Source organism: Equus caballus, chromosome 13 (genome assembly GCF_041296265.1).
Source record: "Equus caballus isolate H_3958 breed thoroughbred chromosome 13, TB-T2T, whole genome shotgun sequence".
NCBI classification, from domain to species: Eukaryota; Metazoa; Chordata; class Mammalia; order Perissodactyla; family Equidae; genus Equus; species Equus caballus.
Window position 1 is genome coordinate 35430558 of NC_091696.1, and position 144179 is coordinate 35574736.

The 144179-nt window shown below is 45.1% G+C and overlaps 1 protein-coding gene across 1 annotated transcript; it reads right to left on the minus strand.

Moving 5' to 3' along the window:
- Positions 1–7741: 7741 nt before the first annotated feature.
- HS3ST2 (heparan sulfate-glucosamine 3-sulfotransferase 2) lies at positions 7742–89713 on the minus strand. The gene is made up of 2 exons (XM_001500813.7): positions 88779–89713; positions 7742–9122 (listed from the first exon to the last, which is right to left on the minus strand). The coding sequence occupies exons 1-2, from the start codon at positions 89261–89263 to the stop codon at positions 8504–8506; spliced, it is 1104 nt and encodes a 367-aa protein (XP_001500863.2). The 5' UTR covers positions 89264–89713; the 3' UTR covers positions 7742–8503.
- Positions 89714–144179: the final 54466 nt, after the last annotated feature.

Sequence of the window (144179 nt, forward strand, 5' to 3'; positions counted from 1 at the left end):
AAAACAAATGTCAGTCACACACAGGCTCACGGAGTGCATTTCCGCCGCACACTCTGTGAGAGAGGAAGGGCGCAACCATGTACCCCGCAGCAAGCGCGGGAGGATGCTGGAGGAGTAAAGAAGCGGCTGGAAGGCCGCTGTCCTGCCCTGCTTTTCTCCTGCCCCTTTCATTCGTGCTCTGGTCCCCTCTCCTGCAGGCTGAGGGTGTGTGTGGACGCAGCGGATGCGGAGGCCATGCGGTGGGGGCAAATGAGGTGGAGTTGCCTCTTACTCAGAGATTGGGGTCGAAGTCAACAGGTCACATGATGAAGGCAAAATTGCCTCGTCCAACACTGCCGATGTCACTTGCATCGCTGCTGCGGATTTCTGTCTATTTATCCAGGTGGGTATCTGCGGAAGTAGTTGGCTTGCATTTAGGGGCCATAGAGTATAAAAAATAAGTAATAATCCACATTAGAATCACAGTTGCTGAGGCAAAATGCTCACGCTGTGGCAGGAATGCAGGGCTGGAGGAGATCAAAGATCCACGGCGCCTTTTCACGGTCACTGTCGGATAGGTTCCCGGAGCAAAACCGCTCACACTATTGAGATCACCTCTCTCCTCCTCTCTCGGACAGAGTGTAACGGAACTTAGGTGAATTAGATGCTTGTATGACGTAACTCCTTTGTATCATCAGATGAGATGCAGCCTGACTCGCTGGAGAGGGGTTGGAAATATGCTGGTCCAGGGCCCGGAGCTCAGGCGAGTGGAGGCACCAGGCACACAGCGCATAACAACATCCGGGGCCTCCGGTCTATTCTCTCAGGGGTTTCCCGTCTCGGGAGCAGGGAGATAAGAGGTTCCGCCGTAGCGTGCCTGAGCGGGCTCGTGCTGACTCCTGAGAGCTGATTGTGCGGCCTCTGGACCAAGGGTTCAGACTCAGAAGGTGTCCCAACTCTGCATTCGGTGACGTCACATGGGTAGCTTGAAATTGCCCACGGTGGGTGCACTTACACCAGGGCAATTGGCAAATGATACCAATCCGACGTCCCCCTCCCCGTCTCCTGCCCCTTCAGAAAGCCAGTTTCCTAGCTGGAGATGAGAGTTGGTGCTGGGGACGCTTCCTTGAGCAGTCAAGCAGAAGGGATAGAGGGACAACCTGGAGGTCTCAAATGTGGGAGGTCCTGGAGCCATTTTGAAGATTGATTGGAAAATATTGATAATCCTAGAGAGAGCTTTTTCAAATAGTTGGAGTTTCATTGTAACAGAGGCTAATTGCATTCTCAATATCCACTCTCTCCTTCTTCCTTAGCATCAAAACCTGGGTTTTCAGGGAGACAATATATTCAGCTAAAAGACTACATTTTCTGGCTTCCTTTTTAGCTAGAGGTGGTCAACGAGATGTAAGTATAAGTTACTGGGTAGAATTTCTGGGTAATTTCCTCAAGAGGGATTAATTTACTTGGGAGGAGTGTTTCCCTGTCTTCTTTCTTTTCCTCTTCTTTGCAACTGGAACAAAGATGTGGTGGTTGGAGCACCAGCATCCGTCGTGGATCATGAGAACGAAAGCCATGTACTAAGAATAATGTGACAGAAAGACAGAAGGAGCTTGAGTCCCTGATAAAACAACCAAACTGCTGTACCAGCCCTGGACTGTTCATCTCCAGACTTCTTTAATTTGAGAGAATAAATCCCAAATTTGTTTGAGCCACTATTGTCAATAAAAAGCAGTTAGGAATATAGTTCCTAAATGGCACATTCATATTTCTGTTTTACCCTAGAAAAATGGAATAAAATATGTTCTAAGTTTGTTTGGGGGCTGAGGTATGCATGCTTGTTTTTTTTTTCTTTTTCAAATAATAAAAGCAACATGTTCTCCTTACTTATCAGGAAGCCAAGTTCATCAAGAGCCAAGTTCATTGTCAAAGTGTGAGGAACCCAACCGGGGCACCTGTTTGTCCACGTGGACTGTTTTTTCAGATCTCCAGTGCTGGGCACTGGAGGTGGGACAAGAGGACGGGAATTACATGCATCTTCCTAGAAAGGAGTCTAAGTTGACTAGTGGCCTCATCCTGGAAAAAGAGTGGGCCTGACCCAACGTGAATCTGAGGGAAAAGGGAGAGTAGCCCCTGCACCTGGATGTGGTGTAGACAGACGCAGGTTCCAAACCAGTGACCAGAATTTAGCCCAATACCCTTAATCCTTGGGCCTGGTTGCCCCCACCTGGAAACACCATGCCCCAGGGGCATTTCAGACTGGCATGTAACACTCTTCTCCAAAAGATAAATTCCTACTCATCCTTTAAGACATGGCTCCACTGTCACTTCCTCCAGGAAAGTCCCCGCTCTCTTCCCTGTGCCCCCATCACATAGTTTCAGTTTATTCCATCATATAGTAACCATTTGTTTATGCGGCTCTCATGCTCATTAGACTGGGAGCTCCAGGAGGGAAGCAGGAACAAAGATGAAGACAACAGCACATCCTCCGAGGCTGGCTAGTTCACCTGACGTGTTCCACAAGCACAGCAGAATGAAGGAAATCTCATCGGCTACTCATTTTTCATGTTTCATCTAGTAGGGGCTTCACCAAAGTGGAGGCATGGACCGTGTTAAGTCCTTCTTGTTTCCGGGAGATGTAATGTCATTGCATCCCTGGTGTCTAATAAGCTGAGCATTAGTCATGAGGTTGTGAGATTTGCTATATGTGGGAAGGAGTGAGAAGGTGCTCCGTGTCCTTCTTCGTGAAGCCCTTGCTGACCGTGTTATGTTTTCCTCCTTTATGCCGCTTCGACTCCTGCTTTTGCTCCAATTACTGCGCTGGACTCACTCCCCTGTACATCTCTTGTGTGACCTGCTCCAGGACAGCGTCCATACTGCGGTGATCAAGGGTGTGGCCTTGAGAGCTGTGACTCGTTTGACTCCTGGCTCTACCACTTGTGTGAACTTGAGAAATTTTCTTCACTTTCTTTGGCCTCAGTTTCCTCAATTCAAAAATGGGGATAATACCAATATCAGCTATCACTTGTGAATATGACTCTCAACACTTCCCATGAATTAAGTTGTTTAATCCTCATAAAACCACCATGATGTTGGTTCTATTATTAGCACCTCTGTTTTATAGATGGGGAAACTGAGGCACAGAGAGCATAAAATAAGTTGCCCAAGATCCCAGAGTAAGAGAGTAGTGAGCAAGACTTAGAACACAGGCAGCCCATGTTCGTAACCAGCACACTCGTTGTCCTGTATTTACTCCAATTTGAACTAGTACTTGTTTCACAGAGTTGATAAGATATGGAAAGCACAACAGCTGGCACACAGAAAGCATTCAATAAATGTCAGCTGTCATTACCTGCATACCCTTGTTTTGCAAACATTCAGTAAATGTTTGCTGAATAGTTTTGAGTATTACTAAGTGTATATGAGGATATAGAAAAGAGCCAGACACACATGCATGAGAAGACACACATGAGTGTGCATGCACAGAGATACACACGTGCACATACCAGAAGGAGTGAATGTAAAGTGTGGGGAATCACCAAGCGTCATGACACCAGTAGGGACGGGCGAGCTCCTAAAGCCAGGGCAGGGAACCAGGAGAATAGAAAGTGTCTTGATGCCTCAGTGCTGATTTCAGGAGTGTTCCAGGCCGGGGAATCCCAATGAATGGGAGGAATGGTAGTCGGGGCTGCCATGCGTGCTTGTGCCCTCTGTGCCCTGCACAAAGACGTCAGCTCAGGTAGGGGGAGAGTAGGGGCTCATAGCCAATCTGTACTCCATTCACTGTACTGTAAGCCCAGAAGGCTGCTTCCAACCCAAAGGGGCACTCTATTCTCACTTATCTGCCAAGAGGGAGTGCCTTTTCCTAACTCCCACAAAGGTGCTGTATACGATAATAATGGCAAGAAAGATCTCAGGAGGCCTAAGAGATTCGAGGCAGAAGACAGAGCTTAGGGGTAATGTCCGTTCTTGGGGTTAAGCAATGGTCAAAGGCTAGTGTTCAAGATACAGAGCCCCAGTAGTTCGCTCATTTACTCAAATAATTATTAAATATCTCCTGTATGCTGAGCACCGCGCTGAAGAAGATGGACATGACCTCCACTTTCATGGCGCTGACAGACCCATGGAGGAAACAGATACCAAACAAGGAAACTAATATATAATGTCAGCTAGTGGTAAGCGCTGTAATGGAAGGAGAACAGAATACAAGATTGAGAATGACAGGCGAGAGGGAGGGCAACTTTAGGTAGATATCTGAGAGAACTGGACGATGAGAAGGAGCCAGTCATGCTATCTTGAAGATCAGCCCTTTGGGAGAAACTGGCCGGTGTTGGAGTTCAGGCTAAGATGAGCGTAATAGGTATGGAAAATGGTTGGAACCAAAGGCAACCCAGGAGAAGACTGGATGGGGCCAGCATGAGCAAAACATTGGGACAATTTTGGCACGGGGGCAATAAGGACACCCGGGGATTTACCATCCAAAACTGCAGCTCAGCGGTTTAGACTCAGCCACTTGATCCTGGGTCACGAGAGAGAGGCTGGAGGAAATTGCCGTGAGCTTGGTTCTATTAGCACTGTAGCTGATCTAAGCAGACAAGTGGAGGAGCTGTGGCAGATTCCACTGCCAGGAACCAAATAACTGAGAATAAAGGGAAGACAAATTGAGCCCCTACTATGTGTTGGACACATACTCTCTCACTTATCTACCCAACAAACCCCTTACCATGGGTACAATTTATGCCCCAATTTACTGATGATAAAACTCGCTCAAAGAAGTTAGACAATTGGACCAAGGTCAGACAGCTAGGAACCAGCAGAGGTAGGATTCAAACTCAGACCCACTGGGTTCCTGAAGTTGTGTTTTCTTCTGTGATATAGTGTCCCTTCACAGAGGCAGGGAAAGCCAAGCAGGGCTGACACAGGCCTAGCACATTCCAAAATGCATTGAGAAGCATGCTCACAGATCAACACAGAGCCATAGGGAGACCCAGACACCTCTGGAAGCTTTGATACCTGGATAAGATTCTGTGACCCAGAAGATCCAGCGAGCTGTCCCCCAATATTCGCTCTCCCCTTCTTCTATAGAACACCCCCTTTTTAGCTGAGCACTGTGCCATACAAATGAAAGATGATGTTTCCCAGCTTCGCTCGGATCTAAGTGTGACCAAGTGGCTGAGTTCTACCCAAGCAGATGTGAGCAAAAGTAGTTCCACTAGCCTCGTACCACCCTATAGGACCATTCACAATAGGAGGGAGGTGTGGTTGGAAAGGATGTCGCAACCTCAAATGGAAGAGGCTTGTTGTGCCCATGCCCCCTTTTCCTCCTGAGAGGCTGAATGTTTGAATGGACAATGGCCAGACCAATATGGCAATAGAACTCTGACCCATAACCTCTGCAGCAACTGGCCCAGAATGGTCAGGACTTGGTCACTGACTGCCAACTTTCCTGTTTTTATCTTCCTGCTTCCAACTCAGGACCAACCAGAGAAAGTCAAATACGCTGACAAACCAATTACATGGGATGCCCAGCTTCTAGTGAGCCTGCCTCCAGCTTCCCCATGCAGACAGCCTCCAATCCGGGTGCCCTGAAGGCTTCCCTGTGCAAGACTCCTTGTTAGAGCAAGCTCTGAGTCAGTAGGCTGTTCTCTTGCAGTCTTCACTGGTTTCTATACGCCCTTCCTGCTGAGTGGGATGCAGTTATGGGGTGAGCTGTTGTGAATTGTGAGCAGGGGATGGAAGGAGCCGCTGGTACTGTGGAAGCGCTCAACATCCTGGACTGTGAGAGAAACACACTACACACTACACACACACACACACGCCCAGAGGAGCCTTTTGGGTCTCAGATTGAACAGTCAAACGCCATCTATTTAAACTACTAATTTGGACCTTGTGCAAACTTGCCCCAGGGTGCCTTGGGTGAAAGGGTCCATTTGTGCTGGAGTAGAAATCAGAGTTTGCTGAGCAGATTCCTGTACACCAGCATTCACTTGTTTAAACTAGGATTTTAAAGGCACTTGAGCATCTTTTGTTTGCATACAATGGTTGATATGCTAGTTACAGTAGACTCTGACATTCGTTAATGCTTGGAGGCTACTTTGTCTGGGAATGCTGGTAATGCAAAGGAATAAGACTGCATTTGTGCACACAAAATGCAGAATTTTCATCAATTCTGACTGGACTCTACCCAATCAGAATAAACAAGCAAATTCCACCAACTCTTTCTTGGGTGTTTCCTTTATGTCCCAATGTAATTCTGTATCCCCTTGGATACACTCTTGGCCACCACATGGCCCAGGATCACAGATACCAAATACTTTTGGATGGAGACTATATAAGGGTAACATTAATGTCTATATACAACCTGTCCCTCTTCTGGTCACCAGAGGTTCAGGACCCCAGCTTCTGGGTGGTAACAGCTCCCAGTGGCCTCTGAATCACCTCTCCACACCCACAGGGGAAGCACACAGCGGGGCAGACTCCCAGAACTGACTTCTTGGTACCATGGTCTCAGTCATTAGATCTCCTGTGACATGCTTGGGGCAGAAAGATGGGCCAAGAAACAGAACTTGTGTCTTAGGCTTTTGTGTCCCCCTGTCTTGTAAGTCACACTCATTTTCAGGAACCTTCCACCATGTCTGACAGCAGACACAGGCAGAGCGGCCCCGGCAGGTTCAGCAGTCCTTCCTGGCCACCTGTGGGTACATGGAGCCATCTGGGAAGTGTGACCGAGAGTGCACTTCCTTGGGGCGTGCCCGTCCATGCCCTCAGGCCCGCAGCATCCATCCACCCACTCACACATTCATCCATCCAACACATGCTGTGTTCTACGATATGTTAGCAAGATACAGTCTTGACCCTCAAAGAGGCAAGGTCTATGGTGGAAACATATTTACACAAATCATGAAAATCCAGTGTGATAAAAGCTACGTACAAACCACCAACTAAATGCAGACAAGCAAAGAGAGAGCCTGGCTGGGGATGGCCTCACAGATATCAAGCAAGTGACACTGGAGTGAAGTCTTATGAGAGCTTCCGTCAGCTGGAGACGTGGGGGCCAGGGGCCGCGGAAAGCATTCCAGGCAAAGGCACAGAGACTTGAAGGAGCCAAGAAAAGGCCTGCAGTTCTGTGAGGCTGGAGCAGAGGCTGAGGGATGCGGAAACTGTAACTGAGGTTGTCTTGGGCACTGTACTGGAGGATTTAGACTTTATTCTGAGGTCACAGTCCACACCCAAAGCAGGGTTGTGAACGCAAATGCCTGGGGGCCAGGCAGATGATGTCAATCAGTGAGGGGGGGTGCTCGGTGAGGATTGGAAAACGCCATCTAAAGGCGGTGGCCAATTGTTGCCATGCTGGGTACAGGCTCAGTGTAGCCGTGTCTCCACTAAAAAAACCGAATCTGGAAACCCATATTTTTCTATGGAAACACTCAAATTTTAAATTTTAGAAATTATTTCAAAACGTCATGCTGGCCAAGCAAAAACATGTCTGATCTTCTATCAGCCCCTGGGCCTCTAGTTTGGCGCTTCAGATGTAAAGCTTGAGCAGAGAGCTGGCCCAATCAGATTTACGTTTCAGAAAGAGGATGGTCCCACATGACATGTCTGCACCAGCCTCTGCCAGCAAGAACCTCTTTTCCCCATCACCCACTCTGGCTTCTCGCCCATGCCCTCCCAGCCCAGCCCCAGCACCAGCCCCGTCTTGTATGGGAGGAGTTGAGTGAAGGAGCTGTGCTCCAGGCCTGGCTTACAGAGAAGAGCCCAGCGCTAAGGACACGAGAGAGCTATATTTATTTCACATGGACAAGCATGATTCTGTTGCATGCCAAACATGAAAGCTCATGTGAGGAGAGTACCCGTAAGAGCAGGAGTATGTGCTTTTGTCCAGAGGGAGCAGGGAGAGTCACAAAGTGGTTTTCAGAGACAGTTACCCTTCAAGCACTGTTGAGATCACAGGCTTTGAAATCTCGGGTTTATTTCATCATTAAAGGGTCTGTCTCTTGGGAGTGCCCAGGGTGTGCTTCTGGTTCTGCAAACTCTCCATGGGCTGCCAAGGTCAGGAGGATGAGGATGGTTTCCCATCCCACAACCAGCGCGGCTCCGGAGAGTAAAGCTTAGAGGGGAGGTACATGCCTCTTGGAATTAACAAGCCCACTCTGGGGCGACAGGGACAAGGACAGACTGCTGTGTTCATAGCAACAGAACCATCACCACTTACAATATCTATCATAATTGGAAGACCCACTCTTCTTAAAGCAATTTCCCAAGGCCTGTTACGGGCCAAAGGGAAATGATTCAGAATTGACTGGACATGCCAGAAGCGGATCAACTTTGCCTGGACAGACTTGGGAGACCTAGCGGCAGGCACCCCTGGATTCTTGGCCTTAGCTGGGCTTCCTGGTTCCAGGATGATGGAACCCAAGGTGGGGAAAGGAGGCTGGAGGCTGGGTTTGCTGGGGGAAGAGGGTCATAGTCTCTAAGGGCAAACCTCAGGGAAGAGACAGCAGAAGAGCCTTTGCATCTTGGTGGCTTATTCCCACCTGAAGTCCTGCCCAACAGTTTCATAAAATTTAATATTATAAGGTCTATAAAATTCCCGGAGCTGGTCTATGACTTCAGGATCGATCTGTACATGAGTTCTGCCTTTCGATTTGCCCAGGCACCGAGGCAGGAGGCTCGATTCTGTTTTTTTCAAGCAAGGGAATCCTTTGGTCTTGTTGAAGTAGAAGTGCTTGTCCGTGATGAACCTCTTAATGCCCAGGAAGTCCTGGACCCGCCCCATCTCGCCCGCCGGGTCAGTGATGAGCCGCTCGCCGCTGACGAAGTGGATCTGAGCCAGGGGAAAGTACTGCAGCCAGCTCTCCAGGTGCAGCACGTACATGCCGATGCGGATGGCGTTCCACGACACGTCCACCAGGCCCAGCGTGCGGTTGCGGAAGGACAGGCCCTCGAAGGTGGGGATGTCCGGCTTCTTGGAGAGCGTCTGGGTGTAATCGGAGATGGCGCGGGTCACTGGGTTCCGCACCACCACGATCAGCTTGGTGTCTCGGGACATGTTGAAGATCCGTCGAGGGGCCTCTTGAGTGACGAAGTAGCTGGGCGTCTTCTCCAGTGTGATCTGGCTCTCGAGGGTCCGGGGCATCAGGCTTCTGCGGGGCAGAAACAGAACATCATCGGACAGGGTTCCCCGAGGGGCCCAGGGAGATCATTGCCCTACACCCGCCTCCCTAATGGAGTCCCTTCTCTCCTCTGTGACATTTGAGGCCCAGCTGCTCTCACCTGGTGAGGAACACACCTTATGATCGAGTCTTTCAGCAAGCTTGATTTTTATAACACAGTATTGTTGTCTGTAATCACTACACTTGACTGTCTCTCTCCGGTGAGAAACCTACTTTAACTCTGGTTGATTTTTTTAAAAAGATCTTTAACAGGTTTGCTTTAAGACGGGAAATAACCTAAATGTCCATCAGTATGGGTTAAATAAATTATAGAAGAGCCAATTAATAGAGTTGGGCAGATCTGTATGTACTAATAGGGAATGATTCCCAAGATGAAAAAAGGCAAGATACAGCCTGTTCTCCTCAGGAAGGATACACAAGCAACTGATAAAAGTGGTTGCTCCCGGGGAGGGGACTTGAGATGAAAGCAGAGCGAGGAGGTCGGGGATAAATGAGAAAGACTTTTTCTTGTATAATCTTTTATGCTGCTTGAAATTTTTAATGCATTGATTACATATTCAAAAATACAAAGGAAGCCATCAAATATTGTCCTGGCAAAAGATGCTTCTCCAAATATATTAAGAAAATTTTGGGGGGCGAGGCGGAGGAAGGCTTGCTTTGTAGGAATAGCAAGTGTTTCAGAAACGGGTTCTGATGTCTTTTCCTCCTGAAACACATCTCAAATACACCCTCAGCATAAGCCTGAAGAAGCGCAGGACTCCAGGCCCATCGGGGCCTCGGTCGAAGTCCGGCAATGCAAGCTCTCGCTCTGTTAATTTTTAATTTCCTGGCTCTGCTTGAGACTTTAGGGAATGAGGTGGGAAACTCTGAAGTCACCTTGCCAGGAGTGTCTCTTTCAGGCCTCGATGGAGGGGAACACTCCTGGCTCCCAGTTGCTACTTCTTTCTGAAGGTCAGGCTTTACCTTAAACTGGTTTTTCTTAATCCTGGCTGCACATTAGACCACCTGAGGGATTAAACAAACAAAACACAAAAAACCAGACAACTGATCCTAGACCACCTGATTAAACACATTTGGGAGTGGGTGCTTTTAGAAAGCCCCTCCGATGATGCAATGTGAAGGCAGAGTTGAGAACCACCTCTAGATCACTTTCCCCAGGCCTGACACCATGATTTACCAATCCTCAAAGCATTCATCCTCACGTCCCCTGGAATATAGACTCCTGGTTCCTAGTCGTCTTCCTCCCAGCTCCTATCATCATCTCCCTCCAATAACGTGGCCTCACAGTTGTTGGACCAAGTATCTCCACTTTTCTCTTTCCTTTTAGCAACTCTTCCTCACGGCCATCTCTTCGGTCTTGTCACTGGAATTGCCCTAACTATGAAATGGTTCACTCTGAAATTCTACTCTAGGACCACGTGGTGGGTTCAATGGTGACCTTCCAAAAGATATGTCCACTCAGAACCTACGAATGTGACCTTATTTGAAAAAAGGGTGTTTGCGGATGTAAGTAAATTAAGGCTCCCGAGATGAGATCCTTTTGGATTAGGGTGGGCCCCAAATCCAAAGAGGAGTGTCTCTAGAAGAGAAGCAGGGAAGAGACACACAGAGAAGAAGGCAAGGTGAAGAAGGAGGCAGAGCATGGAGTTATATGTCTACAAGCCAAGAAATGCCAAGGATTGTTGGCAGCCGCCAGACGCAAGGAGAGAAGCTTGGAGCGGATTCTCCCTCAGAGCCTCTGCAAGGAGCCAACCTTGCCGACAATTTGGGTTCTGACTTCTGGCCTCCAAAAATGTGAAAGAATACATTTCTGCTGTTTTACGCCCCCCAGTTTGTGGTAATTTGGTATGGCTGCCCCAGGAGACTAACACAGATTACAACCTTATTTCTTTCTCCTTTACCGCAGTCTCAAACTCATTATATCTGATTTTCAAATTCATCTATGGTCCTCTTGATTTTACTTTCTTCCACACCTTCTCTGAACCCAATGGACAATCATTTCAATAGCATCATCATCAATATCATCATCATCAATATCGTCGTTATCATCATCATCATCATCATCGTTACTTTCCCTGTACTATTTGCTCTTCCAGTCTCTAGTAATGCATCCTTCCAACCCTTCAGGCATTCTCATTCTGTCTCTCGGTTGACAAACAGCAGTAGAGAAAGTTGCTGATCCTGACAACTGAATCGTTTATATTTGTATTAATTTAACCCTCAGCACTGCTCAATAATCTTTATGTTTGTCTTTACAGACCCCCCCATCACTCTTCATAGTAAGTGTTCCAAATTCTTACCATAAGCTCCCACTCCTGTCACCCACCCAAACACACAACTAGTGTCCCACTACACTGAAAGGTGCACACTTCATCCTTTCTCTCCTCCATATTGAAACTGACTGTTATCTGCACCCATCCTGCGCCCCTCCCACGAGTCTCCGAGGACAAGGCAGGCAGGGGCTCACCTGTCCACCTACGCTCTCAGGTGCCTTCCCTTACTGCTTTCCCTGCAAACCTGCCCATTATCCCCTGAACCTTCAAAGTCACTGTGCAACGGACAGGCTGATAGAACTGATAATTTCCTTCCAGGCGTAAGGTCTATAATGGACCCTTGTGAGTTGAAAATTTTAATAGTATTTATTAATGTTGAGTAGGCCATTATTTTTTTAAATAGGATATCTTTTTTTTTTTTTTGAGGAAGATTAGCCCTGAGCTAACTACTTCCAATCCTCCTCTTTTTGCTGAGGAAGACTGGCCCTGAGCTAACATCCATGCCCATCTTCCTCTGCTTTATATGTGGGATGCCTACCACAGCATGGCTTTTGCCAAGCGGTGCCATGTCCACACCCTGGGATAGGAACCAGCGAACCCTGGGCCACCAAGAAGTGGAACGTGAGAACTTCGCTGCGCCACCAGGCCGGCCCCATAAATAGGATATCTTTATTAGCGAAAAATTACAAGTGCTCTTGAATAGAATTCTTTGGCTAGATTTTCTTAGAAATCCAACTCTATTATAATATGACCCCGGTACATGTTGTAATTAGGTGTTAGCCTTTAGGATGAGAGTAGACAAAATTATATAAATGCAACAGGGCATTTAAACTTAAAGACTTTCCAAACTCTAATGGGGTTATTGATATAAAGGTCTTCCCTAACACAAAAAAGTTGACCTGAGAAGCCATTAAATAGATTTCTCTGCAATATCCTTTAATACACTAAAGAACATCCCGGAGCGGAACTGAGGATGCAGCATTTCCCAAGCTTATTTGACTAAAGAGCTATGAACTTTTGCCAGGAGCACAAGTTAACGTCTCTCTCTGTTACCAGTTTGGAAAACTCTGACCTGCTCCACTGATCTTTGGAGCATCACGTCATCCCCCGGCTGTGCACGTAAGTGAAGCTCCACCCTTCTGATTCCTAATTGGCATAGCAGCTGCAAAACCTAATTACAAAACTAAGAAAGATGTGAACACCAGACCGTGAACACCACCACACACGCATCCTCAGGCCTGAGTCGAATGGCTCCTGTGTACTTCCAATTTTCTCTGTCCCACCAAAGGACGCCCTTACGTATTTCTTTCTCCTTAGGTCACTGGAATGGAGCATCCGAGGCCTGTGTGACAATAGTGTGCTTGGAGACTGAAGCTACATGTCCCCACTCTGTGCACATGTGGGAGTGTGCATTAGACTTTTCCTCAAGGCTCATTTTTCCTCTTCATGTCATCCTTTAAATTTTGCTTACTTGTTTCCAGCTGTTAACAAATAGCTGAACTTTTCTCACCCTGAAACCCTCTAAGCTTCAGTCTCCTGTCTTTTCCAGGTAGCTCTGCATAAATTACTGGAAGAGAGTCTAAGACTCACCATTTGGACTTCCTCACCTCCCATCTGTTATTCTAACCTGCTCAGCAACAATTTTCCCTACATCTGGTAACAGCCTCCAGATTTTTCTTTAAGGAGCTTCTACTCCTGCTTTGGATAAAATCTTAGCAGGCCAAGGGGTGGGTGCATCACTGAAGTTAAGCCGATCAGTGCCAGTTGTGTCATAAAGACAAAAAAAAGTCTCATAAAGACTGAAAATGCTTGGACTGAATCTTCCTACCAGGCATAGGAACCTGGAAGAATCTCTTTATCAGTTTTTCTTACCAAATCCCCTCAGCTGTCTTGGTTCTTGCCCTTTCTGAGACCCGATTCTTCTACTTTCCCCTGTATTCTGTAAGTTACAACACATCCTTCTAAAAACTTATTATTACTTGAAGTTAGTCAGAGTTGGTTTCCGTTGCTTGCAACCCAAGAACTCTGACCTATCTTTCACAACCTAGCTGCCTCTGTGTGCAAGCTACGCTCACCCAACTTGATTGTAAGCTCCATGAAGGCAGGGCAGGGCGCCCCTTATTAGCATCTCCATCTCCAGAGTCTACCACAGTCCACGGCGCAAGTAAGGTCTCCACCAATATTTTTAGAGTTTAAATGAAACCAACAACCTGTCTAATCCGGTTACGCACTGAAGCCCTCGCCCCATTTTCAAATTCCCAACTCTCTCCAAACCATTCTGGATCTTCCTGCAGGTCTGCCTCCCACTGCTCTCAGTCTACCTGTGTCTTCCTGGATGACCTCGTTCCTTTCCCAGCCTTTAACCACCACCTGGGAGCTGCTGACTCCCAAGTCTGTGACTGCAGCCCCAACTTTCCACATGCTCCAGACAGAATGTCCAACTGTCTGTGGACTGGACACCTCACCTCAACAACTGAACTCGCCATCTTCTTCCCCAAACTGACTTCTCTCTTTTGCCTGTTCTTGCAAATTATATCACCATGAATCTACTCACAAAGCAGAAAAACCTCAGAATCACTCTTTGTGTTTATCTATTGTTTTTTGGTGAGGAAGATTGGCCCTGAGCTACCATCTGTTGCCAATCTTCCTCTTTTTGCTTGGGTAAGATTGTCCCTGAGCTAACATCTGTGGCAATCTTCCTCTATTTTTTGTATGTGGTACGCCACCACAGCACGGCTTGATGAGCAGTGTATAGGTCTGCACCCGGGATCTGAACCCACGGACCCTGGGCTGCCAAAGTGGAGCACGTGAACTTAACCACTATGCCACCAAGCTAGCTCCACAATCAATCTTGATTCCTCCTCACATCTAAGGTCTTTCGTTCTTGTAAGCTCTCACCTCTCTCCCTCCTTTCCTAGCCCACTCATAGAGCCTCAGGGCCTTGTCATCTATTCCTCTGACAAGAGATTTCTCTCTGACCTCCATGCTTCTATTCTCTTCTCACTTTCAATCCACTCTGCATTCTGTGTCCACCAGGGAAACTTTCCTAAAGCAAATTCAATCTTGTCAACCCTCAGTTATCCTTTGAATGAAGCCCATGTTCCTTGACTTGGTACTCAGGCTGCTGCCTACCTTCCCAGAACTCATCTCTTGCCACCTCCTGGTAACCCGATGCTCATGCCGTGCTGAACACAAAATCCACTCCCCAAACACAGCCTGCCCTTTCGTGTGTTTTGCACTTGCTGAGTGTTTTGTTTTTATTTTTTAAGACTCTGGGTCATCTTTCTTGACTCTTCACCCTGGTGAACTTTTTCTCCTCTTTCCGATTCAAGCCAAAAGTCATACCCGCCCTGCGTGACACTCTGTGCACCCAGCCACCAGGAGCCTCATCCCATTTTGTGGAACCTATTAGCTACGCATCCATTCATATCAATAGATTTTCAGCAACTTGGGCAATGCGTTTCCTGTTCAGTTTTGCCTAGCACAATACTTGGCACAACATAGGTGCTCAATAAATTGATCAAAGATCCAGTGTCAAAGGTAGGTGCCTATTGAGAGGTTACCTTGGGTCCTCAGAAGTGACTAGTGTCAGTTTATGAAGCCCGGCCTTTTCCCAGCATTCTGGCCTTGGGCAGAGAAAGGTTTTAGCAGAGAGTCCTGGGGAGGGAGGATCATTGCACTGGTTTAAGAGTGCGTCACGGCCACAGGTGCTCAGGCTCACAGACTGAGGTAGTCCAGGCTTTGCGTCCACCCAAATCTCCAACGGAAGAAGCTAAAATGAGATTTAAAGGAACGCATCTCATGCCATTTCTGTTTTGCCCCCTGCACATGGTGCTTTGCCCAAGGCTCCCTCTAGTGTTGAGAGAGGACGGGGCTGTGGTCACTCTGCAGTGAGGCCGGAGGGGAGGGAGTGGGGAAGTCAAGTTGCACACTGGGACCACCTGGAGGGTTTTGGAGATATGTAAATGGCTGGGCCCCACGGCAGACTGATGAAATCAGCAATCCGGGAGTGGGGCCTGGGCACCTGCAGTTCTAAAGCTCCCCAGAGGACCCTGGGCCTAAGCAGCACTGGTGCAGCCCACGTGTTCCTTTAGCCACTTAGCCTGTGATATAATACAGCTGTTCATGAGCATCACCTGGGGAGCACCTTGGGAAAAAGAATTCCAGGCCCCTCCTCTGTGCATTTGGATTCAATGGGCTTGGGGTGCCGTCCAGGAATCTACATTTTTAACAAGCTTCTCCATGATTCTTATGATCAGAGAAGCTTGGGAGGTGTGCCCTCAATAAAAGCTACTCTCATAAATAACACGATTGCACTCATCACTATCTAATATGCCATATATTTATTTTTATGTCTGTGTCTCTGCCATCCCCGCCCCCAACTGTAGACTGTAAATTCCAAAGAATAGGGTTGGTGTCTGTCTTGTTCACAGCTGTATTCTCAGCACCAAGGGGCTGACTGGCACTTAGTGGGGGTGTAGTAAATATTTGCTGACGGGAAACAGAAAGGCGGGCTTTAATCTGAGAACAATCAGGAAGAAGCACACTTGTGTGCCAGCTGAGACATGTGCCTCCCCCAACCACCAAAGTCTGTACTCTATCTTCTTCCCGAGGGAAAAAGCACAGATTTCCTGTGGCCCCTCCAAAAAAAGAAAAAAATCTAAATACTCTCTTGTCAGCTGGAGGCTCTCTGGAAATGATATTTTTTGACCCACCTAGTGGGGCAGAGACAGCTGCGTTGGCCCCACTGTCCACACAAGGGACATCCCGTGTGTGTGTGTTAGCTCCTGGGAGCCCGTCTGAGCAGGGCCTCACTGGGAACTTACAGAATTGGCACACCTCTGATTATTACCGCTAGAACCCTCTGGAACATTTCATTTTCTGCTAAGTCTGTACATTCCGTGTCTGTGTTCTGGAAGGCCTCGCTGCCTGGGGGCCTTCAGTGATTTATTAGCTCCTAACTGGGCAACCAGGCTCCTTGGAGGGATAATTAGGAGCGGAAGAGGAGGGGAAAAGCTTTATTGCAAGAAACTGGTTCTTAAAACGAAACCTGTTAAAGCCACATGTGCTGAGCGGGGCGCAGGCCCAGCACCTGTGGCCGTTTATACTCGTCTGGTCGAGAAGAGAAATGAGAACCACTTCCTCCCACGTCCAGAGCCCCAAATCCTCACACTTATGTGACCCAGGAGCAAAACATTACATCCCAGCGTGAACTCCATCAATAATTCTTCATTGCTCACAGGATAAAGGCCTTAACAGGATTTATGTGGCTTTTCTTATTCTGGCCCATGGCCACCCCGGGCTCTGGCCAGACAGGATGATTCAGAGTCCTCCCTGCCAGACGGTACTTTTCGTGCTACGGGACCTTTGACATGTGCCCTTTGAGGGAAGCCCTCTGTAGCCTGTCAGGCAAAGCTGCTCTCAGCTCTTAGCTCCTCATCACCTCCACCACAGAGCCTTCCCTGACTGTGTCCTCATTATTTCCCGCTTCCGGGAAGAGTTAGGCATTTGTCACCCTGTGATTCCATGGTACCCGCTGTAGACATGGCCCACATCTTACGCATTATCTGTGTCTATCATCGCCTTAGAGTGTAAGGTCACAGAAGGCAGGGATCATGACTGTCACATCTCTATATCGACAATGCCTGTCCTGTGCCTGGTATGCATCCATGTGTTCTTTCATCAATCAAACATTTATTGAGTACCTACTGTATGCCAGGGATACAAAGATAAGCATGGTATAGTCTCTGTCCTCAAGGTGATAACAGCCTTGTGGCCCACAGGGGTGGAGGAAGTCACCTTCTCCCAGTGTGAGGGACAGCACCTGAACTCAGCTTCCCACAAGGGCTGGTGGCATCCTCCCTCTGGCAGGAGGGGCTCTGCCAGAACCCAGTTTCCCACCGGTCATCAAGGTCTCCAGGGGCCGGGCAGCAGGCTTTCCCGGCTAACTCCTGTAAACAGCTGGCACCTAAGCCCAGCCTGCCTGATGTCCCTGAAGTTTGATTATCCCCCAGCTGGTGAGGCTGCTCTCACTCCCACCCTATGAAGAAGGAAGCGGATGGAGGTGTGGCGGGGGGAGGCCCTTCCCTGGGGCCTAAAGCCAGTTTGTCCAGACCCTGACATGTCCCTCAGGCTGACGGTGAGGGAACAGAGTGACCCATGCCTGCCTCTTCTATCAAGGCCCTTGGCTTGCGAGTTTCCCCAGCAAAGCCTCGTCTGTCCACCACCCCTGTGCATTGTGGAATTTGTCCTGAGGCCTGCCGTGTGACAGGCGGGGACCAGAAAGGATCCTCCCTGCCCGATATACCCGTGCAGCGATGGTCAGGGGCCGGGGCTGCTTCAGTGGCTGGCTGTGAGCATGGGGTTTGGAAGCAAAGAGCCCTGAGTTTGAGTTCTGTCACTTGCTACGCATAAGAAATGGGCACTCAGCTTACTTCACTGAGCACGATGTCCTCCACGTTCACCCACGCTGTGGCAAATGGCAGGATTTCCCCCCTTTTTTTTATGGCTGAGTGAAATAAGCCAGACACAGAAGGACAAATACTACATGATTTCACTTATACGTGGAACCTATATGTCGAACTCATAGAACCAGAGGGTAGAATGGTGGTTACCAGGGCTGGGGGTTGAGGAAATGGGAAGATGTTGGTCAAAGGGTACAAATTTTCAGTTATAAGACGAATAAGCTCTGGGGATCTATTGCACAGCATTGTGACTGTAGTTAATAATACTGTATTGCATACTCGAAATTTGCTAAAAGAGTAGATCTTAAGTGTTCTTACTACACAAAATGCACACAAAATGGTAAGTATGTGAGGTGATGGATGTGTTATTAACTTGGCTGTGGTAATCATTTCACAATGTATATGTATGTTAAATCATCACGTTGTATATCTTAAAAAAGGGGGGGCATGCAGCATACGTCAGCCATACACATAGTCTGCTACAGACTAAATGTTTGTGTCCCCCCCAAATTCATAAGGTGATGCCCTCATCCCCAGTGTGACGATGTTTGGAGGTGGGGCCTGTGAGGTAATTAGGTCATGATGGTGGAGCCCTCACAAATGGGCTTAGTGCTCTTCTAAGAAGAGACACGACAGAGGTGATCTCTCTCTCTCCACCATGTGAGGACACAGCAAGGAGACATCCATCTGTAAAGCAGGAAGAGTCCTCACCAGGAACCAAATCGGCTGGTACCTTGATCCTGGACTCCCAGCCTGTGAGAAATCAATTTCTGTTGTTTACGCCCTCCGGTCTATGGTATTTTTGTTATAGCAGCCTGCGATTCTGCACCCAATTCTGATGTGTGGGTTTTTTCCCCACAGCAACAGGCAATTCTCCAGCTGGGTGTCCTACCATTCAACTCAATTCTGACACTATCTACCTGGAGATAGCGTCAGATCCCACAGGTTAGGGCTCAGTCCTACAGGACTGTCCCCCACACTGCAGACACCAATTGCAAGTCCAGGTTGTCACCTGTGCTTCTGACAGACAGCTGTAAATCAGAGGTTCCCACCACCCCCTCCTTGGGTTCGATTAATTTGCTTGATTAGCTCACAGAACTCAGAGAAACAGTTGACTTACTAGGTCACTCGTTTTTTACAAAAGGATACAACTCAGGAACAGCCAGACGGAAGACATGCTTAGGGCAAGGAACGTGGGAAGGGGCTCCAAGCTTCCACGCTCTCCGAGCACACCACTCTCCCCTAGTCTTCAGCAACCTGAAGCTCCCCAAACCCCGTCCTTTTGGAGTTTTATGGAGCTTCATTACATAAGCATGGTTGATTAAATCATTGGCCATTGGTGGTTAAACTCCATCTCCTGTCCCTTGTCACTCCCCGGAGTCAGAGGGGTGGGAATCACAAATTTGGTTCTCCTGGCAACCAGCCCCCATCCTTCAGGTGTGGTCCAAAAGTCACCTCATTAACATAACCAGACACCTTGATCATTCTCATCACTTAGGAAATTCCAAGGATTTTAGGAGCTCTGTGCCAGGAACAGGGATGGAGACCAATATATATATTTCGTATGATACATCCCACTATCACACAGCCCGAGCTGATGGAGACATGGTCATAGACACACTGGACGTAAGCCGACCCCTGAGACTTCCCGCGCAGTGCCGGGGGGCCAGGTGCGGCTCCCTGCTCTCTAGGAGGCATCTCTCTGTCTTCACAGTAACCCCAGGAGGCAGGCCCTCCCTGAGTCTTGTTTGTGGGCTGAGGAAAACTGGGACACCCAGAACCAAAGTCAATCATCAAAGCAACGCAGCAAGTTGCAGAATCTGGATTCAAGTGTGACTCTAGCAAGAGAAGAAAACGTGAGGATATAAAATTAATCTTGGCATGAGGACAGCCTTTCTAAGCATGAGACAAAAATCATGAAAGGAAAAGACTGAAAAGTTAGACTACCAAAAAAATGTAAGTCTCAGAGATGGAAAGATACCATAAATAAAATAAAAGGAAAATGACTAATTGGAAAAATATTTGCAGCATATAAGATAGGAAAAACAAAAGTGGATGATTTCATATATATATATACACACAAACATATATATTTATATATTTGATATACTTTTCCAAAGTTCTTGCAAATCAATAAGGAAGAGAGAAGCAGCTGGTAACACAAAGGAACAGAGGCCGTGACAAGAGCTAATAGTGAAAGAGCTACAAATGGAAAATAAAGATACGGAAAGATACTTCATCTTTCTTAAAATTAAAGAAATGCAAATTAAAACCATAAGATAATATTATTCACCTATAAGACTGGGAAATATATTTTTAAAAATTGTAAGAGTCATTGCTGGCAGGAGTGTGTAGAACTAAGTATTCTCAGTGTTGGTAGGAGCATAAGTCAATGCAGTTTTTAGGAGGACAATTAGATATTTTCTACCCAAATGTAAACTGCACATCCCCTTTAACCCAGTAACTCCACTTCTGGAAGTTTAATTGTACAAGCACATAAACACCTGTCTGCAAGGACGTTCGTTGCAGCCTTTGTGGCAGAGATGGGGAGGCGTCCACCTAAGGTCCCCTGGCACCCCTCCAGAGTATAGCTGTTTCCCGACGGCCTGCCCAGCCAAGGACTACACTTCCCAGCACCCCCTGCATCCAGGTGGGCCCTGTGGCTGGTTCTCGCCATGGACAGTGATTAGAAGTACAGTGTGTTTCCTCCAGGCCAAGATGCTTACAAAGTAGGTGTGTGTTCTTCGCTGTCTGTTCTGTCCACCAGCTGAATGCAGAGAACTCAGAGGCCCTAGAAGGGGGCAGGTCCAAAAGGCAGAAGAGGCATGGAACACCACCTACAACTAGGAAAACAGCCCCCTTGGACTATTGTGAGCAAGACACACTTTGGTCCTGGGGTTTGTTATAGCGTTGGCATTGACCCAACTACTAATAGAAAGAGACCAGAAACAACCTGCATGTCCATTAGTAGGGAGCTGGTTAAAGGAACTATGGTGAGGCCAGACAATAGATGATTATGTGGCTGTTAAAAAATGAGGTAGGTCTACAGATATGGACACAGAAAGAAGACCAAGATGCATTATTAAGTGAAAAAAGCAACTTTCAGAAGAGCGAGTTCAGTATGCGCCTGTTTACACACAAAATACACAAATATATGCTAGTATGGATATGCGTAAACCATCTCTAAAAGGAAACACAGTCAACTGCTACCAGTGATGACGTCTGAGGAATAACCTTGGGGACCCGGGATGGACTGTAGTATAGAATGGGACTTCATTTCCGCCTTTACCATCCTTCACTCCTTGGATTTCTTTTCCTTTGCCGTGAGCATGTATTCTTTGCAGCGTAAAGAACTATGTTAAAAGTCTCCGTTGATATTCTTGAGATCACCTGTGTGGAAGCAGTTTCATGGAGTGAGGGGGAGGAAAGGTGTGGGTGGGAAGCAAGGATAAGGGAAGCAGAGAGTGTTCAGCTCCTCTCTCAACAAGCTTGGCTCAGAAAGGAGGAAGGGCGATCGTGGGTGTGGAGTGAATGGTTTTGGCTGCTGCATGTACAGCTCTGGTAAGTTTCCAGGCAACTGGACCTCAATTTCTCAGGTGCCATTTGTGGCTAGGCTGGCCTGGCCGTGGGGGCACTATCAGGGCGTCTTCTGGGGGTAACTCTGGATCCCTCACTGCTTTCTTAGTCTGGGCTTTTGGAGTCCTTCCTCACACTTAAGCCTTCTCCATTTTTTAGGGAGAGTGGGTCCCTTGAGTCAGTGCTTCTCACACAATGTGCATTTGAACTGCCTGGGGGTCTTGTTAAAATGCAGATCCTGATTGTAAGTTTCCGGGCGGGGGCCCAAGATTCTGCATTTTTAACAGGCTCCGAGGTGAGGCTGACCTGCTAGTCACGGCCCCCACTTTCACTATCGAAGTCTTAACAGCCGTCCTGGCAACACTGGCACAGACTGCAGTCGGTGAAGGTTTCTTGCGTTAAATGAAATTGGCTCATTGATGTTAGGTGAGGAAATGTGGATGGTTTGATTCAGAAGACCCAGATTTGAGGCCCAGCTTTCCCATTTCCTGGCTTTGGGACTTTCCGAGTAGTTTCCTCATTGTGAGATGTGGATGATGATAATGTGGACTTCACCTGGCTGTTTGAGGTCTAAGCTGGATCAACAGGAGAGTTCCATGAAAACCGTAAAGCACTGGGTTCCTCTTTCTCCATTTAATTTCCCCCTTTAGTGTAAGTATTTTCTTCTTCATTTTTTTATTGAGATATAATTGACATATCACATTATATTAGTTTCAGGTATACAACATGATGATTCAATTGTTGTATATACTGTGAAATGATCATCACAAGAAGTCTGGTGAACATCTGTCACCTCACATAGTTACCATTTCTTTTTCTCATGATGAGAACTTTTAAGATTCCCTCTCTTAGCAATTTCCAAATACACAATACAGTGTAATTAACTGTAGTCGCCATACCGTACAGTTTGTCTTTTTTGTTTTCAAAAAGGCGGTCATCCGTCCCTCTCCCACAGCCCTCTATCTCCTTTTCTTCCCAAAGTTCTTGAACTAAAGCTCAATGGCTCCACCTCCTCACATTCATCCTCGACTTGTCACATCTGCTTCCCACCCTCTGAAGTGGCCCTCTCCGAGCACACCCTTAAATGCCAGTTCCACCTTTGATCCTAGTCTCGTCTCACCTTCCAGTGGCATCTGAGGCCCTTGCCCCCTCCTACGTCTTGAGGAACGTATTTTTTTCTTCGCTTTGGGAACACACTGTCTTGGTTTCCTTTTTATCCCTCTGAGTAGTTCTTCTCCATACAAATTTCAGTTATTTTTTCTCGACTTACCACTTATCCCCACCTCGTCTCAGTTAACGGCCCCACCATCCACCAGTTGCCTCAGCAATACCCACATCTCATCTATAACCAAACCCAACTGGTAACCTCCTACCCAGTCTCTTCTGACATCTGTCCCAGCCAGCTCAGGACCCATCACAGCTTCCTCATTCATGGTCAGAGCTGCAGGGAGCAGCTCAGCATCTTTCTCCTGCTAGGCTTTGCTTTACAGCATCCATTCTGAGCCAGTTTGCTCCTGTGTGACAGTCCCCAGTGACATCAACATCCAGGGAGCAAGATGGTGGCTTAGGGGATCTGCATGCCCCTTACAGTCTCCCAAAGTCAATATAAGTGGAAACAGATGGAGGGGAGGAAGAGCGAGAGTGCTGCTGGACAGCATCTAAAAAGGGCAGATTGGCTCCACTGCTAATGCCCGATGGCCAACACAAAGGGGTCTCAGCACAGCTAGCAATTCCGCCATGTTCCTCTTGCCCGACTTTCTCTCCCACTCCGCAAGACTATTTCAGAGCTTTTCTGTTCTTTGCAAATAATCAAAGCCTGCCCTTTCCTGTCCCTCTCAGCAGAGGAGCTCACATCAAACTCCATAGAAAACATAGAAATTGTTAGAATGGAATATCTTCAGTATCCTGCTGCCAAACACATAAAGTTTTCCATGTGACCAGCCCCAGGCAGAGGATGGAGCTGATCAACCCAGTGGCCTTCTGATGCCAGTCTTCACCTCCACCTCCCAGTGTTCCTTGCCTGCAGTGTCCATGGAGGCCCCTCTCTCCACCTGTGCTCCATCCACCCTAAGGATCTGTCAGTCCCCACCGGTTCTGAATGCTTCCCAGGCATCTGCAAACTCCCCAGGAGACGGTGGTATGAGTCAGGGAGTTTATTTTATTTTTTAACACCCAGCTTTACAATCTCACACTGCAGAGTCCCCAGGGGTACCAAGTTTTGCAGGGTGAGTTTTGCAAGCCTGCCCCACTTCCTGCAGCATAACAGTGCCCCCTAGTGGGGGGATACAACTGCAGCTGTTGGAGAGAACATCTGCCTGTCCCTCCACAATTCCCTATTGCCTCTTTGGGAGAAATCAGCGACCGTCAAGAGTCCTTTCCATTTTGTCTCCCGCAGATGCAGGTGGGAATACAGAATATATTAATGGTTGCAAAGGGTTAGCAGGGGTTGGTTTTCTGATCATGCAGGGAGCAAGAAGAGCAGTGTGCAGTGCTGCTGGCCAATGCACTGGGAAGTTAGCTGCTCAGATATCATCCAGGCCTCTGATGTGCCCCAAACTGAAGGTATGGTTGTTGAGTCAACAATACTTTTGCAGAGTCCAAGGCCCACCCAAACTGTACGAATCTGGATTCTCGGCCAGGCTAGGGCGTAGAATGGGCCACCCCTGCATTTCAATTCTGGAAGGCATCCCGGATGCCCAGCTAGATGAGCTGGCAGGCATTCTTGAATCCCTCAGTCCTACCCTTCCCTGTCTTGAGGCCTTTCTGTTCTTTCTGCCTGGAACACTGTTCCTGGCTCCTCTCATGGCTCAGTCCTTCTCATCTTCAGGTCTCTGTTCAAATGTCACCACTCTCAAATGTCACTCTCTAAACTCCCTGGTTTATTTCCCTCATAGCTTTAAGCACGACCTGCAATTATCTAGCATATCTGTTTGTTTATCTATTGCCTTTCCTCCCAATTAGTGTGCAAATCCGATCAGGAAGGGATGGTGTCTTCCTTGCTGACTGTGGTATCTTCAGTCCTTGTCACTGTGCCATCTCATCACAGGCAGCCACAAAAGAATGATTCATGCTTGTCGAATGAATAACATGGGAAGGAACCAAAGCCTAAATCAAGAAGATCTGGGCTCCTTGAGGAAATGCAGCAGCCTGAGGTCTTTAGAAAGGGTTTCCCAAAGTGCGGTCGCTTATCATCTACAGTGTGCAAGTGGTTCGTGGATGAAACTTCCACTTTTTACAGTTATGTGTTTATTTTAGCAAATTGGAACTAGGACATCACCTTTACTCAACCGATTTTATTGCTTAGGATGAGGCTTAAATATGTAGTGAACATAGGAAATGTGAATTTATCTAAAGACAAATATTAAGTAAATAATAGTAAAAATGGTACACGAATATGGAAAAAAAGGTGATCCTTCAATGACTAAAGTTTGGGAACCTCTGGCATATAACAATGTTGGTACAGCCAAAGGGTATCCAAGCCAGAGTAATGTGGACATATACTCTTTCAACAAATAATTATTAAGCACCTACTGTTTGTCAGCCAATATGTTCGGTGCTGAGGTCATAGCTCTAACTAAGACAGATATAGCACCTGACCTCACGGAGCCTCTGGTCTGGTAGAGGAGATAAGTGACAAATAAACAAATATATAATTACAACTTGGGGTAAAGGAAAAGGGCAGGTAATACAATGAGTGGTCAGGGAAACCCCAGAAGAGACATTTGAGCAGAAGCTCAAGAGATGAGCATTGGCTTGGATGAAAAGACCACAGGTTGACATGAAAAGACAACAAAAAAAAAACCAGGTATGGATGAGGTGAGATGGTACCGAGAGAATCTAAAAATGCATTAGCAAACTATACAGAGCAGTAAAAAGTAGAACTAGTGATGTGGAAAATAGAGATCAGAGTGAACTTTAGCCCAATCTTGGATTTCTTAAGTAAAAGTCCACAGATTGAACTGATGAGTGAGAAGGTGACATGGAAGACAGAGTAGTCACAGGCAATGTACAGTTTGTGATGTTATTGAAGAAGAAACTCGAAACAAATTGGACAGAGCTATAGGCAAAGATTCCACTAAACAGACATTTCTAGAGATAAAAGATGGCTATGTGAGCAGATCATAGGCCATAAGAGCTTCATCCAAACAAAATGAAACCCACATCCGTGAATCCATCCATCCACCCATCCATCTGTCCATCCATCATCTAGCTATATAAACATCCATCAGGGCAAACATTTTGAATTAGACAAAAATGTAAAAGTTTTATAAGTATTATAGGTACCCAGGATGGATAAAGCAAACAAAACAGTTTTTCTACAAATTCAAGCCAGAAAAGGACTTTGTAGCAGCATTAAATGCTGGAAAAACACAGATCATTAATAGACTTTTGCAGAAAAAAATTTGTGACTCCCAATACTTAGCTCTTAGCCAATTTTCTTGTGAAGGCAAAAAAAACCCCAAACACATTAAAAGATGTGCAACAGCTTGAAAAGCATTCCACTCACTTTCCAAAAAGTTCCTTGAAAATAAAAGCAACCACGGGAGTGATGGTGTCAAAGAACTCGAGAATGGGGAAGCTGTGCATCACAGGGTGGTGACTGGGATGGAAAAAAGTGCTGGGTCCCAGTAACTAATCAATTTAGCTTCTAATATCAAGATTTTTAAAAAGAAGATATAAAAATTAATAATTCATATCTCAATACAGTTGAAAAAATAATTTGATAAATCAAATCCAAAAATCCCAGATTACATTAACAAAGACTGAGAAGTTGACAACAGAGGAAGGAGGGGAGGGCAGGGGCACAGTGCAAGTACCTGAGATCTTTCCTAAAAGGCACGGCCACTCATTTACTCTAATAGAGAAATGTAAAATGAAAAATTAAAACACAGGACATATATCTTCCGAAATACTGGAAAATAAAAAAGCAGAGACAAGGCAGCTCATATAACAAAAGAAACAGGAAAGGAAAGCAAGAAAAAAATAGCCAAAATATATAGAGCAAGATGACAGAAGAATAGAAATATGACTGATTGCGTTAATATTAAAAATTATTGAAAATAGGTGAAACACAAAACTTTTTTTAAAATGACAACAATAAAGATTTCTCATTCTGAAATAAAACCTAGTCATATTTGTTTTTACAAGACCACCCCAGAACACAGGGACAGAAACATTTTCTGTGAAAATGGAGAGGTTCTGATACATCAGGAAAATGACAGTCTCAAGAAAGCTAGAGTCATGATATTAATACCAGAAAAAGTAGAATCCAAGGAAAAGACATTCTCTGAGACCAAGTGGCTCATTTAATATTAACAGAGGGCCCAATTCACAGTGGTACTTTCAGATAACATACACATGGCGATTCACAGTGGTACTTCCTTATAACGTGGTGGATCAAACACAGTGTTTATCTCCACTCCCTCTTGGGTCACCACTAAGTGGATAATGAATGGATAAAAGCTAGAAAGTCAAAACATCAAGAGAAAGGATGAAGACAGCAGCAGACAATGAATAGAGACATATTTTTGGAAGAAGGGAGGCTGATATTAAGCTGAAACTTAAGTGGCTGTGGGGAGAAAGGCAGCGTCACTAATAAGAAGAAAGTGAATTCTTGCCACAGAATCTTCCAACAGCTCCAGAACTGGAGGCACCAGGGGCCTTGGTGGGGTGAAAGGTGCAGGCAGAAGCACAGTCAATGTTAGAGGTCTCAAAAAGGAGCAGCTGGATCTGCAGAGCTTGCCCCCAACCCTACAGCCAGGCCGCGGCCCCACTCCTGGTAGAGCAGGGACTCAGGAGATTATCCTTGGGAGCTATGAAGCAGGCAGCCCCCGGGCACTGCGCACAGTGGGGCGGGGCGAGACACCTGCCAGGACACTGGCAGGCAGGCTCATCTACCTTGAGGTGACAAGTGGAAGAGCCCTCTCAAGAGAAACTGACCAGTCAAGATTTCAAGTCATATCTCCCAGAGCACAATTTCTTAAAAGAAAAGCTGCCACGTCCCATTGAGATCCACATCACTACATCGAACACAGAATCCCAATTCAGCACAGAAATCAGTCAAAAGAAAAAATGATCATTTCAACAGATTCTGAAAAGGCAGTTTGTAAACTCAACATCCATTACTAATGAAGAAAAAAATAACCTGAAGAAACCAGGAAGGCTGCCTCTTTAACATGAAAAAGAACATCCTTCTCAAACCCATGGCCCTTGCATGCTGAAGGACGAAATAATATCAATAGCCTACATTGATTGAGAGCCATGTGGCAGGTGCAGTTCTAAGTACTTTCACCTGTATTATCTCATTTAAACTTCACCCCAATATCACCAGGTGGGTATTTGTATTAGCTCTATTATTCACATATGGAAATCTGGCACAGAGAAGTCACCTGCCCAAAGACCCAGAGTACTGATTGGTGAAGCCTGGAAATAAACACAAGCGTTTTGATTCAGTGCCTGCGCTGGTAACCTCCAGGCTATGAGTCTCATTAAAGTTAGGCAAGACAAAGATGCCTGCTAACACAATTAATATTTAATATTGTTCTATAATTTATAGACAGTTCAATTAAAACTTTAATAAATGGTGGGATGGGAAATCGTAATATTAGAAAGACATCCGGTCTTCTCAAATTAATCTATAAATCAAATGTAATACCAATCCAAATCCCAAGAGGACTTAAAAAATTGAATTTGACATTACAATTATAAAGTTTCTTTTGGATGAATAAATTAAAGATGAGCGCCAATGTGTTGTGTTAGAAGGAGAAATTATGGGGAGGAAATGGCAATGTCACGCGATATATATTATAAAGCCACAGTAATTAAAACAGTGTGGTTCCGGCTCAGGAATAGGCCAATAGATTACTAGAACAGAGTATGGAATCAAAAATAAGCACCACTATATAAAAATCCCAAGATAAAGGTGAGATTAAATAAAGGTCTCAAATCAGTTGAGAAATTATGGATTATTGGGACTTTGTGGGGACAATTAGCTACTTGATTGGGGAAAAAACGAAGTTAGTTTTCCCCACTGACACCTACACCAATATTAATTCAAGATGAGTGAAATAATTCAATGTTAAAAAGAAAACAATGGAGTAAAAGATTAAAATATCGGTAAATATGTATATATTCTTGAGAATCAGGAAGGCTCTATAACCATGATTCCAAAGGAAGAAAGCAATGCACAAGACTTAACATGTGACCACATAAAAATTTTAAGGTTTGGAAGACAAAAAAATCACCACAAGGGGAAATAAAATGCAAAAGAACAAACTGTGTTCCATATATAATAGATAAATATTTAATATGCTTAATAAATAGACCTTTCATAAATCAATAAGGAAAACACCCCAACGGAAAACTGAGGGAAAGATATAATTCCTGAAAGAAAATATAAAATTGGAAAAATATTGAAAGTCATAAGATATCAAAACAACACAAATTAAATCCAAATAAGATAGCATTTTGGCCTATCACTAAGTTAAGAATTATTTAGTGTTATCCATGGTGCATAGAAATGTGCGCTCTCATGCAATGCTAGGATTGCAAATAAGTTTAAATTTTATGGAGGGTACTCTTTAGAATTTATCCTGTTGAAATGTTAGGATATTTTCAGAAAGACGTATATTATAAGGATGCTCAACACGGTATTATTTACTTAAATAGTGAAATAATAGAAACAACCTAAATTTACACCATACCATATTGATGAAGCGATGGTATATGCATTTAATGAAATGCTATGCTGTGATTATAGATGACATTGCAGAAAACATTTAAGACACGGGGAAAATGCTGGTATTAAATTGGTAGGTAAAAAAAGAAGTTAGAAAACATTATATATACATGATAACGGGTCTCCATGCGTGTGCAAGTGTGTGTGTGTGTGTCCTTGGATGTTAAAAGGAAGGACTTGGTTCCCTATGATAGTCTGGCATCCTCTACCTCTCCAACTCTACATAAACATACCACCTGCTGTGCTTGATGACTTTTCCTGAAAGGGTGTGTAGAATAGGCTGTTCTTTGATATTCACACAAAATCCTTCCCCACTTTGCTCCCAAAGCATTCACAAATTCTCAATAGGAAATTTCAGTACAGAGCCATAGTTTGTTTCAGCCAAACAACTTACAACAGCAACTTCAAGGAGAAAATAAGGTGTAGAAGCACAGAATATATTGCATGATACATAAGAACACGGGTGGGTGGGCCTGGCTACGGGCTGGAAGGAAACTTGTTTTTCATGACGTATCCTTTTCACATCCTTTGACTTTTTTTGTCAAGAGCATTTCTTTCAAATGGAGAGTGCAAAAGAGGAAAAAGTACAGATTTTGGAGCCAGACGTGTGTAAGTTTGAATCCCTGTCTCGCCACTTCATGTAGCCTTGGGGAAGTCACTAACCTCTCTCTGAGCCTCAGTTTTCTGCAGGCTTGTGGAAAGGATCGGAGATGACACGCGGAGATTTCCCAAGGTGTCAGCTGGTGCATAGTAGGCGCTTGTAGCTGTAGTTATGATGGTTAATCTTGTACCTGTCGGAGACTAGGAGAGCTGAAGCAGAATGTAATTATCCATGTTGGAACAAAGCCAAGAGACCCGAGTCTTGCAAAACAGGCTGTTGCATGTTCAATCAGGATACATAAGTGCACACAGACACAGAACACACCGAGGGCTTTCCCCCGGGATCGGGAAGTAAAATGCATTTTACCATAGCGCATCTGCTAGTTGTTTAAAATTCCACAACTAATTAACCAGAATCCTCATCAGCAATCTCCACGTGGATTAACTAAACATGTCAGCAAACCCTGGCCCGTTTCTGTTAAACACAGGCAATTTCTTCTACCCACTCATGCCTCCTGCAAGATGCTGAATGCCTGGGGAGTTGAACAGCAGACAGTCTAATTTCTACTTAACCCACCGGAAGGTGGTCAGTTTGACAGCTCTTTAAAATTAGCAAGGCACAATAATGTAGTGGTCAAACCCACAGACTCTAGAGTTGGTCTGACATGGCTTCTAATTCTAATTGGTCTCCTTTTAGCTGAGAAGTCATTGGTAAGTTATTTAGCCTCTGTCGGACTCAGTTTTCTCATCTGTTAAATGGGGCCAATCCTCATTGGATTATTATAGTAATTAAGGGAGAGGATGCAGGAGAATTAAATGTACTTTGCACAGCGTCTGGTGCTCGGCAAGGCCTCAAAAAATGTCCATGAAACAAAGATGCATGTGCTTTTGCATCGGAAGATCCACAGGGAGGATAATGTCCCCGTGGTGGCAGTGGAGAGGGCCTCTACTGCAGAAAGAGGCACACGGCGGGCTCTCTGTAAGGAACCCTGTAACGACCAGGAAAAGAGTGGCCAAGGACATTCACATTGTCCTCTGTGTTACACTTATAAATAATTTGCTTAATAAATATCCCCAAAAGGAAAACTGTTTAAAAGTATGATTCCATTATGGTCAAAAGCATAGCAACGAAAAAAAAGTAATGCTCCTTTAAGAAGAAAATCTCTTTAGAAAACCTCAAAGTCTGGTTATTACTGTGAATCTCTAATGGGATCTCTCATATATCAACAGTTTTTCAAGGGGTGGGCTGTTGTATAAATGTAACTAATTATTATTTAACTCCAAGCATTTATGTGAAAAGTAATTTTCTAATCAGCAAGGTGGTCAAAGGAGAGATGTCAGAGCCTTTTTTTCCCTTTCTGATCATACAAGATTGTCATGGGGAGACGTTGATTTTTCCTTATTAGATCAAGAATCTTGAAATGGAAGAAGGTAGTCACTATTTAACTGCTGTATCTTGAAATCAAATCTAAGAATAGCCATTGCTCAAAAGGCAGCCCTTTAGTCTGTTTTATTTTTATTTTAAAGAAATATGTTTGTCAAAAGTCCATTATTTCCCAGAAAAAGGTTACAGGCGATTCCCCAAATCTCCCACCTCCTAGTTGTGGTGAAAACCCTGTTGAATGTGTCCAGTGTAACCCCACGGGAAGCTCTTTCAGAGCAGTGACAACTCAGGGCTGAGCTGTGAGCCAGTCTCCACCACGAAGACACTGGGCCCCCTGGGCAAGTCACTTCAACTCTGGGTCAGTTTCCACACATACAAAATGGAGAAAGTCATATATTTCTGCAAATGGATAATTTTGTGTGTTAACTTGACCGGGCTAAGGGACGCCCAGAGGGCTGGTGAAACATTATTTCTGGGTGTGTCTGTGAGGGTGTTTCTGGAAGAGATTAGCATTTGAGTCAGTAGAATGAGTAAAGAAGATCGCTTTCACCACTGTGGGAGGGCGTCATCCAATCCTCTGAGGGCCGGAATGGAACAAAAAGATGAAAGCAGGGAGAATTCACTGTCTCTTCTTGAGCTGGAACTTGCACGTTTTCCTGCCCTCAGACATCGGGGCTTCTGGTTCTCAGGCCTTCAGACTTGGACTGAATTCCACCACCGCCCTTGCTGGGTCTCCAGCTCACAGATGGCAGGGGGTGGGACTTCTCGGCGTCTATAGTCACGCGAGCCAATTCCTAGAAGAAATCTCCCCTATATATATCTGTATATGTCCTATTGGTTCTGTTTCTCTGGAGAACCCAAATACAATTCCTTCCAGGGCTTCTATGAGGATTAAATAAAATGTACATAAAGTGTTAGCACCGTGCCCTGCATGTGAGCAATGCAAGGCTTTGAGGAAGCAAGCTCACCTGCTGAGGGGCTGGTAGGGTGGGCAGAAGACTCAAAGTGCAATGAAAGGTTTGAAATGACCATTGGGAGAACGAAAGGGGGAGGCCACAAGGCACACACACAAAAGACTCAAAAATGCTAGGGACTCTGACGATGGTTGGGATTCCTAATCCAGAAGTGGAATCAGTGCCACAGTAACATCTTTAAAGCTTGAGGTATAAACCAGCGAAGGAGAGTGGAGCGAATGTCTCCTTGGGTTCTTGAGTTTGTTTGTTTTTTTTAAATCTATGAAACCGAGGTCACTTCCTGGGCAGTGTAACAGCACCTGCATCGGCCCATTACTTAAAGTTCTGCAAGTCGATTCCTGCCCAAGGGGCCCGGCCAAGGGGGAAATGGGGGGAAATCCAGTCTCCATCTGGCTTACTGAGCTGCCTCTCTTGCAGCTGGATTTACTGGGAGTGGCGCCTCTGTCTATTTCGCACGAGGCTGGTGGTGGCTAGGCTTCACACTAGGAATCTCAGTCATCGAGGCTGGGGCCACAGGTGGGTCACCCAGGCCCCATGTCCAGTGGAGTGATGCAAACCCAGTAGCACCCCCACCTGGCAAGCTGAACTTGCTAAGAAAGGCTTCTGCCTATTAGCATCAGAGAGAGAAAAGAAAAGCTATATTGCAGTTTGTTTACTGCTCTAAAGCATCTGTTACTTTGCTATGTTTTGCAGGGAAACCTGGCATCTCACATTCATAAACAGGCTGCTTTGGGTTTAATTGTGCAGCTAACTCGAGCTATAAAGTGGGATCTGTGGTGGCCTGGAAGGGTTTTGAGGGAGAAGAAAATGAGCCTCCGGGGCTACTTTGCTTAAGAAGACAATCTGAGAGTTGCCTGCACCTCTGTAAGTGACGCACATTTAGCTCTTGGGGTGTGAGGAAGCCCGAGCCCCACGTGAGCCACAAGAGAAAGACTGATTCCTGACGACCTCGGAGAGCCGGGCTGGGTCTGGAGAGTCTATTGAAGGCTCTGACTCCCAGCCTTTTGCAAGCAATGACCAGAGGGGGTTTGACCCGGCGCCTGTGCCCGACCCTCTCCTCAGGGTTGTACCCAAGACCTCATTTCTTCCCGACACACCAGGGGAAGGTAGGGACGGGTCCCCTTCATCCCCAGCAGAGGAGCATCTCTGGTAAAAATCTAGGACAAAGTGGAATCCACAGGGACAGTAGGAAGTGAGACATGAGGGCAAGAGCCCCACGTTCCGATGCTCCGTTTCCTCCTAGAGTTTTCTTCGCCTCTCTCAATTCCTTCTCCAGGGACTGCGGATTGAGTTGGCCTCTGGGGGATTCTCCTGAATTGGAGGCTTTGAAGAACAAAGGTGGGAAGGTTTTCCTCTTCTAAGCCATCTCTCACGGAACCTTAAGTTAAAGAGACCAAAACGGGGCTGGGGGGGTGGTGGTGTGTCATATAAGGGCGAAGAACACAATGGTTTGGGGCTGAAGATCTATCCGGCAAAAAGGAATGATGGTCAAGGTAGACGTCTAGATGGATCGGATCCTGCCTAACTTTTCACAGGGAATGAAACTGACAGTAGATTTTCTTTTCTCCATTTTACAGATGGAAAAATTGAGGTTAAGTAAGTTACCCAAGTTGTCCAGCTCGAAAGTGGCAGAGGTTGAACCCGCTCTGTTTAACCCAAAGCTGTTTAACATGGAGGGTGAAACTGTAGGGCCTCAGGTCCAGGAAGAAGATGTAGGATATTATGGAGTCCTGGGCCAAGGGGCCATGAAGACTCCTGCCAAAACGTGCATCCTCTTGGAAAAGCATCATGAATGAAGCTTCTGCATTTCCTTCTATCCTGGGTGGAGCTCCAATTTGGAGTCAGATGGACCTCGGGTTGAATCTAAGCTCAACCTCTTACTAGTATGTTTTTAGGCAAGTTACTTAACTTCTCTGTTCCTGGAGTTTCTGATCTGTCAAATGGAGACAATAGAGGCCGGCCCTGTGGCCGAGTCGTTAAGTTTGCACACTCCACTTCTGCGGCCCAGGGTTTCGCCGGTTCGGATCCCAGATGTGGACGTGGCACCGCTCATCAGGCCATTTTGAGGCAGCGTCCCACATAGCACAACCAGAGGGACCTACAACTAGAATATACAACTATGTACTGGGGTGGGTGTGGGGTGCGGGTTTGGGGAGAAGAAGAGGGGAAAAAAAGAAGATTGGCAACAGATGTTAGCTCAGGTGCCAATCTAAAAAAAAAAAAAAAAAAACGGAGACAGTAATAGCAATACTTAATAGGGTTGTTGCAAGGATTAAATGAGATAATACAATGAGATAGATCATGGGAAGCCCTTAGAACGGTCCCTGACACATTATCAGTTCTCTGTGTTGGATGTTAGAATTAATGTTTATCTGGTGACATTTGGGTCAAGTACGGCTCAGCTTCTCTCCTGACCCTGTGTTTCGCCCTCATTCTCTGTCTCTGTGACGTGCCTGCAAGTGGAGCCCTTACCCCACCTGGGGCAGGACCCACCTGTTCTGGGTTCTAGAGACAGGTCTGGAAGCCACCCTTCTGCCTTTTCTCTACTAGACCCAAAAGAGCGGGAGGCAGATCCAGTGCCTTTATATGGCTGGCTGGTTGGGTGCCCCAACTTTTCCTGTTGGCTGACCCCAAAGTCAGGGTTAAGGGGTGGTGGGCAATTGTGGAATGCTCATTTTTGGTCTTGGGTTCAAGATGCATTCTTCAATCTAGCTCGACCAGCTACATAAGGAGAAATGATGTTTTCATTTCCGCCTGCATCTATTTTTCAATTTAGAACCAGGAGGTGAGGAGGGGTGCGATTAATTGCTAACCTCTGATCTCAACAGAAGGGTAAGTACACAGTTCAACTATCATCTCCTATTTTATCCTCAAGCCAAAAAGAAAAAGAAAAAACCCAAAAAACCAGTGAAGTGGTTCTTCCAGCCACCCTAGTGACTTCCGAAGGCAGCTCCCTTCATTTCTTCAACAGCGCTAACTGTGAGTCCTTGAATTTCCCACCCGTCTTCCACAGCAAAGGCGGGCCTTCCCTGCAACAGCTCCTCCATGTAACAGCTTTTCAAATACTTCTATCTTAGAGCTCTCTCGTGCTGGCAAGATTGCTTCTATCCCTTCAACTCTTGCCCATTGGACCAGTTTTTTTTTTTCTTTTCCCCCCGCCTTTCTGGCTTCTCCAATTTATCTGGCATGCTCTTAAAGGATGTGAAACCCTCTATGTTGCTGGACTGATGTTCTGGGCAGCCCTTGCCTGACACAGCCAGGCTGAGAAACGTTCCCTGAGCTTCTTTACTATCACTTTCTTTCCTCCCGTGACTCTCGGAGAAGGAAGCACAAATGGTCAACGTGTTCAGAAACTGGCATCTGCTTGCAGTTTATAATATTCTGCAAGCGCTATAAAGTGATCTGAATTTGCCCCAAATGGAGCATATGGTTAGCAGGAGTGTTGCTATGGTCTGGGAATCTTAATGCAGCTAAGTTCACCTCCCTCGCTGATCCCCGAGACTCTCTTTGGAAATCCCACATATGCTATTTTTTCAAAGTGAACTGAGAAATAAAGATTTTCACGTGAAATTTCTCAATTATAAAATTTGGCAAGTGTTTCGAAACAACATCAACAACTCAAAAAACATGATAAGGACTAATTTAAATGTGTCCCCTGATGCTACAGCCGACTGGCTGCCAGTGTGCAACCTGTGTGCCTACGCCACTGGTATTTTCTTCTTTCTTTTCCCAGATATTTATTAAGGACTGACTAAGTGCCAACCACTTGAGAATTGCTGGGAGAAGAGAAGCCAGCAAAGGAACCACAGTTCCTGCCCTTGCTGATCTTGCAAACAATTAAATTAAGCTAAGACCCTTTGGCTGAGATGCTATGAAGTGTGTTCTCCAGCTTCCCAAGGTCACTGGAAACCTTCCTGTCGTCATTTGGGTGAGAAGTTTGGATTCTACCATGGCAGTCACCTGTACCTCTGTAAACCTTTGTTCCTATTCCCGTCAGCTTCCTGTAAGCTCTGCTTTCTTTCATTTTGCTTCCCGCTGTCGATTACCATTCCGACATGTCTGGACATGCATTCTGGGACCCTCTGCAGAGCACGGAGGGGGCTGGTGACTGAGGGGAGATGGGGAAACAGAGGGTGGGAGTAGAGACCGTGCGGGAGGCAGCACCTGAGAGCAGTCCTCGTTGCTGCGGTGTTCACGTGGATTCTACTGTACCTCCTCCTGACAGCGCCAGTGTCTGCGCCACCCACCAAGAGCAGAGCCTTCTCTCAGGTCTCCCTCTGCATCAGACAAAGAAGGGAATCGGAATCACACTGAGCACCTGTAAAGGCCAAGGAATGCTCAGGAGCATTCACATTTCACCATCCCGACAGCCCTCCAAGGCATGTGCTCTCATGATTCCTAGTTTGCAGATGAGCCAAGTGAGTTTAGATGAGGTAAGTTCTTTCCCAAGATCACAGAACTAGCAGACGGCAGAGCTAGGATCTGAACTGAGGTCTCTTGGTTGCAAGTGACAGAAACTCAGCTCGAATTAACTCAAACTACCAGGGACTGTACTGCCGCACATACTCTGGGAGTCCCGTGATCACCCAGTCTCAGGCCCATCTGGATCAAGGGGCTCAGACAGTGTCATCAGGGCCCTCCGTCTCCATCACTTGGCTCTGCTGTCCTTGCTCTGTTGGCTTCCCTTTGCAGACCAACCGCTCCTTCCATGTCACCGGCAAAGACGTTCATTGGCACAGTTTGAGATCTCAGAGGAAAGAGACTTATTTCTACCAGAGTCCATACATCCTATCTTAGGGAAATCCCGATCAGCTCAGTTTGAGACACGTGCCATCCCTGAACAATGGCCAAGGGGTGGAGTTCCCTGATTGGCCAGCCTTCGTCATGTGCCCACCTCAGGGGACAAGGTGCAGTCTTCTATACTCCTCAACCAGGACTGCATGGCACAAAGCTTCCCCAAAGGAAAATGCCAGAGAAGGGAATGGATGCTGGGCAGGCAAAACCAATAGACGTCATCTACACTTTCTGATGTCAAAGCTTTTTTTCCACACCTTTAATGGAAAGAAGACAAATCAAAATTGGAGACTTACCAAATTTGAGCCTTTCCTCATTCACCTGATTACTGTCTAAGATCTAGGTTGGCAGAACGTCCTTAAACAGTCCCAGAGGCTGGGCTTCATGCTGTAGGGAGCCTTGTGGGGTTCTTCGTTCTCTCTCACCCTGACTCACCCAGTCCATGGTGGGCAATCAGTCTTCCTGCCAGGCCAGTGGCCCCTGAGCCCTGTCTGGGTGCTTGGCCGTGGAAAATCCCTATGCTTTGGTGGCCAAAGATGAAACTGACTGCGTCACCCTCTCTGGGAGCCCAGGGAAAGAGTTCAGACTCAAACATATTTGGAGGAAGAATTTGGCAGTGGGCTTGCTACCTTCAGATTAATTTACACTCCAGCGGCCCCCAGAGAGGCTGACAGACTGATTGATGGCAATGCCTGCTGGGTGTGCAGCCGCATTAATGCCGCCATGAACTCAGCTCATTAGCTCCGGGTCCCTCTCCTTCCCTCACCACACCTCGGACACAGTTAATCTCATGGAAAATGGGGCCAGCTCATGAGGGCCATCTGCACTCAGTGGCACATCCCCGGGGGGGATACTCAACTGGGCTACCGACACAGCAGAGGGCGCTCAACCCCCTGCCTCCATCCACCATCTGTCTTCATCCTTCCAAGGACGTGGTGCAGGACACGCGGGATGCTTGGCAAGAACGTACTCCACAAAAGGAGCTTGACTGTCTTCCCACGGGGAGCCCAGTAACAGTTTGCAGGACAGGCAAGCTCCCAACATCACAGTCCACCCTGCAGGGCACTAGGCACGTGGAGGCTCCTGAGGTAGTCTATAAGATGCTGAAACTCTTGGTGGATTCTGTTGGAATCCCAAGAAATAATCAAACTGGTTATTTGCTCAGAAAGCAGAGCCTGAGTTTGGGGCTGTCGAGACACAGACGCTGTGTTGGTGATGACATAGTACTGATGTTGAGGGTGTAGCCAGAGCCTGGAAAATCTGTGTAGATGGTCCTGGCACTGGCTGATGAAAGCTGGTGCTTAGCTGAGTTGTCCACATTTTCCCCCGTGGGATTGTTGCAGGAATATATAGGTAAGGCTTTGGGCAAATGCCAGGAGACTGTCTGCACCCTCCTCCTTACTTCCCTGACTTTATCTCCAACTATTTCCCCACCTCTCCCTCTACTCCAGCCTCACTAGCTATTTTGCAGTTGATTACTCCAGGCACACTTCTACCTCAGGACCTTTGCACTTGCTGTTCTCGATGCATGGAAAGCTCTTCCCTCAGATCTCCAAATCTCCCTCCCCTTCTTCAAATGCACCTTCTCTACTCAGACGCACCTTCTCAGGGAACACCTCCCTGACCACCCTCGTTAAAACTGCAACTACCCTCCCCCAGCTCCTTATCCTCATTTCTTGTTTTATTTTTCTCTGCACCACTTACCACCTTCTAATATACTCCATAACTTACTTTTTTCTGATGTTTGGGTCACGTTATGCCCCTGTTTAATATCTGTCAGTGGTTCCCCATGGCTTTTGGGTCCCCCACAGGGTGGGGTGATTTGGGTGGTCCTTGGGCTCAGCACTAATTAACATCGAATCACAGACCAAAAAGGTTAATCCCTTTCCAATCCCTCCTTCCTAGTCAAGGGCACGGTCTCCGTTTGGTGTTAGTGTGTCTCTAACACGTTATCTCTATTTTTCAACACAAAGAGCAGGTCTCAAGCTCTGAGCCTTTGGCAGGCTGCAGTGTCTAATCAGAATGGAATGACATCATTTTGTTTTTGTAATATTGTTTGCTTTGACAAATGATACCCGTATTCCACTTACCACGGTGATAAAAACTTTACTTTCTAGATAATTTAAGTAGAAAACCCAAGTACCTGATAGGAAGGAAACCACGAAGGGCAACATGAATGACACGAGTGACAAAGGATACTCTCCTTCCTCACGCTCGACTCTGGACATCCAGGAGCATTCACGGATCCCCAGGACTTGGCGCAGTTCCACACATCCCTGCCCAGAATGGCCATCCCAGCATTGTCTTCCCGGTGAACTCTTGCTCATGCTTCAGAGTCAGCATCAGCATCACCTCCTCTGAGAAGTCCCTCACAATCCCTCTGTGCAAGACAGAGTTCAGCCTTCGCTCCTCTCTGCCACCTGTAAACCTCGTTCATACCTGCGTTGTTGCGCGAGTTACCGGCTCTGTCTTACTGGTTTAGACAGCAGCGTCCTGAGGGCAGAGACTGGCCTATCCTCTTCTTCTCTACCAGGCCCCCCTACAGCGCCTGGCTCATATTGGACGCCAGATAAATGCTGAGTGAAACACTACCTCACGGACCCTCTGTAGGACAATCTGACTGCAGGGCACTTCGGGGTTAGGGATAGGTCTGGGAGGAAATCCAAGCTGATACCGGCCTTCCCCTTCTCAGGGTAAGTCATGAGCCAAGGGCTCCCTCAGATTTCCAGAGCCTCTCCTCTGTCCAAGCGAGAGTCTCTCGGGCCAGCACGAAGGGACGTGCACCCTCCTCTAGACACTGAGTCACCTGGCCAACCGGGTGTGTCAGAGGGACCTCCATTCCCCTGCTCGCTTGTAACCACGTGGAAAGCCTCCAGCTAGAACAACACCCTCGTCCCTCTTCCCAGCCTTCAGTCACTCCTCACGTTGACTTAACCAGCTGGCAAGTTTGGGAGAAGCAACCAAGCATAGTGTGGTGAGCACCCTCCCCGAGCCCCGCTGGCACCAGCTACCCCCAAACAAGCGTATTCCTCCGGGCCGTCGATGCCCGTGGGGGACACCTGCAGTCGCCCAGCTATGCCGGTGACCAGGAGGGTCGGTCTAACTCGGCAGGACGATTCGCAGGCTCTCTCCACTACATTCTCCAGCCACCTGCATCAGTGACAGTGACATCTGGATCGCCATTTGTCTGACTCTTGACTCAGTTGGTTCTGAACTTGGGACGGGAAGAGGAAGGCAATGATGTGCAGTGCCCTCCTCCCCACCCCAACCTTCACCAGGGTGGAAAGTCTACGGAGGCCAGAAGTCACCGGCTCAGGCAGGGGACCTGGGCTCGGGTTGTCCCCAGGGAATCTGTAGTCAAGACCCAACTGGAGGTGCTATTGGAAGACTAAGTACCCCACGCCAAAGCTCCAGAGTCCCAGCCCCTTTAAAAGGGTCCGGTTCCTTGAGAACCCCACCACAGCAAGTCCACCCTTTCTGGGTTCACTCGCTCCCCGCCTCTTTCTGCTTCGTCTTTCCCAGCTCCCCCTCCAACCTCTCAGGGCCACTTCATCCACCCAATGTTGGCATCCAGGGGTAGTGATTAAGGGCCCTGGGTCAGACAGACAGGCTAGGCTTGATCATTGTTCCCTCCACTGACCCCCAGATGAGCCAGCACCAGTCGCTGCATCTCCCGGGTCTCAGTTTCCCTTTCTGTAAAATGACAATAATACTGACCTTGCAGGACACACGCTTCACATGGGGCCTGGCACATGGCAAATGCTCTGTCAATGCTGGCTGCTGTTATGACGGTCCCACCGGGGCACGTTTCTGCAGCCTGGGCCTCCCATATCCTTTCTTGTTCATGATTTGGTATTGACTGAGTTACTCGAGCTGCAGGTAAGAGTCCTGCCCTCTGCACTGACCCAGCCCTGGGGGAGCCAGACAGGAGGATGGAGCCCACAGTGCCTCCCCACAGGGTAGAAGGATCAGGCAGGTCCTGGATTGTACAGTTACTGGCAAAGTTCCTGGGGGTGAAGACCCTGGTGAATCTCTTGTGAGGATCTCTGGGACTCAGAACACTAGCCCCCTTTGGTGCTACTGGCCTAGGGACGTAGGACCCAGAGATCTGAGGAGAACCAGGAGATCTCTCACTGGTCCGGCTGGTTCAGCTTCCTGGGGCCTACAGGTACAGCAGGTCCCAGCACTTGTCCTGACTGTGACAGGTTCCAGCCCCAGCAGCTGCCTCTGCCAGTTCTCAGTGGCGATGTTCACAGTGAACAATGCCTTTTTCCAGACAGCATATGGCCTTGGCAGAGTTTGGCATTCAAGAGGCACAGACTCACAGCCGTATGGGCCCACTGCCTAAGCTACTCTGGCCAAGGCAGGCCACACAGGGAAGCATGGGTTAGCGGACTTGAACGGGTATTGCTGTGAACTGGGCTTGAGGAGAGCGGCGTACGGGCCCTGCTGGAAGGCTGGTTGGTGTAGTCGCCAAGGAGCAAATTCCCAGCAAGTCTGAGACCTTGGGATGGGATGGGGGTAGGAATACTCTCTGGATTTTCCACCTGATAAAAGTCAAGGCAGGAGTTTTCCAGCTTGGCTTATGGTCATGGTGGGTCAAATGGCTACAGTAACTTCCCTTTCTGTATTCACCCACTTTGGTAGAACTGGCCTATAATGACTCGAAACTTGGTCACGTGACTTCCTTTGGCCAACAGGACAGTAGCAAATGTGACACATGCAGACACATGAAAGCTCTCAGGCATTGAGGCTTGCCTCCTGATGCTCCTGGACCCCTGTGGCTGCCTTTGAGCTTGCCCAGGCTAACCTGCTGGAGGATGGGAGACCATGTGGAGATGGGGCCCTCATCATCTGAGGCATCCTGGACCAAGCCACCATACAGCAGCCAGCCCATCAACCCACTAGTTGGCCACAGATGGTGAGTGAGCCCAACCAAGTTCAGGTGAGCCTGGCCCAGACCAGAAGAACTGCCCAGAAGAGCTCAGGACAAATTGCCAACCTGCAGAGTTGCTGAGTTTAATAATTGGATGTTGTTTTAAGCCACTAAGTTCTGGGGTGGTTTGTTACACAACAATAGCAAATCGAAACACACGAATTTTGTATTGTCAGAGATGGCCAGAGTAAATATGGCTTAATCCAGCGAGACTCTGATATATCCATCTAGAACATTCCAGAATGGTCATTTACAAAATTTAAAGAACAAAGGGAGTGATTATGTATTCAAAATTACCTGTATCGGGAACAAAAAGCCATGTCCCATCATTCCCTCTCTTCCAGTCTAGGGTATCTGTCACCCCCAAATTTTAGTCAGCTATAAGTAGAGGTCAAGGGAAACAGTCCAAGAAATTTGTCATTAAAGTGAGATAAGACCTCATGGACATTTAAATGTCTACTGTGTGCCAGGCTTTGAACCTGGTGTTTTAAACATTCTCGGTTTCATTGGCCTCCACCACCCCCATTTAATAACCTACAAGATGGATTCGGCTTCCGCACACTCAAGGGCAGGCTCAAAGAAGTGCTGCTGTTTTTCCCTGAGAGTGGAGGGCCAGGGTTTGAAATCTTCTGTGTTAATCCAAAGTTCAAGTGTTTTCACGACACCACAGGACCCCTACTCCAGGGAACACTTCTTGACCACTACATACGTGCCAAGCCCTTGTCTGCGTGCTTTCCGTGAATAATTCAACCCTCAACTCTAACCCAGAGGGGTAGGAACTACTGTTCTCATCACTTTACAGACGAGGAAACAGGCATGGAGAGGTTAAGACACCCGCACATGGCCACACGTCTGAGGAGTGGTCGAGCCAGGATCTGACACCAGGCCTTCTGCCTTAAGGACCCACGTTAGCCAGCGTTCAGCATTAGTGGCTGAGAGTCTGGAAGTCATCGTATAAGTAGTTCCATCTCATTTGCCTCTTAGAAACCAACACGAGGGCCCCAGGCACGGAAGCAGATTGCCTAATAAGTCCACATTTGCATTCTTTCCATGAAGTTTGGGACAATCTTACCTTCGGGATGCTGAGCTGCCCTCTCCTCCATTCTCATCAGAGAGCAGCCTGCCACCCAGTGGTCAGGCAGGTACCAGATGAGCGGAACGGGCTGAGGGGGCTGCTGGGAACCCTAGGCTGCATCCCTCATCTAAAGAGGAAATCAGTTCTTTCTGGCTGATTGTTAGCAAGCAGGAATATGGGTCTGCTGTTGCCCAATTTTCCCTGTTTTCAAGGCAAGCCGGAAATTTAATATTTTCGCGTGTTTTCATTTTCAAGTTGGCATCCAATAAAAAATTTTTTCTCAAAATATCATGTGAGCCAAACAAAATTTCTCTGGGCCAAATACTGCCCAAGAGCAGCATTTGCTGTATTTGGTAGAAGAGATAAAACTAGGGGTAAATGACAATAAAAATCACCATGAGTTTAAAGAGGGAACTTATCCCCTGGAAAATAAGTCAGGAATAATCATCTTTAGGGTCGATATGAGAAGTGAAGGGTAGATTATTAAACAGTCTTTTTTTTCAGTTTATCTCCAGGGCTGTCATTTGACATCCTAATACTCAGTTGACAAATCACAAGACTGTCCCACTTCTGTGTAGAGAGCAGATTTACAAGCCAAGTTCTGAAATTTTCATCTCCGAGCGTCTGCTGCACTACGGGCTCTCCGGGTTTCCACAGCATACAGATCTCGTTTCCATCAACAATAAACAGACTGTCTGCAGAAGCACAGGCACCATCTGTAATCGTTCCACTGGCACCCAATGGAATGTCTGGACGCCTGGTCAGATCCCTAAGGACTTTCCCAGGCCTGTTTGTACCTCCCAGGTGAGCCTACCCTCGCCCTGGCAATGAATCCTGGTCCCTGCCAACAGTGAGTCTGAGCCACACAGGTTTCTAGGCCATGTGGTGTTACCGAGAGTGGCTGCTCTCACTATAGGAGTCTTGCTGGCTTCCCTAGGACTTTGCCTCAAAATCCCAAATCCTCCAAATGCCCCTGCAGGTAGAAGGATATTGGACCAGGTTCATTCATTCATCAAATATTTATTGAGGGTTGACTACATGCTGGCACTGTCCCAGAGTCCAGAGGTAGGCTCAACCAAAGACAAAAGTCCCTTCTTCCATGGAGATTGTGTTGTTGTGGGGAGATGGACAATAAACAAGATGAATGAACAAATAGGTAGCATGTTAGATGACTACAAGTGCTAAGGAGAAAAAATAAAACAGGTATGGCGACAACGAAGGGTCAGGGAGGTTAAAATTTTATTAAGGGTGTCTGGGGAAGGCTTCACTCCAAAGGGGCGTTTGAGCAGAGACTGCAAGGGAGTGACGGAGCGGGCACGAGGCTCTCGGAGGAGCAAGTGCTCCAGGCGGGGCAAACCCAGACGCACAGTCCCCGAGGTGGGACCGCACCTGGGGTATGCTAGGAACAGCGGGCAAGCCAGTGTCGCTGGAACAGAACTGGAAAGGGGGAAAGTGGCAGGAGAGGAGGTCAGAGAGACAAAGTGGAAGGGGCAGGGCTGTAGGACCTGGGAGGTCACAGAAGGACCGTGAAGTTACTCTGAAGGAAAGGAGAAGCAGAGGAGTAGTGTGACCGACTATGTTTCAGCAGGTCTCATGAGCTGCAGCACTGGGGACAGATGGAAGGGAGGAAAGGGCAGAAGCCAGAATCAGTCTGGAGGCTGTTGACAGTGATCCACGAAAGTGACGATGGTGGTTTGGCCAAGAGCGGGTGAGAAGTGGTCAGATTCTGGACACACCTAAATCTCCAAATCCTCGATTATTACTGCCACCACAGCTTCCTGGACATTCCTCCTTCAGGGAGGTCCACAGAGCTCCTGCACTTGTCTGCAAAATGCCATTTTGTATATGGTATGTACACGGGAGAGTCGGCATTGGCAGTAAATCCCAGGGAGTGTAAGCTGCGCTCTGCGGTCAAACGGCCTAAGTTCAAATTCCACGTGAGCCAGTTACTCTCTCTATAACCCCAGGTAAGCTTTAAACCTCTAAGCTCAGGATCCTCACCTGTAAACTCAGGGATATTAATAACTGTACCTACCTTATAAATTTAATGTGAGAATTTAAGACTGTGTTTGTAAAACACTTCATAGGAAGTGTTCAACACAAATTAGCTATTTTTATCCAGTCTTTTCAAGGCGTCGGTGACCCAAATAAGGTTGAGACTCTAAGGCTTTGCCTTCAACCTAAGCTGGACCACAGGTGATGTCAATGGGCTCCTGTTGCTTCTCTGGCCTAAACTGAAAGAAGGTTATAGATCTTGGGGGTTTTAGCTCAGACCTGCTCTGCAATCTTAGGTCGGGAAACTGAGTCTTGGGTAGACTAAGTAATCTTCAATAACCTCCCCACGATTGCAGAGCCAGAAAGCGGCAGAGCTGGGTTTGAACCCATGGCTATCTGATGCTAAAGCCACATCTTTACCATAGCATGCTGCCTCCCGAATGTGATGGGAGACCACCTGCTCAAAGACTGGTCCAGCAGGGCTGCTGAGGAGGCCTCTATCAGAAGGCAAAGTCAGAACCAGCTCTGCCTCGGAGGGCAGGTTTCACCGAGACCTCCTTCTCCGGCGTCGCTGGGCTTCCTTCTGTTCTCCCAGCAACATAAATCTCAGCTGCCGGTCTCGCTGTTTAATACCTGTCAGGAAAATGCTAATTTCATTGTAGGTCCCACTGCTGTTCAGAGGATCACAAACAGGTCCATCAAAAATCCTCAGGAGACAGCATTTCTAAGTGATTCCCCCTTGGACTCCACCAGCGGAGCCGCCTCAAACTGCTGTTTCATTAATGGGCCATCTTCATACTTGTTAATGTCTAATTACTGACACTAATGGGCCCATGTATTTTAAAAATGAAATTATGGGTTTTATTCAATTAGGAAAAGCGCTAGATAAACTGCTGAATAAATCTGGCAAGGGACACAAAGGACTGCTGGTTAAAACAGGCACACCCCAGCGCAGGAGACCTCAGAATGCTGTGGCAGCAACATTAACTACAAAAAGAAACACATCAACGCCCGTAATCGTTAAGACAGGGCACAGTTGCAGACGAATTCATCTTCAGATTAACAACAGCCCTGGGTAGAGCCCAGGCTCGGAAACGGATCCGAAACTTAACTGCTGCTGACTTCAAGATATTTCCTGACTTTGCATTCTCTGGCCAATTTACATGGAAATAAACACTAGTAACTGTGTGTTGTATATTCTTCCAGACTTTTTCTGTTTCTATTTGTATGATTTTGTGTGTACAGTACTTCTGAGAAGTAAACAAAGTCACACTAAATGAATGTGGTGTTCTTTAACTTTTTAAAACTTGTTCATACGCAATGGATAATATTCCACGTTAATAAGATTACATTCATGTACTTCATCTCTTTAAACAGTTGTATAGTATTCCACACCATCTCCTAATCAGATATTTGTTTGTTTGCATTTTTTAATATTCAAACAAAACTATATTAAACATCCTTGAGATGAAATATGCATCTACCCTTTATTTTCTTGAAATTGTTTTCTAAAAGCAGGATTTCTGAGTGGGTATATATCTCTCTCATATTTTCTTTATCCATGCATCCATCAATGGACACTATAAATGCACTATATATTCTTAATATCTGCTGTTTCTGGCAAGGAATGGATTCTCTCCAAGAGCCTCCAGGACCAGCACGGCCCTGCTGACACCTTGATCTTGGCCCAGGGCTACTGACTTTGGACTTCTGGCCTCCAGCTACACGAGAGTATAAACTCTTGTTGTTTTAAGCCACTAACTTTGTGGTAATTTATTACGGCAGCCTTAGGAAACTAACACATTGTCCTGGTGGCTTGCCTGGGAGCACTGTGGCCCAGGTGCCCATTCACGAGGGATCCATCCATGAGTGCCATCCATGAGTGCCAAGCTGAGCTCAGGTGGCAAGCTGGCAGGCTCTTAGGGCAGAAAAGCATTTGCAGGAGCTGGTGGACCCACGACTATCAGGAGGTTGGAAGGACTCTTTGAGCTGCAAACTGAAACCAAAACAAAAAGGGCTTAAATGGGGAGAGAATTTTTTCCACAAAATGGGAAGACAGAGACCCAGCTGGACCCGGGGCTTCAGATGATGTGCTCAGAGCTCTCTCAGTTCTGACTCCCTCCCTGCTTTCTCCACGTGGCAGGACCAGGCATCCTATCAGCCTGCCAACCCCAATGGAAACACAAAGTCATCCTGATGCCTCTGGCCGGAAAGTCCCGCAGTAGATGCTCCGGTTCAGCCGGTGCCGTGAACCAATCACCACGGCCAGGGGGACCCACATCCTGGGATGTGTGAAATCTGGAAGTGGAGGTGACGACGGTGGCGCAAACAGCACACTCGGGCCTGACAAAGCTGAACAGGAGTGCAGAGATCTTGGGATTTCGGTCGGGGAGAGGGGTGGTTAATACCTTGCAGAAGGCTTGACCACATGCCTGCATCTTGAAGGCCGAAAGGCGTTTTGCTCCAAGCGGAGTTGCTTCCTGTCAGGTGCAAGTTCATGGAAGTAGGAAGCTTGTGCCAAGGCATTCTTAGGATACACTGGCATTGGCAGGTACGTTGAATTTTTTGGGGGGCACCCATATGCTGTCACTTTTACCCCATTGCATCTTAAAGGCATCACAGGACACTGAAATCATCATTATCGAGTTTCTCTGCTCTTCTTACCAGATTGACGGGGAAAGTAATAAAACCTAACTAAAGAGAGATGCTATAATTCAAAACCAGACACTGTCATTACAGCCATGGCTAAAATTTAAAACATTTAACTCAAGTATTTCCTTAACATCGCTATTTTCCAAGCTGTGCGAGGTGCTAAGGATCCCAGCAGTGGACAAAGCAGACCTGGTTCCTGCTCTCGCGGGCGCCCCCTTCATCGCTACCCCTCCCAAACCTTTACTCTCCAGCCCCTTCTCCTTTCCTCTTGGCCGTCAACCTTCCTCAACTTCTCAGGGAAGATGAAAGCCATCAGCCAGACCTTGACACCCCCTAAGCCTGGGAACATCATAGACACGTGAGAAGACTGGTTCTCCAGCCAGCTTCCTGAGAACGGACTCTTGATCCATGAGGACGGCAGGCAAGGCCACAGAAGGTGTCTGAGTGTTCCGATCCAAATGATCCAACAGTCCGGGGTGGGTAAGTGCAAATGCTGCCAGAGACAGTCAGGTAACAGAAATGTGTGAGACGGGAGGAGGGTAAGACAATTGATGCTAAACAGCCGGGAATGCAAGAAGCACAGGTGCCTGGTTCGTTCGCCTTTAAAAAACTGTGGGAGGCCAATCAAACCACTTCAACAAATCCACAGGCTCCATCTAGCTCCACAGTCTACCAGGCTGCAATCTTTGCTGCTGATTCTCTTCAAAGAGACTGAGGAGAAGCCTGCCTCCTGAATGAGACACAACCACACCAGTTGCCTTTAGATCCTAAAAAAAGAATGCCTATTTGGCCTGTTGGTGCATTCATTCATTTATTCATTCAACAAACATTTATTGAGTACCTATTAAGTGCAGGGAGCTGAGCTGGGCATTAAGGCTATGGTTGTAAATGAACCTCTGCTCTCACAGAGCTCACACTCCCAAGGTGGGGGTGGAGAGACAAGCAGTGAAATTAAACAAATAGGAAAGTAAAACATGTTACAAAGAAAATAAACAGGATGGGAGAGGCTACTTTAGACGGGAAGGGTCTCTCCACTGGGCTACACTGGGCTCAGGTTTGAATGATGAGAAGGGGCCAAGAGTGGGGAGTAGAGCACTCTAGGAAACAGGTGCAAAGGCCCTGAGGCAGGGAAGTAGTTTCAAAAAACAGGGAGGTCCTGGCGGCTGGAGTGTGGTGAGCAAGATGGGAAGTAAGAGACGCGGCCACAGAGGTTGGCAGTGGCCAAGATCTTAGAGGCCGTGGTAAGAGGTTCATATTTTAAGTTCCATTGACCCATGGCTGGAAGGAGGCTCCCTCTGCAACTCTGGATTAAAAATCAATAAGTATTCAGATGCTGCTGCAGAGGCCTGCCTAGGAGAGACGACTGAGGCTGGTCCTAGAGACCATGGCTCCTCCAGCAACCCTGTCACCGTGCCTCCCCAGATTCCAGGGCACAGCCCCCACTCCCGTTTCTCTGAAACAAGTACCCCCTCCCCAGGAGGTACAGGGTGTCAACACCGTGTACACCAGCAGCCAGCTGGTTCAGCTTGGTTCAGACACAGCTGGAGCAGCCGCCCCCAGGCCACAAGCAGAGACAAGGGTGAGAGACTGGCACCCACAAGCCGAGAGTCCTGGATAGACCCCAGGGTAGGCTGGGGTTCTGGAGGCCAGAAAAGCAATGTATAACATCCAAAGCCCATGACAAGATTGTGGCTGTTTTCTCTGTTCCTGACGCAAGTATCTACTGGGAGCCTACGATGGGCCAGAAACAGTTCCAGGTGCTGGAGACTGCGGCAGTGAACAAGATAGATGGCAGGTCCTGCCGGGAGGGGGAGAGAGACCGCCCCCCCAAGTAAATGATACAGTAGAAAGTGATCATTGCGATGAAGAAAAATAAAGCCCAGGAGCAGGATGGGGCGTTCTCATGTGCACTGCGGGTAGGGGGACACTTTCAAACAGAGTGGTTAGGGAGAGTCTCACTCACAGTGAAGCAGAGATCTGAGTGACACAGGAGAGCAAGCCATGTGGCCGTCTGTTGGGGGAAGAGCAGTCCAGGGGGAGGAGCGAGCGCAAAGGCTTGGAGGCGGGTGTGCTTGACGTGTCTGAGGAGGGGTCATGTGGCTGGACGGCGGGGTCGGGGGAGGTCAGACGGAGGTCAGAACTCTCTGGATCCGAGCCACCTCGCTCCCACTCACCCGCGACCTGCCCAAATCCTACCTCTCTGCGGGGGTCTCAGTTCAGCTGCCACCTCCCCCAAGAAACCCTCTGGGGCAGACCAGATGAAAGCCACTCTCCCTCCTCTGAATTTGTTTTTGTTTTGCGCTGCCCTCATTCAGCGCTCAGGTACTGCCAGAGATTAAAGTCTGTAGGTTTAATTCAGCCATAAATCACAGGTTATAGATTGCTGGAATTTTCCATCAAGACTGGCAGTGGGAATTTTGAAGTCAGAGGTGGAGACTTCCTCTAAGATGGGCTAAGAAGCCAACTCTGGCAGGAGAGGACCATCCTGGCCCAACAAGGAAGACTTTGAGACGGCGGTGGGGGGAGCACGCGGGATTCTTGACGCACGCACACCCCGGGAAGGAGGGAAGGAAGTCTGGCAACTGTGACACGGAAAATAAGACGAGCAGCCAATTATTGATTCAATTACATTTGCAGCAAATAATAACAGAACATGTACTAAATTCAGTTATCTAACCTTCTGCAAATTTGCGAGTCCCCAACATCTTTCCCAAAATAACCCCTTTGTGCTGAGAATTATTAGAGGCAATTTGCATTGTTTGCCAACAGGAAGAAGAACTCGTACCGTGAGTATTGCAAAATCCTTCATTCTCTAATGTGAAGGCTTGGGTCCTTCCGGAACATGGGTAACATTTGACCAGGAGATATGGGTAGGGGGGTAGGATCAGAAAACAAGGACAGAGTGGTTTTATCATATTTCTGATCAGCAAGACTTTAGAGTTTTCTTTATTATCCTGGTATAGCACTTTGCATTCCATACAATGAATTCATGAACATTATCGCAGAGAAGCCCAGCAAGGGAGCCACTTTCCGCATTTTACAATGCAGAAACGGGCTCAGAGAGGTGAGGGGATGTGTCTAAGGTCACACAGTACAAAGCGGGGACTGGAACCCAGGCTGTCCGACTCTATGTTTAATGCTCTTACTACTCCTAAATTGACTACCTCCCCTGAATAGCTCACTCCCTCTCAAACAGAAGAAATTGGTTCCAAATAGGCTTTGTAGTAATCTCATTGTCCTATACTTCATAACTTGAGAACATAAAAGATGTTGGTTGTCTCAGCAGCTGAATTTTCTGGCTTAAAAACAAGCGCAATCCACACCACAAACATATGTGTTTCTGCATCTTCCTCGAGAGTCCACGAGCCGCTCGAGGGGGCCATGCTGTGCCGTTCTTTCACCTCTGGTGTCCAGCACTGTGCCCAGCATGTTGTGGACGGCAGGAAACGTTTGTAAAATGAATGAATGACCAACAACCGAAAAAGCTATCCTACTTAAGAATCCCTCCCATCTCTCCTTCAGCTCCCCTCTGATGCACCGAGTCGCTTATTAATTATGGATGGAAATGGAGGCCTGAAACAGAAGCTGATGTGAGTATAATCACACCCTGTGTTTGCATGATCATAAGTAGATTATTAAAAATGGATAAGGCAGCCATAATTGGGCTCCAGCCTACCAGAAATCTTAGAGGAAGCAGATGGAGCATTTGGGCATTTTTCTGTGCTTCAATCTAAACCAGCAGAAAAAAAGAATTGATTAGAAGATTGTCTTTCCCATTCCATTATTGATGTCCGGGCTATCATGAGCAAATGGGGCACGGTCTGAGCTTTTCTCATTGCAGAATGAGAGTCAGGGGGATCTTATTTAGAGAGAGTTAAACTTTGTTCCGGGTGTCAGGCTCCTGTGAGAGTTTGGGCATTTGGCCAAAGTTGTAAGTGAATTTTTCCCCAAACACATTTCCCTTTCATTTTGAAATGAGGCTGGAAAGGAAGTGATATTAACGCGTTTTCCCACTGTTTATGCTTTAAAATCGTCTCAAATGCTCATCCGGAGGCTACAGTGGAAATAACAAGGAGGGGCTTTCTTAAAAGGAAATCTTCCAAAGCTGGAAGGAAGAAAATGGTGGTGGGATAACACACGGTGGAAAGATGCAAAGTGTCTTGTGAAACAATTAGAGTTTCTATTTTCTTGCGTAAAAAATTATAACCGTGGAAACCCAAGGTTAACAAGTAAATAAGTATAAATAATCAGGGAGGGGCATTTCTCGAGTGCTTGTATCATTGCCAAGGGGTCATCTGAACTCATTTCATCCTCCTGACCGTCTTATGAGGCAAGTATTATCTCCACTTTAAAGAAGAGAAGATAAAGGTCACAGTCAAGAGATATTAAGTAACAAAGGCCCAATCTGAACCCAGCCCTTTCAGAATCTCTAACATCCACATTTGCTATACAAATGTGAGTCATTAAAATTAATATTATTTTTGTCACCATACTTAGCATCAGGAAATCTCACATCAAGTCATGGGTATGAGACCTAACTGAATTTTTTTTTTTAACAAACAGGTGTCCGTTAGCCTCTCTGAGCCTCACTTTCCTCATTTATAAAATGGGGATGATGGTAACACATACCTGTGGGGTTGTTGTAAGGATTAAATAACACAGTGTGTATAAAACACGCAGGGCACGGCCTCAGATACTGCATTCTATTAGCATTGAATAAAGGTTGTTATTGAGATTATGTAGCATCTGTTGAAATGTCATTCTTCTTACAATTGAATGACACCCCCAGGTGTCAGATCTGAGAGCTGGAGATGCTTTCAGAAATGACCCAGCCCCACTCCCTCATTTAAAGGCCCAGAGAAGAGACAGGACATGCCCAAGGCAGAGGAAAATCAGGACTGCTGCTGCCTCGGGTGCTCCGAGGTAACAACCAGCTTGACGACACATCCGCTACCAAATGGAAGCATATGGACCCCTCCTGCTCTTCCAGAGACCAACCCGCCTACCCTCCCATGGGCTTCCCACCACTCGTATCATCAGAAATGCTTACGAAGAGGTAAGGGGTGGGGAGGCTCGGTTCCTTAGCGAAGAAGGTCTGTGCTTTGGGGCTAGGTGTGGGGGCAGAGCAGAAGAACAATCCTGTATTAGCAATGGGATTTCTATTTCTGGGAAATGACACAAGATCGAGAACTTGCATATGCAAACATGCAAAAATAACCTAAGAAACCGCATCAGGACCTGCAGCCCAGGGAAGGGAATTAAAACTCGCAGAAAGAAGCACAGAGTAACAATTCCTGGAGAAGTCTGCCATTTGATACCAGCCTATAATGCACCTTTATGCAATAAGTAAAAGATGCCCCATCTGATAACTCCATCCGTTGGAAAACTCTTACAAAAAAGGTATAAAAATCTATAGTGTGTATGATGTGACTTCAGCCCCTCCAGTGTGGCATGGCTGTGTAGCACACAACCTGCCCAACTGTACATTGCAGCCCTCCTGGGCCAGTTTACAACTTACCCCTGTGGAAATAAAGCAGTTTTACAGAATTAAAGGGAGAATCTTCCATAATGGACATCAACTGTATGTGCCACTACCATCCATTCATCCTTCTTCTAATAACAGCATCCCAACATCTCTTCTTAGAATTTGGATGTGGCAGATCCTAATCTCTGCTTGAGAAGTGGGTGTACGACTCATGTCTACTCTAGACAGAACATCCCACCCCCTAGGACGTGCTGAGTGGTTCCAAGATGAGAATGTGATGCCATCACAGCCGATGCGCCTACAGCTAGACTTTTCCTGGGAATTCTTGGAGAGAAGAAAATACTCTTTCTGTTGAACTTGGAATTGTGAGCACATGAGGACTGAAGCTGTAGCAGGCATCAGGCCACCGTAAAGCACCTGAGGATGAAGTCAGCACATGGAGTGGAGGAGAGAGAAAGAGAGAGACTTGAGGCACTGTTTCTGATACCACTGAACTCAGTCATACGTGAGGCCAGGATGGCGCCTCCACTCTCCAGTTACGGGAGACAATAAATCCTCTTTTGCTTAAGCCAGTCTGGGTTTGTTTTTATGTCACTTGACACATAAGAGTGCCGAGCCTCACAAAAACCCCTCACTTTAGGGCTCTGGACACCCGGGGTTTTTGAAATTTCCATGGTGGCTTTGCCAGATGTTGCGAAGTCCCACTCCAGGGCTGGCACTGTCTGTGGCCTCCCTTCCTTCTCAGTCCCCCAGGATGCTTAATCTCTGAACTTGTAAAATCTTCCAGCTCAGGATCCATGGGGCGGGGGTGGTGGTGGTGGGGATTACTCGAAGAATCCTCTGCTCTCTACTTAGGTGGAAATGCAGACCTGGCTAGAACTCTCATCAATTAAAAAGAATAAAAAGGAATAAAATGTGAAGCCTCTGAAAACTGTGTCATAAGATGGGCAGAGGACAAATGTGCTTTTGAAAATGATTTTCTGCAGGAAATAGAAGTCAATTGCAATCACGTTTGCTTTGTACTTTTTTTTTTTTTTTTTAAAGATTTTATTTTTTCCTTTTTCTCCCCAAAGCCCCCCCGGTACATAGTTGTGTATTCTTCGTTGTGGGTTCTTCTAGTTGTGGCATGTGGGACGCTGCCTCAGCGTGGTCTGATGAGCAGTGCCATGTCCGCGCCCAGGATTCGAACTAACGAAACACTGGGCCGCCTGCAGCGGAGCGCATGAACTTAACCACTCGGCCACGGGGCCAGCCCCTTGCTTTGTACTTTCAATAAAATTAAAGAAAATGCAGACATCATGAAACAAAAATATAGATGAGATAAAAAGAAAAAAGAGATGAAAATGATTATAGTTTAGAGGCAGAAAGAAATGAAACCGTTTACAAATGCATTTGATACAATAACAGCTCAATTAACAACGCAGGGAAGAAACTCAGTGACGACGGGCCAAGCTTGAGAAAGTTCCCCAGGATTCAGAGGAAAAGGACAGAGGGGATATGGTGAGGGGGGAAGTATCAAAAGCAGGCAGGGGGATGTAGCACAAAGAAAATGTCTATCCGAGAACAAGATGCCAAAACAAATGTAACAGGAGCAATATTTGATCCAAGAAAAAAAGTGTCCTGAATTAAAGAAAAACCAAATCTGTGTTTCAAAAGAGTGAAAATTATATAAAAAAAAATTGATGAAAAGACACCAAAACCTACACACATATCCTGGTAAAGTTCTAACTTCAAGGAAAAGAATTCTACAAGTACTCAGGGAAAAAATTACCCATAAAGGGGAAAAGTCAGCCTGGCCTCAGACTTTACCTCTGTGGCATTAGACAGAAGACAATGTCAGGTATTGAGGGTTCCAGGAGCCTGAAACCCTTAGGACTCCACACACAGCCAAAGTGCTGTCCCCATGCGCAGCGACAGAAAGATATTCTCAGCTATTCAAAGGTTCACAAAGTTCAAAACCCACATTCTACACTATTGAAATAATTCTCCAGGCAACCAGCAGCTGATTCAAATACAACTGTGAAAGTACATGTGTCCATGGTTATAAACTGAAAAGTTGGATGAAATGGATGTTTTTCCAAGAAAAGATAAATCAACAAAATGGACTCAAGAGAAGAGTCAGCCTGCTTAGATCAGGAAGCATGCCAGGCTTCTTGCTCCACCAGACAATCAGCCTCAGAGGATGCCAGCCTCAGTGGATTTGTATTTGCCTTGGCTGCAATGCTGGGGAGATGCCGTCCATGGAGCTTTTCTGCACATGGCAGCCTTCCAGTCTTGGAGGAAGCCCAACCACCATGCTGGCTCCTGCTGTAGGATCTTTGCCTGCCCATGGCCCTCTTCCCATCTCTCAGGATGGGAAAATTGAGGCTACCTTCCATGGCACCTTCAGACCAGCCTCATCTGTACCAGTCCAGCAGAAATTCCTTGAAGTTTCTACCAAATGGCTATTCCTAGTTCTAAAACCAATGCAGATTTTCCTCCTATTGTGTTGATCATTGTCACAGAAGGGGAGGAAGACTCGATGCCCGTCTTCTCCAGAAGTCCTTAATTCTCTCTTCTACATTCATGAACTCCAGAAACAGGAGTGGTGAAATTTTTACCAAATCCTGCCTCTTCTTTACGGAAGAAGCCATTTAGAATCCTCTAAATGATACATCCAACGTGGATGATTTTCAAAACATTACATGGATGGAAAGAAGCCAGACACAAATGAGTAAATACTGTATGATACACTATATAAGTTTACCTATATGAAGTTTGAGAACAACCAAAATTAATCTTTGGTGATAGAAGACAGAACAGCAGTTACCTCTGTGGGGGCAGTGATTGCCTGGAAAGGGGCACAAGGGGACTTTCTAAGGCAATGGAATGTTCTAGATCTTGAGCTGGGTAGTGGGTTACACAGAGTATACAGACCTAAACATTGATCAAGCTGTACCCTTCAGATTTGTGCATTTTACTGTATGCAAATTATGCCTCAATTAAAAAAAATTCTTCAAAGTGGGTGAAAAAAGGAAGCTGATGTAAGATGTGATTGCAAGTTTAGTAGGTAAAAAAATGTTTCTATAATTTCTTTGGTGTAGATTAGTCAGAACTCGATTCTTTTCTCAGTTTGGGAACCAAGGCTACATTAAAAAAAAAAAAAGGGACATGGGGATTTTATGAAAGACCAAAAGGAACATGTTTCACCTTTTCCGAAAAAGTGCAGAATGAATTAGGTTCCTTGGGGACACGAGTCATCATCGAGGGCATGCGATCGTCAGGGCTGGAGAGTCTAGCCTGGAATGATGAGAGAAAAGGCTGAGCTTTTCTGCAGGAGAAAACCAGCATTAACAACCAGCTGGAGAAAATTCTTCAGACAAATTGAATGTGACAGAGAGGGGAAGGGGCAGGCCTTGTGAGGCAGAGAGTCATTAAAGGCTTCAGGAGGCAAGAAAGAGGACAACAGGAAGCTTGAGCCAGGACTCTTCGGGGCCTCAGGTGGCGCCTTTCTTCCCTGGCAGGGCCTAAGAATCCAGGCTGATCTGCTGGGCCGCCTTTGGCCAGAGGAAATGACTGGGGACCAGAGCCAGCAAGGAGACTGCAAAGTTTAGCTGGAAGGAACTATTTGTTGAGCTTGCCTCATAAAACATTGTTCGCACATTTGCCATTATGTCTGCCATTTGTTACCAATAATGCTGTATTAAAAACCTTTCTCAAAACTCAGAGATTTCAAATAACAATCACTTATTTGTGCTCAGGTGTCCGCAGGGAGGCTGGCAGTTTGCTTATCTATCTCAGGGTTTCTGAAAGTCAAGCTACTGACATTTGGGGCCAGACAATCCTTTGTCGCAGGGGGCTGTCCTGTGCATTGTAGGATGTTTAGCAGCATCCCTGGCCTCTCTACCCTCTAGATGCCCATAGCATCCTCCTCTTATTTGTGACAACCAAAAATGTCTCCAGACATTGCCAAATGTTCTCCGGTGGGCAAAATTACTTCCAGTTGAGAATCACTGGTCCAGGCTGAGCTTGTGCTGGGCTCCCCTGGGCTTGGGTCTAAGCTTCAGGTTGGGTCCAGGCCTGCTCCACATGTCTCCCATCCTTCTAGGACCAGCTGGCTACCTGCAGCATATTCTTACTGGTGCTTGCAGAAGCACAAGGGAGCAAGCCCAATGGTACAAGCACATTTCCGACCTTTGATTATGTTACACTAGCTAACATCCCTTTGGGTAAAGCATGTCACATGGCCAAGGCCAATACTGATGGAGTAAGGAAGCATCCTATGCCACGTTGGAGGGGAGATGGGAGTGACTATTTAAGGAATAATAATCCAAAGTATCCCAGCCATCAAGACCACAATTGGCTGAAAATTATATTAGTCTAACAAGTTCTTTACCTTTTATCTTAAATTATCCTAGAGGAGACCCAGGGAATATGATACAACAAGTAGGGGGTGGAAAACTCCCATGAGCCAGGAGAGAATGGAGTATATCTGAGAGCTTCCTCCTTCAGGAGGATGGATTTTCATCTTTATTCTTAAATCCATATACAACAGCCGCACCACTCCAAAGAGGAGTCAGCTGGGCTGCAATGAAGAAAAAAATAACAACGACCTGGAATCAGAAGACCTGACTGCTAATCCTTGCTTTGTCACTTATTAGCTGTTTCATTTCAGGCTTTAATTTCAAGTCCCTTGACTGCACTAAGACTTTGGTTTCCTCATCTATAAAGTGGGGCTATATCAGTTTCTATCTGATAGAGTTAGTGTGAGGGTTAAAATACATAATGCACATAAAATGCATGTAGTTGATAGTCTCCAAGATGACCCTATCAATTCCTTCCCTCCCATACACACATGCTGCCCCTCTCATAAGACACGGGGTCTAATGCCTTTCTGCCCTTGAATCTAGACTGGCCCCAGTGACTGGCTTGACTAAGAGAATGCAGCAGAAGTGATGTTCTGGGACTTCTGAGGGAAGTCCTAAGAAGTCCTGCAGCTTCTTCCTGGACCTCTTGGAACACCTGCTCTTGAGAAGTTTCTTCTCCGAACCCAGGTGCCATGCTGCTGGAAGCCCCAGCCATGTGGACAGGCCACGTGTCAGTGACTCTGGTAAGAGCCCCAGCTGAGCTCACAGCTGACAGCCAGCCACGTGAGTGAGCCATCTCGGACATTCATCCCAGTGGAACCTTCAGATGATTACAGGCCTAGCTGACATTTGACTGCAACAGCATGAGAGATGCTATGCGAGAACCGCCTTGCCGAGGCCAGTCACCCCACGGAACCATAAGAGATCATTATAATCACTGGTTGAAGTGACCAAATTTGGGGGTTATTTTTTTATACAGCAATAGATAACTGGAACAGTGTCACGCTATTTTAAGATATTTAAGGTATTAGTTGAGGGCTAGATCACACACATACACCTAGGGGGAGCATCACACCCATTCAGCACTAGCATAGTTATTAGAATGAACAGCTGTGGCTTACGCCATTCAGTAGACATTGTCTCTGATTCTGATAACACAGCATCCCAATTTTGCCTGGGAGGAACCACCCTGGCCCTGTATGTGGTTTGGGAGGGGGCTCCCATATGGGGTTGCCAGTTTTAGTAAGTAAAAATACAGGATATCCAGTTGAATTTGAATTTCAGATTAAAAAATGAATAATTTTTTAGTGTAAGTATGACCCCCGCAATATTTGGGACAATATACTAAAAAAACAAATTCTGTTTTTTATCTGAAATTTAAATTTAACTGGATATCCTGTATTTTATTTTATGGGAGCAACTCTCTTCCTATACTCAGCCCCAGGAGTGTGGATGACCTACACTGAGCCAATAACTCTCTGTATTGCCCTAGCCAGGTTATCACTTCAGCAAGGCTATATTACTCAGTTCAGGGCAATGAGAGAGGGGCTCCCAGGATTTGTGTGGGAACCATTAGAGAGGACCCTGTCTCTGTTGCTGAAATGGGTGCTGAGATGATGTAAAGCCTAGAACTGCCAGATCCTGAGGATGCAGATCCGAAAGATGGAGCATCACAGCCTTGTTTGTGCCCTGAATCAAGCCTTTCCTGAAGCTGCTTCCAGGCAAAAATGCTAAGATCCAGCACACACTATTTACCACAATCCCTTTCTACTTCTGTGGTGACTTTGGAAGCCCACGTCAAAACTCATCTTCCATGAACAGGATCCCTGAGCGATCACCATGAGCAGAGGTCCCCCGCAGACTTGAAGGATTTGTAGCATGAGCAAGAAATAAACCTTTGCTGTGCTAAGCCATTGACATGTTGGAGTTGTTACTGCAGCAGACCTAGCCTATTCAGTCTGTCAAAATCAAGTTAGAATGAGAACTTGACAATAAAATGAGTGGTATTCCCACATACAGAAGATGAGCTATAACATTTCTCTACAGCACACATTTTGGTAAAAGGTTTTGCCCCCCTTAATTTATACTCTTAGCCTACGGGTGGGCTGGTTTATTTGAAAGAGATGGAGGACTGGATGATTTTAAAGAGGTAGTGTATATGTCTGTGAGCTCCTGCTGGCCCCAGTGGTGAAATAACCCAGGTAGGGAGCGAAGTGCAGAGAGCGAGACACTCTCCGTCACACCTGCCATTTAGGGCACACTGCATGCATGCTTCTCGTCCCTCTGGGTGTTTAAGTACGCCATGCTGAAGATCATTCCCGTTTCCTAGATGAGAAAAACAAGGCATAGAGAGGTAAAAACACCCACCCCAACCAGAGCGAGTCAGTTGCATTGTCCAAATCTGCTGGATTTCAAATGTTCAAAATGCGAAAGCTTTTAAAGACTCTCAGGTTGAATGCCAGATTTCAGAAAGCAGCTGGATAATTTTATAGCATGTACAACCTGCTGCTAAGATGAATGCAATCAATCTAAAGGCCTCAGAAAATCACCACCATCCACGGTGGAGTGTCAGGGTTTCTCCACTCTGCCGCAGGCCTGGAGATAATCACGCAGCTTCACGTTAAGTTATGGGCTCTCTAACAGACAGCGGAGAACAAAGGGAGAGAAAAATCAACTTGAATGCAGACTACTTGTCCCCGAGACCAGCAGGGAGGAAGGTGAGTGAGAAGGTACAGAGTCCTCAAGGCTGAACACAGAAACAGAGCGAAGGAGCGGGATGGTGGAGGCGTGGTGAAAGGAGACAGTTCCTTTCTAAAGGGACTCAGAGGAGAACATTTCACCAACCCATTAGAAGCAACCCTGATGCTTTAAAAAAAAGCTGTATGGAAGTTTTGTTTCAGCCAGACCTAAAGCCACCATCTTTTGCTCCAGTCTATAGTTGATTTTCACTCAAAAAATCTTGACAGAACACCTGGATGTGTTGCAGACTACAGGAAACAATCAAAGAGAGCATGCCAGCATTTATAGGCACTGAACCGGGTCTAATAGTTGATATTTCTTCATTTAGTCCTTGTGACAACCCTCAGAGGTCTTTTTGCTCTCATTTTCCAAATGAGGAAAGTGAGGCCCAGAAAGATGACGTGACCTTGCCCAAGGTCACAGAGTCAGTGGAAGAGGCTCCTTTGACCCCCAAATCCATCCTTTTCAACTACATCCTGCTGCAGCCGTGTAACAACAAACAAGATACAACACTTGCAATCAAAGAGCTTACCAGTGAGTTGGAGGGAAAAGATACATATTAAAATAAGAATTACAGGCGTCCAGAAAACACACGAGGCTGGCCCGACCAGGCAAGAAATCAAGGAGAAAATGAGATTCCCAACTGAACAAAGTTTCTTAATTTTTTTTTACGTTGCGTGTTGAGCATTAATCATATTCTACTCTGTCTTATCATCATTGTTGGTCTGTGCATGGCCCCTTTCTTATGTATTTATTAATTAACGTATTCACTTTTCTCCTCACTCCCCTCTCCCATAAGCAATCCATTCTCATATATTTAATGTGTATCTTTTTGCTTGAGTATGTTCTTGCAAAATGTATATTGCTTTACATGTGGGTTTTAAAAAATTTCCATAAATGGTATTGTGCTGAATATCTCCTTCCCTTTCTTGTGTTTTTCACTCGATGCTGTACTTTTAAGGTCTCTCCGTGTTGCTTTGTGATCAGATATCTAATCTGCTGATTCTAAGTGCTGCGGAGGACTCCATGCTGTGTGTCCCCACTTTGCTCACCCACTTTCTTAGGGATGGACATCAAGATTGTGCCCAACTCCCCACTCCGTCCCCCACGCCCCGCCCCACTATAGTGCAATTACTTTCCTTGCACGTCTTTTTATGGAGCTTTGTGAAAATGTCTTTGGGCTATTTGCCCAGGAGTGGAACTCTGGAATTTGATATGTGTAATTTGACAGTAATGTCAGATTGCTCTTCAGAATTACACCAGGCTGCCTTCCCATCATCAGTGCAGGGGAGTTCTTATATCCGCTCATCCACTCCAAAATGTGGCATTTTTCTAACTTTTGTTAGTCTACTAGGCGTGAAATGGCATCTCAAATTTTCTTAATTTTAATATCTCCAACTACAAATGAGTTCATATAAAGCATACAGATTTTTTTAACTGCCTATTATGTGCTTGGTGCCATGGGTAATAGGAAACAAGTATGTGACATGGTCCAGGACCTCACTAAGTTTACATGAGTGTACAAAGAAGGCCAAGCATACAACGAGAGAGGCATTACAGGTGGGAGGACAGAAAGGGTTTGCAATGATCTGTATTGGGGACATCACTGTCCAAAGCTGATATAATATATCAAGTGTTGACTGGGCCTCTTGGCCCAATGCAGGGACCACTCTGAAGGGCTAACCCTTCATATGTCTGACCATCTTGAAATGAAATCAGACAAGAAAAGTCTTTTGTTAATGAGAAGAAAACTCAATTTCAAAAGACTGGAACTTTACCCAAAGTTGAATTTGCTTTAACACAAAAGCCTTATCTTCAGCATCTTGCTATGTTGCTTATTGTAAGCAAATGCAGCCATGATTAAAGAGACATCACGAGGCCCCACAGCAAAGCAGCCTGAGCCAACAAGAATTTTCATATCAATAGAAACACTAGATAAAACATTACAATAAAAAATAGATAGATGAGTTCACAAAAAAGAAAGGGAAATCCCTGAATGCCAGAAATGAAGAGAACATTGATAGAATGATGCCAACGTGGCCCAGAGAGATAGGCCATACATAGGCCTTTATCAATGGAGTTGTTATGCCCCTACAAGGACTGAAGCTGTGACCCTGAGTTAATGTGAGGGGTTACCTGGAATCAAGACCCCTGCATGGAGCTCGCATAGAGCTGGGACTCTCATAAGGGACTGAAGACTAGAGAAACTCTTCCCACTGGCCCGGGGGACCTGTAAGGAATTTTGCCTTTACTTGGGGCTCTGGGAGGAAAAACTAAGGCTTGAGAAATTGAAACCCCGAGCTTGTGTCTAGCATGGTAAAGGAATCCCAGAGCACGAAATGAACACAAAAGTTTGTCCCAGTGCAGCAGAAGCAAATGCAAAGCCACTCAGCAGAAACACTCCACACTCAGGACACATGGCACTCAGAAGGCAAAAACAACCCCAGTGAAGATGAGCTCGAAACTTAAAAATTACAAAACCCACCAGGACACGATCCATCGTAATGGGGAGTAAGAAGACATGACAAAAAAGGGAAAAGGGACTGGATCTTCCCAAGAACTTGAGATAATAAGGCAATTTAAAAGAAACTACAAAGTAAATATGTTTAACATAATTGAGAGATTAAAAGAAAAGACAGAAACCCTAATAAAAGAGTAGCTCATTATGAGAAAAAAAACAGGCAAATCCAAATTTTGGCAAAAGTTCTAGGCTTTCCAAATATAACCTTTTTCTTATTAAAAACAAATACTCTCAAACAAATGAAAAATACACAGGAAATTTTCTATAGTTCAACACAGAGAGATCAAAGGAAGGAAAACAGGAGAGAATGTTAAGAGATGGGAGAAATGCGTTAGAAGGTGCAAAAAGTGTCTAACAGGAGAGCTTAGAAGGAGGAAGCAGAGAGAATGGGGAAGCAACTACTCAGAGATGACGGCTGAGAATCTTCCAGAATTGATAAAAGGCATTAATCCTCACGTTTAGGAAGCAAAATGTGTTCAGCTAAAAATAAAATAAAACAAAACCATACTTATATACATTGTAGCGAAATTACAAAACAGCAAAGATAGCGTAATAAGCAACCAGAGATAAAAGACATGTCCGCCTATAAAGGAACGACGCCAGATTCAGAGTAGATTTCTCAACAGCAGAAATTTCAGAAGACGGTGAAATATCTTCCAGGATCTGAGGGAGAATAACTGCCAATTTAGAATTCCATACTGGCTAACTATTAATTAAGAAGGCAAAATAAAGACATTTTCAGAAAAAAAAAGATATTGACAGAATTTACCAGTGAAAAAACTACTAAAGGGCATACTTTAGTAGACAGCAATTGACCTCAAAGGGAGGGAGTAGATAAAAGAAGCAATGGCAAACAAGAAATTAGGAAACCTCTGGATAAGTCTATGTAGATGTTTACTGGTTTTTTTCCCACAGCAAGGCCACTGACAGATGAGTGGTGTAGTTCCACACCCGGGAACGGAACCCTGGCTGCTGAAGCAGAGCGCACTGAACTTAACCAGTAGGACACCTGAGCCAGCCCCAGATGTTTACTGCTTTTTTAAAAAAGGAGTAATAATGATAACAGGATTTGGGTTGACAAAAAGAGGTGTAACAAAAATCCTAGACAAAAACACGGTAGATGGGGGTTGGTGATAGGAATTAGCATGCTAAGGTTCTTGTATTTTTCTGGAAGAAGGTAAAATACTGATACATTCTGGACTGTTAAGTTAAAATTGTAAGGATAACCCCAATAGAATATAAGGAGAACAGACAACTTCCAAAGTAGCTGAAGGACAGCAGTCAGTGTGGCTTTTGAGCTGGCTCACGGCTTGGAGCAGAGGAAGAAATGCAAGTGGCAGTTCTGTAGAATGCCGTCATTCACTCCAGAACCACTGATGTTTCTCCTAACGGCGTGACGCAGGTCCTGGAGGAGACCATCACTACGCCATTCTCTCCAGCACGCAGCTGGATAAAATTGCCGATATGTCCCAGGGCAGCCAGCAGCTCTTTCCACCTCCTACATGCACCCTGTCACCATCAAAGAATTCCTATTTTGTGAGCTCCTTTGGGTAATTGCAAAAGCAGGCGACATCTCTGAAATAATGAAGTTTCTTTGCCAAGCAAAGAATATGCAGACAGAGCTAGAGGTGACCTCCCTGACATGAGGACAAAAGAAATGATGTGGCATGAATTCAATTTAAGGAATCTTGGGGAAATCTTGTGCTCTTTGACACAAGGCCATCCTCACTGGGCAAAGCTATCCACGGAATCTCTGATTCCATTTGTTTCTACTTACACCTTTGGAAGCCAGGTGCACATCGCCATCAAAAGCAAAAGTCAGAATCGACTTGATGTCACAAATGACATGCGCACTGCACCATAATTTCAGCTTCTTGTGCAAGCTAAACATGAGCAGCATTATCACTGAAATTTCCTTTTGAGTAAAGTTAAAGGCTACCTTTTGTCTTATTTTGCACAACTTTGAGGGTTTTATTTTAAATGATGATTTATCTTACATTAAAAAGCTAAGGTAAAAAGACATAGCTCTTTGCAAGGACTTACGTCACACGGATTTGAAGGCAATCAATTTCCATTGCAATAAGATGAATTCTCTGCAAATATGTTGCATGCACATATTTATAAACTGGAGGGGGATGGGAATATAGCTTTCATCATGATCTCAGAGAAATCTATGAGCAGAATGAAGGTAGAAGCATCTAAGGCATCAATTCTAACTAGCAGGAGTGGCGGGTGGGGGCATATAAGAATCTTTGGTTGAAAGAGGGAAAAACTGCGTGTCATCTAAAAAACAGCATATAATATGCTGCCTTGAGTTGAAGAAAAGGAGTGGAGTTGCTGCCACCCAGGAAAGAAAATTTCACATACCTCGCAGAAGTTACCTATGCAGAGGCTTTTGTGCCAAGAAGAAAACAATGTTGAAAATGCTGCTCTGAGGTATGATTCAATTTATGAAATGTGATTGACAGACCATTGCAAATTACAACTATTTTAAAGCTATAAGCAGAAAGGAGTATTGTGGCACTCCTCCTTCACTACTTACACTTTTGTTCTTTTCAAGAGCTCCTTCCAGCTCTCCTGAGGAGCTTTTCACTCTCTCAGGCATTTGCAGCTGTGAGTCAACAGTCCCATGCGCTTTCAGTGGGTGCCTGTGAGTCCTGCCCCACACAGGTGGTACGAACACATGTTCATTCACTCATTCAACAAACAGCTATGTTGTTAGGTGTCAGGCACTTTCCTAGGCACAGAGGAGGTTGTGCTTCATTTCACAGGAAGGCACAGGTGTCTATGGATGTGCAGTGTAGCAAGGGCATGCGTTATACAGGGTTGCCGAGGGCAACACAGAGATGCACTGCGATCATCACAGTTTAGTGCAGTTCACAAATGGGGTGACAGTGTTGGCTGGTGTTTTGCAGCGAAGTGTGGGGCTGGGTGTTCGTGGCTGGGCAGTGGAGAGAACCACTGGACTGGGCTGGGCAGTGCTGGGACTGTGCAGTAAAAACAGAGTGTCAGCATCCCCATGCCCTAGTCCTAGGGTAATGAGACCAAGGCAGGATTTCCTAGGAAGAAACAGCATCCCCTAGCCTCTTTCCAGGCTGCAAATGGTAGTAGGGCACACCTTAGCAGACACCTGGACCCTCCGCCCTACCACCTGGAATGAGGAAGAAAGGACTTTTCAGTCCCTGCCTGCCTTCACACAAATCCCTTAAACAAACTGTCTCCTCCCTCAGTCACATTCTTGCCCTTCACTGTGACCCCTGCCCTTCCATAAATGCAGCGCCAGGAGCTTCCGCCGCTGGGTTTCAGCAGCTGTGGACACCTAATCGATAGCTTTTCATAACGATTTTCTCCCCAGTGAGGACTCTGGTCCAAACCATTCAGCTACAACACACCTGGATTGAACTAAACAAGGACATCAAAGCAGCCAAAGAAGCAGTTTGTCATTTATGATTTCTAAGGACCCATTCCTGTGGCTGCCGTAGGAGACAGAAGCCTCCACCAACTGTCAAAAAAGCCCCTTTGATCCAATGGTGCAGACATATCACATCAGAAGGGTGGTGCTTGGTGGGTCTGCCGGGAATATATTCCAAACGAATCCAAATGGATCATTCAAAATCCTGAGCCCTGGAATACCGCGTCCTGAGTCCCAAGTGCACGATGGATTTTTGCTCAAAGAGATTCTACAGCTAGACATAGGCACTTTAAGGCCACTTTCTCCAAATTCAGTCATTCACATACAACTCCCACAATTCTGGCTATATTCTTGTACTATCTTTTCTATTTTTCTTTAAAATCCACTCACTTTTTTTGCTTACATAAATCTATTTTTTAGTTTTTTTCTAAAACTTTGTTAGACCCATAAATGGGAGACCAGTCTCTCTTGCCACAATACGGAAGGGGGAAACAAAGATTGAATCCTAACTAGGTCATGTGGTAGTGGTAGAGAGATGTTAAAGACCTTCTCCTTGACTCAACTGGAATGAGGGAGGGGGAGCTGGAAAGTGAAGTGAGCTTTCACGATGGGCTCTGATGTATGTAATGTGAGTGCAGGTCATCCTAAATCATCGCAGGTATCACCTCAAACCACCTAGTTTATGACATGTTCTCCACTCAGGTTACACAAACCTAGCCTAATCCTTTAATTCTACAAATGGAAACAGTGACACTAAAAGCACACAAGTCATCCACCCAAGGTCAAAGGCAAGTTGATGAACTCAGTGGCACTAAAACATGGATTTCTTGGCCCAAGACCAAAATTCTTTGGACACCTCTTTCCTTCCCTCATGGCGCAGGACCCCTGAGCATCACTTACTTCCCCTGGGAGAACCAGGCTACTGTTCTTAGTCTATGAAGGCTCAGCTCTCTCCCAGCTATGACCCATCCGAGGTCAGCACTGATTGCACACAGCGGAGCAGAGGCCTAGAAACGGCTGGCTGCTCTGGCACTGTGCCTCAAGGCACGCCCTCCTGGAGGAGAAGGCCTGGTCTGAAGGATTCAGAGCCAGTGAAGGCCTGATAGGCACCTTTTAGCAAGAGACCAAGATGGGACTGAGAACCTAACCCTCTGTCTACACCAGCTCAACCTGAAAATGTGGGGGGACTTGAAAGTGACTGCTGAGTCATCAATACTGAGCAGCAAACTAGATCCCTAGTGGGACGCTCAGTTCCAGGTCCTTGGCAGTTTTCCAAATCTACTTCCAGAGAAAGGACTGTGGAAATGAAAGTGGCTAAAGAGCTTGACTTCTTTTTGAGTTTGAGAGTGAGAGTGCTGTGATATGTTTTGTAGCATTCTACGTTCTGTGCCCCATTTCACTCCCATAGGCTGCCTGGATGCCAGCGGCAGCTGTGCTGGACAGCTCCTGTGAGCCCTGGCAGTCTCTCTTAAGTATCTGTTGAGTCTCTTTCATATTCTGTCCCAGGCTTTACCCAATGGCCACTCAATTATTCCTGCGTTCAGGAATCACCTCCTAAATAAACTACCTGCACTCAGGCTTGCATCTCCAGCTCTGTTTTTAGGGAAATCCAAACTCAGACATACAGTGAGGTCAAGAGTGCCAATATCCCCTGCAATCCAGATAGGCACCAGTGTGTGTCACGCTGGGGAGAGGTTATGACCTTCAGGAACTCTGGACAGAAGAGATCAACTCCTATCCCACATGACGAGGGCCCTCTCCCCTGGAGAGAGAGTGCTGAAAGCCCAATTATGTGACAGAAGGAAAGAGAAGAAAGAGAGGCTGTCAACAAGCAAGAGACCTAGATTTAAAATCCAGACCCCAGTGAGACACACTGCAAAGAAACCCAGTAGTTCCAGGAGGCAAAAGATGATTATAATGCTGGTTTCAGTAAAAAGGACTCCTTGCATCTTTAACCTCCCCTACTCCACCTCCTGGGTCCCTTTTGTTAATGAGAAAAACAGGAGAAATCTGTGTCAGCATTGGGACCTGCGGATGCGTTTAACTCACACGCCAGGAATTTCAAGGATTTTTTTGAACAAGATGTAATAAAGTTGAGACTATAATAGCCAACACATGGAAACAACCTAAGTGTCCATCAACAGATGAATGGATAAAGAAGATGTGGCATGTATATACATACACACAATGGAATATTATTCAGCCATGAGAAAGAAGGAAATAGGTCACCTGTCTACACCTGTAGAGAAAAGAGAAAGATCACCAGATGGATAGAAGGATAAGGGAGCTCAAAAAATCAGTGTAAGGGACAAGAGTAAGTGTTATCAAAGCAGCAGAGTAGCTGCAAGAAACCAAAGTAATATTAGAAAATCGCCAGCTGCATTCTCAAAAAGACTCAAGAAAACACAGCACCCGGGCATCTATGGAGCGGGAATAATCCAAAGTCAGTAATGGCTGCAGAGAAAAGAGTAACTGATTAGTAAGGCAAAAGCCAAAAATGGAGATGGAACTCCAGATTCCACATTTCAAACCACGTATCAGTGAATAAAACATTTCAGGAGACACAGAATTCAGAGGCAAGGGAAAAAAGTGATACAGAGAAGTCCTAAGAACCACAGAGGACAAATCTGTAAAGTTTAATGAGAATTTAATGGAAATCCAGATGAAGAGATAAGGTGGTGGATGCTATAGATCAGAATAGAAGCGCCCGTAAGTAGCGAGGTAAACCCACGAACCACACCTAAACCTACCCTGTTGTAACTTAAACAACAGAGAAAAATTATGGAAGCATCCAGGCAAGGGAAAAACCAAAAGGAAACAGTCTGCAAAGGAAAAAGATGAATCCAGCTGACACCACACTCCTCCTCTGCCCGCCCCCCAAATGCCCTAAGACAACGGACCACGCTTTCAGAGGCGTACCTTAAAAGATCTTCCCGTAAAAATTTTAATTCAGCCAAATTATAGCTCAGGTGCGAGAAAAGCAGGAAGATATTCTTAAACTAGCAAAGCACTCAAGGTAAAACACTAACTGAAAAAAACATTATTCATAATAAGTTGGTCAACTGGTCGAGAGAGAAATAAAAACAAACAACTAAAGAAAGTCATAAAGTAAGGGAGAAAGAAAGGTGAGGACCAGAACCAGTATACGCAGACTTATGTTGTTAATATGGTTTTGAAGCTTGAGTACAACATCAAATGTAATATTTGAAATAGGAGACGCATTAGATGACATGATTGAGTAATAATTACTTAGAAGTGGAGTCCTTAGCAACAGCAGCACCACTTGCCATTCCGTTCTCATCCACTGTGGCCCCGAGGATGTCTAAAGTTCTTGGCTAAGATTTTTTATCTTAGTTGTTATACTTTCTCTAACTCTTCTATTTATTATTTACATTTTATCTAGCACTTCTGTGATTTATCAGCAGGCAGAGTTTGGGGGAAATGGTATCCACAGCTCAAGATGTCATGTTGAAAATTATTTTTAAAATCCTGCTAAGAAAATATCTTTAAGATGCACTGCATGTTTTATTGGACTAAATATTAGATTTTATCTAGTTCTTTTTCAGCATCATAAAGATGCTTGAGCCTTTTGCAGATTTTTAAAAATCTTGTGGTTTTATCCTCTTTCCTATTCCTAGTTTTACCTATTTGTGTTATCTTTTTGTTTCTTGATTAAATACCATAGACGTTTGTCTATTTTATTGATTTTTCAAAGAATCAGCTCTGGATTTATTTTTTTTTTTCAATCAATGTTACTGTTTTCCTAGATTCATTTTCTGTTATTATCTTTCCAAATGACATCTTCCTTGTTTCCCTAAGTTTTTTTTTTATCATTCTTCTAACTTCTGGGGTAAAATCCTTAGTCAATTCATTTTCTTCATTTAATAAAGAAGCTACATTGCTGTGGAGTATAGCTTTGGCTACACCTGACTAGTTTCAATAACTATTGTACACATTATCATTATTTTCTACATATTGCACAATTGTTGTTTTGAAATTCTTCATTTACCTGAGTAATTGAGAAGTTTATCCTTTTTGTGATGTATAAGACATAGCAATAGAAACAAGTTATTTACTAATATAGAGGAACATAGAAGGAGAGATAGCCAAAAGATTCAAAATCAGTTGCTTCCGTTAAGCGGGAATCAGAATGTTGAGAGTCAGGAAATGGGCTGCTGTTTTTGTGATAAGACGTATGACATTATTTACCTGTTTAAACTACATATACACATTATTTTGATAGACATTAAAATCACAAAAGCAAGTGGAGTAAAATACTAGGCAAGCATAACCTGGACAGTGTCGAGTGGAGGAGGTAGGGTGTCATGGCACTCTGTGTTACTCTGTTAAGGTTTTGTTTGGTCAGATATAAGGGTCACTGTCAAAAGCACAGAAATAGCTCATATAACTTCCAGCCCAGTAGTGGGAAGAAAAGGGGGAATAAAAAATTCTCTGCCAATCCAAAAGTGGAGAGTCAGGAAAGGAGGAAAAAAGAAACAATGAAAATGAATACAGTAAATGATAGAAAAAAAAGTTCAAATAGCTGAATCAGTATACATAAAAATGTAAACTCTCAAATATTTGCAAATCATATATCCAACAAGGGGTTTAATCTCCAAAACATATGAATAACTCACATAACGCAACAACAAAAAAACAAACAACCCAATCAAAAAACGGGCCAAGGATATGAACTGATATTTTTCCAAAGAAGATATACAGATAGCCAACAGGCACATGAAAAGATGTTCAACCTCACTAATCATCAGGGAAATGCAAATCAAAACAACAACGAGATATCACCTTACACCCATTAAAATGGCTATAATAACTAAGACCAAAAATAACAAGTTTTGGAGAGGTTGTGGAGAAAACGGAACCCTTTTACGCTGCTGGTGGGGATGCAAACTGGTGCAGTCACTATGGAAAACAGTATGGAGATTTCTCAAAAAATTAAAAATAGAAATACCATATGATCTAGCTATCCCACTACTGGCTATTTATCCAAAGAACTTGAAATCAACAATTTAAAGAGACTTACGTACCCCTGTATTCAGTGCAGCATTACTCACAATAGCCAAGATGTGGAAGCAACCCAAGTGCCCACTGCCTGATGAATGGATAAAGAAGATGTGGTATATATATATATAGTGGAATACTATTCATGCATAAAAAAAGACAATATCGTCCCATTTGCAACAACATGGATGGACCTTGAGGGTATTATGTTAAGCGAGATAAGCCAGACAGAGAAAGACAAACACCACGTCATTTCATTCATATGTGGAAGATAAACAAACACAGGGACAGAGAACAGATTACTGGTTACCAGAGGGGAAGGGGTTTAGGGTGTGGACATAAGGGGGTAAAGGGGCACATATATATAGTGACTGACAAACAATAATGTACAACTGAAATTTCACAATGTTATAAACCATTACGACATCAATAAAAAAAAGTAAACTAACATATTGAGAGAAGATTATCAGACTAGATAAAAATATAAAAGCCAGCCAAATTCCATACACCCACCAGAAACATATCTGAAATAATATGACATTAAAAGTATGAAAGCAACCCAGAATAAGCATCATTAATCATTAAGAATCCTCTTTTAAAAAGAAAGAGAAAAATATCCAGCAGGAAAAAGCAATTAATGAAAAATTTTAGAAAGTAAATACAAACAGGCATAAACATTTTTAAATAGCTATCAAACATTTCAAATTAAAAGGAGATCATTTTTATGTGTTAGAGTGGCAAAGATCAAATAGACCCTTAGTAGTCAGTGCTGACAAAGTTGTGGGAAAAAAGCCATTTTAGGCTCTGCTAGTGAAATATAAATGTTTCAGCTAATTGTCATAGGAGTAGGGGAGAGTAGGGGACAGCTGACAATTTGTATCACAAATTTTTCTTTCTTTTTTTTTTCTTTTAAGCATGCTATTTTCAAATCCAAAAATTCCTCTGTAAGAGATTTATCCTGAGGGGGAAAAAGTGGACAAAGTGCTTGCTGCTGTCATTTTTATTTTTAAATAGTAAAATGTGGAGAAAATCTAAATTTCCAACAACAGGAAATTTGGTTAAAGAGATAATGGTGTGTGTGTGTATGTATATATATATATACATACACACACACACACACACACAACCAAATGCTACATAGGCATTTAAAATGATTCTGTAGTTCCATAATTATCATGGAATAATATCCATGTCATATTGTTAAGCAAAATTGCAAATTATAAAAGATATAAAACATACGATAATATACATATGTATATATAAAGTGCTATATAAAGTAGACACATGATTTGTCTAGAATGGTAAAAAAGCAAAATTCAAATAGTGGTTATAACCAGAAGTACAATTTGGATGACTTTTTAGTTCTTTTATCAGTTTCCTAATTTTTCCACAATGTACAATTTCTATTAATTTTTCAAAGAATATCCTCACATAGGCTAAAAAAAATAAAAGATATGTGTTGAAAAGTCTTCCTCCTACCCCGTCCCCATCCACCCAATTTACCCCCCAGGAAACTGTTGTTATTAGTTTCTGTGTATCCTTTCAGAATTTATTTATGCATAAACAAAAAAATTTGAATATACATTATTCCTTTCCCCCTTTTACACAAAAGATAATACATTTTCACCTTGCTGTTTTCTTAAGTAAACAACAGATCTTGAGAACTTTCCATATCAGTATATATTTTTCTTTCTTCATCTGCTATGCTGAATTCCATCATGTGGATGTATCTTTATTTGCTCATCTGCTTATTTATTTACTTATAGATAAATTATAATCAGAAAAAGCACAAGTATTTATATGTTGGGGACAATGATGACAGTAACAGATATCAGACATCTTGATATGTAATATGATCATCATCATTTTTGAAATAGGTTAATATGAATAACCAAAGTTGACCTGAGTCCAAATAGACCAATAACCACAGCAAAATGGCAAAGTTGAGAAATATAAACCATCTCTTCCCTAGGGGTTGGCACAGAATAAGAGATGCTGAAGGAGCAGACACCTCAAACACGTCTGGTGCACAGACCCTCTGCTCCACGGTGGTTTATGCACCAACTGCCCCTCCGCCCAGGCCTCTCTATCACTGTGTTAATTTACTTCCGGGTCACGCCCCACCTTGTGACCTCCCTCTCCAGCTATACAGGCTCCTAAGTTATTGCAGCCACTTTTATGAATTCAATTATCACCCACAGACTGGCAACACTCACATGTTTGCCTCCAGCCCGGATGGCTTCAGCACAACCACCCAAGTAATATCTCAGTCACCTGAGGAAAAGAAACCCGTTCAAACTAACCCCAATAAAAACTGGGGTTTGTGAACGGATGCGGGGTGCCTTGTGGATACAAAGTGCAAGCAGTACAGCCAGGCTTTAATGGCTGCTCTCTCTGCTGTTGACATGGTCTCTATGTCCAATTTCAGATGCCAGGGGAAGAGAGAACACGACTGTGGCCCATCTGTAGCAGTGGCTGGGGAGTGAAGTCTTGTGGCATGGGGGGCTTAGAGAAAGATGGGGTCTTTACCAAGTACTGGGAAGAGGGCGCTGAGGGCTCTCCAGTCCAGGGTGGGGTCTTCTTCCCCAGCTCTGGCTGGAGAGGGGGTGTCTGGGAGCTTTTTGTCCCTGCTAAATTGGCTCTGGGTGGAGGATGGGCTGAGGAGGGGCTTCTCTAGCTCAGTCCTCAGGCTGCCTGGCGGTCAGGAGAACAGATGTGCTGTTGGTAGACTGTGAATTGTTTTGTTCAGCGGTGGGTAACCCTGCCATGGCTATGACCCATTTTTCTCCATCCCATATCCTCTCCAACTCTCCCCAGGACCTCAGCCAGATCTTCGCATCCACTAACAGGCACTCTGATTGTGAGATGCATTCCCCACTGCTGCCTTCTGTGGTCCTGACCTCAGATCTTTAGGTGGAAGCCTGGCTGGACATCTGTGTTGGCCACTGTGGCCTCAGACCACAACGGAAACTTCTCAGACTTTGCTTCAGATCCCAGCGTCACTCAGGAACGTGGGTGTGGGATGAGGAAGATGCAAAAGCCACCCACATCCTTGATTCTAACTCATAATAAGGACAGAAGTTAGGGAGGCTAGTGAACTTCAAAAATCTGGGAGCTTGGTCCTTTTGATAATTAGGAATTAAAGGTATAGGATGCCCATCAATACCGAGATCTATAATCATGGATGTTTTAAAAATAAAGTCGGTTTTACAAAAAATCTTTAAAAGTCTTATACAGTTAAATAGACTTTTCATTGGTGTTCAGCTCTATGAATTTTAACACATGTACAGATTCATTTGACCACCACCGCAGTCAGGATACAGAATGGTTCCATCAGCCCCCAAAATTTCCTGGTCTGCCTCTTAATAGTCACGTCCTCCCCCTGCCCCAAACCCTGGCAACCACTGATTTGTTCTTCATCATTTTACTTCTGTCTGTTTGAGAGCATCATATGGATGGAATCATACAGTACGTAACCTTCCTTTCACTCAGCATAATGCCTTTGAGATTCATCCAAGTCACCTTTTTTTTTACGGAACAATAAATAAAGATTTTACATAGGTCACTTAAGTTGGAATTGTAAAGAAACTTTGAGCTAGCCCTCAGGTAATACAGTAGAGAGCAGATATTGGAACTTATCAAACCCAGAGTCCAGATAAAATTATACAAAACTGATCCAGGGAAAAAGATCTAAAAATACTGCATAGCTGGATCTCTTCCTCTAGTTCTACACGTCTGCATTCGCTCTTACCATGAAGCCCCATCAATTTGCAATTTAAATTGGAATCACAGCTTTTTAAACCACCCAGACTTTGTAATGTCAGCCAGTCCCTCCCAAGCTGTTGATGGACCATGACAACCAGGTATGATAAAATAATACAGTGACATCAAAGCAAGAGGGATCTAGGTGGGTAGGTCAGCGTTTCCCAAAGTGTGGGATATGAACCACCAGAGATTAAAAAAACTCATTTAGGTGGCACACGGATGTGACTTGAAACACCACCTAGTCACATCATTAGAAAATAATTATCTCCTTTTTCATTCTATTCAAATCTTCTGATTACATCATGGAGGAAGTCTTAGTTAGGTGCTAAAATGCGAACACCTCTCTAACAGTTTTTGACCTCTCTTTAACAGAAAAAAGAGGCTGCCTCAGGCAGAACAAGGCACAGGCAACAGTATGGGGCTGGAATTTAATTGCATTGTTTGATTTTTACTGCATAGGTTTTTATGACTACTTTCTATTTCTGGCAAGTGATAATCTCCATTTAGGGTAGTGATATAAAGTTTCCTGTTTAAGTAAATAAGTTAAAGCAAAAGCTATAGGTGAACTTTAATACCATGTAAAGTAAATAAAAGTATTTTTAGATATATCCAAATATAAATCGTGAAGATGGCACCCAAATGACAGAAGGCTGGGAAACAAGGTGTCATTTTAGATAGAATTTTGATGACCCTATGATTGAGGAGGCTTGTAGACAGATTGCTCTGGAGGCGAGGCAAAGCCAGGATGATCTCCCAGCTCCTCCTCCAATGGTTCATGCATCCAGGCTCTCAACACTGATCATGCAACCAATCCCAACAGACTTCCCTTCACCTCGACTTTAAACGGAATCGTGCCAGGCCTGACACAATTCATTCTCCTGAGGGGCAGCTGCCTTCTCTGCTCCATCATGCTCTTCTCACTCCAGCCTCCTCTGCCCCGCTGTCCAATGTTCTTCTGTCATTCTGCAAGCGCCAACTACTGACCAAGACTGAACAGAAATTCTTCCAGGCTCATCTTTATGGTCCACCTCTGCCCATCCCTTCCTTTGCTTGTCAGCAAGATCCTACTCTCCAGGTTGGACTTCCATCTACACCAAACCACTGAATCAAAGAGGCATTAGCCTTCTATGGAAGCAAGGTCAGCTCTAAAACATCAACATCTGAGCATCTCTACCCTATCCAGGGGACTGAAGCCAAGAGAAGTGGGTAGAAGGATGAAGAGCTCTGAGCTGTTCTGAATATGGCATTGTAGTTGGGCATAGTGACTGAGCTGAAGCGAGCTTCAATCCCATGGAGAAGTAGTTTGGAGCAACGATGGCATCACAAATTCAAAATCCTTAGGGGCTCCATGGGCACATACATGAATGACATAAGGAGCAATGAGGACTGCTGGCTCCCTCCCTGGGTGCCAGTTCTACAACCAAATGGGTTTCTCCAACCTTGGGTCATCCTAGCTCCCAATTCTTCTCCTCCTCATTGGTCTAACTGATAAGACTCCAGCTTTCCCTACCTTGACAAAGGTCCACGTTATGCCTCTTGTCTTCCAGTCATGCCCATCAGCTTAGCGATGGTCATACCTCCTCCAAGCACAATCCAGGAAGAGGGACCCACAACAATAATGAAATCTAACACTTATGACACTGAATCACTTCAAGAACCTAGGAGACGGGAACATATAACATCCTCATCTTATATAAGAGAAACCAAAGCTTAGAAAGGTGAAGCGGCTTACCCCACAGCTAATACGTGGCAGAGGCAGGATTACAAAGAAGTAGAACTTGCTTGTAAGGACCACCCTCTTAGAATCCTGAAAGGAAAGCTTACAGGTAACATTCAGCCCACAAACATGTTCGGTTTGGTCCACAAGTGTTCTATAAAAGTTGTGAATCAGTAAGACACAATTATAAATTAACAGTTCACATTTTTGTTAAACGCCTTTTCAAGTTTTCTTCTAAAAAAGAAAAAGCCTAGAAGATCTGGCAATATAGGAATGGCAAAAAATCTGTTGGGATTGACTAGTGGTTGTTCCTCTCTAAATGGGGCAAGTGCCTTCTCCAGATGGGACTTGTCTAAATGGGAAAAATCCACCCCCCTTATTGTTTCACAGCCAGCTTCATTCACTCATGTACGTGCCCACAGAGTGTCGGCAGGATGCTGAGTTTGCGATGCCATCGCTGCCCTACACTGCTTCTCCATGGGACAGAAGCTCTCTGCAGCTGGGTCACCGCCCCCAGCTCACAGTGCCATATTCAAAACCGCTCAGAGCTCGCCATCCTTCCACATACTTCCCTCGGCATCAGCCACCTGGATAGGGTAGAGGCGCTCAGAGTTTCATATTTGAGAGATGTCCCCTTGCTTGCAGAGTTGTCACTTGAATGACGTCCAAATTCGAGTACCTATGAAAACGGCTTTGACGTAAGACCTCCCAGAGTCATTTATGCCTGTTTCTTCCTCTTCATCCTTGGCAGGAAAGAACAAGTGAATTAAGTCAAGTGTTTTCCCACCCAGAGAAATGACCGGCAGACATTTGGCCAAGTTGTCTCCAAATTTCTGGTTAATGGTGGTGTTCGTGCTAGAGAAAATAGGAGAGAAGGGGCTTACAGTAGGGGTTTTGCCACCACAGAGCTTTGCAATGACTTAACTCATTTTTCACGGAATTAATAATTCAGATCCCACACTGTTTCAGCCAGAAGTGGCCATAAGCTGCAGAGAGTTTAACCAACCACTTCTGAAAATGGAGATTGATCCCGGGAAATGCTACCTCCACTTTAAGCCATCTTGCTTGAGCAAAATGAAAACTGTTAGATGATTTCATATCTTCATTAAAACCATCAAAGCAGAAACACACTGCAAAGAGGCTGCCAAAGCAGAGAACATTCCCCATGCTTCAGCAGCTTTGGGCAAGTCGGGGAGGTTCAGACCCCGATTATCTTGCAGGAAGGTATTATGGTGTTCAATTCCATTTGAAGGAAACCACACATATGAGCCCCCTAAGTCTAGCAATGCCATCAAGGTCATGCTATCTAGTCATGGACGTTGACGAGGCTGGGACAAGAATGGGAAACTGAGTGACACACACAATGAGTGACATGTGCCTTTTCTGGGTTGGAACAAAGCTAATTCAACCTTCAAAAAATTTCAAGACGTTACCTAAGAACACTGCATTTATATGTATATATATATAAAGGGCCTCGAAGACGCCCTAGAAAGAGGGATTATGCCATCTCCCACCTATTTAGGGGTCACCCTGAAGCCTCTAAGTTATAGTAGGACATGACTCCTTTCTTTGGTTAGTTCAAGGACACCTACAGATAGACACAGCCAGTCAAGGCAGGGATTGTATTGAGAAGTATGTTAGCTTCAAACCCCAGCCTGTCACTTGTAAGGGTCCGAAGGACGGCAAACCCTTGATAAATGTCATCATCACCAGCAGCAGCACCATCATTATCATCATCATCATCGCCATCTTCCTTGACTCCTCTCTCTTACACCTTGCCCCGTGCCATCCATCAGCAAATCCCACAAGTGTCCCTGTGGAATGCACCCAGCGTCTCCCTACTTCTCACCCCTCCACCAACCATTACCACTGCACAAGCCTCCAACCAGTTGCCCTGCTTCCATCCTCGCTCCCCTACATAGCAGCCCAAGAGATCCCTTGAAGATGTAAGTCAGGCCATATGACTCCTTAGCTCAAAACCACCCAATATCTCCTCATTCACTCGGAGCAGAAGCCAAAGTTCTCGCAATGGCCGACAAGGCCCTGCAGGATCTGGCCCCAGCTACCTCTCCAACTTACTTCCCACCACTCTCCTCCTTGCTCACACCCCTCCAGTCATATTGGCCTCTAGATTTTCCTCAGTCATACCAGCTGCTCTGCTGTCCTCAGAGCCTTTGCCTCTCTTTCTCCCCCTGCCTAGAATGTTCTTCGCCCAGATCACAGCATGTGTTGCCCCTTCACCTCCTTCAGGTCTTTGCTCCAATATCACCTTCCTACCCACCCTATCTCAAATTACACCCTCCCGCCCACCACGCACTGTCCTCTCCCTCTATTTCCTCCACAGCCCTCTTCACCATCAGACGTAGATATGATTGACTTCTTCGTGTACTGACCATCTCCTTCCCGCCATAGAAAGGAAGCCCCATAGGACAGGGACTTTAGTCTGTTTTTTCACTGCTCTCTCTGCAGTGACTATAACAGTGCCTGGTACAGAGTAGGTGCTCAATAAATATCTTGTGAAGTGATGGCCGAGTCACCAGCATCTGCGTCCTGCATCCTCCCACGCAGTCTCCCGAGACCCATGTGTGAAAAGCCCAATAAAGCAGGGGGCCAGTTGGTGGCCTTGGAACAGACTCACCAATTCCTAGCCATCCCTCTTATCTAAGTATATACACTCAACAACTATTTATTGAGCACCTACTGTGTGTCAGGCATTGTTCTGAGCTCCAAGGATACAGGCACGAACAGGACAGACAAGATCCCTGCTCTCAGGGAGTTATCAGTCTAGTGGGGGAGACAGAAAGTAAGAGGAAAAATGAACAACACAATTTCAGATTGCAATAAGAAGTAGGAAGCAAATAAAGAAGGTGGTGATGAGAGAGGGTGGTGAGGGTGAGCCAGCTCAGATTGGGCGGCTAAGGCTGAGGGCATCTTTGAGGAGGTGACATTTGAGCTGGAACCTGCGTGTTGAGAAGCAGCAAGCTCTAGGATGCTTTGGGGCAAGAGTGATCAGGCAGAGGAAACAGTAAATGCAAATGACCTAAAGCTTAGGCATCACCTCCCCGCAAAGCCTCTCCGACCCACCGCAGGTGGGGGCCCCTCCTCAGTGACCCTGCAATGCCTGGGGAAGTATTCTCTCTCAGCAAGTCTTGCTATTGAACTTGTCTGCCCCTCCCACTCTTTAAAGGAGAGATCCTTTTCCTCATCTTCATTTTTTTTTTTTTTTTTTTTTGAGGAAGATTAGCCCTGAGCTGACTACCACCAATCCTCCTCTTTTTGCTGAGGAAGACTGGCCCTGAGCTAACATCCATGCCCATCTTCCTCTATTTTATATGTGGGATGCCTGCCACAGCATGGCTTGCCAAGCAGTGCCATGTCTATACCCGGGATCCGAACCGGCGAACCCCGCGCCGCTGAAGCAGAACGTGTGCACTTAACTGCTGTGCCACTGGTCCGGCCCCCCTCATCTTCATTTTTTTCAGGGCTTAGCCCAGTGCCTGGCATATAGCAGGTGGTCAATAAATGCGTACAGAACTAAAGTGATCCAAAACAACTTTATTTTGCAATATGACTGTAATCAGAGATGAAACTGTGGGATGAATGTATTCAGAAACGGCATTCCCATGGGGCCACCCTCATCAACCACCACCTGTGAAAATCCTATCTGCCCACTGAGACCCAAATAACATACCACCTCCTCCAGGAAGCCTTGAAAAGTCCCTCTATTGGATTTTGTCTCCTTTCTGCGCTACTGTAGTTCTGCTTGTATCTCTATTATGGTACTTTCACCACCTGACTTGCGTAGAAATTTTCCATGAACATCTCATAACCCCATCAAACTGCAAAGAGCCCAGCGGCAGGACCTGTGTCCTATTCACGTCTAGGTCCTCAGCACTTAGCTCAATAAAGGTACGATGAAAAACTCAATGACTAATAATGACAGCTAACACTTGCTGGACCCCTTCCGCACGCCAGGAATTTTCTGAGCTCTTTACCATGTTGTTCCTCATTCAGTCCTCACAGCAGCTTGATGGGGTTGGTGACGATTTGTCTCAGCGAGCAGATGGAACTGGGGCACAGAGAAGCCACCGGTTGGCGGACACACACCTAGCAGACAGCGGAACTGAGACTCCAACTCATTCATTCTGATTCGAGATCCTGAGCTTTTAGTCACTGTGCTGAGACTGTCGTCCCTTGCTTTCTGTCTCCTTATCTCCATTTTGAGTTCATCTCACCCGCGCCTTTTGAATCTGGGCTGCTCTCCCTCCCTCCGAGAGGATCCCTCTTCTCTGTGCTCCCTCAGGAGCCCTCCTCCACGAGAGGCACTGTTTCAATGGCTGCTCATCTCTCCACCAGCCTCAGGCTCCATCTGGGATTCCTTCACCCAGCAGTGAGCATGGAGGCCGGGGGGACCCTGAGCTAGCAGGAAGCCCCCTGCTCATCAGTGTGGATGATTATTTGCCCAACTAAAGGCAAACCTGGAGAGCCCTGCTGTCATGGACACCCTCTAAGTTGCTTCTGTTAACAATATATGGGAAGTCCCAGGGACAATTGTCTCCAGTGCAGCTCCTTCTATGCAGCTAAGCAAGTATGCACAAAGGAAAGACATTGTCTTCCCCTCTTTATTCAGTGAGATTAAACTCAGGAAGCAAAAGTGACACCTGCCCTGCCACTATGTCTAATGAAGCCTCACATCGCGCATCGCAGGGTGGAAGTAAAGGAACTTTGCATCCTGAGATTTTAAAAACACACCCTGTCTCACAACTTTATCTCTGATTTTTGCAACACTGACGCCTGCAGGCACGTCATGACCTATGTAGATCTGATAACCACGGGGGAGACTGCAGACTTTCCACCAGTGAGAACAGTGAAGAAACCAACGGGAGCCTTGTGGGGTTTTTTTTTCTTTTAAATACCCGCTACACCCTGTTCTTCTGAAGGCTAGACTTATCCTGTAAATACTGCAAGTCAAAATACTTTTCCGAATGTCCATATTTGTTCTGAGTTTTTCTCTGGCTTGTCTCCTCCAATCATTAACACATCAAAGGAATCTGAAAGCTGGAAATATCACTGGATTTACTGAAGCTGGATTTTCTGCAAACTCTGGCAGTTTCCCACCATGTTGGTGTACAGCCCACCTTGGTAACTGTAGGTACTACACAGACCTACTAAATATCACCAAATCACATAGTGAGACAAGGTATTATCTTTTCCACTTCACTTTCATTCTTCCTGATTACATCAAGGAGAAAAGTCTCACATTGATATCAGTATTTCTTTAACTGCTCTTACTAGTATCCCCTAATGTCCTCTTTTAAACAAAGATAGAGCAGGCTGCAGGGTTGGAACATTCTAGCCACCTTAGGTAGCAAAAATTCAATAGCACTGTTTTGTCTTCAATCTATTTATTTTTATGATTACTTTCTAATTATGGCAAGTGATGCTGGTTTTCCCTTTAGGGTGGTTTTTAAATAAAGTTTTTTAAAAATATATATATATTTAGCCATATTTGCATAATTTGTATTAGATTCACAAACGCACAGCACATCTCTAGAAGGACACAAAAATGGACACCTGTGATGCTTCTGGGAAGAAGTACATGGTGGGGAGACGGGGTGGGAAGGAGGAGAATAATTTTCACTGAGTATCCTTTGTCGCTTCGGAAGTTTGTATTATGTGAATATTATCTATCCTAAAACATACACACTAAAGGGAAAAATAAGCCTAGTTCTTTATGAAAAATTATAATTTTTAAATGCATTAACTTAAAAATATTAAGAAAATAATAGTAGAGGTCATGCCAGGTTTTGGCATATCGGAAGGCAGTACAAGAATGTCTGATGCCTGGAAAACTCATTTCAGAGAACGTGGGAGCGATGCAACCCCTCATAAGACAGCAGTAAGAGGTCCTCAGGCCTCCACCCAGTGCATACACCCCTAATTGACTTACTCATGGCAGCTGGTGGCCATGGGCACTGAGATGGGACCATTATTAGTGCCTCTGATTCCAAAGCGTGGGAGGACACTCCCAATGGACTTGTGCCAGGAAATCCATGTGATGCTCGAGCCCCAGATAAGCCAACCAGAACCTCTGGCCCATGTTCCTTGGAAGAATATGCTCAGTAATAACCCTTTGCCTCCCTCCCTATGCCATCATCCTCCTGAGAAAGCCCCCGTGACTGCAGCATTGGACCAACAGCCCAGCTGTGTAGCTTGACAGGCAGCAATTACCTCTGAAATGCTAAGTTATTTCCACTCACTGGTGGCTTTTACCCACCTCGTCAAGCTGCCCATGGACTACAAAGCACTTCAGCCCATCAGTGCAGCCCATCAGGAGAGGAAAGTGGCAGCAGAGCTGGCCTACAGCAGCCTGGCACTGAGCCTGGCAAATGGTAGGCGTCTGACAAATAAATGGATTAACCCGCCCCGGGCTTAGCTCTGGAGGACATACTGAGTCCCACAGGTTTAGTTCGGCTGTGTGACCTTTCAGACCCCTCCAACCTGACTCACAGTCCACGTGCTTGTCTACCCACTGCCCCTGCACATAGAGACAGCCTCCCCTCCAAGCCCTCCAGGGGACCCCACCAATAGGGAGCTGTGTGCTCCGGCCCCCTCCCCACCCACTCTGTCACTCAGTCATTCAGGAATGACTCATGGAGGTCTAACCAAAGGAAAGAGAGTTATTTTACAGTCCCGTGCGCCAGACGCATGGAGCGTTAGCAAGCACGCAGGTACAGCACCTGATGGGCACTGACTCTGCCCTGAACTTGTTAGAGACTCTTGGATGTGCCTCCAAATCCCTGGGCGGTATGGCAGGCCATGCAGAACATGCCCACCACAGCATCTTGTTATCTCCTGCTGGGCATCAGCCCACCCTTTCCCTCATTTCAGGACAGAGGCTTTCAGAGAGACGGCTTGGGTAACAATCAAAAATCTACAATGGGTACTGCTCCTTGACCAATCAGAAGAGACCCCTGCTGGCCGCAGAGACAAGCAGAGTCTCAGGGGCTCCCTGCCGTGCCAGGCATTTGCCACCTAGTCAGTGGCTCTTTAGAAAGTCCAGTGGGTCTCAAAACAGAGGCAGCGCTGAGGGAGAGAGTTTCCATCCTATATGGAAGCATCATATCTCATTGAATCTAAGAGCCCAGCAATCGTCAGATGCATCCTAATTTCAGAGATGTTAAAATGTGAAAAAAAATGTGCTTCTTAGAATCTCTGATAAGCGATATTTTCACATTTTAGCATCCAAAACAGCCGTAACAATGTGTGCTGGCTGAAGGGCACTGGGCCAGTCAGGGGCTTTTCCCCCTAAATATCCACATACCAAAAGCCTTGGGGAAAGCCGGGTCTCCATTCCAGGCTCTTTCACTGTCCCTCTAAGCTCCAGGGGGATGTGAAGCCAGCTCTTCAAGAGCCTCCTTGAGCAATGACAGCTCTGCTTGCCCATTCTGAATGTTCCTCGGTGCCTGACAAGATCCGTACACGTGCAGGAACTATTGTATTTCCAGCGTGCTGCGAAGCTACACGATGGATGGGGGAATTCATGGACTCAATGGTTTCATTTAGTCAGTGCGCATGACATCCTCCTGGACTGAGGCTGGAAAACTCCTTACGAAGACGTGTGTCTATACAGACACGGTAATTGTGTACGCGTGTGGGGCGCACATGCACACACGTCTGTGCACACTCGATGAGCATGGATCAATCTGTGTCACTTGTTAACCAGTTTGTTAAAGACAGTAAAGCCTTCTGCATTAACTACTGCATACAGGAGGCCACTTGACTCTGCCTTTGGTTTTATTTCTTCCTAAAGTTTGCCTTTCTAGAGTTTGGCTTTGCCACTAGAATTTGATTTCCTGACTGAAATGAGCTGAATAAGGTGAAAAACATTATTCTGTGCTTTTAATCTTTCTTACTTAGACTATTGCCTGCAGGGTAAATGTTGTGTCTTCTTTGGCTCACACCATCCCAAGAACACCATCAACGCTGAACAAATAAATAACCAGCATTGTGAAGTGGAGTCTAAAATTTACAGAACGGGCTTATCTATCAAGATTTGACACCAGAGCACAGAGTCGATTATCACATATTAACTTGCTCTTGTTGGCATTTCAATGCATTTAGAGAAATTCACTTCCTCTCCACACTGCTCCCCCAACACCCCCCCACCACCCCCCCCATCGCTGAAAACTAGCAAAATGGAGAACACTTCACACAAAACTCAGCCTCCCCTAAGACTCAAAAAACTACTGGACAATACACAGCTTTTACCTCTTTATAAAAGATGAAGACCCACACCCAACCTTTGGGGAATGACAGCATCCTAAAGATAATCTTCAATTGGGAGAAGCATTTCACATACATTGTCTTACTTGATGTTCACAAGATTGTAAAGCAGGTCAGGCAGCATTCCCATCTTAAAGGTGAGCAAACTGACACCCAGAAATGTGAAGGGGACGTTTTATCAACACAGAGGAAGGGAGGGAGGATGAAAAAGAAAACTGCAGCAGAGCTGAAAGCAGGACTTCAGACCAGGGCCCTTCCAGTCTATCATGGAATTACTTTTCTAGCCATCAATTAATTCCTCAGCCCCATCTGGTAACAGCAGCAGGGACGGAAACCAATAGTTTTAACACTACTAGAACTGACGGTAAGCACGGAAGTGTCGGTAGTGCTGCAGCCGGAGTAACAGTGGCCACAGTAACATTCCTACCTCATCTTTACGTACAATTGAACTCTGAGGGCACTTTCACAGAGACCATTTCATTCATCCTTCGAAACAACCTTCTATGAGAGTTACTACAGGCCTATCCTGGTTCCCTTGTCAGTCAGCATGGTCTCGCTTTGCCACCTGTCCAAGCAGCTAGCAGACCCCACCCTGCAGGCCCAGCTGCTACCTTGGGGAGGAAATTGGGAGGGGGACTCAGGCCAGATGCACAGGTGAGGTAAGCCTCATGATGGATCTCAGACAAATAGCGAGGGGAGGGGTCCCACCACAGAGGGCTGCGCTCTCCTAGGGTGGCCTGAAGGGGCTGGTTCCCAAGAGAGGGCTCAGGCTGGGGCAAGGCAGGTGCAGACTCTTTCTCCCGGTCTCTCTGGCCGATGGTGTCTCTCTGACTGTACCACTCTGCCTGCAGGCACCACATGTTTGTCACCTCCTGGTTTCTCTCCATTTACTCACAGAAAGAAGTCTCTCCTTTGGAGTGAGAGTTAAGCTTTGGATTTTTCCATTGTCTATCTGATTTGGGTCCCTGGACCCAGGCGGTTATCCCCAGGGGCTCAGCCGTGGGCATATTTAATGAGATCCACTGCCCACAACTCTGGAGCCCACCCTTGGAAAACACAGTCCACCACAGTGGACGCAAGGGCTCTTTGGCCATGTCTACCTCGTGGACACTGGCTTTATGGTGACAAGCTGTGCAGAGCAATGGTTAGAGCACGTGGCTGGAAATGCACACATGCACACACAGACACACACACATGTATCTTTGTGGGATATTGTATGCCAGTGACTTCTGATCCTAAATTTCATCCACATGCTGTGTCCCCAGATCCCGATGCTCTCTCTTTCTGGGGTTGCAGTTTTCACATCTGTCAAATAACAGAGGCAGTGGGCAGAAGAGGAGCATATCAACTGCCATCCAAACCCATGGAATTCGGGAATAAAGTGAAAACATGGGTTTTAAAGGATCCCAGAAATCTCCATCATTTCTGCAATTATGCATACTACTTGAGTGATAATAAAGGATCAAACATATACAGAGAAATGTTGAGGCAATTATGGAAAAACCGTCCAAATGGGGCAGTATTACTTTAGGCAGAAATGGCAAGCCAGCTGAAACCCTTGACTCCGAGGGTGTGGATTTGCAACTGAGAGAAGTACAGATCACAGAGCTCTCTCCTGACAGTAGGTGCCCAGCCTTCCTGGGGAAGTGATGGGCATGGGGCAATTAGTACCAGGCCTCCAGGCTAATTGTTCTTTTAGAAATATAAAGGGGGAAAGGGAGGGTAAGTCAGACCCTGGGAAGTAGCGGGGAGTAGAGAGAGAAGTGGAGCTGTCAGTGTGCTTGATGTTAAATAAAACCTACCAAGACTCAGCTGAGAATTTTAGCAGAATCCAAATGTGCTATAAAAAAAAAAAAAAGGCACGGCTCCCATCTCTAAGGTTCACAGCTAAGCTGGCTTAGAATCACACATGCCAAGGTTAAAAATAAAAAGCAGCCATCCCTGAATGACACGGGCTCCGGGAAGGAAGCCTGAGCTAGGGTGTTTGGGGGCGGCGTGAGGGGAGGGGAGCACAGAGACTGGGTGCAGGGGATGGGTGTTTAATGGGGGGCACAATATCGAAAAGCCTCATGGTCAGAATTTTGCTGTTTTGCGCTTAAAAGGCACTTCACATGGGCAAACGGCTTCGTAACGATCTTCAGATTTCCTACCGAGGAGAGCCTGCCGTGTATCAGTGTGACCGCACTGACCCACACAGGGCTCTGCTGCTCGCTGCCTTTGCCTCTGCCCTGGGTCTGGCTCCCGCGTTGTCCCCGACACCTCGTGCACCCAGAGGGGATGCCTGTGGGTCACAGCTGGGGAAGCACCAGACCTGCCACTCTGTGCCACCCTATTCCATTAAGCTGGCATAATGGTGCTGGGGCCACCCGCAGGCCAGCTATCCCCTGCTGGGCTCCACTGGAGACAGACTCTGTCTGCCTGCTGAGGACGGTTTGTGCCCCTTGCCCCCACAACCACGACCACCGCAGGCCAGGGCTAACTGGCAAAGGTGACAAGTCGGCCCTGTTGCCCTCTTTCTTGTAAATCCAAGGTCCCCTATTATGAACCCAGTGGGGTCCCCCTTCCTATGAAGTTGTCCTTTGTCCGAAATGCTTACGACTTTCTATTTCCTAAACGGATTACTTTTACAAAAATAAAAAAACTAGCATCAGCCACTGTGTCAGCCTCCACGCCACCCCTCCCCAGTTTCATCATTATGCAGACACTTCCAGAAAGTCTTCAAGGGGTCAGGTGAATGGGAGAATTCTGTGACCTATGTGTTATGGGGAGCCCATACATCACCCCCACCCCGACCCCCCCCACCCCCACTCAGGGATGCCCTGATCAGGCCACATGTGGGCTAGTCCTACACCTCAGCACCATACAGGGCTTAGGAGGCAGATGGGCATTGAACAGTGGAGGGTGCCATCTTCCAGAAGCTTCAGGCTATCCCCAGACACCACCAGCCTGGGTGGCTCTCATGCTGGGCAGTGCAGTGGGGGGAGTGGACCATCGACTTATGACTGTCTGCCCCTATGACACTAGCCAGCCTTCACATGAGGTGCCCACCAGTATCCCAGAGTCCACGTCCTGGCTGCTGGTTTAGAAGCACCGCCCAGTGCAAAGTATCTATGCTACACTTTTAAAGCACTTTAGAAAGGCCTGGGGAGGCAGACACAGCAGGGACTGTTTTCCTGCCCATTGTGTTGGATGAGAAAATCGAGGCTCATGGAGTTTTAGGCATTTGCTCAAGCTAAGTGACAGAGCCAAGACTCAAATCCAGGGTTCCTGTCCACTACTCTAAGACCACTAATACAGGGTCGCAGCGCCTGGGGGTCTCAGCCCAGGTACAGCAGCAAATACCTGGAGCTGGGAACAGACTTCGAAGGCAGCTTTCTGATCCCGACGCCTCAGGGGACGTCCTCTCCTTCGGCCTGAACTATGGAGACCTCGCCCAAGCGCAGAGCCCTGCCGCAAGGGGGCCCTGTTCTGACTTTCCCTTCTCAGGGTCCTTCAGAGGCCAGGAAAGGTGCGCCGAGGGTCAGCAGGGCGCTGTGTTCAGGCAGCACGTGTCCTGGCCTGTCCCTTCCCTGGGCACCCTGCCCCACCCCAAAGGCTGGACACGGAGCCGGCCTTCCAGCTCTCTGAGGTTTGGTTAGAGAGCTCCCTTCCCTTCTGGCGACTCCAAAGACAACTGCCCTTGGCAGTTAAAGAAACTGCGTGCCCGTCTCCATAATCACTGGGAAGTTCTGGGTAAATCCTTCTGCTACAGTCTCCCCTTGTCAGCCTGAACGCACACAACGAGCCGGGTTAAGGACAAGAGAAAGCGCAGGAGATGGTTCTAGGATGGAGCCGACGGGAGACTGGGCGCGCGGAGTGGGGCGCTCCCTCCTTACCTGTACCAGTCCAGCCCGCGGCCGTAGTTCCTGTCGAAGAAGTGGGGCTCCGTGCCCAAGGCCCGCACGTCCGGGTGCACGCGGATAAACTCCAGCACGGCACGGGTGCCCCCCTTCTTCACCCCCACAATGAGGGCTTGGGGCAGCCGCTTGGTACCCAGCTTCGGGGAGCCGGAGTGGTTGGAACCGGAGAGGCGAGGGGCGGGCACCGCCGCCGCGGGTGCGCTGGGAGCGCTGGGCTCGCTGGGCGTCGGCCCCGGGGGATCACAGGGGCGGGACTTCTGGAGAAGTTTCTGGCCCCCTGCGCTGGGGCCGCGGAGACAGCGAGGCGCTCCGAGGAGGCGGCTCTGGCCGAGGTCGTCGCAGCAGCACAGGAGGCTGTAACACAGGTAAGTGCAGGAGAGCGAGAGCGTGAAGGCGAAGAGCAGCCTGCGCGCCCTCCGCGGCTGAGGTGGCCCCGCGCGGCCCAGGACCCTATAGGCCATGGCTCCATGGGCCCGCGCCGGGGGTCATGGTTTCCGAGGGGGCGCCGGCGGCGGAGCTGCTGTGGCCCTGCGGCCGCCTAGAGGGCTCGCGGGGCGCTGCCCGGGCCACTCGGGTCGGGCGAAGGGGGCGCCGTCTTCTCCAGGCGCTGCTGGCCGGGGCGCGCACCATGCCCGGGGATCCTGGGGACGGCGGCTCCCCGGGAAACAGGCGGCTGCGCTTCCGTCATCTCCCAGTCCTAGGCGCCGGGGCTCCGGGCAGCGGGGCGGCTCCTGGCGCTCCTCTGCTCTTAGGCGCGCCGGCTTCGGAGCGCGCCCAGCGCCCGAAGCCCCATTCCCGATCCTCGGAGCGCGGCGCACCGCACGCTCGGCGGCGGCGCGGCTGTGCCGGCTGGAGGGCAGACCGGTCGGTGGCGCTGGCGCCGGCCCCGTTCGGGCTCCTCGAGAAATGCCGAGCGGAGCGCTCTGCCGGCTCTATTTAAGGAGTCGCCTGACGTCAGCCGCGCGGGTCCCCCGAGCCCGCGCCCCGCCCGGGTACCTGGCCCGCCCCCTGCGCCCCTAGTCTCTTACCTCTGCCAGCGACTCATCCACCCAAGGCCTTCCCAGCTCAGGCCGCTCCTTAAGGAGCCCTGGCCGGCTTGGGGTGGTGAGGGGAGGGTGTCGAGGCATTTAGTCCTACAGGAGCCTAGACACCCCCACCTCTCTGGCCTCCCAACACCTCGGGGTGGGCCCCCAGGTCGAGATTGCGCCAACATCCAGACCCAGACATAGACCCAGGCGCAGACGCAAGCACCCTACAATGATAAACAGTCGAACCACACGCACGCACACACATACACAGGTACGCATGTACTCTGACCGGGACACACCCCCACACCCCACACGGGGTCGGAGAGGGAGAAATCTCCCAACCTGGCCATAGAAACACCGACAGGGACACTCCGCCCCCCTGCACCCCAACCTTTCCAAACAGACACACATAGCCTGGAATCGGACATCGTGCCGTGTGCGCACACGCGCGGGACTGGGACACACGCCCTAGACGGGATGGGCGGAGGAGCCGATCGTGAGTGAGATTCCGTGACTGTTCATGGAGCTCCTTAGCCCCCCGCGCGCTGACTCACACCCAGGCGGCTCGCTCTGTCTCACACCCATGAAGCATGCACCCCCACCCCACTGTCACTCCACCGCTCCCTGGGCCTGGCGCGAGAGCGAGCTCGAACTGGGGCGCACTCCGCGCCTGGCGGGTTCCTCTCTAGCGGCCGCCCCCTAGCGGCGCACTGCTCCGCGGGGAGCTGTTCAGCGTCCCACAGCGTCCCTAAAAAAAAAAAAGTCCAGGATGCTGAGGACTTCTTCACGCAGTGGCACAAGGAGGAGGAAACAGAGGTCGGAGAAGACATCCAGGCGCAGTTCCACTTCGAAGGATTCCTAAGTGACTGCCCACAGGACAATTCTCAGTGACCATGCCCAGAACAGGCTTGAGTGAGCAACCCCAGTACTGCCCTGAGTGACCACAAAGTGGGTCAGAACCGGCCGTCAGAGCAGGTCTAAATGGCCATGGCCAAGAATGCAACTAAGATGTCACTCCGCAACAATGCCAAGTCACTGTGCCTAGGTGTTTACCAAGCGAGTACCCCCATGGAATGTCTAAGTTGACTACCAGCATCCCCACCACCTGCCCCCAACTGAATATCTTTATTCAGGGTCTTTCTTTAGGGATAACCTGGTCAGGCTCTGTGGAACTTAGCCCAAGCCAGGGAATCTTTTGCCCCAAAACCAGTCCCATCCCTAGACACCTTAGGCCAATCTCTCTACTACAGATAGTAACTACCAACTTTGTTTGCAGCACTCAGTATGTAACTCATTCAATATTCACCTCACCTGTGAGATTGGTACCATTAGCCCCACTTCACTTTGCTTCCTTAATCCTCACAGTAGCTAACATTTGAGTGCTTGTTTCGTGCCAGTAACATGCAGCTCACTTGACATGCACTACCTCGTTTATCTTTGGAGATAGGTATTATTATAATTCCTAATTTACAGACAGTGAGATTAAGGCTTAATGAACACATACTCAGTGATTGACAGAGCTGGCATTAAACCCAGGCAGTCTGACTGCAAGATTCGAGCTCTTAATTACAGTGCTTTGCAGTTCCTTAACTTCTTTTGACCATTCCTCACATAATTCCATCCTAGGCTTCTCTCCCGGATGTAAACTAATTTGTCTATATCACTTCTAAAATCTGACACCTGGGACTGAATGAGGAATTCCAGGTATGACTGGAAAGTTCGGCAGGACTCTTCACCTCCCTTCTGTAAACTCTATTTCTACTAATGCCACCTATGAGTCCATAATCTGTTTCTCGTAGCTACATCACTGCTGACGTCTCAAACTTGCAGCCAAGTAGCATCTCTAAATGTTTCTTACAAGTGCTGCTGATGAAGGCACAGTTACCCCATACTGTGCTTGTACAGTGGACTTTTTTTGGACCCAACATGTAGGTCCTTACGCATTTGACCTGATTAAATTTTATCTTGTCTCATCAGTTCACTCCTCCAATTTTTTAAAAATGTCTGCTTGAATCTTGAATCATGACAGAGCTTTCATTTATTCAAATAGAAAAAGTAGAAAGATTGAATCCCAGCGGCTTCGCCCTTGATTCCAGGTGTGCCTTGGGTAAGTGGGTTGACCTCTCCAAGCCTGTCTTCTCAGCTGTGAAATGGGGTGTTACAATTAACTTCAAAAACCTCTTGGGGTTCTGATGTTGCATAATTCCATGATTCCATTATTCAAGGCATACACCGTTCTATTGGCATCATGTCATCTCCATGTTTGATTACAATTTAATTAATTCCTCAAATTGTTAATAAAAATGTCAAAACAAATATGTTGAAAGGAGTTCTAATATGTGCCTTCAACAGTTTTTCACATTGTGAACCTGCTATTTCTGCACTTCATTGTTAAGATTACAAGGTTATACATGGATTAATCCACTTTGACAACCACTTTTTTCTTAGACAAAAAGACATGGGTACAGTTATTTCTCAGAATTCTGCGCTTGGCTCAATTTTAGAATTATTTTTATCTTTGAATTCATAAACTCTGAAATTTCTGGGTATTCATGTACATCAGATGCAGGCAAATTTGCCTCTTCAAATTTCCAACCAGAGTAGTAGCCATGACCTGGATGGAATTCTTCAGGGAGTGAGACCGTGGACATGCCTGCTACTCATCCCTGATCCCTATCTTTTTACGACAGTACCATGATTCTCCCTTGGGGGGAATCAGGTAGGATTATGTTGGGTTGCGTGGTTTGTCAAATAACACTCACTTAAACAAGATATATGTTTATTTTTTTTTATCACATCAAAGAAGATGAAGATTCAGGGCTGGTCTGGCTCCACAGTGTTAGGGACCAGGCCCCACCATGTATTTCCTCCGTTCCAAAATCGTCATGTAGTCCAAGATGACTTATTCATCTCCAGCCATCACGTCCACATTCTGACCATTGGTAAGGAAGAAAGGACAGAGAAAGACATGCCATATCCTTTTGAGGACATTTCCTGCAAGTTTCCTGCATTACTTCCACTTATCTTCAATTGGTCAGAACATTGTCACGTGACTTTCTAGTTTCAAGAGACCCTTTGAAATGTAGTCTTGATTCTGGGTGGCTATATGCCTGGCTAATGTTTGGGTGTTTTGTTACCCAGAAAGAACTGAAGAAAACTTAGGGAGGGCAAGTCGTCATCTCTACTGTCCTTGGAGAGAGAGTTTTCCCTCATTCTTTTCCTATGTGGTTTTGTATGGGCTGAGCCTAGTTCAAAGGCAGGCTTATGACCAAGCCTGGAAATCATAATTTTCTAATCCTAGTTCAGTGATTGAAAGCAACTCAAATCTTTCCAGTAAGCATCAACCTCAGAACTTTTGTTGCAACTACTGGAAAAGAAAAACTTTTTCTTCTGAGGTGGTGAACTAGTACAAAATAAGCCCAAAGCTTCCTCTCTGCCATCGAGAGCAGAAGCTCTGGAGAAGGAAGCAAACAGGGGAGAGCGGGCCTGAAGGGGGGGAATCCGATTCCTGATGGGATCCTTTGCGCCTCTGAACCTGGCCATGTCAGAAGCATGGTCCCTGGACTTTTCGCTCCAACTGCTTAGTTATTTTTCTGTTACTTACAACTGAAAGAACCTTGACTAATACAAAAACCAATTGCCACCTCAATTACAAGGGGACCATTTTAATTTAAAAAATGGTGTAGGTGGGGTGCAAGCTTATTTTTAAGGATATGCCCAAACTAGGACTAGAATCCTTCAAAATGTGACACAGTTGTAGGATCTGGCTATTTTCTCCATTTTCTCTACTCCTCTTGGTACCTTATTTATTTTCTTCTTACTCTTAACTGCCTTTTTCCCCCTTTATTTATGAATCAGTAAAGGTTACTTAGTTTCGAGCAACAGAAACTGACTCTGGCTAATAGAAGCAAAAAGAGGAATTTGGAATAGCTCACATAGAAAAAGAACTTTGAGCTAGCTTGCAGAATTAATAAGAAGGCTGGAGACCTGGGCTTGTAAACAGAATAGCAACTACAGAACACATTTCTTTCTCTTCCCTTTCTTTCTGAGTCTTCGTTTTCTCTTTTGCATCAGCATTGTCTTAAATCTTCCTTCCCACTCTAATAGCCTGCATTTAAGACTTTGAATTTGAAATAATAAAACAAGGAAATTTTCTTTCCCTTAAATCTTTCAACCCAATCGAGCCTTATTATTCAGTTTTATTTCAGTGTAAGTTTCAAATTTTTTCCCTAGAGTCGAGATTTGTAAAATATGAGAAAATGTTCCCAAGACAGTGGTTTCTATGAGGCAAAGGACCGTGAAATGGAGTCACGTGGTCTGCAGGTTGGATGAGGTGCAAAGTTCACATCTGAGCCAAGAGGATGTGGATAAATATTCTACATTTAGGAAAGAGGTTGGGAGTGAGGGTGAGAAATGATCTTACGCACGCTCCATTCTTGGGACAAAATCAGAGGGCAAAAATTCAAGGGACTACATCCTGCCTATAAAAGAGAACCAAATCTGGAAGACCAGGGGCGTGGTTGTTTTTAAGTATGTACTCTATAAGATTCCAAACCTTTTGTCATCTCCATGTTGGTTTCCTTCTGCTATTGGCAATAATCATCATCATCATCATCGGCAGTATTTATGGAGCATTTTTTCGGCACCAGGCACCGGGCTAAGCATTTAGATGCATTCCCTAATTTAATCCTCTCAATAAACCAATAAAATAGGGATTATTACTATCCCTGTTTTATAAATAAGGATGCAATCTCAAGGAGGTCGAATTTTCCATGTTCTTACAGATGCTGCAGGCTGAAGAAGGAAACTAGTGCCAAACAGCATGAATGGGGAGATTTACGACCAGCTTCACCCATAATCCTCCCTTGGGTCAGTGCCCCCACCTTTTTAGCGCCCCCGCCTCCCATCCTGCATGATTTAACTCACACACTCTTGTCCTCACCCGTTCTTACCATCTTGCCTTCCTAATGAGACTGTCAACTCCTTGGGGGCAGAGACCAAATAGCTAGTTCTAACTCTGCCCAGGACTTGGACTTTGGGCTGTGTGTTCATGTAGGAACTCCCTTGGTTTCATCTCCTTTCTCCTTCTTGATGCACCACTAAATATTACTCCCGCCAGGGCTTCCAAGGAAGACCTAATATCTCATTTCCAAATTGATCCAAAGTGGATTATTGGTAATGTCAGGGGAGATACTAAGCCTGTTCACTTGTACAATTAGATGGCAGAGCGACCTGGTGACAGTCCCTCTCATCTCCTTGGCTTTAACTAAACGGAAGCAGGTAAGATTGGTGTCATCACCCCCAACGTATCCATGTCCTGAGGGACAGATCTTAGTGGTATGGGAGTGGAAGAGTGCCTAGCTAAAGGGAACAATTTAGGGAGATATATTTGTTGGCTTGTATTGAGTTTTTTGTTTTCCCTCCACATTTTTATTATAAGGTAATATATCCTCAATGTAGAAACAAACGAAAATACTGAGAAGCAGGAAGAAATAAGTCCTCCGAATCATAACACTCAGAAATAACTATTGTCAATGGTTTTTTTGACATCCTTCCAATTATAAATGTTTGTTTATGAGTTGACCTATATCTACTGTTTTGTAAAATGTTTTTTTACTTAACAATCTTGTGAATCTATTTTATATCACTCCATATAGACATTTGTAGGTCTAGTATTTTCAGAAAGAGGACATAACTTTCTTCTGAAAATGCTAGATGGAAGGATGGTATAAGCCTGCAGCTACCATCAATGAAGAGAACCTAACATGCACGTGAATTAATTCAACACAGAAGTAAGCAGAGAGTGAAAGACTGAGTAATGGTAATAATGTTTGGATCCCTGGATCCAGCTTTGCCTGCAGCTGTATCTTAAAGAAACAGTAAAACATAGTAGTTAGGAGTGCAGTGTCTGGAAGCAGACTGCTGGAGTTCAAATCCTGCCTCTGCTACTAAGATTAAGCAAGATATAAATGTAATGCACTTAGAACGCAGCCTGACTAACAATAGCCCTCAATAAACGTTAGCTATTATTATGCTACAAACTTTTCAGTTACATCCATCAATAAAGTCTCTTTTTGACTTAAGCTATTTTGTTTTTTAAAGATTGGCCCTGAGCTAACATCTGTTGCTAATCTTTTTTTTTCTTCTTTTCCCCAAGCCCCCCTCCCCACTCCGAGTACATACGTGTATATTCTAGTTGTAGGTCCTTCTAATTCTACTGTGTGGGACGCCGCCTCAGCATGGCTTGATGAGCAGTGCCATGTCTGTGCCCAGGATCCAAACCAGCGAGACCCTGGGCTGCTGAAGCAGAACGTGTAAACTTAACAACTCGGCCAGAGGGCTGGCCCCTGACTTAAGCTATTTTGATTGCTATACCTATATACTTTTCAACTAGATATGCATCTTTCAACCTACTTGAAAATTTTATTGACAATAAAATAACATCAACCTCTATTCTCAGTAATCACTTAAGACCCCTCCTGCTTTGGATCCAACTAATCTCCCTAATATTTTAAATGTTTCTGGGGAAGTAACCAAATATCCTCTCTGGGCACAGTTCATGGCAGGTGTTCAATGTATGCTTATTGGATAAATAGATTGGTAATACCCTCAAAGACCCCTTTGCCAGGAGGACAACAATTTTAGCCATGAGGACATGGTACAACTTATCTTAAAGGACTGAATTCTCTGTTTATTGATCACCTCCTTCGTGTCATCACTTCCCTCTTTTTTCAGTCAAAATTCCATGGAGAAACATGATCATCACTCTTTTGCTTATATCATTAATTCCCTTGACTCTCTGTCACTGTGCTGTATTTCCTTGTTAAAATCAACTTTCTGTCCTCTCAGTGCCCAATGCCTGCACCCACACAGCTGAGCACAGCAAATGCCCCACCCAGCATGATGACTAGTCTCACTTCAAAGTCATCGTTTCTAATCTCAGGTAGACCCTGAACTCTTCCTAGCAATCATCCTCTCCTCTTCTCAAACCTCTAACGCCTCCTCCCTTATCCCATCAGCTGATGACCTGGCTTCCTCCTTCACTGGCAGATAGAAGCAGTTGGAAGAGAACTTTTACCACTCCCTCTGCTTACCTGCCTGCAGCTGTGTTCATGGACTGTTTTCTCTCCTGTTAATATGATTTTATGGTCTGTGTTTTTAGATAAGGCCAATCCCTCCACTTGCGTGCTATATCCAATCCGCTCTTGTCTACTCAAGGACATGACTCCAGCAATCTTTCCATGTTTCTCCTCCATCCTCATTTTTCTCCTCTCCACTGGGTCCTTCTTGTTGGCATACAAATACATTGGTATTTCTTCCTTCCTAAAAAGAAAAGAGAGAAACAACCCTGTCTTGACCTCTCCTCTCCCTCCAACTAGAGCACCATTTATACTCCTCTCTTTACTTCTCAACACCTCAAGAGTGAGCTCTGCTCACTGGCTCCAACCTCTGTCCTCCCACTGACCCGGAGCCCCTTCCAATCAGGCTGATGGTCCCACGTCTCCTCTAAAACTGTTCTTCTCAAGGTCACCAATGTCATCCTCAGTGCTGAACTCACGTCAGTTCTTAATCTTCATTGAACCTGGCCTATGAGCAGCATTTGACACAGTTGACACTTTTCTCTTCTTGAAACTCTTAGTTCACCAGGATTTCAAGATACCACATTCTTCTGGTGTTTTTCTCACCTCTCTGCTGCTTCTTCTAAGCTTCCTTTGATGGTTTTGTTTTGCCTCCATGACCATTCCTTGGAGTATCCCAGGAATTAGTCCTTGGTCATCATCTCTTTTCTATCCACACTCACTTCCTTAGTTATATCATAAGTCTCATAGCTTTATATACCATTTACATACCGCTGCATCTCAAATTCAGATCCCCTTTCCCCTGAACTGTCTACTCAAACATCTCCACCTGGATGTCTAACAGCCATCTCAAATTAATCATGTCCCAAACTGGACTCTTGCTAGTTTTCAAAAACTGCTTTTATCATAGTCCTAGTCATCCACGTAAATGGCAACTCTCATCTTCCATTTGCTCAAGCCAAGAATAATCTAGAGTTAGCTTTGACTCCTCTCATTCTCTTCTACCCCATGTCTGATCTGTGAGCAAGTCCTGTTGATTCTCCCCTCAAAATATATACTGAATTTGACTGTCTCTCACTGGCTGCATTGCTATCACCCTCGTCCAAGCCACGGTTCTTTCCCACCTAAATTCCTGCAGTAGCCACTATCAGTCATTTCTTTTCTCTCTTTTCTATTCCCTCTCTTCCATGCTCTCCCTTGATGTTCAAGATGCTGGAAGCCTGAAAACTACATTTCCCAGAATCTCCTACCAGCTGGGTTCTAGTTAGGTTTGCCCAATGGGAGTCCCTGGCAGGAGACTAGAAAACAAATGGAAAGGAGAAACCATGTTTTCAGCCTGGTGGCATAGTGGTTAAGTTTACATGCTCTGCTTTGGCGGCCCGGGGTTCGCTAGTTTGGATCCTGGGCACAGACCTACACACTGCTCATTAAGCCATGCTGTGGCAGCATCCCACATGGAAGAACTAGAAGGACTTGCAACTACAATATACAACTATGTGCTGTGGCTTTGGGGAGAAAAAAAAAGAAAAGAAACCATGTTTTGCTTCTAAAAGTGTCTCACACAGCCTTAGCAGCAACAGCAGTGTTGGTTAAGTGCAGGTTTTTCATTTCTTGTTCATGGAGGATGAACAAGAATAGCGTGGAGGATGAAGTGGGCATTCCTATAGCTTCAGCTATAGGACACGGAACTCTTGGGTGTGGCAAACCCTCCACCTCTCAGCCAATTTGGGGGCCCCCGGGATCCTGCCGTGTTAGTGAAAATGTGACCTCCTGGACTCTTGCAAGGCAGATGTGGCCGTGGTTCCTAAGGCAGCAGTGACAGTAGCAGATGCTCCAGCAATCACAGCGATGTAGCAGCTGTGGGCTCTGGTAACATCATTTTCCCTTCTGCTCCTACAGCCTAGGGGTAGTTCCTGCAGTTGCTAATTTCTAAGTAACTTTATCCTTCCCTTTTTTCTCCTCTCACTCTTCCACCATTTTTAGAACCAATCTCCTATAATTAAATTCTTTCTGTTTGAAGTACCTATCATGGTTCTGTTTTCCTGAGCAGACTCTGATTGATACAGCCCCCCAAAGGCCTTCCTAAAGTCATCTTTAAAGAGATCCTTCTGCTTAAAACCCTCTGTGACTTCTAATCTCACTCAGAGAGCAGATCCACCACAGGGGCCAAAGACTTGTCAACCTGCTAAGAATTGTTTTGAGACAATAAAGCCAAACTAGAACTGCCAACTGCCCAGATTACTCCCCTCTGTCCTGCCCCCACACTGTTCTCAAGCAACTAGCAGACTCAGAACTGGCCTCATTCAAAAATGAGAAATAGAAGAATGTGGCATGAGACCCACAGATAAATCCTGCATAAGAGGATGATTTTAACCTAATTCCCTTTGGTTTATACCAACACTTCTCTTCTTCTCCCACTGTGTTTGAGGTCTCCCTGTCTGGAGCTCATCTCAGTGAATTTTTCTGTAGAATAAGCGACTAGAGAGTGGGCAGCACAATTTCCTGGTTGTGTGCATGATAAGGGATACCTAGGGGTCCAGCTGCTCAGCCTTGTACCTCTGTCCTGCTGCCTGCAGCACCCACTACCTCTGAGATCAGAGCTGTTTGAAGATTTCCTCAGGCAGTATTTCCTGCTTTAGGCATTCACTGCAACTTTCTCAGCTCTGCTGTGCCAGGTACCACTTGCAATTTTTTATTATAATTTCTCATTTGCTGTTGCATCCTCTCACTTTCTTTGTCCTCACAGATTAATGCCTTTATTTCATTTCTTTAGACACAGTGGTATTGTAAGAAATACAGTCTTCGTGACAGAGGGGTTCTGAAAGAACCTTGAAGTTCTCAGACAAAGAGCACTCAGGTGGTGGCTCTCGAGCTAATCTCTGTGTGCCAAAAAGGCTGCCGCTCCAGGTCCGCGGCCTCAGCCCTGACAATTCTCAAATGTGGACCCTGCAGGCGGCAAGCAGCAGGCAAGGAAACAGTTTAAGAAGGTCAGCTGGTGGGTAGGTGGGAAACCTAATTAATTCGTACCATACAAGTAGTACATGAATCCTTCCTTTGGTAAAAATGTAGAACGGTGCAGCCAAAGATAAGGTGCCCTTTGACCATCCCCCAGGAATTTTTATCCTCTCTCCAAGAGTCACTAACATGATCACAGTTTAGGTAGTATACTTTCCCTCTTTCTTCTATGCTTTCATCTATAGAAAAAAAGGAAAAACCGGCATACTTTATTGGAGATTTGGGGAGAAGTCTACATATATGATTATGCTATTATGCAACTTGCTTTTTTTCACTCAACGTGTTAATGCCTATAGATTTAACTCAGTTTCTGCAAAGTGTTTCATCATATATTTGGCACCTCAAGCTGTTTCCATTTTTATATTTTTTATATATCATGGTTGATTTAGCCATTTCCCTGTTAATAGGCATTTAGCTTTGTATCCACTGTGATTAAATTTGGCTGCCTATAACCAAGAAACCCAAAGCAACAGCTGTTTGGCTAGGACATAAATTTGTTTGTCTCACTCAGAGAAAGTCCAGAAGGAGGCAGTCTGGGTCTGTGCGGTGGCTCCATGGAGTTATCAGGCACCCAAGCTGCTTCCAGCTCTCGGTGCCCTTGGCTGTGTCCCGCCTCCTTGTGGTTGAAGATGGGTGCTACAGTTCCCCCAATCACATCTCCGTCCTGGTGACTGCATGGAGGAAGGGGAGAAAGGTGCCCATCCTCCCCCTGAAGATTTCCCAGAAGTCCCACGCTAATGTCTGCTCACCGGTGGTTCATTGGCTGGAATTTAATCACGTGGCCACAGCTGGCTGCAAGGAAAGCTGGGACATGTCCTCTTTGGATGGACAGTAATGTTGATCGGTTCTGTGGCTTTGAAAGAGAGTGGATATTTGGCAGGCAGTTAGTCTCTGCATCAAGCTGTTTCCAATCTGTTGTTCTTACAACAATGCTTCGATGAACATCTTTTTTTTTTTTTAAAGATTTTATTTTTTCCGTTTTCTCCCCAAAGCCTCCCAGTACATAGTTGTATATTCTTCGTTGTGGGTCCTTCTAGTTGTAGCATGTGGGACGCTGCCTCAGCATGGTTTGATGAGCAGTGCCATGTCCGTGCCCAGGATTCGAACCAACGAAGCACTGGGCCGCCTGCAGCGGAGCGCATAGACTTAACCACTCGGCCGCGGGGCCAGCCCCTGAACATCTTTTTTTTTTCCCAATTATTTTGTTGAGGTCATAATGGTTTAAAACATTGTGTAATTTCAGGTGTATATTATTATATTTCAGTTTCTGTATAGACTGCACTGTGCTCACCACCAATAGTCTAGTTTTTATCTGTTAGCATACATTTGTGCCTGTTTCCCCCTTTCTCCCACCCCCCGGCCTTCCCCTCTGGTAACCGCTTATCTGTGCTCCTTATCCACGTGTTTGTTTATCTTCCACATATGAGTGAAATCATGCAGTGTTTGTCTTTCTCTGTCTGGCTTTTTTGCTTGACATCATACCCTCAGGGTCCATCCATGTTGTTGCAAATGGGACAATTTTGTCTTTTTAATGGCTGCATAGTATTCCATTGTATTTATTTACCATGTATTCTTTATCCATTCCTCATTTGATGGGCACTTGAGTTGCTTCCACGTTTCGGCTGTTGTGAATAGTGCTGCAGTGAACATAGGGGTGCATAAATCTCTTTGAATTGTTGATTTCAAGTTCTTTGGGTATCAATGAATTTTGCGTGTGTGTGTGTGTATGAGGAAGGTTGACCCTGAGCTAACATCTGTTGCCAATCTTCCTCTTTCTTTTCTCCTGAAAGCCTCAGTACCTAGTTGTATATCCTAGTTATAAATCACTCTAGTTCTGCCATGTGGGATGCGACCATAGCGTGGCTTGATGAGTGGTATGTAGCTATACGCCCAGGATCTGAACTGGTGAACCCTGGGCCACCAAAGCGGAGTACATGCACTTAACCCCTTGGCCATGGGCTGGCCCCTGATGTATATCCTTTAACACAGGGATCACAGTCAAATATCCCCAACCAACTGATACAGACCCTGGGCCTCAAGCTGGAGGGGGTCCTGGACCTTTCTCATTAACTCTTAAGCTGCTGGATCTCAGGACAACATGGGGCTGAGGGGAACAGGTTAAAGTGGCCTTGACAGTGGGGGTCAAGGGCACTTGCAGACCTTAAGGTGGGGCTATCTACCAACCAAAAGAGGAGTATTTTGGTATTTTAGCAACTGGTAGAGTTCTGCTTATACTTCCCTTACTGTGTACACATGCGAGCGTTTCTGAGTAGATTCACTAGGAAATAAGGTGTGTGTGTTTTAAATTTAATAGATCCTCCCCGATTTCCCTCCAGCGTGGCTATGCTAATCTGTACTCTCCCAGCAATTCCCCGAACTTCATCGACTCTACATATTGAGAAACTATATTTTAAAAATAATTTTGCCAATCATGTGTAAGAAAAATTATACCTAATTGTCGTTTTTATTTGCATTTTCCTGGTTATCACGGAGGGTAAGAATCTTTTTATGTTTCTTGGCTGTTTAGGATTCCTTGTTTGTAAATTGACTATTCGTGGACTTTGCCAATTTTCCTGGGATTTATTTTTGTGTATAATTTAAGGTAGCACTCTCATGTTTTCCAACTGGATAAGCAGTTGTCCAAGATGAAATACTGACTAGTCCTGTCCTTTCTCACAGATTTAAACCCTGTGTTTCTCATCCCGGCACTCTCTCTTTGACTCCATAGACCTATGTGTCAATATTTGCAAACAATATTGTCTTAATATGCATTAAGTTTGTAATATTTTTATGAGACTTCTCCAAAATAATATTCAAGTAAGAATCATAAAGAATAGACCAGATGCTTTTGAAAATAAAAATAAGAATGATGTACTTTTTGCAAGATCTTAAAATAAATGATATAGTTACAGTAATTAAAACGGTACAGTATTAGCTCAGGACAGAACAGACAGAGTGATGAACAGGGCAGAAGAGCGAGCCCACAACCAGACCCTCGTGTTCAGTGTGTGATGGAGGTGGCATCTGGGTGTGGAGCTGAGGCAATTTGTTTGCCAAAATAAGTTCTAGATGAATCGAAGCATTTAATATTAGAAATTAGGCCATAAAATAATCATAAAAACATTTTGAGATTAAAAAAGAACTTTTAAACACAAAAGCCATGGAAGATACCATAAAGGATAAGAATGGTAAATTTGGCTACATAAACAGTTTACACCTGTATATCTAAAAAAATTTGCGGAAATAAAATTCAAAGCAAATGACCCCAAGAAAAATATTGACAATATATATGACACACAAAGTTTAATACCTTTAATATATATAAAAAGTCTTAAAAAGTTAATATGGGGGCCAGCACCGTGGCTGAGTGCTTAAGTTTGCACATTCCGCTTTGGCGGCCTGGGTTCACTGGTTCAGATCCTGGGTGTGGACATGGCACCACTCATCAAGCCACGCTGTGGTGCAGCATCCCACATAGAAGAGCTAGAATGACCTGCAACCAGGATATACAACTATGTACTGGGGCTTTGGAGAGGAAAAAAAGAGGAAGATTGGCAACAGATGTGAGCTCAGGGCCAATCTTCCTCACCAAAAAAAAAAAGATAGCATAAAAATTTTTTAAAATAGATCTGAATAGCTAATAAAAAAATTAATGTGAAAAAATGAACATCACAATGGAAAAATGGCCAAAGCACATGAATAGCCATTTCAGAAAAGAAGAAATACAAATGACTGATACACAAATGGAAAAAGTGAACATTAAAGAAGTACAAAATAAAATAATGTTAAATAGAATTTCTTACCAATCAAGTTGGCAGATAATTTTTAAATGATAAACTCCAGGTCATGAAACTTACGGAGAAAGGGCAAACTCGTACATACTTGAGTATGTCAATTGGAACAGTTGTTCTGGAAGCCATTTGGCAATGTGTGTTACAAACTTTAGAAAGTATTTATACCTTTTTACTCAGGGTAGAAATTTATCCCAAGAAAATAGATTACGGATACATACAAAGTTTGTGCATAAGGTGATTGGTTCATGATAGCATTATTTATATAAAATTGGAAGCAATCTTAAAACTGCATCCATTGGTTTTTCTTAAATAAGTTATGGTCTCTTGCTCTCTCAGTGTTAATCCCCTATCTCGATCCCAATTCAGAGTGTACTGGGAAGAGGCGAGAGATCACGGATTAGACAAGGAGCAAGATTGGCATCCCACATACGCGTCTGAACTTGGCCCCTTAATGATCTATCTAGCCGAGTGGTTCTCAGCCCTGGCTGCACGTTAGAATCACCTGGGGCTCTTTTAGAATCTGAGGCCCCACAGCTTGGTCCCGAGTGAGGTCTAGGAGTGGTGTTACTTTTTAAAGCTCTCTAGGTGATTCTAGTGTGCAGCCGGGGTCAAGAACCATTGCTAACCGGCACTCCCTTTAAGTTGATTAATTACGAAGGCTATTGACCAAAGCTGGAACTAACAGCCTCCAGAAGCCCTAGGGAAGCCAAACCATTGCTTGAGCTGGGCTGATCGCAAGTGGGCAGCGGCCAACCTCACACCCCGAGAGACTGGCCTCCCTGGCCTTGCTACAGCCTGGCCAGCCAAGTGTCTGTTAGATTTAATACCAAAGAGGTCATGGGTGACCTTGACAAGCACACTTACCGGTGAGGGATTCTTGACTGTTCTGTGACAAACTGCCACGACAAAGCTACACATCAGTTCGTGTTTCCATTTTTAGCCTCTTTATTACCTCCATCTGTTGATGGAGATGCGGCAGCAAACACACAGAGTGTGAGCTGCAGAGTTATCTGGTGTTGTAGAAATAAGGACAGCCAAACTCCTACAGAGTCTTCCACTTGCGGTGGGGCTAATGCTTCCTAAGTGGGTCCCTCCTTCTGCCCACACATTCCATCTCTCTCTCCTCAGTCTCTGCTCCCTTCTCCCCCACCTCAATAACAAATTTGCAGTTTACACTCCATTTCACACAAACAACTTTTTAGCACTTCCTTGCTCACCCAGTGATTTGAGGCTTGAGGCTTAGCTGCAGACCTTGAAAATGTTGCTTTATTTTCATTGGCAACTGCCTCCTCCCTAATCCCTCCCCCGGCCCTGTCTCTGCCTCCCATCCACCCCAACCCCTGTCTAATGGATATTGCTAGCTGCAAGGACCATAGCTCATTTCAGATCATTTATTAACACACTGAAGGAGGTGATGTATTAATGTCTAGAAGCTCCCCCCCGCCCCAAGTATAAGATGAGTGAGTAGAAAGGAAGGGAAAAAGATGTGGATAGTATTTACTGGGCTTCTTTAATTTTCTGCACCCTTTCCACCATGCTCAAATTCCGAAGAGGGAGGAAGCAGCGAATTGGGAATATTCTAGAGTGGCGTTTCTTGAATTTCAGTCATTTTCATGGCATCTTCATGATTTCTGCCCTGCCCATGTACCAAAAATTCGGGTATTTCTATAAAATTTCTTTGTATCATCTCACCCTTTGTACTTAAATAGATATTTTTAAAGTGAGCTTGATCACTACTCAAAGTGAAAAACTGGAATCATTTCCCAAAATTGGAGGTAACCTTAAAAACGTACACAAATAAAGACAAAACAGTGTTATTACATTCTTTGGATATTGCTGCCTGCTGAAGGCTGAGTTTGAGACTTGCTCTCTCTTTGTTCAGAAGGTGAATAAGCAAGAGTCATGTTAAAGACATTTCAGCACAAGACTGAGAAGTCTCCTGGATGTAATTAGAAGGATTGAAAGTTGTTTATAAAAGGATAACTTTCTTTGTGAGTTGATGGCTGTGTGACACCGGAAATTATCTTGGTGCCATCACTAATAGACACCCCACGCTAGGGGAAATGCTGCTCTAGCCCAGTGCTTGCTTTTTATTTCTAGTGAGAGCCTCTACCTGCCCTCTTTCCAAGAGTAAGCCCAAACATGATTTTGGATCTTTTCCCCTTTACACCAGGCCAACCATCTATTGACCAATAAATCTCCCTGAGAGATTTTAATTTGGTACATCTGGATTGCAACTCAAAAGCTGTCATTCTTAAAAGTGCGTCAGAGGATGCTGATGGCAAGACAAGCTTGGGATATTCTTGCCTAGGAACTACCCTTGAGCAGCAAGGTGCCTCCAGTACCCCCAGAAACACCGGGAGCATCTCGTCCCTCTCTCCATCACTCCTTCCCTAAACTAAATCCCTCCAAAACACCACAGCCAAAAACATCCTCTCACCTCTAACCACCTTCCTGCAAAACTGAAACATCTTTCTGTTATTAATCATCTCGCCCCCAAGCCTTATACCTGGGGCCTAGAGAGAAAGAAGCAGGAAAGAGACAAGAGGATGCCTGCCTTCTCTCCAGCACCACAGTGATGGAGACAGCACCTCCCAGGTACTCACTATCTACTCTCCATTTCACTGGGATCCTTTAGTCCTATCTCTACAATGCTGACCTCTGTGCATCCTTGGTCCTGAAGAAACTGGTGAGAGGAAAGGGTGTCAGGCCAACAGTGTTAAAATATCCTTGAACTCAGCTTGATAGCGTGCCCCAGGGGACACACTGTATGATGAACTCATCCTAGTGCGTGTCCTCATTCAGGATCAAACATTCATAGAGGGCATTATTCAGGGTTTCTATATAGTCAAGGCAAATAGCTATTAACACACATTTTGATTTTTAGGTTCTAAATCATCTTTCTACCAGTCTACGCTCTAGAGGATGTCCAGTGCAGTGGTAAAGCTTGCAGACCCTGGAGCCGGGCATTCTTGAGTTCAAAGCCCGTCTCTGCCACTTGCTGCCCAAGTGACCTTGACGAGGTTATCTAATCTCTTAGCATCTCAGTTTTCTTCTCTCTGTTGGAAGTGGCAGTAATGAAAGAGTCTACAACCTAGAGTTGTTGTGAGGATTAAACAAGATAATATATGTGAAGAGATTTGCATAGTGCCTGACAGAAGTGAATACTCAATAAATGTTAGCTTCCCTCATCATCATCATCATCTATGAATCTCTGAGCTGACCGTGGATAAAGTCTATGTGCTAAAGCATTGTAGGTGACATTTGTTCTTTTAGGCTGCCAAGCTTTGAGTATCTTTCCTCTGTTTATGGAATTCCCATGCTATAAGTCTTGATGGCAGGCATAAACCTATCCTCCACTAAGAAGCTGAAAGTGTCAGATCTCACTTTCCTGGACTCCCTTGCAGCTAGGAAGACCCAGACTCTGACTGCGTCCCTTCCCATGGAGTGAGGAGTCCACAGGACCAAGGAGATGTGCCCACCTATGACCCCTCCTTAGAGACCACATTCCAGGTGTCCTGGATCCTGGAATACCTGGCCAAACAGCCTCAACACATTTTCAGGTCCACACAGATCTCTTCCTCAGGGGTGTCCCTCTGAGAGTGGACTGCACCACCAGCTTGCACACCCTGAGGCCCAAAGGGTGGCCAAGAAAGGGATCTTTGCAGGAGAGGGTGCGTATGGAGCTAGAATGTTTACATGCTTGTGTATGAGGCAGCTTGAAGTGGAGGATGAACCAGGAGTGCAAAGAGAAGGGGAGTGGGCCACAGGCCAGGGGCTGGCTGTCCTCAGATCGTCACCTTCAAGTGAAGAACTTGGAGGAGTCGGAATTCTAAATCTGAACTTGGCCTTCCAGAATGCTCTGAGGGTATATCTGTCAGCGTTGCATTATAGAACATACTTTACTTAATAGTTTGTAGGTTTGGTTTATAACTTTTAAATGTTTAAGTGCATAGTATGTGGGCCTCCATTTGTGCTCTTGCTCCAGGCTTTGAGTCACAAGGAAAGGACATAGGAAGCAGGGACCACAGAGTTTCTCTCTCTCTCTCTTTCTCTCTCTCTGTCTCCCTGTAGCAGTAGAGGTTCCAGCACGGTTGAAGTTCTGGAGGCAAGTGTTGGCAGGGAGAGTCGGGGCACCCAGAGTCCACTGCCCATGATGCTGATTGGCAAGCTGTGTCGTCACAGCAGCTCGGGGCAGCTGCAGTGGTGCCTAAGCCAGACCCTCTGTGAGGGGACCTGCCAGAGATTCCTACCACCCAGCCCCTCCTGACTCTTGCCCACTTGTCTCTTTCTCCAGACGTCTTAGCGATTCTGTGAACCACCCAACAGCGTTTTATTCTCTTTTTAAGAATCTTTACTTATTTTCACCTCACTAATCCATGTGTTCAGTAGAGAAAATAGAACACACACAGAAATAAAAGAAAAAGAAAAAGAAAGCTACCCATAGCCCCTCCACCTGGAAGAATTTACGGTTATCACTTCAGCATACATTCCAAATTTTATGTCTAATTATTCATATAAATACACAAAATTACAAAAATAAATCATATCTTTATTTTGTAACCTTATTTTCTCAAAAAACCCTATATCGTGGACATATTTACTTGCCAATGTATTTTTCTTTTTTTTTTAATTAAACTTCAGAGATCTGCATACTCTTCACCCAGTTCCCCCCAATGGTAGCATCTCTTGAAACTATAGTACAATCTCACAGTGGGGATATTGACATTGATGCAATCCACTGATCTTGCTCAGATCCCCAGTTTTACTGGTAGTCACGTGTGTGTATTTAGTTCTATATCATATTATCACATGTCCATGTATCCATCAGCAGAGTCAACATACATAGCAATTCCATCATCACAAGAGTCCTTCATATTGCCCTTTATTAATTCCACCCACCTCTCTCCCACCCTGCTCCCCATCCCTAACCCCTAATCCGTTCTCTTCCAAAATTTCGTCTTTTCACAAATGTTATATAAATGGAATCATACAGTATGTAACCTTTTGAGATTGGGTTTTTCACTCAGCATAATTCCCAGAGATCCATCCATGTTGTTGCATGTATCAGTAGTTCACTCCTGTTTATTTCTGAGTAGTATTTCATAGTATGGATGTATCACAGTTTCTTTAATCATTCACCCATCGAAGGACATTTAGGTTGTTTCCCATTGTTGCCTATTACAAATATAGCCTCTGTGAACATTCATGTACGGGCTGGTGTATGTACATAAGTTTTCATCTTTCTGGGATAAACACCCAAGAGCTCAATTGCTGGATCAAATGGTAATTGCGTGTTTAGTTTTGTAAGAAATGCCAAACTGTTTTCAAGGGTAGCTGTACCGTTTTACAATATATGAGTGATCCAGTTTCTTTACATCCTCACCGGCATTTGGTATTGTCACTATTTTTTATTTTAGCCATTTTGATAGGTGTGTAGTGATATCTTATTGTGGTTTTAACTTAGGTTTTCCTGATGGCTAATAATGTTGAAGATCTTTGCATGTGCTTATTTTCCATCTGCATATCCTTTGGGGGGAAATGTCTCTTCATGTCTTTTGCCCATTTTCTAATTTGATTTTCTTTTCTTTTTTTTTTTTTTCCTACTGTTGAGTCTTAGAAGTTCTTTATGTATTCTAGGTACCAATCCTTTGTCAGATAATGTGGTTTGCAAATATTTTCTCCCATCTATAGCTTGTCTTTTCATTCTTTTAACAGTTCCTTTGCAGAGCAAAAGTTTTTAATTTTGTTGAGGTCAAATTTATTACTCTTTCCTTTTACAGATTGTGCTTTTGGTGTTAAATCTAAGAATTCTTTGCCTGGCCCTAGATCCTGAAGGTTTTCCCTTATGTTGTTTCCTAAAAGTTTTATAGCTTTACATTCTGTATTTAAATTCATAATCCACCTTGAGTTAATTTTTGTATAAGGTGTGAGGGTTAGGTCAAGATTCAGACTTTTTTTTTTCAGATTTTGTATATAACTATTAATACAAATATATGCTATTATAAAAATAAATTGTATCATACCTTATATCCTGTTCTATAGCCTAATTTTCTCACAGACCCCTATAATGTGGACATCTTTACATTCCAATACATTTTAATCTGTATGACAGTTCCCAATGGCTGTATAATAAGTCTTTGCATTGAGGTATCATACTTTATTAAGGCAGGCATATTTTAAAACCTTCTTACACTGTCCCAACACCCATTTAATAGAATTCTTTTTAGCTTAAAGCCGGCAGCATCAGTATCTGTTGCTAAAGCTGAAAGCTCTCACACAAGCATATAAGCTGCTTTCTGAGAGGTTATTTAAGCAAACATCACATGTCAAGTATGTCAGAAAGAGTTAGAAACTAGAAAAGACCTCTCCTTGAGTCCCTTGGGTCTCAGTGTTAGACTGAATCAGAGAATTTTGCAGCTTCAAGTTTAACCGCATCTTCGTGTGTGTGAAAATGCTCCCCAACCCATGGTGGTCATGTTATTTATGTTTCTATTTTAGTGTGTATTTGAAGATTTACATAGTTTTTTTTAAGGACCTGAGTCATTGCCAAGGTTGAGGTTGAGTCTTTTAGAGGTCATCCATCTCTCTCAGTGGTTCTTCCCTAGGAGCACTTACCAGCATCTTCTGGGGAGCTTTTTCAATTTGCACCTGCTCAGCCCTTACCTGACTTTACCAGACTGTAATCTTCCGGGATGAGACCTTGGCCTGTGTCCTTGGGGAGGCTCCTCAGGTGATTCTCATCCACACTCAGGGTGAAGAACCTCTGCTCTGGTCCAGTCTCTTTCCCTTTCAAGTATTCCAAAGTAGAGATTTCTTCTTGAAAACTCTCTCCATTGATTACCTCCAGAAATGTGAAGCTCACTTCTGAAGCAGCCCATTTTAAATTCTTTGACTATTAGAAAGTTCTATCTGCCGGGTATGAGTTTATTGGCCTTAGAACTTCTTCCCTCAAGTTATCATTCCATTATAAAGCTGTGGTTCTTGCCCTTGACTACACCTTGGATCCATTGTGGGGAGCTGTAAGAAATACTGCTACCGAGTTCAATCCCTAGAGAGTCCGATGTATTGGTCTGGGGTGTAGCCTTAGCCCTGGAGGTGGGGCGGTGGTTAAGCTCCCACTAGAGAGCTCTAGATTCATCCACAGGGACATCAGCTACTCAGCTCCAGGCAATTGTTGCCAAGCAGGAAGGTGGGCCCAGTATTGCCAAATGTAGGGATTTTTAAGAGAAAGGCTGGAATTCCAGATCTTCATGAGAAATCTGAGGATTCTTAAATGTGAGCAAAAGATAGAACAAGAAAAAATCTGGCTAGGGGACTTGGGCCTCTGCTCTGAAACATCTTAGTATAGGAATTCCATCTGAAGCAGGTTTCTCAAGCTCAGCACTGGATAATTCTTTGTTCTAGAAACTGTCTTGTGCGTTATAGGATGTTAAGCAGCATCCCTGGTCTCTACTCACTAGATACCAGTAGCAACCCCGCTTCTTCCCAGTTGTGATGATCAACAACATCTCTGTCTCCTGGGGGGCAAAACTGCCCCTGAGAACCGCTTTTCTGAAATAACTCTTATTGATTGCCTCCAATGATGAGGAACTCACTCCTGAAGCCACCCAGTCTATGGTTGGGTAGGTCCGACGATGAGGAAATTGTCTATTCTTCTAAGTAGAACTTACCCTTCCCATAACTTCCATCCATGAGTTATAGTTCCATTTTCTAACGCCACACAAAAGGCAAGGCTTTTAATTTTCAAGTCGTCTCCTGTATCCCCCTGCAAAGTCTTCTCTTCTACCTGCTAAGTTCCTGATTGGATTCCTCCTCGTCATGCAGCATGTTTTCCAGACCATTTGCCCTCCGCCAAATGCCCTCCAGGTTTTTGATCTCACTCATAAACTGCGGTACCGAGTTGAACACAGCATTCCAGGTGCGGCTTAACCAGCAAGGCCGGCAGAGGAGCTATTTCCTGCCTCGCTCCGAACATCGTGCTTCTGTTAATGCATCTTTGGATCACATTAGTAGTTTTTCTGGCAACCACATCCCACTGTTGTCTCAGACTGAGCTTGTGGTCAATTAAAACCCACAACTCTTGGTCATGCTGCTCCTAGGCCATTTTACTCCATCCTGTATGCTGCAGGGGTGTGTGTGTGTGTGTGTGTGTGTGCGCATGCGTGCACATATGCTCTTTAACCTAATTTTAGTGTATTACATTTACTATTGTTAAATTTCATCTCCTTGGTTTCGATATATCATTCTAGTCTACTAAAGATTTTGAATCTGTATTCATCATTCAACAGAAGAGCTGTTATGGCCAATTTTGTGTCATTCACAAGTTATTAGCTTGGCATTCTTCCTGTGTCCTCATTTAAGTCATTGCTAGAAATGATGTCCAGGGAAGTCTGGACAACAGTATTGTGGAACTGCCCGAGACAACTTTCCTCCGGATGACACAGACTCAGAAATGTTCAGTATCCCATCTCTCAGTCCACATTCCTGTCATTTATCCACAGGACATTGGGAGAAAATTTATCATGTTAAAATTGAGATACACTATTATTCAGCCTTAAGAAGGGAGGAAATTCTGAGACATGCGACAACATCAATAAAACTTGACAACACTACGCTAAGTGAAATAAGCCAGTCACAAAAGGACAAATACTGTATGATTCCTCTTATATGAGGTACCTAGAGTAGTCAAATTCATAGAGACAGAAAGTAGAGTGGTGGCTGCCAAGGATTGGGAGAAGAGGGGACCCAGGAGTCATTGTTTAATGAGTACAGTTTCAATTTGAAAGATGAAAAATTTTAGAGATGCATGGTGATGATAGTTGCACAACAATGTGAATGTGCCTAGTGCCACTGAGATGTACACTTAGAAATGGTTAAAATTGTAAATTTTATGTAATAGTATTTTGCCACAATACAAAAAAATTTTTAAATACATTATGTAGTAAAAAAAATTGAGATATACAACTTCTATGTCATATATATTTTTGAGCCCAATCCCTCAGAATTAGGAATTTAGGTCAATTTTATACAACTTACTTGGTGACCATGTCGTTCTTTTTGAAGTACTCACAAGGCAAAAATGTAAGGCTTGCTTTAGGGTTTAGCCACTTAACTATCTTTAGCGTCTTGGAATTTGCCTTTTTTGGAAATAGATTAGCATCTTTTCCTAGTCTCTGGATTTTCTTCCCATAAAATTTATGGGTACTTGCTGTCCCAGGTTACAAAGATGAATGAGACTCAGTTTCTGCCCCTCAGAAAGTCAAATTGTTCCTAGCAGTTGTTTGGAATCCCATTTTCATATATAGTCATCCACCACATAACAATGTTCTGGTCAACGATGGACCGCATGTACAACGGGGGTCCCATAAGATTAGCACCATATAGCCTAAGTGTGTAGTAGGCTATACCATCTAGGTTTGTGTAAGTACACTCTGTGATGTTCACACAGTGACAAAATCACCTCACGATGCATTTCTCCAAACGTATCCCCATCGTTAAGTGATGCATGACTGTATTTTAGAACTAGTATATTTCGAAGTGAGTCAAGGGGGACAGAAGTCACAGTAAAATAGAGTAGGTAGGCCAGACACACCATGATCTAGACTGGATTCTCTTTCTAGAAAGAAAAATGCATGGAAAGGAGGGGGACTGAACTCCCAGGTTCAATCAGCAAGGTATGGTTTCCAAGGGCTGTGACCATCTGTGGTCATGGTTTAAGTAAATGATTGGTTGGCACAATGGTTGCTATGAATAGTGAGGACATATGGCAGGAGAAAAGCCCCAGAAGAACAGTGCTCAGAAGCCCAGGCAGACAGAAAGGCAGTATCTGAGAAGTCTCCCTGTGGGTGGCAGGTCCCAGCCCCCAGCTGGAGTGAGAATGGTGTCCCCATGGGAGATGGAAGACATAAACAATTTGTAAGAATAAGAACAAAGGGTGGAAGTCAAAATGGCAGCCATTCCTATGAACTGAGAAATAGGATACATGTTGGGGGACAGAGTTGGATCTCAATGGTCAGATGACCTCGTGGAAACCCAGTGGGCAGTCCAGAGTACAATAGTCAAGGTCAGTCTGTCAGGGAGACAATGAATAAAGTATGAGTTTGGCTCATGAAGAAGTGAAGTCAAGAAAAGCATGCTCGGGATAGATACATGGGGAAAGGGACAGCAGGTTCTAGAAGAAAGAATGTATAAGGGGATTAAAGCATATTTAAGTGGGTATGAGACATTTCCAAATTCCAGGGAATCACATTCAAGCAATAATCAAATGTTGAAAAGATTTTCCCCTAGTGGCAATAAAAAGAATGGGAGAAGGGGGTGTTAGGGGATCTTGATGCAGGATTAGGATGCAAAGCAAATGGGTACATTTGCCAGAATTATGATGCGGGATGGTGAAACTGCTGTCCAACCACAGTGATGCAGGGGGCATCGCTCTGAAGGATGAGACCAGCAATTGTTGCTTGGGGCATCTCTCCAACAACCTGCCCAGGGTTTTACGTATCTCAAGAACGTTTTGTGGGGCTCCCAGAAGAGAAGGCAAGGTTTTATCAGCTGTTCTTGGAGTATCTAATAGAGAGCTGGAAAATCCAAATAGATGTCTCTGTTGCACTTCCTAGCAGCAGGGGAGCAATAGCCGTCCCCTTCTCCACCCCACCCCCAATGCAGTCTCTTTCAACAAGTCCTGTTATGTCATCCTCCTAGAAAGGAGATCTCAAATCCAAGTACTTCTTTTACCCCACTGATTCACGCTGTCATCATTTCTTGCCTGGTGTATGCGTGCTTTCCTGGTGTGTGACTCATTCATATACCCACCCCACTCTTAGCCTCTAGTCTGTCCTTCACACAGCAGGCTAGATTAATATTTCTTTAAACATCCATCGAATCACATCACTCCTTTGCTTAGAACCCTTAGAAAAAAGGTCCAGCTCCTTACCACAGCTTTCAGAGTTCTCCAGGCCAAGATCGTTTCACCTGGAGAGTTTTGCAACACCGTTCCCTCTGCGGGATCTCTGACCTGCTTTTCTGTTGTCCTTGTTCCTGAATACCCACTTAGATGCATGTTGAGTTACAGTCTTTTCTCAAAGTCGTAAAGCCACCATTCGACTCTGTCACGGCGTTTATTGCTGACGCGGAAAGTTCTGAACTGCTTGCATCCTTTTTTTAAATATGTATTTTGTCGTGTTTTCCTTTCGTGTTTCTGTTTGTTTTTGAAGATAATTATTTTCCTGCTTGGATGCTTGCTGCCTAATTTCTTTATCTTCAAAATGTAAAAGACATTTTGAGATTGTGTCTAGTGGCAGGTCTGTTTTCATTAGTTTTTTTTTTCTGAGAAAATAATGACGTGTTTCCTTTAAGAAGAGGAAAGTTTTTGCTGTGTCTTTTTATAATTCTATATTCACTGTGCTGCTGCTTCCCTGGTCTCTTTTGTATTACTTCCACTAATTATAGTTTTTCCACACTGAGGAAGAACACATAAATCCGGGGAATCCAGAGCCTTGGCCACACCACTAGTGGCCCCCACAGCAATCACGGCGATGCCTTTTGAGCGTCCGGCAGGACTTCTCTTATGGGGCTGTTGTAACAGAAGGGTGAAATGTCCGTTCGGAGATAACACAGTCCCATCTTCCAGGAGCAGAGGAGCCCAGGGTACACAGCCTGGAAATAACAAATAAGATTAGAGGCAGTATTCCGGCCTTGATGTCTTCGTCAGGTTCTGAGTAGAACAGATCAAAGTTTGTCTTTATTTCCACAGCCAAAAAAAAAAAAGGCCTCAGGCCAAAAAATGTCACCACTAATTCAATTTTCCTTTTGTAATGTGTATGTCACTCAGCACCTTTTGGTTTTGTAGCCATCCGCCTGCTGATGTAGTTTTTAATCTTGTTAGAACTGAACTTCGTGACCAGTTGCTTCAGTCTTAGAGAGGCACAAATGAGGCCCTGTGGACTGCCCGCTCTCCCCAACAGGCTTCCAGTTATGAAGTTTGGAATTACTGGTCTCCTGTAAGCCTAGGAGAAGAAAAACAGGCATTCACTAAAGTCTTTTCCCAAATGCCTGCCTCTTCCCTTTCCCACTTTTTTTCTAAATAAAACAAGGAACTTGGGGGTGGAAGAAGTGACATTTCAAGTGTTTCTTAATCGCAAAAGTTAATTCCACAAAATCAGAGTTAATTCCACAATGCCCAGAATTTAGGCAGAGTCATGGTTGAAATAGTACAGAGCCCTTTAAGGTCGGTGAAAAATCATTAAACACGTAAAGCTTCCAGAATTTGTAATCTAAATCTATAAACAGATTTCCATACACTGATGTAGAGAAACACAATTGTCATTCATCACGAGTCTGTTATTGTCAGAGCATCTGAGCTGAGGCCAGTCCGGCAGCACAACTCACGCTTCTCCACCGCCCTCCAGCTGAAGCCCAGAGAGGTGGGGCCATGAGACAGATGCTGAATAATTCAGGCCCCAAGTCACCCCTTGAGCTCCCTCTCTATGTGTATAGTTCTCTGTAGATCTGGATGGTTTTGTGCACATCTATGGGTTTGAATCAGGAAATTACCTCTATTGATTTCGTCGGTGTGTGATATAAATTTATATTCTGTCTCCCTGCCCCCAAGCTAACTGCCAGCAAGAGCCCCTTCCAAACAGCCCAGTGCACCAGCCATTCAGCTGGCCCTGTGGTTTGCAAGCCTCTGCTGGATAGGTAATGTTCTGAAAGCATTTTTATTATGATCATTTTAATTTTTAAATATTTATGAACTGTTTGAAACATATAGTAAATACCAGACATCTATGTACCCAGCACCTGAATTGTACAGGTGTTCACATTTTCCCGTATGTGCTTCAGATTTGTGTACATAGAGAATGTCACAGATAAAGCAAAAGACACCCCCTCCCCCACGTGCACACTCCCTCCAGTCTCCTCCCAACCCTTCCCCTCCGATGGAAACACAGCCCTGAGGCTGGTATGTATCCTTCCCATGAATGTTTTGGTATTTTTACCACATATGGATGCATCTTTAAATTTTGGAGAAATGATCCCATGCTCTCCGTACCTTCAATATTATGATTTTGAGATTTCTCAACGTCAAAAAATGTAAATCTAGGTTATTTTAACTGAAGGATAGCATTCCACTAAGTAGATAAATACGACTTTTTTTTATTACACTTTACGCTGTTTTCAATTTTCACTATTACAAACAACACTACAATGAACACTCTACCTCCCTGTGTACAAATGTGAGAGTTTCTTTAGGCTCGTGTCTATTAAATTCTTTTTTGACCATGACCCCCAGAAAGCATACATTTACATTGCCACCAATACACACACAATTTTTACAAAACCGATACCTAATCCTCACAATGTGTAATGCACTTTAATATTTTCTTTTTCTTCTTTTCCTTTTCAGTCTTTTTAGGACCCTTTGACTACTGGGTGGTGGCCAGTCCAGGGTACATGCCTAGAGATTACTGATCGAGAGGGCAAGCGTGTGCTCGTTTATCTAGATGCTGACAAGTCCCTCTTCAGAACTGCTCTAACGTTTCCTCCACCAGCAGCAATGTTGGAGGCTCCTGTCATCTCATACCCTTGCCAATGCTTGTCGTTATCAGACTTTTTCAAAATTTTGGCCATGCCAATAGGTGTAAAAGAATCTCCTTGCTATTTCAATTTGCATTTCCCCCATTTCTACTGAACTTGACCCTGTACTCTTCTATATGAATTTTTAGAATCAGCATCCACGTCTTCTAATAGGAAATGTTTTTCGTTGTTGCTTATGTCTAAATATTTTTTAACTTCTATCAAATTTCTTCTGTGACATGTGAATTTTTTAAAGTGTAATCGTTTCCCAATAGAGTGGAGAGAGGGCTTGACTGCTCTCCTGCCCTTCTGTTCCAATTTTCTTTCATCCCAGAGGAAGTGGTCTATGTGATATTGATTCTTTGATATTTTTTGAGACTTGCTTTGCAGCCTGAGAAATTTTTAATAAATATTCCATGAGTGCTTAACAAGAATATATTCTGCTTTTGAAGTTCTACATCCTAAACATGTTCATTAGACCAAACTTATTAGTCGTGATGTTCAAAACTTCAATATCCTTACTCATTTTTCATTTCCTTAATCCATCAGTTTCTGAGAAATGTTTATTAAAATATTCCTCCATGATTGTAGATTTATCAGATTATTCTTGTAATTCTATCACATTTGCTTTGTATGTTTCGAAGCTGTGTTATTAGTTGAACATAGATTCAGGTGTTTGTATTTTACTGGTGGATTTTGCATTTAGTAATTATATAAAGGCCGTATTTATCCCTGATTATGCTTTGTTGTCTTAAATAATATTATATCTGATACTGCTATTGATACACTGGGCTTCCTTTGGTCAGCATGTGCCTGGGATTCCTTCTTCCATCCCTTTACTTCCCAAAATTACTTTTTAGCTATCTCTGCAATAAATACATTCAGGTTATTTTTATCCAATCCAAGAATCCCTGTGTGTCAGTTAATGACAACCATCCATTTACATTTATTGTGGTCACACATTTGGATTTATTTTGACCATCTTATTTTGAGGTTTTATTATATATTATATATTTTATATAGTTTCTACTTCCTACTTTTATATTGAGTTAATTAGGTATTCTTTCCTCTCTACTGTTTTGGAAGTTATGCATTCTATTTCTGTTTTTTTAGTAGTTTCCCTTAAGTTTTTAAGATGCATCCTTTGTCTCTGCACTTGATCACTGTTTCTACTCTCCTCCAGAATGGTATGAGGACCTTAGAAAGCTTTAGGTCTCATTGCTTTCCTTTTATTTAATTCATTTTTGTTGTCTGGTTATTTTATTTCCACCTATCTTTTACTGTCTCTCCCAAAGTTAGTTACTATTTTTCAGGAGAAATGCTTTCTTAGAGTTACCCACAGACTTGACCAGTTTGCTTACTCAGTAATGCTCCCGGCACCCTACCTCTTTGTTCTGTGGTCAGTATCCTCTTACTGAACTACATCTCTGGGATCGTTAAACTCCCTCCATCTTTTCTGTCTAGAGATGTCTTTTTGTTACTTTCATTGTTGATAGTTAACCTGAGTACAGAATTCTAGATTGACAGTTTTCTTTTTCAGGAGTTTGAAGGGACTATTCCATTGTTCTGGGCTTCTGTTACGGCTGTCAATTGGTTTTTCCTTTGCTTATAATTTCATTGTCTTTAATATTTTCTTTGTCTTTGTTATTTTTCACCTTCAACTTGATGTATCCATCTGTGAATATATGTTTATTCATCTTGTTCTGCACTTCGTGTGCTTCCTAAATTCTGAAAATTCTCCTTGAATATTGCCTATTTCCATTCTCTCTAATCTTTCCTTCTGGAACTCTTCTCACATTCTGTTCTCCATATCATTTATCCATCTCGTCCATCTCTTCTTCTCTATGACCTTTATTCTGGGTAATATTCTCAGCCTTATCTTATACTTCAATAATTATCTTTTTAGCAATGTTTAATCTATTGTCTAAAACATTTATTGAAATTTTATTTTCTTTGCCTACTTTTTTTTTAATTGGTAGACATTCTATTTGATTCACTTTTGAATCTGCTTGTTATTATTTTCATATTATCCTGTTCTTTCAGGGTGATTTCTAGGTTTTCTTTTATCTCTTTTAAAATTTTAAAGGACCATATAGTATCTTTCAGATTGTCGTTCTGCTACCTGAAGTTCCTGGAGTGGCTGATTTTACCGTTTGTGTTGTCTGCTGACTCTTCTTCATGGTTGACAATGACTTTTAGTTTTGCATGATAGCTACATCCTAGTGGGGATGATTTTATGCCGTGCAAGTCCCGCAGAACCGAGAGCTGTGGTAATGGTGTTACGGAGTGGTTTGCATTCATGTCTGCAGGAAACTCTGGGGTTTCCCCAGTCTAGAACAAGTTTTTAATGAGATTTTATCACTTTTGAAATCCAGGCACTTACCAGTAGCGTAAATTTGATTTTCAACATCGCCGTGAGGTGCAGACTTGGCATTTCAGTTTCTCATGGGTGGGTCAGTTTTGTAATTTTCCAACCCATAGCCCTAGTTTGCAACAAATTCCCCAGTTTGCTTCCCTGGCCTGATGGGCAGCATTTTTTTAACCCCTTTCACTGAGGCAGTGACCCTATCAGTGTTCTAGGTTTGGTTACTTAGACCTCAGTTTTCACTATTCCACCATCGTGGTAAGGACAGTGCATAGAGGAAGCCAAATAGAGAGGTAAGGGTTTGCCTTTCAAGGGCTGGTGGTGGTGACTTCAGTACAGGAAAGTTCTCTCCACTCACCATAAGGCAGGCCGCTGTCTCCACAGTCCCCAAGGCCAATTTTTTATCTGTTGATCATAGGTACGCATTTCAAACTTCAAACTCAGGTGTGCAACAAGCATTTCCTCTTTTGTCTGGCTCAACCTGATTATCTGACTGCATGCTCTCTAGCCCTCTGATCTGTAGAAAAAGTTAACTTTGGTCCTTCATAGGGTCAGTCATATCCATGTCTCTTGCATCTAAAGAGTGGCTGTGTTTGGTTCTCAGTCATCTGTCTACAGGGGTTGCCACTGATGCATCCATTGTCCCTGTCTGCATGGCTTCTTTTCATCCACTCCCTCTCTATGCTTCTTTGTAAAGCTTGGAAAGTGAGAGTCTTTTGTGAGGCTTCCTGTGGTCCCATCTACCTAAGACCACACGACCTTTCTTCTCTGAGGTTTTGTGATCTCTGCCAGCAGTGGTGCTGGGAAGTGAAGTTCATCCCTGCTGCCCAGGGATCCAGAGGCCAGTCTCTCTCTCTCCCTCTCTCTCCCCTGCCCTCACTGCTCATTCTCTCCCGCCTCCTGCAGTCTAGCAGACCCTAATTCTACACTACAGAAACTCACAAGCAGACCCTAATTCTAATAGAACAAATGAAATCTCCCCCATTTCTTCAAGCCAATACACTTTGTCTGTGTTCTTAGATCCTTTTTCCCTATAGGCTTCTTTTGTGGAAAAGCCCAAAAGGAAACCCTCTTTTCTGATTTGCACTCCACCACAAATGTCCCGTGAGGAAAGCATCTCAGACACTGCTCCCTGACTGAACAGAGGGAAAGAAATGGGGCAAGGGGAAGGGACATTTGTGGGGAGAGAAATAAACATCAATACCTCAAAATATTTTCCTGGAGTGGTGGTTAAGATTCTTTGGTTTTGGAGGCTGACCTTCCTGTTTTTGAACCCTGGCCGTGCCACTGCAGTAATGTCATGTGGGGCTAGTTACGTGACCCCTCCTAGCATTTGTTTCCTCATTTTAATTGCGGGATAATAAGATCACTTACCCTGTAGGTCTGTTGTGAGCAGTAAATGAGATAGCGTGTGTAGAGCATTGTTTTCACTACCTAGCACATGGTAATTTAATTCATAACTGGTGGTTATTTTTATGACCATATGGTAGTTGTTAGGGTTCACTTTTTTCTTAGAGCTAGATAACCTCGGATGAGTTTTTTAAGCTCTTGATCCCTCAGTCCCTCGTGTGTCATAAGTTGTGAGGGTGTCATTTGTAGTGAGAGTACTGATAATCTTACAGCATATGCCCTTGGTTCACCACCAGGTCCCCTCTCCAGCACCCAGCTCCTGATGTTGATGGCTAGGACCTCATACTTGCACTCTTCTTGAAGTCAGATGGAGTCACCCGCCTGGAGATGCTTCAGAGATCATGACGCTCCTCCCCAGAGCCACCTGCAGCCAACAGCTGACTGATGTGGGGAGAACAGCCCCCTTTCTTCAAGAAAGTACTGACCCCGAGGTGCAATTCACACTCCAGAGCTCTCTACAGGGTTGGACTGAGGTCAGACTGAGGCACCAGAAGCCACCACATCTTTGTCTAGCTTCTTATTCTACTTTATCCTGCTTCCTTCCCTTTCTTAGAAGTTTCTCCTGAAACCAGTCTCATCATTTGCCCAAGAAGCCCCTTCTCAGGTCTGCTTCTAGGAGTCTCGCCTAAGACAGAGCCCAAATTCATAGTACGGCTTAGAACACAAATGTTTCTACCACCAAAGACGAAGATCTTAGCTTCTGTATTATACTGTCTTTCTCTAAATTAAAAGTTATTTTACAGATATATACACAAATGCCTAATATGGGGTAGGCGCACAAGAACTGATGGTTCATTCATTGATTCATTCATTCAAAGATATTTGTTGAGGACTTACTATATGCCAGACACTGTTGTAGACCCTGGGACTTATGCAAAAAGCATAAATATGTAAAAAAAAAAAACAAAAAAACCCTGGATTTTGTAATAGATATTAAAAGTTATCATATATTGGGCATCTATTATGTGCTAGATACTTTACATATTATATCTAATACTCACAACAGCACTGCAAAACTGACATTATTTTTACCTTCCTTTGTCATAAGGCAACTAAGATACAGAAAGGTCAAATAACTTGTCAAGGTCATGCAGCTAGGAAATGGTGGAGGAGGGATTCATATCGAAGTTTCAACCCACACTCTTTTTTTTTTTTTTTTTAGTGAGGAAGTTTTGCCCTGAGCTAACATCCATTGCCAATCTTCCTCTTTTTTTTTTTTTCACCTGAGGAAGATTAGCCCTGAGCTAACATCTGTGCCAATCTTCCTCTCTTTTTTTTCTTTTTTACCTGAGGAAGATTAGCCCTGAGCTAACATCTGTGCCAGGCTTCCTCTATTTTGTATGTGGGATGCCTCCACAGCATGGCTGATGAGTGAGGTAGGTCCGCACCCGGGATCCGAACCCACGAACCTGGGCCACTGAAGTAGAGCCTGCAAACTTTAATCACTTGGCCATGGGGCTGGCCTCCACCCACACTCTTTCAATAAGAGTTCACTGCCTGTTTTATCATCCAGAATTTCAGTTGTCTATTCAAATGTCTGCATCCCCCCCCCCCACTAGACTTCAGTTAATGGCATGACAAGATCTTTTTCATTTTAATATCCCCGGATTTAGGAAAATGCTTGACATAATAGGTACCCAGAAGAGTTTGTTGAATGAATAAATGGAAATGAATAGTCAGGACTTGGAGGGTGATCTGTTTCCAGAATTGATGCTGCACGCCCACTTCCCTGAAGGACTCCAGTTTGCTTCTGGTTTTCCATTCCATGAAAAGCTGGTAAGAGGAGACACAATTTAGCTTGTAGTAATCCACTTCAGTTTAAGTCCACAAACACTTCCTATGGGCCTAATATGGGGAAACTCGTTGTCAGTTCCCAGCTAACCGTCAAGCTTCGCTGAATGATGAGCCTCAGCTGGGGCTGATAAAGCCCATGCGTGGAGCCCAGTGTCCTGGATGTTGAGAACCATTGAGGAGAATAGCAAGGGCAGCTAAGGAGGAGGCAGCTAAGGGCAGATAAGATTACTGGAACTTCTGGGCATATTCTGTTATCTACAAAGAGATTGTGTGTCCAGGTGTTTCTGCAGAAGTTCAGGGTGATTTGTGACATTTAAGGCAGGCTCCAAGAATGGTGCTTGGTTGGAATTTATCAGGAAGTGTCAAGTTGAGAGAGAGAGTCTACAGAGCAGTGAGGCAAGTAGACGCTTTTTCTGAAGGTTAGATAAGATATCGTCTGACAGAAGCATCTATTAGATGATTTACCAGCTGCTTATCTTGGAGAATCACCCATATTGATTGCTCAGAGTTCTGTGTTTCTACTGCATGACACTTCTCCCAGCCATCATGATTGGGTTAGGGGTAGACACTTAACCCAAGCTGGGCCAATCAGATTCTGTCTGCTGAAAAATTTAACTGATAGACCCAGAGTCCAGGAGTTGGAAGCTGTGTCGGGCCACGGCAGAACTTCAGAGGGACAGTGATAACGTCCTGCCACTGAGATCTCCTGGGCTGCCCTGGCTCCTGCAGGTCCTTGAGTTACTTGTTTATCTTTCATTTGGATTCCAAGAATGATTGTATCCTTCCCATAAATTTCCTTTTTCACTTGAACTAGTAAGATTAGGTGTTTGTTGCCTGCAATCAAAGAAACCTTAACTGGGGGCTGGCCCCATGGCTGAGTGGTTAAGTTCTCGCACTCTGCTTAGGTGGCCCAGGGTTTTGCTAGTTTGAATCCCAGGCATGGACATGGCACCGTTCATCGGGCCGTACTGAGGTGGTGTCTCACACACCACAACTAGAAGGACCCACAACAACAACAACAAGTACACAACGATGTACCAGGGGCTTTGGGGAGAAAAAGGAAAAAACATTTTTTAAATCTTTAAGAAAAAAAAAAGAGCCTTAACTAAAACACTGCCAGCTAAGGATAGAGGAGAGCCTCAGTGCAGCTGCGTTTCTCCTTCCTTTGGCATATTTTCCCTGATTCTTAAGAGGGAAATAGAGGAGGCTCCTGACGCTTACAGTCTAGAGGGAGAGACAGCTGTACACAATCATTTCAGTACAATAGAGAGTGCTTAATAGAGGGATAGTGAGAGTGTCGTGGGAGCAGGAGGAGGAAGTGTCTAACTCCGCTTGGGGAGGGTGGGGAAGTCTTCATACAGAGCTGAGTCTCTAAGGATGGGTGGGAGTTTTGATATACTGATGTATTATCAGGAGCATCAGAAGAGTGTTAACCGCTTTTATATTTCTTAAAAGGATAAGAGATGAAAGAGGAAATACAGTAAGGTGTAATTTGCTTCTGTCTTTAAGAGGTGTTTTAGTCAAGATAGTCTAGGTTTTTCTGTGGTAACATTAACTCTGGAATCTCAGTGGCTTAATGCAACAAGTTACATTCTCTTCTCTCGGTACACAGGCAGCAAGGTTGTTGTCACTTAGGAGCCCAGCATGATGGAGCCTCTGATATCTTGTTGCTGCACCATCTTAAACTCAAGCCCTCCTTGGTCACCATAACAGAGTCATCACGACAAGTGCTTTGGCCCAGAAGTGACATATGTCACTTCCACTCCAGCCCATTGTTCAGAACTAATCCCATGGCCCCACTCAATGTCATGGGGGTAGGGCTGCATCATCCTCCAGGGTGCCAGGAGAAGGAGGTGAGCACTAGAAGTCTCCCCCACAGGAGGAGACCACCATTTTATACCTGGATCTGGGTCTTAGTCCCTGTGCCTGAGACCCTGTTTTGGTCATTTGTCCCAAATCTCACTAGGTCCTCTCTTGCTCCATCAACGACACACTTGCCACATCTTAGCTTAGTAGCAAGGAGTCCCTCGGGTTCTATGGAGAGAGGATAGAGATCAGTGTGGCTTTAAGACTCTCAGGAAAACTTGTGATTTTTTTATGAAACCCGTCAGCGTTATGGCGACAGTGCAATGGGATTCTTCACAACTTACTCATGAATTCCTTCTAGAGTATCACCTTACTGTATCCTTCTAGAGAAGGAATTCATATGAGGAAGGCCCAGCTCTTTCTTTGCACATTTCCCCAGTTCCATTTTGAGTCATCTCAGCTCCCATCACATCAAGCCATATTCCATGATTAATCAAAGGATATTATGAAAGGCATAAGAAATAAGCCTTCAAATGTCCAAAATTGAGCTCCTTATTTTTCCCCTCAAGACTTGCCCCACAGCTTTCCTCACCTGAGTTGAAGGCAACTCCATTGTTTGACTTGCTTAAGTCAACCTTGGCTACTCTTCCTCTCTTACACATCCAGTACATCAGGAAATCCCATTCGCTCTGCCTTCACAATACACCCCAAATCCAACTGCTCACCACTCTTCTTCCTATCACCCTGACCTGAGCCACCATCATCTCAGGATCTTTCTGTTAGATTCCTTATTGACTTCTCTGCTTCTATTCTTGCTTAATTACTGTTTATTCTCAGCACAGCAGCCATCAGATCTTACTAAAAGATATGTCAGATCACGTCTCTCCTCTGCTCAATGCCCTATGAATGGATCTCCACGTTATGGAGAGGAAAAGCCAAAGTCCTTACAACGGCCTACTCGGTCCCGCATGCTCTTCCCACCCATTACCTTTCTGATCTCGTTTCCTCCTCATTGTTTCTCCCCTGCCCGACTAGAAGGTAAGCTCCTTGAGGGCAAGTTCGTTTTCAGTTTGGTTGATTTGATATATTAGAAGCATCTGTTCGCTTGATGCATTCCAAGCATCTAGAATGGTTCTTGGCACATAGTAAGCACTCGATAAATATCTGTGGAATAAATTAATGAAACATGGTTTCAGAGATACGTGCTGTCAGTGATTCCATGTGGCGAACTTACCCCTCTACAATCTTGGCTTGTGAAATACCTACTCATGAGCGCCAGAAAAGTGGCAGATAGACCAGAACATTTCTAGCACCCAACACTAGGGAGAACACTGGATCCGTGTATGGGTCATCCCCAGGGGCTGTGACAAATTACATAAATCCTACAGACAAAAGAGGAGGAAGGTGAGAGCAAGAAGTTTTAGTTAAAAATCTTTCCTTGTGAATCTGCTGGGGACCAAGCCCGATTCTGCTAAAGGACCAAGTCTGATTCTGCATGACTAGATTTCAATCATGCTTCACCCAAACATTATTTATACGGAGACAGCCCGTGTATCAGCTGCCAAACTTAATAAACAGTCCTCTGAAGATCAACCACTTCCCTAGGAAAAAGGTCAGAAAATAAACATATAATGTTGAAGGTGGAAAAGGGCTTTCTAAGTGTGGTAATAAAGACAGAAACTACAAAATAGAGGACTGGTAAATCTCACCAAATAAACACTTGTTAATGTGCTCCAAAACATATATATATATATATTTTTTTTTTTTTTTTTGGAGGAAGATTAGCCCTGAGCTAACAACTGCTGCCAATCCTCCTCTTTTTTGCTGAGGAAGACTGGCCCTGAGCTAACATCCGTGCCCATCTTTCCCTACTTTCTATGTGGGACGCCTGCCACAGCATGGCTTGACAAGCAGTACATAGGTCCACACCCAGGATCTGAACTGGCGAACTCTGGGCCGCCGAAGTGGAACGTGTGAACTTAACTGCTGTGCCACTGGGCTGGCCCCCAAGACATATTTTTAAAAAGACAAAATGTTAAAAACTGGAGTGAATCATTTGTACCTGATATATAAGGAGCTCTGACAAATCAATAAGATAAAAATCAACTGTTCCAATAGAAAAATGAACATGAAATATAAAAATTTATAAAAGAAATAGAAACAGCTAATAAAAGTATTCTACCTCATTCATAAGAAAACAAATGCAAATAAAAACAAGATACCATTCCCAGCTATTAAACTGGAAAGATTAGCCAGAAAAATACTGTCTAGTATTGGCAAGTGTGCAGGAAAGTTAGCATTCTCATATACAACATTTTTAGGTGGGTAAATATCTTTCTAGCAAGTTTTAAAAACCATAATATTGTGTATTTGTTTTGACCCATCAATAATCACAAATGGGCACAAACATTTGGCTATTAGAATTGAAGCATTATTACATATAATAAATTATACATATCAATTAATATTATATTGATTGAAGCACTGGTTATATTAGCAGAAAATCTGGAAACAAAATGAATGCCAAAAGGAAGTTAATTCTCTAAGCTATGGTACCTCCAAACAACAGAAGATGACCAAGTCTAAGAATGAAACTGGAGGAAAAAAATGCCTGCAATGGATAATTCAGCCATTCAACTACGTCCATTCATTCTACAATTATTTGCTGTGCACACACTCATTATCTTTAGCACCAATGATGTCAAGATGAGCAAGACAGAATCTCTACCATCAAGGAACACACATTTTATTGTGGGATACATTTGGTGAATGACACAAAAGAGATGTGAACTGAGTGTGGTCATTCATAGCCTTCCCCTCCTCTCCTCCAAAACAAGTCTATTCTGGCAAGTGATCCAGATTTGGGAGGATCAATAGCAACACTTAGCAGTTATACACCATAAGGGAAATGACTGGAGACAGGCGGGATCAAACTGAGAAGGAATGTACTTGTTGCAACTCCAAACCCTGAGGGAGTGTGCATTAGTTCTCTATTGCTGCATAACAAACAATATTACCACAAACTTAGCAGCTTAGAACAACTCTCATTTATTTTATTTATTTTTAATTGAGATTCATAGTAGTTTACGTCATTGTGAAATTGCAGTTGTACGTTATTTCTTGTCTGTCACCACATAGCTGCTCCCCTTCACCCCCTGTGCCCACCCTCCACCCCCCTTCCTCTGGTAACCACTGAAATGTTTTCTTTGTCCATTTGCTTGTTTATATTCCAGATATGAGTGAAAGCATCTGGTGTTTGTCTTTCTCAGTCTGGCTTATTTCACTTAGCATAATTCCCTCCAGGTCCATCCATGTTGTTGCCAATGGCATGAATTTGTCTTTTTATGGCTGAGTAGTATTCCATTGTATATATATATGCCACATCTTCTTTATCCAATCATTGGTTGATGGGCACTTGGGTTGTTTCTGTGTCTTGGCTATTGTGAATAGTGCTGCAATGAACATAGGGGTGCATATGTTACTTTGGATTGTTGATTTCAAACTGTTTGGGTAGATACCCAGCAGTGGGACGGCTGGGTCATAAGCTAGTTCTATTTTTAGTTTTTTGAGGAATATCCATACTGTTTTCCATAGTGGCTGCACCAGTTTGCATTCCTACCAGTGGTGTATGAGCGTTCCCTTTTCTCCATAGCCTCTCCAACATTTGTTGTTTTTGGTCTTGGCAATTACAGCCATTCTAACTGGTGTAAGGTGATATCTCATTGTGGTTTTGATTTGCATTTCCCTAATAATCAGTGATCTTGAGCATCTTTTCATGTGCCTGTTGGCCATCTGTATATCTTACTTTGAAAAATGTCGGAACAACTCACATTTTTTATCTCACGGTTTCTGTGGCTCAGGAGTTCGAGCACGGCTTAGCTGAGTCTTCCACTTCAGGGTCTCACAAGGCTGCGATCAAGCCGTCAGCCAGGTCTGTGGTTTCATGTGAAGGCTCAAGTGGAGCAGAGTCCGCTTCCAAGCTTTTGTGGCTGTGGCAGGATTCAAGTCCTTGTGGGCTGTCAGACTGACGGCCTCTGTTTCTTGCTGCCTGTTGGCCAGAAGTCACCCTCGGTTCCCAGGTGTTTGTTGGCCAGCAGCTGCTCTCAGATCCTTGCACATGGGCCTCCCCAACATGGCCACCTGCTTCATCACAGCCAGCAAGGGAGGATAGTCTGCTGACAAAAAGACACTCTAGTCTTATGTAATGTAATCGCGAGAGTGACATCGTGTCCCCTTCGCTATATTCTGTTGGTTAGAAGTAAGTCATGGGTCCTGCCCACACTGAAGGGGAGAAGATTATACAATGGCACGAGTACCAGGAGGCAGGGGTAATTTGGGAGCATCTTAGAGTGTGTCCATTGCAGGTGCAAGAAGAGAAGCATTAGGTCACTGACATGGAGTCACCGGGGCAGCCAAATCAGAAGAGCAGTGTGGAAGGAATTCCCCAAACTGAGCCCAGTGGAGTAGTCTCAGCCTCAGCTGTCTGCCAGATGATCTCCAAATTCGCAAAATGGTCCATCCTGTGGGTCTTTCGAAGCCTAAGTGTGGTTTATCTGGGGCAGGCAACTCAAACTCAAACACCCACAAGGGCCAGGCAGGTAACATAATACATACAGCTGAAAGGGTTCTAGGGAAAGGTGAGGACTGTGGCAAAGAAGCGCACACAGACCTCTTCAAAGGGGCAGCCGCCAGGTTGCTCAAGGAGACCGTCGCCTATGCAGGAGTGCAAACCTGCTCCTGCTGGAGTTTATTTTACAAAGAAGCCCCCAAAGGACTTTTGTACGTGAAATTTCCCCAAATTTAAAATTATTTGTAGACTAAACAAAACACATCAGCAAGCCAGAGTCAGCCCCCAGGACCCCAATTTCAGATCCTGACCTGGCACCTCTGTGCCTTTTACAGGGATACAGAGCAAGGCCATTGGCCGAATTTCAAGCTAACGTTTTCCACGCTGCTAGCTTCTGGCTGTGACTAACTTGTTCTCTTCTCTTTTGAGCTTCTGATTGTGTGAACTCACATTCGAAGCCGACCAGCTTGCTGATTAGTTTTAAATTTCAGGAGCTTTAAAGTCTCCAAATTTGGAGGTAAGCAGACTCTCATTAAGAAGTCATTTGATAAAAATTAATCCCTCCAGGAGTATCTTGGACTCAGAAGAAAGCTCCGGCTCTCTCATTAGCTGGTTGGAAGTACTCAGTCCACCTTGGGGGCCCAGTCTTCCCTGGGTTTGACTCTGAGGCTCCAAACAACTGCCGTAGAGTCTGGGGACCAGATGCCAGTGATTCTAAAAATCACAGGAAAGGATGCAACAGAACTCAGAACTCAAAGGCTGCAGCCATCCCCCTGCCCCCTGAGCGCAACTCCTCAAATTTAATCATTTCCACTCGAGCCTGAGAATGAAGGGACAGATTTTCATCTTACTGAGTAGATTTCAGAGCTTACCTCGTCTAATCCTTGTAGATCTGTCACTGACCCAGCAAAGAGAAGAGCTAAATGAATGCGCGGGGTCAGCGCGGAGGGGCTGCTGGGCAGGCAGAGCTGGAGACGAAACATCACTCTGGGCTCATCCGGGAGGACGGCCTGAGCCCAGGCCCCAGAGGGTGTTAGCCCCGTGCTGGCTGCCTTTCCCCCTGGGGGTGGCGGCAACACGTCCCCAGGGGCCTGTGAACTGGTCCAGAACAGGCCTCAACTTTAATCTCTAACCCAGTTATGAAAGCTTTTATGTAAGTCAGTGGTTGTGTTTGAAGCAAGGTGGCTATTTTCTTTTCTTTCCTAAATGTCTCTATTTTCGTGCTTTGAAAAGATAATACATGCACGTGGTTTATAAAAATCCAAACAGAAGAAAAGGGATTCCCAAGAAAAGTCCATCCCTCACCCCCAACCCCAGCATCCCCATTCCCCACCCAAGGGCAACCACTGTTATAAGTTTCTAGGGGAAGAAAGATGGCTGTTTTTAAATTTTCTAATTTGGTTTCAAAAATAGCCCAAGGCCAAACAGAGCCCACAATAATGTAATTAAAATGAGTGATGGGGTTATTCACATAACATGTCACAGGGAGACAAAGATCACAGGCGCAAACACACTCGCAGAAAAATCAGTGTGTGTGTGTGTGTGTGTGCGCGTGCGCATGCACGTGTGCGGACTGTGTGTGGTGAGTGTGATCAGAGAGTCTGTGGTAGAGAGGGTTGTGTGTGGAGGATGTGTAGGTGTTGTGTGTGTGTGTGTGTGTGTGTGTGTTTGGTCCCCCATCCCTCCAAACACTCCAGTCCATTCCATAAACATTTATTGTGTGCGGCGTGCCAGGCCCTGTTCCCAGTGCTGTGGGTTATACCAAGATAAATCATACAAGGCCCCTGGCTTTGGGGAGCTTACAATAAGAATAACTCACATTTGATTGGCCCCTTTTCCTTTACAGGGGAATTTTCAGGCGAGTTATGTTATAACTCAGGCCGGCTGCAGCCTGGGGCATGCTGGGACTTGAGCGGCTGGGGCTGGAGGGAGGGGAAGCCGAGATGGGGGATGGGAAACAGAAGCAGCAGCAGAGGCTGGGCTCCGAGGGTGCTGAGGACCAGGGGCTTGAGGCTCCAGCCCCTTGGGGAGGTCCTAGTAGGCTCCAACATCAAAGAGGCCGGATGCATGCTGCTGTGGCCTGGGACTTCTGTCATCAGACAGCTCCGCTTCAGAGCCCAACCCTGTCACTAATTACAAGTGTGATCCTGGGCCAATTCCTTAACCTCTGTGCATCTCAGGCCCTTCGACAGACAGAAATGACAGCTCCTCCTCCTGGAGCCATGTGAGGATTAGGGAGACAGGCAAGGAAATAGGTAGCATGGCGTACACAGTAAGTGCTCAATAAAGGGCGGCATACTGCTGTCATGCTGTTATCATTCAATAGTGTGAAATTCTGACTCTCCGTCATATAATAAAAGAAGGAGGATCTCCTGGTCAAGAGGGATGTCTGATCAAGGGCCCTCAGACATACCCTCCTAAATGTCCTTTCCAGTTGAGGCCCCTTCCTCAATTCTGGTTCTTGCTGCTTCTCCTTTTAAACTCCAGCCCCAACATAATGTAAGGGAAACAGGAGAGAATTTTCAAAAAAGTGTGGGCTAAGTTTTTTCGGGGGTGGGTGGCTAAAGCCCCTCTCTTTCCACATGGAACTCCAAGGAAAGAGGCAGAAATGAGTCCCTCACTTCCTGGCTCTGAGTCTGGTGGGTGCCTAAGCTTTGAAAGTATATACCAGACATTCTAACCAAGTGGAGGGTCAGGAAAGTTCCCCAGAGGAAGCAACACTTAAGCAGAGACAAGAAGAAAGAGCTGGAGCATCTGAACAAGGAGTGGGAGGAGAGGTCAGGAATGCAGAGAGAATATTCCAGGCAGAGGAGAGATCACATGCAAAGGTCCTGGGGCAGAAAGGATCATGGTGAATTTGAGAATGAATGAAAAAACAGTGCTCCTGGAAAGTCAACAGTAAACGGGGAAATAATAACAAATAAGACCAGAGAGGTAGGCAACAGCCCGATTGCAAAGAATGTTGTGCCGTGTGTGGTGAACACTGTGCTGTACCACTCAGACCCTCTTTCAAGGAAGGACTTGTTACCCTAGATGCCAGGTGTGCTGTCAGCAGCCCTCCTTCAGCTGTCAGGCCCTTCAGGGATTGCCCCTTCTGTAGAGAGCTGCCTCACCCATGTCACATTCTTCATGGGGCAGCTCATATCCATTGAGGGCACTAAGGGCTATTTTGGCTCAACTTAGGACAACTTTGCTGGACCAATCTAACTCCAGAGCTCCCTGTGGGGTCAGCTTGAGGCTGTCACTGGGCCCATATCATGGCTCGACTCTTTCTGGCCACTCGTGTTTCCATCCCCTCCTCCACAGTTGTTGATCCCAAGGGCAGCCCTTCATAAACAGGGTTTATGCTAAACTCCATCTTAGAATCTGCTTTCTGGGGAACTCAACCTGCAACACCATGTTGAGAATTTTTGATTTCATCCTAAGAGCCATAGGAAGCCGTTGAAGGGTTTACACAAGGCAGTGACATGATCAGAGTTGCATTTTAGAAAGATCGATTCACTCCACTGTAGAAAATGGGTTGGAAGATGATGCTTCCAAATGAACTGGGGTGGGGTTTCTCCTAGCCATCTCAGCACCCCACCTCGTTCTGAGAAATGTGTCCTTGCTTAAACAAGCAACGCTAGGTCTTGCCCTTCAGGAAGCACCTTGTCACTCACCCTGTGTGCAGTGGATTGCCATCTGAATACTCCACCGCAACCACTGCAGTCGTGCATTAGGAGTCACACACCCACAGTAATGGGGGCAGCATCGGCAGTGAGGGATATGTAGGAAGTTACCTCGATAAAGTCATACTGAAGATTATAGTCCTAGGGGTTTAATGAAACGCTTTTGTAGTGCTTCTCAGTAATAACAGGTGCACAAAGGGTTTGGGGTGCCTCTCGCCATCACTTCTCAGCTTGGAGACCACGCTTAAGCTCATTGCAATGATGTAACCCCACCATCACGGAACAAATCTAGCATTTGTATGAATGCTGTAGCTCCACGGTTCTCAGAGTATGGTCCCCGGACCAGGAGCTTCAGCATCACCTGGGAACCAGTTAAAATGCAAACCATCAGCCCCATATAAACTGAATCAGAAACTCTGGAGGTGGGAGCCAGCAAGCTCTCCAGGCGGCTCTGATGCAGGCTTAAGTTTGAGAACCACTGCTAATAAGACGTGGTAGTACGCTTACGTCTACAAGAGTCAAGTCTATGCACATGTGTTTAAACAGGTAGGCTCTCACCTGAAAAGTAAGGTTGGTTATTAAAAGAGGACAATTACCTGGAGAATGGGTATTTAGCCCTGGCGGCGTATCAGAATCACCTGTGAAAATATATTTCTTTTACTCGAATACCGATGGCCAATATTTAACACAGATATTTAGCTCAGTCTGTATTTATTTTAAGTTCCACAGGTGATTTTGATACGTAGCCAGGATTGAAATCCCTACTAACTCACAACTAGATTCTGCGTGAGCTGTCGGGGGATTCCGTGGCCAAGACTGAAAAGGAGTTTCTCAGCCAGTGGCTGCCAACTCTGACTGCACATTAAAATGACCTGGAGGAGCTTTTAAAAATCCAAAACCCTGAGCTAAATCCCCTAGACCTGTTAAATAAGGGCACCCCAGGTGGTCCCAGGGAAGCATTTTATGCTTGGAGACAGGCTAGAAGTAAGAGAAGAGGGGAACCCTGACATAGTGTTATGAAATTGTAAAAATCATTTGGTAAAAAAATTTTCAATATATCTTGTAGCAAAATTTTTTTAATCCTTTGGAGCTGGATCAGTGGTTCCTAATCTGGGAGGGCCTCACCACCAAACTAGAGGGCCCCTTATATACAATGTGTGTGTTACGTATGTATGTACATGTGACATCTATTTTTGAAAGATGCCCAGACCCCACACCAGGCCCACTGAATCAGAATTTCCTGGGATGCAAACCTTAGGCAGATTTATAGTGCCAAACCTCCACAGTTTGTTCTCATGCTCACCCTTATTAGGAATCATTCATTTGGAGAAACAAAAACACAAGAATAGCTAAAATTTTTAAGAAGAGGGGACACTTGTTAGACATACTCTATACTTATTAGAATAGATATATTATAAAGACACAACAATTCAAATGCTAATGAAGCAGTAATGGAGCTAAAACATAGAAATTAATGGAACAGAATAAAATTTCCAGAAATTGACATAAATATATAAAGGCAATGTAATAAATGATAAAATTGGCATTTTTAATCAGAGGGATTATTCAATAAATGATGTTCAGACGCATGATAATCATTTAGAAAAGAATTCATAATATCTCTACCTCATACCATACACCTAAATTAATTCCAGGTGCTTTTAAAAGTTTTATGTAAAAATAAACATAAAGGTACTTGAAAACATTTTGGGTGAGTGATTTTAGAATTTGGGATGAGGAAGGATTCTCTAAGCATGACACTAAAGGCAGAAAACATGAAGATAAAGGCTGACAAATTTTATTACAAAAAAGAAGTAAAAACTTACTGATGTCCAAAACCATTATAAATAAAATTGAAGGGCAAATGGTGCACAGCACAGCAAAATATGTTTGCTATATATGAAAATATCTTTAATATCGAAACAGGTCCTTCAGCTCAAAAAGAAAAGATGAATACTCCAACAGAGTAAAGGACACAGGACCTGAAAATGCAATGCACGAAAGAAAAGTTGCAAGTTGACCAGCACACATAAAAAGCATATTTCACATCAGTAAGAATCAAAGAAATGCAAAATTAAGACAATAACACAATGTCACCTTTCTCCAATGTAACTGTTAAAAATAATGGGAGTTATAATAATTCAGTGTTGGCTAAGATGTAGGGACAGGGGCATTATCATTTACTGCAGGCAGGAATATCAATCGACCCGTTGATCCAGCAGTTTCACGATTTCTAAGACTTTACTCTGAGAGAATGATGGATGTATACAAAGTTATAGTTCAATAATGAAATTCTTCATAATGCTTTTCACAATGGTGAAAAATAAATAAGGACTCACTGTTGGGAGAATTTGGCTACATATGTAATGTTTTACTTTAAAAAAATGACTGAAAGCAAACACAACAAAACATTAACAGTTGTTAATTGTGTATGGTGGGAGTGTAGGTGTCCATTATGTTGTTCTTTGTACTTTTCTGCAACTTCAAATTCTTTCCAGATTGTGGTTAAATATGTCATTATAAAAGAATAATTGTTGGCATGGGGAAATAGTCAAAATATATTTTTAATGAAAATAAACACAGATGATGAGCATTTTAGTATAATGTCAATTTTATTTCAAAAACATGGATGCAAAGAAAAACTGGTATGCCAAGTAATACATTTATGAGTAAATGCATAATTTGTACCTCCTTCTTCATGCTTTTCTGTATTCTCTCTAGTGAACATGTCTACATTTGAAGCAGACTAAAACCAATATCTCAACATACTTAGAAGGCGTGGCTTACTTCCTATGCTGCATGACTCAGACAATAAATAAAATTCCTTTTTAAAGCTGCAAAGGTAAATATGAAGAGCCGGTAGATGTCACATTGGGCATCACATTGAACTTCTCAATGTAAAAAAATAGAAACAAAGTGAACAAGATTCAAATTTCTTAAGGTTGCTTCCAGCAGAGTTTTGATGTTTTTATCCATTCGATAAATATTCACTAAGCACCATGTTAATCAGGATTCTTGGGTTACATGTGACAAAATCCCAAATCAAAATGACTTGAGTTAAAAAAAATTAATTCACAAAGTTGGTGATCCAGGGGTTTGTGGATGGGGCTCAGCTGGGTCCAGCAACCCAATGACGTCATCAGGACGTAATATTTCTCCATCTCTCAGGTCTCCTCTCTGTTGGCTTCATGCTCAGGCAGACTCTTCCCCAGATGGCAAAGATGGCCTCTGGTAGTCGCAGGCTTTTAAATTAAATTATATCTCATCACATTATATCCCTATAGCCATAAAAAAAGAGGGTACCTCTTCCCTAATGGCGCCAGGCAAAGTCTAAGGGATGGCTCTCGTTAGTTCTACGTGGTCAGGTGTTTATGTATGAACCAATCAACGTGACCAGGAAGATAACTATACTAATTGCCCAGACCTGGGTCACATGTTCACCATGGAGTTTCAGGGAAATCAGCCCCATCTAAACCATGGGACATGAGAAAGGGAGAAGGGTGGTTGCCCAAGGGAAAACGGAGGATGCAGTTACAGGAATAAGGAGGATTGATGCTACAAAGGCAAAAATAACAGATGCCCTTTTCAAGTATATGTGCACGCCCTAAATGACTCCATAAGTGGGCAATCACCGACAGCTGAGCTGCCTCAATTGCTGCAATGCAATAAGCTTTAGGAGGTCTCTAGGTACAATCACATTTTCTCAAAAGTTTCTCGATAGCAAAGGACTGCTGGAACCTATGGCCCTGGTCTTGCCCTCAAGAATTCCTTTTCAAACCAATGACCCCTCAGCACTCCCTATTCCTCTTCTCTGATTTATAGTTTGCAGGGTGCTTATCAGCACCTAATATACTATATATTTTACTTGTTTATCATTTATCTTTATCACTAGAAGTAAGCTCCTTGAAAGCAAGTCTCTGTCTTGTTTATTGCTGTATCTCCAATGCCTGGAATAGTGCCTGGCACACAGCAGGTGCTAAATAAATACTTGTTGGATGGATGGATGAATAGATAAAAGGCTGGATAAATGGATGGACAAATGCAAGGATGAATGGTTAATAAATGGATGGATGGATGGGTGGATGGATAGATAGGTAAAAGGATGGATAAATGGATAGACAAATGCAAGGATGAATGGGTTAACAAATGGATGGATGGAAGAATGAAAGCATGAATTAATGAATTCCACTTCTAATTTCAAAAGAAACACACTGCCCTTTAAACCTTTGCTCCAACATGAATATTTTCACCCATCCTCTAGCAGAGCTAAACTAGGTGGAATATTCAAATTGCTAAATACTAAGAGAGAACAAAAGAGGAGCGAACACAAAATAGACAAGCACTCTGGCTAATCAAGCAAAGTTAATCATTCTGCACAGTCAGCTTGCTTTTGGAACTCTCAAGCCTTGTCTCATTTCATGTGCTGTCTTGACACGACGCTCCAGGCCTCAAAGGCTGGTGCAACTTGGACTCTCCTCTCACTAGGTCCCATCTCCCACCAAGGAGCTTCCTACTAGACATCCTCCCTGTGTGTAACAAGAATGCCTCACCTCAGCTCAACCCTGAGTGACCCTTCCAGCTCTCCCCGAGTTCCTTCTTCTGGTCTGCAAGACCCACCACTTTCCTGATTGTATAGCATCAGAAAAACCCTATAACTAGACCCCCTGCTGCTCCAGAAAGGGAGGAGTTTTGTCTCCCACCAAAGCCCAGCACCATAATAATGCCTTAATTCAATATAGTAACCATATTCCTATCAAACACTCACACCGAGAAGCAAGGAAAAGTTGGGGAATTGCTCCCTAACAGCACCAAAGCAAAAAGTTCAGAGACTACAGAATTAAGGTCAGTCCAGGTTAACCGACCTCCTCTGTTCATCAGTATCTTTCTGTCTGTTCCCTGATAACGTGAGGCAAAGAACGGCAGGAAGAGGACCACACAAGTCTTCGGAAATGCTTTGGGAAAGCAACTCCAGGAATAAATTAGACTTTCTCCTCATCTTAGCAAGTGGTTCTTGGAGTTGTTATGTAACCATAGAGACCATTTAGGGGCACTTACTCTGCGCCAGGTGTTACGGGACCAGGTTCGTTTTGCCCACTGCACGATTATGCCAATCACGGAGACAACGAGTTGGCAAAGAGAAAGGGTTTAATCACAAGGCAGCCAAGCGAGGAGGTGGGAGAACGAATCTCAAATCCAGCTCCCCGAAAATGGGGATTCAGGGATATTTATGGGGCAGGGGGCAAGGTGGTCTGAAGTGAGGAGATAGATGATTGGAGGTGAGGAGAAGCGGGGTAATTGACGATCTGTGCAAGCGTGGTCAAGCTTCACGGCTCTTCATAGGATGCAAGTTCACAAAATGATGGCGTTACCATGACTTGAGGGTGGAGTTTCAGCTCCTTGAAGTCAAAGGGTCAGTTTTTGGTCGTCCATATAGGCCCAGTTGATGAGTTGGTGGTCCCCAGCAGCCTGAACTGGACAAGGAGGGAGCTCTCAGTTCTGAAAAACTTAAGCACCCCACCCATTACCATGGTGACCCAAGTGTCAGAGATATTATCTATAGGGTGGGTTTAGTAATGATTATCTAACTATTTTTGCAAACAGACAACTAACTGAGTATAGTTAAAGCAAGCTGGCTCCTGGTTTCACAGGCACTGAGCTATTCACTTTACACACTCAAAGTCATTGAATCCTCACGACAACCTATTTTTATTCCCATTTAATAGAGGAGGAAGTTAGGTCATGAGGTTAAGTGATCAGCCAGCTTATTAGTGCCAGGGACACGATTCGAACCAGGCCTGCTGACTCCAGCTTCCACCCTCCTAGTCACCATTATCATCTATGGCTTCCTGTGTGTCAGATATAAAAGGAAATGCATTCTTATTTTTGTAGTCTCAGGCTGGTGGCTGAGATGAGCACATGGTGACATCTGGGCTCTATCTGTAACCCACATTTCCTCACCCCTGTGGGTGCTCAGACATCACCCTCGCATCAGGCTGAGCCTGACGCCTCCGTCTCTAAGCTTCTGATCGGCGACGTTTGAGCCTCAGGAAAGCTGCAGTTGTAGAATTTATTATGAGACTCCCGCTCTCTGGAGCTGCCATCCTCCCCGTTATCAAAGCTGTCTTGTAGGCAATGGAGCATTTTTGTATCAGAGAGATGGGACCGACACTCCCTACCTAGCACTTAACCCCTGACGTGGCCCCAAGCAAAGAATTCTAGGAAATTAGTAAACATGCTGCCTTAGTCAGCTCAGGCTGCCACAGACAGGGGGGCTTAAACAGCAGAATTCATTTCTCACAGTTCTGGAGGCTGGAAGTCTCCGCTCAAAGCGCCAGCATGGCCGGGTTCTGGTGAGGACTCTCTTTCTGGCTTGCTGTGTCCTCACATGGCGGGGAGGGACAGAAAGAGAGAGGCTGCAAGCTTGCATTCTCTCTCTTCTTCCTTCTCTTCTTAAAAGGGCCACCCTCATGACCTCATCTAAACCTAATTATGTCCCAAAGGCCCCCCCCTTCAAATACCATCCTACTGGGAGTCAGGGCTTCAAGATAGGAACTGGGGGGAGAGACACAATTCAGTCCATAGCACACTCCTGAACTAAATAGAAATTCATTCCCCAAATCCCATGGCAGAATAAGGCAAAGTGGTAGAATGAGAGCTAAGGCAATAAATTCCTGGTTCTGTAAGCAGGCAGTAATAAATAGTATCAAAAGTTAACCCTTCCTGAACAGTTACCATGTGTCAGGAACTACTTAAAATGTTTTACACACATCATCTTAAAATAGTGTGATGAGGTTGGTACTGTTGCACACCCATTTCACAGAAGCGAAAAGTGGAGTCGCAGAGAGATGGGTTGAACTTGCCCTAGCTCTTAGGGTTAGTCGGCAGCAGCAGGATTTGACGCAGGCAGTCTGGCTCAAGAGCCTTTGAACTTCACCATGTTATGCTGCTTTCCTGCTAGCTACTCTTGGGGCAAGACTTCCATTAGCCTGCTGCTTTCTCAGAACACCGACACAGGAGAGGGGCAACAAAGAGTCCTAGGTGTTCTTGGGAGGTGTCTTAACCTATCTGGGCCTCAGTTTCCTTACCTGTTAAATAACCAATAGTATTTACCAATAGGGTCACTGTTAACACTTACTGAAATAAAGCATGTAATTTCTTAGTACGCATGTAGCATATAATAAGCTGTAATAATTAGCTAGGAATATTATGATTATTATGCCTTCAGAGAGGCTGTCTGCAACCATCTGAAAGGGCCTGGGTGCATGCCTGACCGCTCCCCGTCCAACGGGAAGCTACATCAGCAAAACCACTGGAGTCCCTGGGTGCTCTGCTGGCGCCATGTAGATGCTCAGTGAACATTCGTTAAATGAATGAATGAAGAGCCCAAATAACTTCCAGCTCCAATGACTGAGTCCTCTCTCACCCTCCTGGAATGCACATCGATTTGTTCTGGATTTCTTGATAATTAATCTCTTGACAAAATTTAAGACCTGTTAATTACCTCTGATTAATTAGGGTGAACTTTTTAATTGCTTCCCTAAGCTGAAATACACTGTCAATAGGCCCCATAATTAGTGACCCAGTAATCAGTTTTAAACCAATTATCCCAGGGTAACAAGTGAAACTAGGCAAGAAGTGCCCTGGGGGCTTGGGCCAATTTCAGTGGAACTCAGAACAATACAAATTGGCCCTCAAGTAGGTGAAGAATGCACACTCAATGTAATTGGAAATACAGATACTCAGATTCTCTTGGGTGTTTCATTTGTCTGGGTTTTCACTGCTGTATTATTTGAAAGCAATAAAATAAGTGTACTCTCCACCCACCCAATCAAAGGCCTGGAGCAGATTCTTGGAGTTGCCTGACTGTCATTGGTACAATTAGGGTCATCAGATCAGGTTGTACAAGTTGTGTACTGCACAACTCCAGGGTGTCATTCACACGGTAGTCTGTGTGAATAGCACCCCTGAAGGTTGTGCACTACACAACCTGGGTGCAATAACCTGTGGGTCACGTGGTACAAAGTATAGGGACCTAATCATAAAGAATTCCTCCAAAGGTAGTGGTGGGCCTGGAGGCACGCTCAGCTTTCTCAAAATGGGGAAATGCAAGTGGCAGGCACCTTTCACTGTCTGTCTAGAACTATGGAGTTGTATCACATGGGCATTTAATTTCTGCAAATTTAACTAGTTGGATTTGAAAAAAAAAATTGAGAAGGAGAAATAATAACTTAAACAGTACAGACAATTCTTCCTGCCACTTCATTCAATAAGCGTACACGGCAGAGCCAGACTGAAATGGGGCCTTGAATCTGCTCTTCCCTGTGCGCCTCTTATAAAGAGAATATCGCACCGTGTGGTGAATTTAAAGATTGGTACTTTTTAAACAGCAGGACGTCCAAGCCAGCCATTCACTTGATGTCCACCGAAGAAATGGCGATTTCTCCCCATAGCGGAGGAAAACTGGCTGGGCTGGGCTTTTTAAAAGATGATCTAACAACCACCAACATGGCACCTTCCTGAGTGATTTCAGGAGTAATTTTGACAATGTGAGATTTTCTGCCTTTGCTGCCTCCTTGAGAACCTAATGTCCTTAAGATGAGGCAGAATTCCAGTCTGGATAAGCAGGTGCTAATTGTCCGACCCGGGAACACTTTTTCTCAGTGTAAGAGTATCCTGGTAGACCAGTTGGCTCTCAAGATTCGGCTGGGATGGACTGCAGTAGAATCCCTCAGGATGTGTGTTTTTCAAAGCAGATTCCTGGTCCCCACTCCAGACCTGTTATGTCAGAATATCTGGGCATGTGGCCCAGGATCTGCATTATAACAAACTCCATGTGGTTCTGATAGAAACTCGCACCCGTGAGCTCTGGGGAGGGTGGGAAGAGCACCAGTGTTACTCATGGCCCTGTCTTCAGGGCCTGGCACAAGCCTGGCACGTGGTAAATGTTTAATAGATGTTAGTGGACTGAATGAGAACGAGCCTCTGATTCAGCGATCCACAGGGCAGGGGTTAGGACAGCAGCCAAGGTGGGCCTTAAGGAAGAGGAGGAACAGCTCGATCTCTTCCCCCGCTCAGGGCTTCTCCAGGACCAAGGCCTGAGGCCTGCCTCAGTAACACCGCACTTCAGCGTGTTCCCTGCCACCTGCTTGATGTCCTCTGTACAGCATCTCACAGACGCCATTAGCCATTCATTTAGTGCCTAATCCTCTAATCCAACTGCTTGTGGATTTGCCAAGTGAGAAATACACAGAGACACAAGCTCTGTGTCCCGGAGTTATTTCCAGCTGGTGAGAAGGAGGCAGCTGGGGAAAAGGCTTTAGCTTTTGTTCTCTGAGCCAGGAAACCGCAGAGTGATCCTGGGATACAGTTTCTGCATTTGGACGCTCTGGCGTTGGGGTTCCTCCAAGAGTTCCTGAAAAGATCAGGGCCCCTCCACAGACCCGGGAGATGTAGGCGCCGAGAAACATAGCAGGATGGTTCTACATTGAGAATGTGAGCAGACTGCCACACTTTGCCCAAACATCTCATTCATTCAGCAGGTATTTATTGAGCACCTACTGGATGCCAGGCACTGCTTGAGTTGCTTGGGATATACATCAAGGAATAAAGCAGATTCAGATCTTTGTCTTTGTGGAGCTGCCAGCAAGCCTCATGCACTCCCGACTGTCTGTCCCTTTAGCAGGGGATAGATCTTCTCTCTGGGCCTGAACTGCCCACCCCCAGCCAAGTTCCCAGGTAGCCAATCCTCTGGGCTGCCCTTAGTGATACCTTCTTCCCAGGATCTCTTCTTCATTAGTTAAAATGTGGGTAGGGCTGGTGACTTGCCTGTGTGGAAAGCAACTCTGAGAGTTTGGACCCGACCCAACAGAAGCTTGACCCAAAAGAAGCCTTAGAAATCCTCAAACATCTGTTGCTTCCATTCCCTATGCCACGTGTCTCCGTTTGTCCCTCCAGGTCTTGTCTCCACTCCCCTCCACCCTGCTCTCTGCTCCAGAGGCTGAGCTGTATGCGTTACATCCCTGGGCTTCCACGTCCTCTCACTTCCTCTTGGGTTTGGCCAATGAGAGGCATCAGGAGCCGGAGGGCAGGAGGGCAGGAGGGCAGGACATTTATTTCTCTGGTTCCCTCTCTGAGAGGGAAGCTCCAGCTGGCGAGTCACTCAGCAGAAGATGCCTCTCAAAGAGGCTTGTTCTATACAACTCACCGTCCCTTCGGGGTGTGGGTGGTGACAACGCCACCACTGCCAGCCCCAGGTCCTGCACTATTCCTGAGGCTGCCCATCATCCTCCCCACACTTTTGCAATCCGTTTTTCTTCATAAATCCCTCTCAAACTGTACTAATGTGAATGTGCCATCTGTCTTCTGAGCAGAACCTGACTGACGTACTCCGTCTCCTCACTTTTTTCTCACATACTCTCTGTGAAGAAGCTAAAATCAAGGTTGCAGACTCAGTTCCTAGGGCCACAGCTGGCTCACAGATGTGTCGGGCCTGCACCACATTGGCCCTCATATGCTTTTCTATTTGGAAAAATAGCTGCCATCACTAAAAAATCAATTTTACATAAAAACCAAAATTTCCGGCTTCTCTTGAAAAGTGAGAATTTCTGGCAACCCTAGGCCTATGGTTCTGGACAGCATCAATAGTCTAGAGCTAAGTGTTAGCTGCCCACTGAACACGGAGCATAGAGCAGAGCACAGTTTCCCACTTGTCGCAATTTCCACCACTCCTGACAGTCTCTCTTATATGGAGATTGCACATCAGCTGCCATTTATTGTTGTACTTGTCTTGTTTCTCTTAGTTAAGAGGGAAATGAAATCTTTTTTGTTCCTATGTCTAGTAAATAATGGAAAAATAAAAGCTAGACAAGGGTAGGTGGGGGGCAGGTCATGAGCAAATTTCTTTGTAGAAATAAAGACTATTCCTACTTTTAAATATTGAATTCCCTGCCTACTTCATTCATTTGTGTTACCTTCCAATGTCAAGTAAGCATTTGTTGGCTCTGAAATACAGCTTTAGCTGAATCTCTGTCTTAAAGGCATCAATTGAGAGCTCAGAATGAGAGAGAAAAATAAGTGAATTAAAACTGAATTAGGCTAAGGTGGGCTAGGTGGGCTTTAGAATGAGCCTAGCTTTATCTACATCTTCTCATCCTCCCACTCTGAGTTGTAGCCTCCCTCAAACGCAGGCTCCAAGAAAAAAGGCCAATTCTTGAAAAGTCATAGTTTACAGAGGATCGCTACGGTCGATAAGAAATTGATCTAGTCTACTTTATATAGAC

Coding starts and splice junctions, on each gene's coding strand:
- HS3ST2 (XM_001500813.7), bottom strand. CDS start 89,263: ATGGCCTATAGGGTCCTGGGCCGCGCGGGGCCACCTCAGCCGCGGAGG. Junction 9,123..88,778: donor CGCGGGCTGGACTGGTACAG/GTAAGGAGGGAG, acceptor TCTGCCCCGCAG/AAGCCTGATGCCCCGGACCC.